The 111,453-nt window shown below is 36.6% G+C and overlaps 4 protein-coding genes and 2 non-coding genes across 7 annotated transcripts; 1 reads left to right on the top strand and 5 right to left on the bottom strand.

Moving 5' to 3' along the window:
- Positions 1-5,776: 5,776 nt before the first annotated feature.
- LOC102805222 (uncharacterized) lies at positions 5,777-38,586 on the bottom strand. Of its 2 annotated transcripts, none has more exons than XM_085508388.1 (12): positions 38,495-38,586; positions 35,527-35,724; positions 33,824-34,684; positions 27,361-27,430; positions 26,951-27,031; positions 25,887-25,980; positions 25,436-25,672; positions 24,553-24,805; positions 24,203-24,435; positions 23,593-23,896; positions 6,680-6,836; positions 5,777-6,008 (listed from the first exon to the last, which is right to left on the bottom strand). In XM_085508388.1, exons 3-12 carry the CDS (start codon positions 34,574-34,576, stop codon positions 5,872-5,874), a joined length of 2,319 nt encoding a protein of 772 aa, XP_085364514.1. In that variant the 5' UTR covers positions 34,577-34,684; positions 35,527-35,724; positions 38,495-38,586; the 3' UTR covers positions 5,777-5,871. The 2 variants fall into 2 exon arrangements, with proteins under 2 accessions (XP_085364514.1, XP_085364515.1); XM_085508389.1 differs by having other exon boundaries at positions 35,527-35,673; positions 38,495-38,581.
- A 3,003-nt stretch (positions 38,587-41,589) lies between these two features.
- LOC146734318 (DDB1- and CUL4-associated factor 17-like) lies at positions 41,590-74,699 on the bottom strand. The gene is made up of 14 exons (XM_085508387.1): positions 74,477-74,699; positions 71,233-71,294; positions 69,403-69,444; positions 68,325-68,427; positions 67,212-67,348; positions 66,890-66,968; positions 65,032-65,121; positions 63,870-63,977; positions 49,116-49,215; positions 48,380-48,516; positions 47,283-47,392; positions 46,745-46,922; positions 43,679-43,834; positions 41,590-42,342 (listed from the first exon to the last, which is right to left on the bottom strand). The coding sequence occupies exons 1-14, from the start codon at positions 74,603-74,605 to the stop codon at positions 42,091-42,093; spliced, it is 1,683 nt and encodes a 560-aa protein (XP_085364513.1). The 5' UTR covers positions 74,606-74,699; the 3' UTR covers positions 41,590-42,090.
- Positions 74,700-74,774: 75 nt separating this feature from the next.
- On the top strand, positions 74,775-85,119 carry LOC100367659 (D-2-hydroxyglutarate dehydrogenase, mitochondrial-like). Its single transcript, XM_085508386.1, has 8 exons — positions 74,775-74,847; positions 75,710-76,115; positions 78,570-78,767; positions 79,969-80,162; positions 81,124-81,292; positions 82,557-82,660; positions 83,086-83,268; positions 83,921-85,119. The coding sequence occupies exons 2-8, from the start codon at positions 75,740-75,742 to the stop codon at positions 84,341-84,343; spliced, it is 1,647 nt and encodes a 548-aa protein (XP_085364512.1). The 5' UTR covers positions 74,775-74,847; positions 75,710-75,739; the 3' UTR covers positions 84,344-85,119.
- Positions 85,120-89,817: 4,698 nt separating this feature from the next.
- NBL1 (neuroblastoma, suppression of tumorigenicity 1) lies at positions 89,818-96,961 on the bottom strand. The gene is given in 3 exon segments (NM_001164945.1): positions 89,818-90,711; positions 91,173-91,477; positions 96,691-96,961. Coding segments are annotated over 2 exon segments (423 nt in total). The 5' UTR covers positions 91,473-91,477; positions 96,691-96,961; the 3' UTR covers positions 89,818-90,588.
- Positions 96,962-99,373: 2,412 nt separating this feature from the next.
- Mir4841-2 (microRNA mir-4841-2) lies at positions 99,374-99,460 on the bottom strand. Its single transcript, NR_038807.1, is given in 1 exon segment — positions 99,374-99,460. It is a non-coding gene; the product is annotated as a microRNA mir-4841-2 (primary transcript).
- A 597-nt stretch (positions 99,461-100,057) lies between these two features.
- On the bottom strand, positions 100,058-100,143 carry Mir4841-1 (microRNA mir-4841-1). The gene has a single exon (NR_038806.1). It is a non-coding gene; the product is annotated as a microRNA mir-4841-1 (primary transcript).
- Positions 100,144-111,453: the final 11,310 nt, after the last annotated feature.

Raw genomic sequence — 111,453 nt, 5'->3', positions numbered from 1 at the left:
GTTGATATCCATATTCCATGATGTGTTTTTTAGAAACCACATGCCGAACAGTGTTATTTTCACGTCAGCGTACTTTGTAAAGCATGTCTATATGCTGATGACACTGCACTAATGGTTTCCGGCAAAAAAAAGCACAAATATCAACTATTCTAACCCACGAACTTTGTAACTGTCATAGTAATGGACTGTCACTCAATCTTGGCACTGAAAACGCAGTTTATTGTATCCATTCGAAAACGTATGTTAAACCATGGACGTGTTAGTGTTAGTACGTCCATGGTTAAAACGCGGTGGTCGTCACGCAGCGCGTGTTCGAATTTCATGTAAATAAACAATGTAATTTGCACGCGTTGTATACGTCGCTATAAGTCTCATATCGATCAGGACGCGGCGCGACGACTGCCACCCTTTAAACCATTACCTCCATGGTTAAACACACCTAGTGCTTCTCGACCAATCAGAATATCTATTCCGGTATTTATATCTACTAAATGACCCATTTTCGAGTTTGACTCTGTCTTTGTTCTCATAAATTGTCCTGGGACTTGTATACAACTTCGTTCTTGTAAATTGGACGTTTATGAAGACATTAAAGTTGTAACACTGTCTAAGTTCTACCATCACGGTGATAACCCCCCCCCCACACACACACACACACACGCACACACAATAATGGATTTAGAGAGAGCACAGGATGGGGAGCGCCCCTCTAGAACATTACGCAATGCCCACCCTTCAACTGAATTCCTTACACCCGTCACCGCTATGATGAATTTGTTTTTGCGTATCTGTTGATCGACTTAATTAGTTGATTACGAATGAATGGCTATGTTATGTCTGGCATCGTTTAGGCCATGTGAAGTTTGGACGGAACTCGACTCGGTGATTTGGAACTATTTACGAGATAACCGTCGCTATTCTGACAGTTAGTATTCGTATAGTTATTAATGTAGTAAACGATTAATCAAAAGATATGACGTATTCAGTACTTAGTGTGTTTGGCTTTATGATTGAAGGTTACGCCCTAGAGTTTTTTTTTCTGCTTTGTAATTGGTTAAGATTTTGAAAGTGAATAAAGTTGTTTTAGTTGGTCTTGGCGAGTACGCCACGACAGACATAGTCCAGTCCTGGAAAGTCTTGGGGCGAGCCTTGAGGCAGTTCAGTCTTGGGCTAGTCTTGGGCCAGCCTTGCGATAGTCTTGGGGATTTTTCTCCAGGGCGCTGTGTCTTATAGAGTACTCGATTGATCGACTAAGACGAAAGTTGAAACGTATTTCGCTGTGTGTGTCTTATTTGACTGTAAAGCTAAAGTGACTTTCCCGATCCCGTACCTCAAGGGGACGCGATAGAGACCCCCCCCCCCCGGCACGTGTGGAGAACCCCGAGGCCGAAGAATTTTCCCCGTGATACCGCCATGCAAAGGCTGAGCTCGACCTCTAAGCTCATGTAACAACGGTCGAATCAGACAGAGAAACACGCTGCTTATTGAGCTATCTAGAACTCGATGTTATTGGTTTGAAGACTATTTTATTCTATGATTGTTAGTGTTTAGTCATGAATATTAATAAGTTGATCATCATAGAACTTGTCTATACGGTAAATTGTGTAACAAATGTTGGAAGAGTTTTATATCATATTTCATTTGCAAATAGGGACATGGCCCGCTTGACCACTGGGAATTTTGTTCAAAGATAATTAAAACTCACTAAATACCGTTAAAATATGAGAACATCCGCAAAATATATAATAAGGAATATTAATTCCTTCCCGCGATAAAATGTCTGGGCATGCGGCAAAAGTCCCAAATATTAAGGTATGCATCTGGACCAAATAAAATAATTTATCTAATATTATCTTAACCATGTTTTCCAGGATAACAAGTGGTCCAGATGCATACCTTAATATTTCTTCATTCTTCGGTAATTGTTTTATTTAGTACGTAAGTAATCTCATTTTGACTATGCAGTTACTGCGCATGCCCGGTCAGTCATTGACACGGTAATAATAATAAACTGTAAATCGTACATTTTGATAATGTAACTCCAAGACTACAGAGATAGAAGAAAGGACCGAATGGCTTCACTGCAAATGAGCGTCTTTGGTTCAAGAATGGTTGGTTGGCGTTGGCACTTTTTTCTTTTGTTTTTCTTTCTTTATAAATAGTATCACATACAATCAATGCACTATCTGTTTAGGTCGCCGACTCCGAGTTCTATTCACAACCATACGTTGTCTAAGACCACCCACCAGCTCCTAAATCATTATGTTCGACATATGAATTTGTCTAGGGAAAATAAGGGGTTGAACCTTTGACATTCTGGGACTTTTAGAGAGGGATCAACCTTTCTTTCAGTTCGTTGCTCACACCAAATATATGAGTGAAAGAAACATTAAAAACAGAATAAATTTTACATCGTAGTTGAGTAAATAAAATCTCCTCGCCTTCGCCAAAATTTTGGAGGAGAATTTTGTAAAAACAAAAATTCACTATTTAATATAACTGAATTGAAAAACATGCGACTCACAAAAAAATGTGTGAATACAATCTTCGAGTGCATCAACCCCTCCCCTGTGATGGACAGCCTCGGTTATGTATAATTGTGGTCGAGGATTCAATACAATATAACCTCTCAAGTTAAACGACCATATAGTATTATGAATTGATGTTCAAACGTTACTCCAATAACCAATACCACACCTTTTATAATAGAGTGACCTTTAAACTCCTTATCCGAGTGCCTGTCGAACTTCAAGTTGTCAGTATCTCAGTCGTGTGCCTGAAAGAATGGGCGACACTGGCTGCTTTAGTTGGTTCCAGTTCATTGAACTATTAACACGTAACAACAACACGGAAAGTACACGGAGCTAGTGTGGGTAATTCGCACTCAATGCATTAAAGTAATTGCGGTTTGGGGAGAATTTAGTTCTTCGACAAACATTCAGCAATAAAAGAAAACATTTAATAAACTTATCTATTGTAGTGTATTGTGTAGTAACTAGACGATTTCAATGGTCATTCGCGTGACTGGAAGTGTTAAAAACTGTGTTTTCAATAGTCGGTACGGTAAAAAAAGTACAATAGCGGCGAAGGTGGCTGTCAGGTGATCCCTTATACAAATATTGGTACGGAATATCTATTACTGTATTCTTTTTTATTTCAATAAATAATTCAATAATAGTTTTTTTTATATTTCGATGAGCTCAGATAATTATTGCCCCCAACAAACTAACTCAGGCGCTCAGTAAAAGTATATAAATAAACAAATGAATAAAATAAAATAAATGATTAATTGTAAATTGTAAAATGTTCCTGCTCTACCTGTAGTTCTCGGTTGACACACCAATGACACAATGACAATAGGCAATGAATAAAACAAACATTTGTTTAAATAAAATAATAGTTTATTTCTGTTTGTTACAGAAATCCGTCAAGTGTATGGCTAGATTGAGTCTCCAAGTGTGAGTTTATATGAACCCAGAAGGTCTCGTCAATGTGTGTAAATGTACTAAAGTGGTCAAATGAGACGGATATGACGTTGTGTACTAAGGTGAATAAATGATACGGATATGACGTTGTGTACTAAAGTGAATAAATGATACGGATATGACGTTGTGTACTAAGGTGGTCAAATGAGACGGATAGGACGTTGTGTACTAAGGTGGTAAAATGAGACGGATATGACGTTGTGTACTAAGGTGAATAAATGATATGAATATGACGTTGTGTACTAAGGTGGTCAAATGAGACGGATAGGACGTTGTGTACTAAGGTGAATAAATGATACGAATATGACGTTGTGTACTAAGGTGGTAAAATGAGACGGATATGACGTTGTGTACTAAAGTGATAAAATGAGACGGATATGACGGTGTGTACTAAGGTGATAAAATGATACGGATATGACGTTGTGTACTAAGGTGGTAAAATGAGACGGATAGGACGTTGTGTACTAAGGTGAATAAATGATACGAATATGACGTTGTGTACTAAGGTGGTAAAATGAGACGGATATGACGTTGTGTACTAAGGTGATAAAATGAGACGGATATGACGGTGTGTACTAAAGTGATAAAATGATACGGATATGACGTTGTGTACTAAGGTGATTAAATGAGACGGATATGACGTTGTGTACTAAGGTGATAAAATGAGACGGATAGGACGTTGTGTACTAAGATGAAAAAATGAACCAGGTATAAAAAAATTCAAATTTTGATTCAAAACGCGCTTGCAAATAAATCAGATGTGTTGCTTTAACCATGGATCTGCATGCTTCAACGATAGCACCTGGAATGAGATATGTATGATACACACACGAATAAACAAATAACTGCTCTCTCTATCACTGTAAGAGAAAAACACATGGGGTGTCGATCATGAGAAATCGTTTCATATTCAGTTTGAGTTTAAGTTAAATATTTCCCGTGACCTATTGGACCAATTTTATTTTCCAGCTGTGTCTGTTACAATATAGCAGTTATAGACCACTTTCCCGAAAGTAGCGAGACTGGGGTGCAGAAACACTCCTATTTTGTCATGGCGGAAAATTCAAACATGTCATTTTGCTGATATTCGATAAATAGGAATTTTATTTTTGTGACGTCGATTGGTACACCCAAAGCACAATGTCACGCGTGCAAAATTTACGTTACACCCCATTTTGTAAGTGCGCGCATGCGAAACGCCGTATCTTCGACGTCCAGAAAATTGTCTATTGTACTGTGGTAATATAGTTAAGCAACATATAAATACATAAATAAATAAATACGTATATTATAAAGTTATTTGATTATTAAATAATTCATATGCCGATTGTCAATCGTTGTCGTTTTAAAACTTGTTCGAAGAATTTAAATAATACACGCCCTCTAGTGATAAAGCGCAGTAGCAACAGTCACGATATCAGTGGTAGGGAAAATTATGTTTGGTTCTGTAATCTTTGGTTATTTGCAATAAACGCAAATCTCTTAGAATTATAACATTTTGAATGACTCTGCAGCGACGAAGTAAACTTACCACTGTGACGCTAGAGGGCGCAACTTATTCAAAATGCTGCGCAGTTAGTACAGTTAACACTACGATAAAGACGTTCTTTATTGTGAATTGTTTTTCGTTTTTTAGAAGAAAAACCCCGGAAAAACTGATTTTCATAAGATAATTCAGAAATTTATATTAAAAATAATTCCAACCAAAAGTATTCCCTATACACCCATAAATAATTTTCATAATTACCGATTATACAAGAATATTAAAAACAAAAGATAATTTGCTATATTCTCTATACTTTTGCCTTTTATTTGTCTTGAATTATGATTGAAAGAAGCTAAATGAATTTACAAATTATGTAGTGTATTCAAAAACTCATGTATGAACAATAAATTTATTAAATATTAGTTTACTTAGTAATAATAATGCATTTTCTGCATAAAAACAAAAGATTTTCCGTCACAATGTCGAAAACGGAAAGTCTTTATCGCAGTGTTCGTAAATGATATGTGTGTATGTAAGCACAGTCCCTGTATAAGAGGTGGGGGCTTACTACGGATTGTTGTAAATGACAACGGCTGATGACAATTCCACCTTGTCGGCACAAAAAAACATCAGGTCAAGAGGTTATCGTTGTGAATGTTGTTGTGATCAGCAGTTGACTTCAAAAGTTCGATCATCAGATTCAAAAAAGGATCGACCAATCAAGGTTAAACCAAAAAAGTATGTGGTGCATAATACTGGCATCCGCCCACATCAGAATTTAGTTTCCAAAGAGGGAGGGGACTTTTTTAAAATCATTCATGGGAAACGTTATACTAGTATTATAAAATACGATGTAGTCACGTGACCGTGAAACGAGTCAATGCTCCTGGTTAGCACCAATCAATGTCGCCGCACGCTACGACCGCTTCTTGTCGGTGATCTTCCACCAATCGACTCACCGCGGTCACTGACTGGACGTTGAAAGTTGTCTTGTCTTGGTTCGCTCAAAAACAAGTTCCGTTTGCACAACAAAGGAGCTGAAAAGTGAGAACGAAACGGTTGATTGTCGAAAATGCTGCACTAAAAAAATATTTACACAGTCACAGGGTTAAAATCTGGAATGATGTTTTTGGTAATACACTCTCTGGAAACGTGATATCAGAGATTAATTAAGGAAACTAATTACACTTAAAGCGCGGTAGTCGTTGCGCCACACATGCGCTAGATATATGGGTCTCATATAAACAAAGATGGCGACTTTGACTGTTGCGCAGATCAGTGAGTACAAACTGAGACGTTTCCAATCTTTAATTAGGTATTTTTAGGTGATTGGAAAGTTTCAAAGGAGTCACCGGTGGTATTCAGTGCAAGTCGCGCCCAGGTTAAATCTCATACTTGTGATTTCCATTAGAAGAGCGCATTGAATTGTGGGAAAATCAATGTTTATCAACACAAATGTCGTACATGCGCAGCGCGACGACTGCCGCGCTTTAAAGGTTATGGATGTGATTTTCGTGCAGCGCGCGCTTGAATTCGGTGTAAAAACAATGTATTTTAGACGCGTTCTATGGGACACATATCGACCACTACAGCTGTCATTTCGATACAGAATCGGCCGGGTATTACTTGTAGGAAGCACACATCTCAAACTGTTTACCTGACAAACCAGCAGCACAAGAAATATAGTGTCATTTCAATGACGTATTACCTTTGTTGGTCGTCGTCGACGCCGCCTGTTGCGCCATCTTCGGTGTATCCATTCTGATCTGTTGTTTATTACCATGACCTGTTCTGGGTGACGATAGCTCCGAACCAATACCAGAATCCGAGGAGTCCTTATTCGGTATCTGTCCATCACTTGTCCACTAAATTAGAATTTTTTCAAATTAAACACATACATTAATATCAATTATTTTCTCGGATAAATATAAAAAAGCTTTGATAATTACAATTTTAAAGAAAAATGTGTAGTATATGACTGGAATGAATTGAACACAATGACAGGAGACAATAGAACTATATTTTAGGGGTACGTCGCGCGGCTCTCTTTTAACTGCCCATCTGACAAGCGTAATTAGGTTACCAGCCTAAAATGATACAAAACCATATATATGGCCACCGACAAACTTCAAGTCATTCTCGTTTCTTGAAACGTTGTAGTATTATCCAACATTCAATTGCCTTTATGTATAATTACTTTAGTATTTGATTGTGAGTTTTTCACTGCAGTCACTATTCCACAGTATGCAAATTACAATTATATCTGCATATCGGGACTGCTCAGCCAATCCTCAACCCACGACTACCACGTGATCCTCAACCACGAAACATATTTAAAAAAAAGAACGGGAGCAATCTCGTTCTATGTCGTCATCGTCGATCAGTCGTCAGCCGTAGCCGTGGGTTGTTCACATAGCAACCGACTGATGTCACAGTGGCGGCGGCAGAGGAAGAGGTTGCACCCTCGAAAATAAATGTTGGGGGCGTTGCCCCTCTAAAAGCACGCTGAAACCCGCTTTGTGTCAGCAAAATGTGCCCATCAAAATGCAGAAAATAGCGTTTTAGAGGGTCTATATTTCAAAAATGTTAAGGGAGAGCATGCCCCCGGCCGCTTAGTAAGGTGGCGTCTTAGGCGCAAGGTTGGAGAGCAGCCCGCCCCCCCCACTCCCTATATTTAGGGGAGGCCTGTGCTTGTTCCCTCATTTTTTTGGACCCCCCCTATCTAGGGAAAAGAAGAAAATTTAACCCCCCCTTTCACGGGCTTTTCCGATGAATTTCACCCCCTATCTAGGGAACTTTTCAGTCTAGAACTCCTTTTAAACCCCCCTTTTTTGTATATCTCGGGAAGTGTTTTGAAATACACCCCCTATTTTGAGAATCTCGGGAAAACAAGCAAAAAATACCCCCTTTTCTACGATTTTCTCGGGAAAATGTTCCCGAGACAGATCGTCAAAAAGTACCCTCTTTCCCGAGAAAATGGGAACGCGCATGCGGCCCCCTATGGATCCTGAGTGGGGGCCGGGGAGAGCAGATCTCGCCCGATGCAAAGTTTCGTGCCGCCGCCTCTGAGTCTACACATTGTACTAGCCATATCTACCGACTAAAAGCTTCACAATACATGGCCTCTGTGTCTACACATTGTACTAGCCATATCTACCGACTAAAAGCTTCACAATACATGGCCTCTGTGTCTACACATTGTACTAGCCATATCTACCGACTAAAAGCTTCACAATACATGGCCTCTGTGTCTACACATTGTACTAGCCATATCTACCGACTAAAAGCTTCACAATACATGGCCTATGTGTCTACACATTGTACTAGCCATATCTACCGACTAAAAGCTTCACAATACATGGCCTATGTGTCTACACATTATACTAGCCATATCTACCGACTAAAAGCTTCACAATACATGGCCTCTGTGTCTACACATTGTACTAGCCATATCTACCGACTAAAAGCTTCACAATACATGACCTATGTGTCTACACATTGTACTAGCCATATCTACCGACTAAAAGCTTCACAATACATGGCCTCTGTGTCTACACATTGTACTAGCCATATCTACCGACTAAAAGCTTCACAATACATGGCCTCTGTGTCTACACATTGTACTAGCCATATCTACCGACTAAAAGCTTCACAATACATGGCCTATGTGTCTACACATTGTACTAGCCATATCTACCGACTAAAAGCTTCACAATACATGACCTATGTGTCTACACATTGTACTAGCCATATCTACCGACTAAAAGCTTCACAATACATGGCCTCTGTGTCTACACATTGTACTAGCCATATCTACCGACTAAAAGCTTCACAATACATGGCCTCTGTGTCTACACATTGTACTAGCCATATCTACCGACTAAAAGCTTCACAATACATGGCCTATGTGTCTACACATTGTACTAGCCATATCTACCGACTAAAAGCTTCACAATACATGGCCTCTGTGTCTACACATTGTACTAGCCATATCTACCGACTAAAAGCTTCACAATACATGACCTATGTGTCTACACATTGTACTAGCCATATCTACCGACTAAATGCTTCACAATACATGGCCTCTGTGTCTACACATTGTACTAGCCATATCTACCGACTAAAAGCTTCACAATACATGGCCTCTGTGTCTACACATTGTACTAGCCATATCTACCGACTAAAAGCTTCACAATACATGGCCTATGTGTCTACACATTGTACTAGCCATATCTACCGACTAAAAGCTTCACAATACATGACCTATGTGTCTACACATTGTACTAGCCATATCTACCGACTAAAAGCTTCACAATACATGGCCTCTGTGTCTACACATTGTACTAGCCATATCTACCGACTAAAAGCTTCACAATACATGGCCTCTGTGTCTACACATTGTACTAGCCATATCTACCGACTAAAAGCTTCACAATACATGGCCTATGTGTCTACACATTGTACTAGCCATATCTACCGACTAAAAGCTTCACAATACATGGCCTCTGTGTCTACACATTGTACTAGCCATATCTACCGACTAAAAGCTTCACAATACATGGTCTATGTGTCTACACATTGTACTAGCCATATCTACCGACTAAAAGCTTCACAATACATGGCCTCTGTGTCTACACATTGTACTAGCCATATCTACCGACTAAAAGCTTCACAATACATGGCCTCTGTGTCTACACATTGTACTAGCCATATCTACCGACTAAAAGCTTCACAATACATGGCCTCTGTGTCTACACATTGTACTAGCCATATCTACCGACTAAAAGCTTCACAATACATGGCCTCTGTGTCTACACATTGTACTAGCCATATCTACCGACTAAAAGCTTCACAATACACGGCCTCTGTGTCTACACATTGTACTAGCCATATCTACCGACTAAAAGCTTCACAATACATGGCCTCTGTGTCTACACATTGTACTAGCCATATCTACCGACTAAAAGCTTCACAATACATGGCCTATGTGTCTACACATTGTACTAGCCATATCTACCGACTAAAAGCTTCACAATACATGGCCTCTGTGTCTACACATTGTACTAGCCATATCTACCGACTAAAAGCTTCACAATACATGGCCTATGTGTCTACACATTGTACTAGCCATATCTACCGACTAAAAGCTTCACAATACATGGCCTCTGTGTCTACACATTGTACTAGCCATATCTACCGACTAAAAGCTTCACAATACATGGCCTCTGTGTCTACACATTGTACTAGCCATATCTACCGACTAAAAGCTTCACAATACATGGCCTATGTGTCTACACAATGTACTAGCCATATCTACCGACTAAAAGCTTCACAATACATGGCCTCTGTGTCTACACATTGTACTAGCCATATCTACCGACTAAAAGCTTCACAATACATGGCATATGTGTCTACACATTGTACTAGCCATATCTACCGACTAAAAGCTTCACAATACATGGCCTATGTGTCTACACATTGTACTCGCCATATCTACCGACTAAAAGCTTCACAATACATGGCCTCTGTGTCTACACATTGTACTCGCCATATCTACCGACTAAAAGCTTCACAATACATGGCCTATGTGTCTACACATTATACTAGCCATATCTACCGACTAAAAGCTTCACAATACATGGCCTCTGTGTCTACACATTGTACTAGCCATATCTACCGACTAAAAGCTTCACAATACATGGCCTCTGTGTCTACACATTGTACTAGCCATATCTACCGACTAAAAGCTTCACAATACATGGCCTATGTGTCTACACATTGCACTAGCCATATCTACCGACTAAAAGCTTCACAATACATGGCTTCTGTGTCTACACATTGTACTAGCCATATCTACCGACTAAAAGCTTCACAATACATGGCCTCTGTGTCTACACATTGTACTAGCCATATCTACCGACTAAAAGCTTCACAATACATGGCCTCTGTGTCTACACATTGTACTAGCCATATCTACCGACTAAAAGCTTCACAATACATGGCCTCTGTGTCTACACATTGTACTAGCCATATCTACCGACTAAAAGCTTCACAATACATGGCCTCTGTGTCTACACATTGTACTAGCCATATCTACCGACTAAAAGCTTCACAATACATGGCCTATGTGTCTACACATTGTACTAGCCATATCTACCGACTAAAAGCTTCACAATACATGGCCTCTGTGTCTACACATTGTACTAGCCATATCTACCGACTAAAAGCTTCACAATACATGGCCTATGTGTCTACACATTGTACTAGCCATATCTACCGACTAAAAGCTTCACAATACATGGCCTCTGTGTCTACACATTGTACTAGCCATATCTACCGACTAAAAGCTTCACAATACATGGCCTCTGTGTCTACACATTGTACTAGCCATATCTACCGACTAAAAGCTTCACATTACATGGCCTCTGTGTCTACACATTGTACTAGCCATATCTACCGACTAAAAGCTTCACAATACATGGCCTATGTGTCTACACATTGTACTAGCCATATCTACCGACTAAAAGCTTCACAATACACGGCCTCTGTGTCTACACATTGTACTAGCCATATCTACCGACTAAAAGCTTCACAATACATGGCCTCTGTGTCTACACATTGTACTAGCCATATCTACCGACTAAAAGCTTCACAATACATGGCCTATGTGTCTACACATTGTACTAGCCATATCTACCGACTAAAAGCTTCACAATACATGGCCTCTGTGTCTACACATTGTACTAGCCATATCTACCGACTAAAAGCTTCACAATACATGGCCTATGTGTCTACACATTGTACTAGCCATATCTACCGACTAAAAGCTTCACAATACATGGCCTCTGTGTCTACACATTGTACTAGCCATATCTACCGACTAAAAGCTTCACAATACATGGCCTCTGTGTCTACACATTGTACTAGCCATATCTACCGACTAAAAGCTTCACAATACATGGCCTATGTGTCTACACAATGTACTAGCCATATCTACCGACTAAAAGCTTCACAATACATGGCCTCTGTGTCTACACATTGTACTAGCCATATCTACCGACTAAAAGCTTCACAATACATGGCCTATGTGTCTACACATTGTACTAGCCATATCTACCGACTAAAAGCTTCACAATACATGGCCTATGTGTCTACACATTGTACTAGCCATATCTACCGACTAAAAGCTTCACAATACATGGCCTCTGTGTCTACACATTGTACTCGCCATATCTACCGACTAAAAGCTTCACAATACATGGCCTATGTGTCTACACATTATACTAGCCATATCTACCGACTAAAAGCTTCACAATACATGGCCTCTGTGTCTACACATTGTACTAGCCATATCTACCGACTAAAAGCTTCACAATACATGGCCTCTGTGTCTACACATTGTACTAGCCATATCTACCGACTAAAAGCTTCACAATACATGGCCTATGTGTCTACACATTGCACTAGCCATATCTACCGACTAAAAGCTTCACAATACATGGCCTCTGTGTCTACACATTGTACTAGCCATATCTACCGACTAAAAGCTTCACAATACATGGCCTCTGTGTCTACACATTGTACTAGCCATATCTACCGACTAAAAGCTTCACAATACATGGCCTCTGTGTCTACACATTGTACTAGCCATATCTACCGACTAAAAGCTTCACAATACATGGCCTCTGTGTCTACACATTGTACTAGCCATATCTACCGACTAAAAGCTTCACAATACATGGCCTCTGTGTCTACACATTGTACTAGCCATATCTACCGACTAAAAGCTTCACAATACATGGCCTCTGTGTCTACACATTGTACTAGCCATATCTACCGACTAAAAGCTTCACAATACATGGCCTATGTGTCTACACATTGTACTAGCCATATCTACCGACTAAAAGCTTCACAATACATGGCCTATGTGTCTACACATTATACTAGCCATATCTACCGACTAAAAGCTTCACAATACATGGCCTCTGTGTCTACACATTGTACTAGCCATATCTACCGACTAAAAGCTTCACAATACATGACCTATGTGTCTACACATTGTACTAGCCATATCTACCGACTAAAAGCTTCACAATACATGGCCTCTGTGTCTACACATTGTACTAGCCATATCTACCGACTAAAAGCTTCACAATACATGGCCTCTGTGTCTACACATTGTACTAGCCATATCTACCGACTAAAAGCTTCACAATACATGGCCTATGTGTCTACACATTGTACTAGCCATATCTACCGACTAAAAGCTTCACAATACATGACCTATGTGTCTACACATTGTACTAGCCATATCTACCGACTAAAAGCTTCACAATACATGGCCTCTGTGTCTACACATTGTACTAGCCATATCTACCGACTAAAAGCTTCACAATACATGGCCTCTGTGTCTACACATTGTACTAGCCATATCTACCGACTAAAAGCTTCACAATACATGGCCTATGTGTCTACACATTGTACTAGCCATATCTACCGACTAAAAGCTTCACAATACATGGCCTCTGTGTCTACACATTGTACTAGCCATATCTACCGACTAAAAGCTTCACAATACATGACCTATGTGTCTACACATTGTACTAGCCATATCTACCGACTAAATGCTTCACAATACATGGCCTCTGTGTCTACACATTGTACTAGCCATATCTACCGACTAAAAGCTTCACAATACATGGCCTCTGTGTCTACACATTGTACTAGCCATATCTACCGACTAAAAGCTTCACAATACATGGCCTATGTGTCTACACATTGTACTAGCCATATCTACCGACTAAAAGCTTCACAATACATGACCTATGTGTCTACACATTGTACTAGCCATATCTACCGACTAAAAGCTTCACAATACATGGCCTCTGTGTCTACACATTGTACTTGCCATATCTACCGACTAAAAGCTTCACAATACATGGCCTCTGTGTCTACACATTGTACTAGCCATATCTACCGACTAAAAGCTTCACAATACATGGCCTATGTGTCTACACATTGTACTAGCCATATCTACCGACTAAAAGCTTCACAATACATGGCCTCTGTGTCTACACATTGTACTAGCCATATCTACCGACTAAAAGCTTCACAATACATGGCCTATGTGTCTACACATTGTACTAGCCATATCTACCGACTAAAAGCTTCACAATACATGGCCTCTGTGTCTACACATTGTACTAGCCATATCTACCGACTAAAAGCTTCACAATACATGGCCTCTGTGTCTACACATTGTACTAGCCATATCTACCGACTAAAAGCTTCACAATACATGGCCTCTGTGTCTACACATTGTACTAGCCATATCTACCGACTAAAAGCTTCACAATACATGGCCTCTGTGTCTACACATTGTACTAGCCATATCTACCGACTAAAAGCTTCACAATACACGGCCTCTGTGTCTACACATTGTACTAGCCATATCTACCGACTAAAAGCTTCACAATACATGGCCTCTGTGTCTACACATTGTACTAGCCATATCTACCGACTAAAAGCTTCACAATACATGGCCTATGTGTCTACACATTGTACTAGCCATATCTACCGACTAAAAGCTTCACAATACATGGCCTCTGTGTCTACACATTGTACTAGCCATATCTACCGACTAAAAGCTTCACAATACATGGCCTATGTGTCTACACATTGTACTAGCCATATCTACCGACTAAAAGCTTCACAATACATGGCCTCTGTGTCTACACATTGTACTAGCCATATCTACCGACTAAAAGCTTCACAATACATGGCCTCTGTGTCTACACATTGTACTAGCCATATCTACCGACTAAAAGCTTCACAATACATGGCCTATGTGTCTACACAATGTACTAGCCATATCTACCGACTAAAAGCTTCACAATACATGGCCTCTGTGTCTACACATTGTACTAGCCATATCTACCGACTAAAAGCTTCACAATACATGGCCTATGTGTCTACACATTGTACTAGCCATATCTACCGACTAAAAGCTTCACAATACATGGCCTATGTGTCTACACATTGTACTAGCCATATCTACCGACTAAAAGCTTCACAATACATGGCCTCTGTGTCTACACATTGTACTCGCCATATCTACCGACTAAAAGCTTCACAATACATGGCCTATGTGTCTACACATTATACTAGCCATATCTACCGACTAAAAGCTTCACAATACATGGCCTCTGTGTCTACACATTGTACTAGCCATATCTACCGACTAAAAGCTTCACAATACATGGCATCTGTGTCTACACATTGTACTAGCCATATCTACCGACTAAAAGCTTCACAATACATGGCCTATGTGTCTACACATTGTACTAGCCATATCTACCGACTAAAAGCTTCACAATACATGGCCTCTGTGTCTACACATTGTACTAGCCATATCTACCGACTAAAAGCTTCACAATACATGGCCTCTGTGTCTACACATTGTACTAGCCATATCTACCGACTAAAAGCTTCACAATACATGGCCTCTGTGTCTACACATTGTACTAGCCATATCTACCGACTAAAAGCTTCACAATACATGGCCTATGTGTCTACACATTGTACTAGCCATATCTACCGACTAAAAGCTTCACAATACATGGCCTCTGTGTCTACACATTGTACTAGCCATATCTACCGACTAAAAGCTTCACAATACATGGCCTATGTGTCTACACATTGTACTAGCCATATCTACCGACTAAAAGCTTCACAATACATGGCCTCTGTGTCTACACATTGTACTAGCCATATCTACCGACTAAAAGCTTCACAATACATGGCCTCTGTGTCTACACATTGTACTAGCCATATCTACCGACTAAAAGCTTCACAATACATGGCCTCTGTGTCTACACATTGTACTAGCCATATCTACCGACTAAAAGCTTCACAATACATGGCCTCTGTGTCTACACATTGTACTAGCCATATCTACCGACTAAAAGCTTCACAATACACGGCCTCTGTGTCTACACATTGTACTAGCCATATCTACCGACTAAAAGCTTCACAATACATGGCCTCTGTGTCTACACATTGTACTAGCCATATCTACCGACTAAAAGCTTCACAATACATGGCCTATGTGTCTACACATTGTACTAGCCATATCTACCGACTAAAAGCTTCACAATACATGGCCTCTGTGTCTACACATTGTACTAGCCATATCTACCGACTAAAAGCTTCACAATACATGGCCTATGTGTCTACACATTGTACTAGCCATATCTACCGACTAAAAGCTTCACAATACATGGCCTCTGTGTCTACACATTGTACTAGCCATATCTACCGACTAAAAGCTTCACAATACATGGCCTCTGTGTCTACACATTGTACTAGCCATATCTACCGACTAAAAGCTTCACAATACATGGCCTATGTGTCTACACAATGTACTAGCCATATCTACCGACTAAAAGCTTCACAATACATGGCCTCTGTGTCTACACATTGTACTAGCCATATCTACCGACTAAAAGCTTCACAATACATGGCCTATGTGTCTACACATTGTACTAGCCATATCTACCGACTAAAAGCTTCACAATACATGGCCTATGTGTCTACACATTGTACTAGCCATATCTACCGACTAAAAGCTTCACAATACATGGCCTCTGTGTCTACACATTGTACTCGCCATATCTACCGACTAAAAGCTTCACAATACATGGCCTATGTGTCTACACATTATACTAGCCATATCTACCGACTAAAAGCTTCACAATACATGGCCTCTGTGTCTACACATTGTACTAGCCATATCTACCGACTAAAAGCTTCACAATACATGGCCTCTGTGTCTACACATTGTACTAGCCATATCTACCGACTAAAAGCTTCACAATACATGGCCTATGTGTCTACACATTTGCACTAGCCATATCTACCGACTAAAAGCTTCACAATACATGGCTTCTGTGTCTACACATTGTACTAGCCATATCTACCGACTAAAAGCTTCACAATACATGGCCCTGTGTCTACACATTGTACTAGCCATATCTACCGACTAAAAGCTTCACAATACATGGCCTCTGTGTCTACACATTGTACTAGCCATATCTACCGACTAAAAGCTTCACAATACATGGCCTCTGTGTCTACACATTGTACTAGCCATATCTACCGACTAAAAGCTTCACAATACATGGCCTCTGTGTCTACACATTGTACTAGCCATATCTACCGACTAAAAGCTTCACAATACATGGCCTATGTGTCTACACATTGTACTAGCCATATCTACCGACTAAAAGCTTCACAATACATGGCCTCTGTGTCTACACATTGTACTAGCCATATCTACCGACTAAAAGCTTCACAATACATGGCCTATGTGTCTACACATTGTACTAGCCATATCTACCGACTAAAAGCTTCACAATACATGGCCTCTGTGTCTACACATTGTACTAGCCATATCTACCGACTAAAAGCTTCACAATACATGGCCTCTGTGTCTACACATTGTACTAGCCATATCTACCGACTAAAAGCTTCACATTACATGGCCTCTGTGTCTACACATTGTACTAGCCATATCTACCGACTAAAAGCTTCACAATACATGGCCTATGTGTCTACACATTGTACTAGCCATATCTACCGACTAAAAGCTTCACAATACACGGCCTCTGTGTCTACACATTGTACTAGCCATATCTACCGACTAAAAGCTTCACAATACATGGCCTCTGTGTCTACACATTGTACTAGCCATATCTACCGACTAAAAGCTTCACAATACATGGCCTATGTGTCTACACATTGTACTAGCCATATCTACCGACTAAAAGCTTCACAATACATGGCCTCTGTGTCTACACATTGTACTAGCCATATCTACCGACTAAAAGCTTCACAATACATGGCCTATGTGTCTACACATTGTACTAGCCATATCTACCGACTAAAAGCTTCACAATACATGGCCTCTGTGTCTACACATTGTACTAGCCATATCTACCGACTAAAAGCTTCACAATACATGGCCTCTGTGTCTACACATTGTACTAGCCATATCTACCGACTAAAAGCTTCACAATACATGGCCTATGTGTCTACACAATGTACTAGCCATATCTACCGACTAAAAGCTTCACAATACATGGCCTCTGTGTCTACACATTGTACTAGCCATATCTACCGACTAAAAGCTTCACAATACATGGCCTATGTGTCTACACATTGTACTAGCCATATCTACCGACTAAAAGCTTCACAATACATGGCCTATGTGTCTACACATTGTACTAGCCATATCTACCGACTAAAAGCTTCACAATACATGGCCTCTGTGTCTACACATTGTACTCGCCATATCTACCGACTAAAAGCTTCACAATACATGGCCTATGTGTCTACACATTATACTAGCCATATCTACCGACTAAAAGCTTCACAATACATGGCCTCTGTGTCTACACATTGTACTAGCCATATCTACCGACTAAAAGCTTCACAATACATGGCCTCTGTGTCTACACATTGTACTAGCCATATCTACCGACTAAAAGCTTCACAATACATGGCCTATGTGTCTACACATTGCACTAGCCATATCTACCGACTAAAAGCTTCACAATACATGGCCTCTGTGTCTACACATTGTACTAGCCATATCTACCGACTAAAAGCTTCACAATACATGGCCTCTGTGTCTACACATTGTACTAGCCATATCTACCGACTAAAAGCTTCACAATACATGGCCTCTGTGTCTACACATTGTACTAGCCATATCTACCGACTAAAAGCTTCACAATACATGGCCTCTGTGTCTACACATTGTACTAGCCATATCTACCGACTAAAAGCTTCACAATACATGGCCCATGTGTCTACACATTGTACTAGCCATATCTACCGACTAAAAGCTTCACAATACATGGCCTATGTGTCTACACATTGTACTAGCCATATCTACCGACTAAAAGCTTCACAATACATGGCCTCTGTGTCTACACATTGTACTAGCCATATCTACCGACTAAAAGCTTCACAATACATGGCCTCTGTGTCTACACATTGTACTAGCCATATCTACCGACTAAAAGCTTCACAATACATGGCCTATGTGTCTACACATTGTACTAGCCATATCTACCGACTAAAAGCTTCACAATACATGGCCTCTGTGTCTACACATTGTACTAGCCATATCTACCGACTAAAAGCTTCACAATACATGGCCTATGTGTCTACACATTGTACTAGCCATATCTACCGACTAAAAGCTTCACAATACATGGCCTCTGTGTCTATACATTGTACTAGCCATATCTACCGACTAAAAGCTTCACATTACATGGCCTATGTGTCTACACATTGTACTAGCCATATCTACCGACTAAAAGCTTCACAATACATGGCCTATGTGTCTACACATTGTACTAGCCATATCTACCGACTAAAAGCTTCACATTACATGGCCTATGTGTCTACACATTGTACTAGCCATATCTACCGACTAAAAGCTTCACAATACATGGCCTATGTGTCTACACATTGTACTAGCCATATCTACCGACTAAAAGCTTCACAATACATGGCCTATGTGTCTACACATTGTACTAGCCATATCTACCGACTAAAAGCTTCACAATACATGGCCTCTGTGTCTACACATTGTACTAGCCATATCTACCGACTAAAAGCTTCACAATACATGGCCTCTGTGTCTACACATTGTACTAGCCATATCTACCGACTAAAAGCTTCACAATACATGGCCTCTGTGTCTACACATTGTACTAGCCATATCTACCGACTAAAAGCTTCACAATACACGGCCTCTGTGTCTACACATTGTACTAGCCATATCTACCGACTAAAAGCTTCACAATACATGGCCTCTGTGTCTACACATTGTACTAGCCATATCTACCGACTAAAAGCTTCACAATACATGGCCTATGTGTCTACACATTGTACTAGCCATATCTACCGACTAAAAGCTTCACAATACATGGCCTCTGTGTCTACACATTGTACTAGCCATATCTACCGACTAAAAGCTTCACAATACATGGCCTATGTGTCTACACATTGTACTAGCCATATCTACCGACTAAAAGCTTCACAATACATGGCCTCTGTGTCTACACATTGTACTAGCCATATCTACCGACTAAAAGCTTCACAATACATGGCCTCTGTGTCTACACATTGTACTAGCCATATCTACCGACTAAAAGCTTCACAATACATGGCCTATGTGTCTACACAATGTACTAGCCATATCTACCGACTAAAAGCTTCACAATACATGGCCTCTGTGTCTACACATTGTACTAGCCATATCTACCGACTAAAAGCTTCACAATACATGGCCTATGTGTCTACACATTGTACTAGCCATATCTACCGACTAAAAGCTTCACAATACATGGCCTATGTGTCTACACATTGTACTAGCCATATCTACCGACTAAAAGCTTCACAATACATGGCCTCTGTGTCTACACATTGTACTCGCCATATCTACCGACTAAAAGCTTCACAATACATGGCCTATGTGTCTACACATTATACTAGCCATATCTACCGACTAAAAGCTTCACAATACATGGCCTCTGTGTCTACACATTGTACTAGCCATATCTACCGACTAAAAGCTTCACAATACATGGCCTCTGTGTCTACACATTGTACTAGCCATATCTACCGACTAAAAGCTTCACAATACATGGCCTATGTGTCTACACATTGCACTAGCCATATCTACCGACTAAAAGCTTCACAATACATGGCTTCTGTGTCTACACATTGTACTAGCCATATCTACCGACTAAAAGCTTCACAATACATGGCCTCTGTGTCTACACATTGTACTAGCCATATCTACCGACTAAAAGCTTCACAATACATGGCCTCTGTGTCTACACATTGTACTAGCCATATCTACCGACTAAAAGCTTCACAATACATGGCCTCTGTGTCTACACATTGTACTAGCCATATCTACCGACTAAAAGCTTCACAATACATGGCCTCTGTGTCTACACATTGTACTAGCCATATCTACCGACTAAAAGCTTCACAATACATGGCCTATGTGTCTACACATTGTACTAGCCATATCTACCGACTAAAAGCTTCACAATACATGGCCTCTGTGTCTACACATTGTACTAGCCATATCTACCGACTAAAAGCTTCACAATACATGGCCTATGTGTCTACACATTGTACTAGCCATATCTACCGACTAAAAGCTTCACAATACATGGCCTCTGTGTCTACACATTGTACTAGCCATATCTACCGACTAAAAGCTTCACAATACATGGCCTCTGTGTCTACACATTGTACTAGCCATATCTACCGACTAAAAGCTTCACATTACATGGCCTCTGTGTCTACACATTGTACTAGCCATATCTACCGACTAAAAGCTTCACAATACATGGCCTATGTGTCTACACATTGTACTAGCCATATCTACCGACTAAAAGCTTCACAATACACGGCCTCTGTGTCTACACATTGTACTAGCCATATCTACCGACTAAAAGCTTCACAATACATGGCCTCTGTGTCTACACATTGTACTAGCCATATCTACCGACTAAAAGCTTCACAATACATGGCCTATGTGTCTACACATTGTACTAGCCATATCTACCGACTAAAAGCTTCACAATACATGGCCTCTGTGTCTACACATTGTACTAGCCATATCTACCGACTAAAAGCTTCACAATACATGGCCTATGTGTCTACACATTGTACTAGCCATATCTACCGACTAAAAGCTTCACAATACATGGCCTCTGTGTCTACACATTGTACTAGCCATATCTACCGACTAAAAGCTTCACAATACATGGCCTCTGTGTCTACACATTGTACTAGCCATATCTACCGACTAAAAGCTTCACAATACATGGCCTATGTGTCTACACAATGTACTAGCCATATCTACCGACTAAAAGCTTCACAATACATGGCCTCTGTGTCTACACATTGTACTAGCCATATCTACCGACTAAAAGCTTCACAATACATGGCCTATGTGTCTACACATTGTACTAGCCATATCTACCGACTAAAAGCTTCACAATACATGGCCTATGTGTCTACACATTGTACTAGCCATATCTACCGACTAAAAGCTTCACAATACATGGCCTCTGTGTCTACACATTGTACTCGCCATATCTACCGACTAAAAGCTTCACAATACATGGCCTATGTGTCTACACATTATACTAGCCATATCTACCGACTAAAAGCTTCACAATACATGGCCTCTGTGTCTACACATTGTACTAGCCATATCTACCGACTAAAAGCTTCACAATACATGGCCTCTGTGTCTACACATTGTACTAGCCATATCTACCGACTAAAAGCTTCACAATACATGGCCTATGTGTCTACACATTGCACTAGCCATATCTACCGACTAAAAGCTTCACAATACATGGCCTCTGTGTCTACACATTGTACTAGCCATATCTACCGACTAAAAGCTTCACAATACATGGCCTCTGTGTCTACACATTGTACTAGCCATATCTACCGACTAAAAGCTTCACAATACATGGCCTCTGTGTCTACACATTGTACTAGCCATATCTACCGACTAAAAGCTTCACAATACATGGCCTCTGTGTCTACACATTGTACTAGCCATATCTACCGACTAAAAGCTTCACAATACATGGCCCATGTGTCTACACATTGTACTAGCCATATCTACCGACTAAAAGCTTCACAATACATGGCCTATGTGTCTACACATTGTACTAGCCATATCTACCGACTAAAAGCTTCACAATACATGGCCTCTGTGTCTACACATTGTACTAGCCATATCTACCGACTAAAAGCTTCACAATACATGGCCTCTGTGTCTACACATTGTACTAGCCATATCTACCGACTAAAAGCTTCACAATACATGGCCTATGTGTCTACACATTGTACTAGCCATATCTACCGACTAAAAGCTTCACAATACATGGCCTCTGTGTCTACACATTGTACTAGCCATATCTACCGACTAAAAGCTTCACAATACATGGCCTATGTGTCTACACATTGTACTAGCCATATCTACCGACTAAAAGCTTCACAATACATGGCCTCTGTGTCTATACATTGTACTAGCCATATCTACCGACTAAAAGCTTCACATTACATGGCCTATGTGTCTACACATTGTACTAGCCATATCTACCGACTAAAAGCTTCACAATACATGGCCTATGTGTCTACACATTGTACTAGCCATATCTACCGACTAAAAGCTTCACATTACATGGCCTATGTGTCTACACATTGTACTAGCCATATCTACCGACTAAAAGCTTCACAATACATGGCCTATGTGTCTACACATTGTACTAGCCATATCTACCGACTAAAAGCTTCACAATACATGGCCTATGTGTCTACACATTGTACTAGCCATATCTACCGACTAAAAGCTTCACAATACATGGCCTATGTGATAACTACAGCTGTACCAAGTCTCGTATGACGACTTCGACACCAGTATGAGACACTTATATTATTGTAACACAGACTAAAGGGCAACTGTCTGAGTGTACAATCTATCTGAAATTGAGTCATGTCGCTTACCAGTTTGCGAACATCAACTGTCAATTCAGTAAGAGAAGAGTCATCACTCCCCGAGTCTGAGTCCTCCCACTCCTTCTCCTCTTCGTGTTCTTCTTCATCGTATTCATAGCGTTTAGACTCTTCAGCTTTTACTTCTAGTTTCTTTCTCGTCAAATATTCCTGTGTTTGCAGTCGCTTCTTTTCCAGCCTCATGTTCAAAGCTTTTCTGAGTCTCAGCTGTCTCTTCAGATAGTTCAGTCGGAATCTCACCACGAATAAGTGTTTCTTGGAAGTTTCGTTGGCTTCGTAAATAGCCGACGTCCACCTGAAAGTCAATAGCAATACTTTATAAAATCTAAGGGCATGCATATATTCAGTTGTTGGAATGGTAAATAGTATATTATCCTACCTATTTCATGCCAGGGCTCACTCCTCCCACCATGAAAGAAAACATGCTTTATTGTAAAAAGTCTGGGACGATCTTAATTTCATATCATGAAGTTTTATCATGAATCATTATTCATGACGTCACAGATTCGTAAAAGCAGTATCGCTCAAACTTATTATGGTTCCGTTGCACCTCAGACAACTGAAAAAAAACTAAAACTTCACCAAAATGTTGGTTACATACGTGTCCTTAGTATCGCCGCTTGTTGACTGTAGTCGAGGAGATGACGTCGTACTGTCATCCCGGTCGCTGTATTTACTGGAAAACGGCAAGGCCAGCGATGCTTCCTTGTCAGCCACCAACTCATTCGGATCGATACTCAAGTCCAGGTGACCTTGTGCTTTCATCATATCCTGGTGTCGACGCCAGTCATTTATGAAATCTCGTGCCTCAACGCGAGACATGTCCGTGTTGATCTGAGAAGTGAACAGGCAGGATATGTAAATGGTAGTTACACAATGTTACAAAACGCGATTTCAGCAGAGAATGTTATGTTTATTATCTACGAAGATATTACGCTACTGCATGCTTACCCTCCCGAACACCATTCTGGCCGTCGGCAAAAAGCCAACAGCGGCCTCGGCAGGATCCCGATTGCCTACAATTAATAAGCACTCATCGGGTTCTTCTCCATCCACGTCCGATAATTTTGATCTCAGGCCCAGTGATGTTTTACTCCTTGATACATTGCGACCGTTTCTTTTTTTAGGTTGATAAAGAGCCGACTTAGGACGAGGTTTGAATCCTTTCAAAAAATCTTCCATCCCGTCGTTTGAATATACTGATCTGGTGTGAAGAAATAAAAGTGTTAAGATGTATCTGCGAATTATCGAATCAGCACACGATCATACACCTTTTTATAAATCAAGCCATTCAAAGCGTTGATACAGTTTCAAGGATCTGCAGGAGTATAATTAATTGTCAATTTGGCCTTTTTAGCGTGATCGCGAAAACTAGCGTGCCCGCGAAATCTTAATTAATTATATTTTTTTTTTTGGTAAAACAAAAAAGAAGTCCCGACTTTGCCAGACTAGCTTATATCAACAAAGTTGTTTGTTACAGGTTTGCTATCTTCAATATGACGAATGACTACGCAAATAAACGCAGTCAAATTTTACTACATTCTGGCACAGTCCCTGTGATTCTGGTCAAACATGGTCTTTACCTATATAAATAAATATAATGTTTGCATTTCGGTATTAGTCAAGGTCAACAGTGAAAAGTACAAAACTATGACATTGAACAAAATTCCCAAATATTAGCAAAAAATGTAATTTCCATTTAACATGAAACATAATAGTAATCATGACCCCGGAATGATATAATAATGCGGAATTAAAAGAATTAAAGATTTTGACCTACTAACATGGTCACATGACGCAAATCATAGAGAGGGTATAGACTGGTTCTACTTACAACGACGTCCGCGGGCGCTTCTTGATATTTACATCATGTGGAATTATTTTGCTTATAATTTGTTCTCCTCCCGGCTTTTTTATCAGTGACGTGATCACTTCCTGACGTTTATATTCCTCCCAAACCGACTTGTCATACCCATAGTTCTTCACCGCCACGTCACCGATATAGGTGGATTTCGTATAGGCACGTAACAATTTTAATAATGGCTCCCTAGCAACGCTGTCAAAATCAATTCTGTGAGAGAAAACAAACTATACTAAGTAGTTCATTGACAAGATGGGAGCAGATTAAACAACAAGTCAACTACGACGGTCCTCACCGAATATTCATACGATAATTCAGATCATATGTTACGGCCATGTTTCAGAAAAAAAATTGAGAAATTTGAAAAAGTGAGAACACGATCAAAATGAACTATTAAGATTTACCATGGGACATCGCAACTTACTTTTTGATTCTAAAACACGTGACTATTCCCATGGCAACTACACTGTGTAAACTGCGACTCTCATTCATCAGGCCTTCAGCGCCAAAAAGTTCGCCTGCAAAATATAAAACACGTCATATTCACTTTAGACTCGATTTCCAGTCTCGTAGTTTTAGGCTGGGTCAGAAAATCCAGTCGTTTATGATATAACTAGTTAGATGCAATATTGTACTAATACTAGAAATATCACCCCAACAGGTGCTGTTTACTACAAAGTTGTTGGGAATTGCAGAAATAAACAAAAAAACAAAAAACAAGAAGGACACGGTCTGCATATCTCCTCTGATTTCTCCATTGAATTAACAACTAGTTACTATCACCTAGCAACGATAACTATGCTTGGCAGACTTAAAAAAGTTAATTGGTGGTAATTTATTCAGAATAAATCAGAAGTAATTTCGTGACATAGCAACGAACATGTTGAGGTCTTCTGTTTCGAGATACCTCGGATCCAGGAATATGAATGCCACTGCGCCAAAATATATTAAGACAATAATCTGCACCATCGTAGTTACATTGTGTGTTATCATAAAGGCGACGAAAGGTAGGCACTGACTGAAATCTATGTACCCATACATACAAGTCCGTCACGTGTCAACCGACCAGGCATATGTTATTTTTTTCAACTAATAGGATTTAATGTGATGTTTGCATTGTAGCATTTGATTAAATCGTTTTAGTTGAAAAACACATTAGGCCAGATGGTCTGTCATTTTTTGAGATACCATTTTCTGATTATCTCAACAAGTCAAGTATTTTGTATTTTGCTGTTGGGTGGAATTTGCATACACATCTGATGCTTTTAATTTCATTGGATTAATTGATGTTGACAGAATTATTAATCTGATAAGATTTGTCTAACATATTAAATTTGATCGGATTATTCTGACTGTGTGAACAGATTACGACAACGGTTTAGTGCCATATCGCGGTAATGTTCGGCGTATTTCACGGAGTTTGGATGAATGTTTGGTTTCGCGAATGAAATAATTCAACGAACGGATGTTTGTTTCTAGCTTTCTTACCTTCATCAAGAATCCCGAGTTGAAATACCACATTTTTCTCTGATTCAGGTACATATAAACTACGAAGCAGCTGACACCGACCTGTGAGATAAAATTGAAACAGCGCCACCAGGTGTCAATAATCTTTCTATTCAGCACTCATGTGAGATAAGATACAAGATATAACATATCGTTACGCCGGAAATTGAGAACAACCGCTTACGGGAATCATGGATATTGATTGCTATAGATAATGTTTTAAAAATCAATAAATGCAAATGTATTTCTGCATTCAGAGCGTATAAAAGGGGCATAGATCAGCAATGATACACAAACATCATCGTAATGTTAGTTATTACCATGGGAACGCATCTTTGAATATATGAGGAATTGTGTACGATATCCCTTGTGTAACTGACAACATCACATACCTGAAACTATAAGAAAGAGAAATTTGGAGATTTCGTTTTGTCGAACTATCACTTTCTCTGCAGGGTATATCTGGAATAAACACAAATTCGACCAATTACATGATAAAACTGATGATTCGAACGTGCATCCTAAACTTCACATCGTATTTTACTCTAGTCACAGACTGTGCATTTCGAAGTCATATTATTTATGTTATAGTATTTGTTGTAATGGAAATAACCGAGCAATGCCGATCATGATTCTAATATTATTGGTCTATTCTATGAATATTTGATGTTGAGTTCAACATTTACGCTCGTTAATATAAAACATATAACGCGAATAATTGTCAATATTTGCGCCTTTGAGCCGGGAATATGAAATATCTCAATGTGATATCTGTGCTCCGTGGTTTAGACTTGCCGATGTTAATGTCACCAGACAATTTTCGACTAGAAAATCCGATCTTAGCCTAGTTATTCTTGTCTGTAAGCCGTTAACCTTTTCCAGCGATTGTTATTGTTAAGAGGGTGTGAAAAGCGTGGTATTTTAGTGTTTAACAGAATAAACGGCTTGAAAGCAAATCGTTCAGACGACATGTTGTTGTCATGGGAGGGGATTTTACACGAAACGCTACTGAACGACAACTATGTATATACATGTACCGTTACGGTAACTCACTGAGTAAATAACTGCGTGTATGGGCATGCTAATCATTCCATGTATTCAAATACTAGTATGGCAGAAAGCAGCTAATTGGCACAAACCTATTTAGTAACACAAATTTTCGCGAATTTCAGCCAGGGAACTTGCACAATTTTGTTTCAATTATATACTTGCAGAAGACACATATTAGTTAGGATTAAGCAGGCGACACGTATGACAGTTAGCAGACGACACGTATTTCTGTGTGACAGTTAGCAGACGACACGTATTTTTGTGTGACAGCTAGCAGACGACACGTATTTCTGTGTGACAGTTAGCAGACGACATGTATTTCTGCGTGACAGCTAGCAGACGACACGTATTTCTGCGTGACAGCTGTCAAACGACACGTATTTCTGCGTGACAGCTAGCAGACGACACGTATTTCTGCGTGACAGCTAGCAAACGACACGTATTTCTGCGTGACAGATAGCAGACGACACGTATTTCTGCGTGACAGCTAGCAGACGACATGTATTTCTGCGTGACAGCTAGCAGAATACACGTATTTATGTGTGACAGCTAGCAGACGACACGTATTTCCATGTGACAGTTAGCAGACGACACGTATTTCCATGTGACAGTTAGCAGACGACACGTATTTCTGCGTGACAGAAAGCAGACGACACGTATTTCTGCGTGACAGCTAGCAGACGACATGTATTTCTGCGTGACAGATAGCAGACGACACGTTTTTCTGTGTGACAGCTAGCAAACGACACGTATTTCTAAGTGACAGCTAGGAGACGACACGTATTTCTGCTAACAGTCGGCATTTATTTCAATTATAGCAAAAGACAAGTATTGTAATATAACAGCAAACGTATTTCAAAATGGCAGTTAGACGATGACACATATTGCAAAATGGCAACTAGCCGATGATACGTACTTCAATATAATAGTAGCTGGCGGCACGTATTTTAATCTGGCAGGGGTGATAATTATGCTAGTAAGTAGCATGAATTGTAAACTGCCAAATCAATAAGAAAGGCGGCTCTTGGTCTGATCTGTTCTACGAAACTAAAACGCACGTGTGGCCTGGCGTGTAGAACCTTTTGCGCAAGCTATCGCCAGCTTTCCTCATTTGGAAGTGTTCCACTCCCAGGTTCCATAACATCACTGCATATCATGAAAAAATAATAGTAATGAATACACCTCAGAATAGACCAGTCGTGTTAATTTTGCGTCGGACCAATATTTAAGAAATAATTATAAAATTGCCACGGCTGGGCCAGACTACAATAAATAGAACACACACAAAATCCACGCAAACTATGCTCTGTAGCATATTCTTAGACGGTACAATCGGATAATGTTCCCATGATTTTAAATGATCTTTGCCTAATGGTATACTTCAGACATTACAAACGAGAATGTATCATTATATTATATCAATGAGGCGTTTTTTAAATATTAATACATACTTCCTATAATATAGACGCTGTAGTGATAAGGAAACTCAATTATGAATTATCCACGCTCCCGGGCATGGCGGCTGTGATTGATGGCGCCCTCAACGAGAAGTCGAAGAACGGTACATTTATTTCATACTGTGCTGAGCTTTTCACGTTAGTTGAATATTTTTATTCTGCTGAAATCAAATCTGACCGTCCACCTACTTGGTTGAATAAACCATTTGCAGGTTTCTGATATCCGTGGCATTTGTTATTTCTATTACATGTACATGATAAATTGCTGGGTTTGTTCCAAGCTGGGCCACAACGCTCACGATAATCATCAATACAACACTTTGTACCACGTGACTACAATGATACATTTACTTTAAAGTTGTGGGGCGATATTTTGTATTTAATGATTAAAAGAAAACTAGCTACGAAAAAATAAGATGATAAACATGGCGGATGATGACGCACTTTGACGCAATTTTGCAGGACATTGATGTCTGGTCTATTGCGGACTACTAGTATTAGGCAGTGTATTATCCACATTGCGGTGTAATTTACGTATAGAAAGTGAGGCCTTTAGTATGAAACATCGTCTAGATCGATTTTGAGATGTTTATTTTATGTTTATACAATGGCGTAGCTTTGAAGATCAATAGTTCGACCTGAGAGAACGAGTGCTATATATAGCTTGATACGTGATAAGAATATTCACTAGACGTTTTGATATTTTATTCAACATCAACGAGACCGACAGACTACGTCGCTAATTGTTGGGTATGCTGATTAGAAGTGTATATTTATTGTACCGGCGTTTACTGGCAGCAACTGGAATCAGATAGATATGGATCAGCTCAAAATGGTAACGACATATGTATGCGTTGAATTCTAATGTATTCGTTGTCCGAGATCTGATTAAAATCTGATGTATTCAAGTTCTACGGCGTGTATTTTATTTTATTTTAATTTATATATTTATTTTATATTTAATGTTTTTTTTTCAACTTGAATTATTTTGTATTTATTCATGTTTTTTGTTACGCTCTTACCAAAACTTTAAAATATAAAATAATATAAAAAAATAAATACTAGATCAAAATAAAATAAAATAAAATAAAATAAAATAAAATAAAATAAAATAAAATAAAATAAAATAAAATAAAATAAAATAAAATAAAATAAAATAAAATAAAATAAAATAAAATAAAATAAAATAAAAGTCAAAACTATGATCTTATTTTAATCAAATTGGCGTTGACTTCATATATTACGTGTAATTTATGGTGTCAGTCGGTGGTTGTTGACCGGAATGAATACGTTGAATTCCTCAGTACAAACTAAGGGCAATTACCATGTAACTATCACGCACGACAATATTTACAGTATTGGCACTGAAACGACGTGTTGCTGGGTCCGATTACTTTTCGTCAATTGAATAAAACATATCTAGGATACCATTATCTTTTTTGGGATGTGAAAAAATACAATCTGCAGGAATTGCGCCATTGGATATTTAATAATGTATTTTTCCATTGCAAAATGCCATCTTGAAGTGAGGTGGCTCTGGCTAATAGACCATTTTCCGTTCACTGCGAGAATCACGCGTTATGCGTGAAATCGAACGTAAAAACAGGACAAACAAAGGTCATAGCGTCGTAGTCGCGTCAAACATCGCGTGGGATTCGACAAACGCGAAAGTATTTCGTTCACATTTCCATGCTTAATAATGTGCTGTCCACATTTGATGATAGGCAATTTCGATTAAGTAAGGGTATTCGGAAGCAATATTCCTCTGTCGAAGATCGGCCGGTCAATGTAAGCTGCGAAATAAAGAAATTCTAGTTCAAAATCAAATCGTTCGATTTTTGTGGCAGACGTTCGACGCGCGTCTTTCATGCATCTCGCGAGATCTCGCAATTGTACGGAAAATCACCAATTTAAAAGAAACAATCATAGTATACCTGTAAGCAATGACTCGACAGCTCTTCTGCGATGTATATTTATATTGTGCAATATTTCATACAGTTAAATACCTGTCAAAGTATCTGTATTTGTTTAAATAGTTCTTTTCAAACCAGTTGCGCAATAGTTCTATTTGTAATTTTATTTCAGGATTTTCAAAGTTGTATTAATCGTTTCAAAACAATGCCATTTGAACGTCATATTTTTATCTGCCAGAAATCAACAATTTGCGCGCTTTTATTTTTCCAGAATTTTTTCGTTAATGTATCAAATTTCCCATTGCTGCAGGTCATTTTTTAAATATGTGGAACAATGTGACCAATGTATACTTTAGCGTTCAAGGGGTACAATAACTGATATGCAAATTCTACGTTTCAGCAGATATTATATTACCAAAAAATCACAATATTCACAATATTTTTTTCAGACAAACAATTAGAAAACAAAAGGCAAAACAGGACTACTGCACACAATGAAACATATAATTGAATGCTACTGTAAACATTGTTGAGTTTATATTCTCGTTAACAGCATGAAAACGACATGATTGTGAATTTAGCATAGTCTATTTTTATAAATCTCATTGCTCTCGTAAGCCACATCATTAAGCACGTGACATGCACGAAGCTATTAAACATCATGTCGATAGCCCCGACAGATTCCTTTGAAGTACCTGCATATATATCGTGATGAGTCTTAAACTACTGATATGTCATTCGTATGGACATTTCCGACAATTCTTAATTTTCTAAATATAGTGACACCTGCGAGCATGATATGTTAACAATGATGACGTTGTTATGACAACAATGCAATTCCACGAAACAACCTCGTTATGATGTGCGAACACGAACACTTTGACGAGATTGGAACTGACGTCGTCGTTATACGCGGCATTTCGTTTCCTGAGTAAAGAGGCTTTGATCTAGATATGAATTATATTCACTCACAAAACAGACTGTAATCTGACCATCAGTAACCCAAATTAACTCCCCTTTAATCGGATATTTTATTTGCAGACATGGTATTATTTGCAGACATGGTATTATCTGCGGAATATATTAAATACAGCTGTGATAAGGCACGTAATTATGAAATATTGGAGACAAATATGGCGAACATTAACGCATAATAATGTTGCTTTATTTGACAGTTATCCCACTTATAACTCAATTAACTGTTTTTTGTTTAGTGTTGCACTCAATTCAATATTTAAAATAAAGCTCTACTTCAAATCACTCTATTATTAATAATATGACGTCATTTAATTTAATTTATGAGAAGATTGAAATTTAGGATTATCATATGTTACTTTCAATTTGTAGGTCAACTCAAACGTTCGCGGATTGAATGATGTACCCGAAAATTAATTTCCCGTCTTCGTTTAATCCAGAGAATAAAATTTTCCGCACACGTGGACTCATGATTAATATCGACATGGATACAATTGGTGGCAATCTTGCTAGTAATTGGAATGGAGTTTAAATGACATTTGCTTTTACAGCGCCGGAAATGAAATTTTCCCGCCAATTCATCAATCCAATATGGCTGAATTGCACACGTTTAGTTACTCAATGTTAACAAACATTATTAAGGGTTTCCACTTAAACTATTGTTTGCAGACACTGTCATTAATTTACTTGATTTGCGGATACAAAATTAAAACCGTAGCCGTTATTATTTTCTTGAGGAACGATTATTTGCAAATCATATTCCGATTCGCATGACTACTGCGCACTTACACGCTTAGAAAACAACTTGAAACGCATTGGTCGATGAACGGGACGTAATTCCAAATGTCATTTCCTATAGCGGCCATCTTCACAGTGGATATTATTATCAAAATTTACAAAGCCCAGCTACTACATACACGCGGAATGAAAGTTGAAATTGTATAATTAATTGCGCGGTTGTAAACGTCTGACTCGTGAATAATTTCAAGAAAACCAATACGCGTGAGTGAGCATTATCGCCACGGAGTCTCTTATTCGCTATCGCATCTACAAACTCTTATCCTCTCATCAGAGGCGTGTTCAGACGATCATACACTCTGGACTCGAAGTCAAATATACTATAGTAACTAAAGTTCCCATGTTAACTAATGTTACTATATAGGTTACTATTTCAACTAAGGTAACTAAAGGTTACTATATTGAAACGGACGAGTCGTCACCTGCGCATGCGTCAGATGGCCATAGCGTGTCACTGTTTACAAACCCATGAGCGTGTTTAGTGTGTGTTGTTATCGTCGGCTGGAACTCAATTCCCACGCGTGCGCAGGTGACGACCCTCCCGCTTTAACTTGATGGTTACAACAGGAGAAAAGTTTAATGATGATATTTTGAAATTTCTATACGGAGATGTATATTTTTGAAGTTCGCTAACTGTTTTAGCGCGAAATCTATCCACTGACCTGTTTCACCATCGTTGGTATCAACTTCTTTTTCTCATTTTCCGGCAAAGTTCTTAAAACACTAGTCGTGTCAAGGTACGCCATCTTTTCTTTTGAACTGCGTTTTAATGTGATTTCAATTGTCTCGTGAAAACGTTTGCGATCAATTCTTAAAAATTCGCATGGTTCCGCTGTATACATTGTGGCCGGTGTATCCAGGTCCTTATCTGGACTTTCCGGAGCTAGAAGTCCCAGGTACTCTCCTGTCGTGTGTCGATAGATAATGTTAGTTTCGTGGACGTTGAATGTGTTGCTGACTCGGCTATCGTAAGTGACTTCGACGACTCCGCTGAGAATGTAATAACAGGAGAAACGATCTTCATGAGGTAGCATCTTTATGTCTTGGAAAGCCTGGTACTTTTCTAGGGTCACTACATGGGCTAGACACTCTTTCACGTATTGCAAATCCTTGTGTATCAAAGACAGACCTTCGACAATACATTTCATGTGGAGTATCTCGTGCGTATTCAGTCTGTAATTTGCCATCGAGAAGTCTTCTTCTCGTAGGACCACCTCTTTATTTCGGTCCATTATTCGTCTCGCCTCTCGCGTGATTACGATGTGAGACTTCGCTGCGAACAGTCGTTTATTGAAAATCGGTGGACGGTCGGATTTGACTCTGATTTGGTGATGTTCGCGTTCCCGACGACGTGTTTCTTCTGTTTCTTTTATAAACCGTTCCCTCTCCCGTATCTGCTTGATTACGTTATGCATTGTCCACTCAGTTGTTTCTATAACGCTGTTTCTGCACCTCCTCAAGTCAGCACCGAAATCATCAAAGCGCCGCAATATTTAGCTACAAGGACATCGCACCCCGTTCTCCTGTTTAACAAAACATTTAATTTCCTGATTAATCATGAACGGATTCTTTTCGCAATATAAGGGGCAGAAACTCGAGGATCTCGGTACTTTTTTTTTGCTTTGTGTTTTATATATACTAATTTTTGTATAATTATTCATGTATACGTCTTTGTTTACAAAATCTCCTTTCGCGTTTCCAATAGTCAACCCCTAAATAAGAATACAATTTCAGCATCGCCGGGAACTATGTCTGATGCATACACTTTATGACAATGAACTTGGTGAAACAACTGAGATGACAAGGAAATAATGTTTGCGTAGCCATTATGCGGAACAATGTATACTAGTATTAATTTCTAGCCATCGCATTCGACATACTTTTATATGTTCACGGCATCACATCATTTTTTCAACATTATAATAAGAGCGTATATTTTAATGACATCGTACAATTTACGTATAGGTGTCACAATTGTGACAAAGGATATTTGTTATTCCGATCTGAACAAGGCTGGAATGGATACTTGCATACGTTACTAATTTTTTTTTTCAGTTGAAATCAGACCAAATGATCTGCCTCTTGCAACCAATTATTAGCTAGGCTAACCATATTTCTTATAAATACGTTATAATGAAAATTACAGTTTCCGTGTTGTGATCGCCTTCACAACTTGTACAGTGTAGTATGAGACACAAAAGTGATTCTTTTCTCTAATTCCTGACCTGTGGCTGAATTTGGTTGACCGCTTATTAAAACTCCGATTAAACTTACCAGTTCACTTCGAGTACCAATAGCATACATCAAGCTAGACCCGTTAACATATTGTACAAATTGCAAGAAAATATTGAAAATAATCACCAACCTTCTGACAGACAACAACACAATTCATTACGGTTATTAATGTTCTTTGTTAGCGGCTGTCAACACTACGCTTCGCCGATCACTGCCTCCGGTATAGGCCGCTGTCAGCTATGTAAGTTATGCCTCGTCGCCTATATAAACGACGTCCCTATCATGAAAGCAATAATGGGTTCCATTAGCAGAAAATGCCACCGAGTCACTGAAAGAGATGAAGAGCTGTAATTCTATATGCAGTTAATGCTATGTTCACTGTGCGAGAGAAAATCAACATGTCCCTTGATGTCTTCCAAAATTGACCGAAGCTACGGGCAACCATTTTGTTTCGTCGTTTTATTCGTATTTAGTCAATAATTTGTATTGATTTATTCCCGTACATGTTGCACTCTCAATTTTGAATGCTGAATTTCATTTCTAGTATAATATAGTCAAATACATATAGTATAATATAGACACTATAGTCAAATGAAGAACAGCGATCAAGTCCACTGGGACTATGTATGCTTATTAATACATGTGTACATGCAATGAATTATTAACCGTTTTAATGAAACTAATTAGAAAATACATCCGATGTTTTGCTTCTATAACAGGTTAAATTCTATAAATAAACCAGCAAGTCGCAAACGACGATATATTACGATATTATTCTCGTCTCGTCTTTGTCATTATACAACAGCGTTTCCGCGAGTATGTCACGGCGCCACTTGCATCGTACAACGCGTTTGAATTTTTCGTGAACAGTAACGTACTTTACACGTGGGAGCCATTTCGAACACGACGTGGCGCCGCTTTTGGTACATGATGTATAGATGATATTCATCATACAATAAGATATTACTTTCGAAATAATTTCAAGTGAATAACATTCAAGAAACAAATTTATTTGATAGGCGTACACATAATTATAGCCTGCCGGTTGGTCGTGGTACAGTGGTTAGCGTATTCGTATCGCATCAGGGAGAGTGTGGGGTCAGTCACCTGATCGATAGCTTGGACTAACAAACATGCAGTATAGGTTGCCATCATGTCGGATAGGAACAAACAGTCAATTGTTCCCCTTGTCAGTACACGTTAAACAGCTCATGTATTCGTTTGTACAAAGGATGAAACACCATACAGCCGTGGACTGAAAGGGAAACTAGTTGATAGTAATTATTTAAAAAAAGAAAAGTATGTCATATTGTCCTACGTGACGGTGATGAATCATTCGCATCGAAACGCGTTGCTATAATTTCCTGCTTCTCGTTACACTATGAATAATAATACATTAATTATAACAATTGCCTTTGCTGGGATCAGCAAAATAAACGACGTCCAAATTTGTCATCCTAACTAGCGCGCACGCACCTATAATTCCGAGTTTCATATGTATGTTCGTTATCTTATTTCTCCAGTGGATACGTAACGTAGAATTTATGGTTGTTGTAATAATTTAATTTTCCACAATTTTCTGGGGTCGCTTTTGGCTATTCGGCCTTATTTTTCGCAAGCGTGCCCATGACGTTAACTGGTTGCCATGGAACTCCGAAGTGTAGCCAACAAATTCTCGTTAAAATCGACAACAATTTGTTTCCATGGTAACAAGTAGAATCCCCGTGGGATCAATTTATCATTTCTTTTGTACATTGAGAACGCACGTTTATTCCATCATATACACATTGACATAGTGAATCCTAGTGAATAAGTTCATGGGGTTCACATTAATCGCGGTTCGAGATAATTATCTCCTTCTTTTTTCGCGCACAAGCGACTAACCCCATTACGCCACAACATGCGCCATCATGACTACGACCCCCACGCGTACATCGCGTGTTCGAATTTCGTACGGTGTAAACAAATAATTTATTTTACCAGAGTTGGATACGAAGCATGGGACCCATATGAAACACGACGCGTCGCCACGGCCGCCAATTTTTCAAAAATGCAAAATTTGAATGTTAGTCATTTGAAATATTTTATTTGTATATATTTTGTTTAATCATTGAAAACTCAAACCTCGACTCAGTATCATAACATAGATATTGGCCAATGCGATATAAACATAACCTGTGATATGATTCATGATAAAACGAATAAAAAAGAAATATTACATCTAGATACAAAGTTAAGCAAAACGCAGTGCGGGCATTGCAATGCGATGGTGATACTCGCACTAGAGAGGAGCTCAGCTGTATCCTATCACACATTACAACATACATCGTCCAGTCCACCCCTCGTTGTTGTACATTTCATTCCGAGTCATGTGCACATTGCAGTCAAACTCGTTAAAAAAACATGGCGCACGAGACAGTACACTCCGCCATATACAGTTTCTGCCAATTAATTTTGAAATTGATGTGCGTGAAATAATAACATTGATGTTTCCTCCAGTCCTCATTGTTAGTGATCACGTTCCACGTTTTTAATATCAAATTGTCATAGTAATGTGTAAATGAATTCCACCCTAATTTGCATTATGATCACAACGTCGTGTTTTGAAACGTAAATATCAAATCTCCACAGTCACAAACCGAAATACCGTCCAATGTCAATATTAAAAATATTAAATAATCTTGTCATCTTCTACACGGCTTATTATTTGCCTGGGGAGAGTAAAAACCTTACGAAATATAACTGAGCCCTTAAAACAAGTATAAGTCTAATGGATATTGTACATGTGATTCTTACGATAACATACAGACATGCGTTCCTGTATTTGTCGTCATATGTCATTAACGTAGTACTATTAAGCTCATCTACAATTAAAACCTGTCTCCCATATAAAATATATGACGATAAACGAATTGGCGTCAAAATGTTGTATTTTAACATCAAAGATCGGTATAAACTGCAGGGAATGGATATGACAATTCATGTCCGTATCCTCGCAGCAAAGTATTGTATAAACATGATGAAATATGTATGGGTGTGTGAGTACGATTGCTATAATCCACTAAAATGATAAAATAATTTAAGATGATCAGACTCACCGATGTAATCTGGAGTTGGATGTAGTGATGATAACACTACACAATGTGGGAGCCGCAGGAGTGAAAGGAATGCTGGGTGATTTGTGTCACATCCAATGTTACAGGAAGTGCTGGTTGTCTATAACAACGCGTTTTCAATGAACGTAAATAATGAGCCATCTCGATAACGCAGTAATACGGGCGAACACAGATGAAATGTTATGTTTAACGGGTGACAGTTTTCAAATATTCAGCGACTTTTGATATATTTAATAAGAGCGAACAATCGAGCTTTAACTGATTCAGGGAATGACTCATGTTAGCAGAGGAGTGCGTGCACTGCGGATTTTGGGCTTTATTTCTTTCACATTAATTATAAAACACATGTGTTTTTTGTTTTGTTACGTGGAATGGATTGGATTGACGACCATAATGTCCACCACCGCCTTTCAAGGAACACGGCCAAGCACTAATATATCGCGCAGACTACAACCGTTATATTTTGACGATCTCTGCTCGAAATCCGATAAACACAATAAGACAATAAACCCGGTAGTTAGTGAGTTGACTGAGATCGCTAGCGACTTATATATTTATCGTTATCGGAATTATGAATGACGTACTTTAACCCATTGAGGGTCACTTTTATTAGTTACATACGGGTATGCGAGGCATCTTTTGGTGAAATAATCTCGACCCGGGAGACCAAATTCCTCAAAAATCAACCCCTTGAAAACATTTCGAGGAAAAACCCACCTCTTAAAAGTGGTTTAACCAAAGATTTGACCCATTTTAAAACATAATTGACAGACTACTTGGGGGCCTCGCACACCCGATGTCCGATTGAAATAAAATCCAAGTTAATAAATAAAAAAACCAAATGAAATAAATAACCCACTTCCAAATATATTTCTGTGAAAATATTAAATTTGAGAAAAACAGAATAATGATGAATAAATTGTCGTACATTATCAGCAAACAACTTCTGTGTACGGACCGTGACGTGGGCTGCACAATGACACACATACCATTCTATCGATATGCGGTCGTAGATATTTCATCAGACTGCCATAGAAATAGAATCGAATTTCAACATCTGAGCAGCAATCAGTGTTTAATGTGATAGGCGAAACCCTATGAATCCACTAAGAATTCCTTTTAGTGTTCGGTGTGCGTAGACTAACATCATTGCAATATTTTATAAAAACTCAAAAAACTGATGCGATTGATTGAATGATTGACTGACTGACCGACTTATTTATTTTCTAATTTAATTAATTAATTAATTATGGTATTCTTTATTCATCTACAGTACCATAAGTGTACTGATTGCGTCACGGTGAACAGCAGACGGGACCGACATTTTTACCAGACGAGAACGTCCCCTCTGACAATGAATGCAAAACCAATCAAGTAGCTGCCAAGTAATGATATGATGTACATGTATACATATTGATTTGAATATAAAGCACAGTACGCTACGAAACAGTGGATTGATGACGTTATTGGACAAAACTATCACGTGATACCTAAACCCTTCACCATACGCCAAGAAAAGCGGCAATGGACGTGTCGAATTAATTTGACCACGTCTTGAATTATCAGAAGTATGTCATTGAAAACAAATAGTAACTATTGCAAATATTTTAAATGAAATGTATACCCATTGTGACATTTTAATTGTAAAAACTGCTATTAATATATCCATCATGGCTTGACATTGATCAATCCTTATTTCATTTTGCGCACGAATCGACGGTTTATTGAAAACAAGAATGAAAAGCAAACCCTTTTAATAAATATTTTAGCAACCTTTCCTCTTCAGCCATTGTGCAATATTTGTTTAAAATCCCCTTTCCGTCATCTGCTTGCCTTTCTTTTTCATTACAATAAAGCCTTTTTTTATTGAAATTACCACCGGATTACCGCTTTTATAAAAACAGGCGACACCTTGTCATGTGTTTTTTTTTTCAGCGTACATGCATTTATAAAGATAGTGATTAAAAAGATTTATTTATGCTAGTCGGGAAATTATTATAACAGTCAAGATGGCGGCCCCCATATAGTAAATATCGTATTTATTTTATTATCACGTGTGCGCCAGCTAACTGTGGTTGCGTCATAGATGACATTTGGCAATATGACGTCATATACGAGAAAGTTATTTTTTTGATTAAATACACACTATGCTTACTTTATATAACTACACGACAGACGTCTTATGTTTCACCTGTGGATTGCTAGAGGGCGCACTACTACGAAATACGTTCCAATTATTTTGGTAATATTAAAACTATCATAAACATACTGCGTAGAATACAATAATTTGCTTTATTTTGTTATTCTGTTTTATTGATAGTTGATCCAACTAGGATCTTATTTTAATTAGATTGATGCTAGTATTTTTATTGTAACCAGAGTTGTTAATTATATTTGGTAATGCACATTTTGGCATACTGTAAAATGACTAATTTTCACTGGGTTTAAATTTCGCTGATTTCCAATTTCAGGCATATTCAGTGGGTTTTAAATTCACGGTTTTATCGTTTAGATAATGTGTTCTATGCTAACTTTTACATAATCACTGGGTTTTAATTAAGCGCATTTTTCAGTCAGTGAAACAAGGAAAATCCAGTGAATAATTAATCCCTTTACAGTAGTAGGTGTTTTAACACTGGGTAGTTTTCTCTAAAGTACACATACTCACATCAACAGATTCTACCAAAGTTGTTTCACAATATTCTCGACGCAAACTCATCAACTATCTTGGGGTTTGACAGGTGAGGCAAAACTGTGTTCACAGTAACCCACTTCTCACTTTGTTTTGCAAAACAGATTTTGTAGCAGTGAAAATATTATTTCATAATATCAAGAGTCACAGAAGATTTAAAGCACGGTGGTCTTCGCGCAGTGCGTGTTCGAATTTCATGTAAATAAACAATGTATTTTACATGCATTGTATACGTCGCTATGAGTCCCATATCAAACAGGACGCGACGACTGTCACCCTTTAAACAAAGTACGAGAGTACAAACACTTTCATACTAGTTGCAAACAGTTCACAGAAATACACAATCTGCTGTGATGCAACCATGAACATTGTACATATTCCTGAATTATATTAAAAATATCTTTTTATTAAAAGAAAACATTTGACTAGTGATGTAATGAATATGCAGTTGGTTTCCCTGACAAAATCGTAGCTTTCTATGGTATGGAAATTCAGTAAGAACTCAAATTGTCCAATTGAAGACTGTGTAGAATAAATTAAAATAATTGAATCATTATTTCTGTTAAACTTTTTTTCAAATGATAACTATTATATACCACGTGTACTACAGTAGCTATTGGACAACAAGTTACAAAAGAGGACCCCAAAATAGTTCACAATATTTTAAAGTTTCCACAATATTTTTTTTGAGTGAAATTGCCAAAATTGTTTTTATCAATACCCCAGAACACTCTTCAACCTTATTCCTGTGGAATCCCTAGAAAAAGTTGAACACGATAATAACCAACAACATTTAAAAAAAAAAATATTTTTAACTCAATAATAACTCAAATTTCTTAGAAATCTCTTGAAAAATATCCATCATGCCTTGCAACTCTCTAATCTACTATCTCATGCGATTCCTCGTGTTCTGTTGTGCTCTCCTAGTTACTGGCTGCACATACTCATCATCCTCATTTAAATATCTCCGTCTGGCCATGGATTTTATTTTTGACTTGTCTTTGGCATCATTACCATGGCCAGCGTCCGGTGGAATTTCTCTATCCAGTCTGTACACATAACAATGAAACCTATTTGATGTATGTCTTACTATATGTACTATAGTATCTAGTTCAATGCAGACTGTGTGATCACAAAACTGGAAAAAGGAAAAAAAACTATTAAAACTGAATATCCACAAAACTCAATTAATTCATTTACATAATTTTATGCAAAAAATAAATACCAATCTATTTAATCAACCAAAAGGTATTCTTTTAATTTGTGAAAAAGTCAGAATAATTTCTATTTGTATGCTATTAATTTGTGCTCTTGAAAAAACAATTGTTTTCACCAAAAATATTAATGCAAGTAAATTTGGCTTAACTTACTTGTAGTGAAACTGTCAGTGATGTAAAGGACTAGATCAAAATTCAAATGCTACTTTCCTGAGCAAGTAATTTGGACTACCGGTATGTGCAATGCATTGTGGGAGAAAATTCAAGTTTGGATCTACTGAGCATATGTGCAATGCATTGTGGGAGAAAAATTCAAGTTTGCATCAACTGAGCATATGTGAAATGCATTGTGGGAGAAAAATTCAAGTTTGCATCTACTGAGCATATGTGAAATGCATTGTGGGAGAAAAATTCAAGCTTGCATCTACTGAGCATATGTGAAATGCATTGTGGGAGAAAAATTCAAGTTTGCATCTACTGAGCATATGTGAAATGCATTGTGGGAGAAAAAATTCAAGTTTGCATCTACTGAGCATATGTGAAATGCATTGTGGGAGAAAAATTCAAGCTTGCATCTACTGAGCATATGTGAAATGCATTGTGGGAGAACAAATTCAAGTTTGCATCTACTGAGCATATGTGAAATGCATTGTGGGAGAAAAAATTAAAGTTTGCATCTACTGAGCATATGTGAAATGCATTGTGGGAGACAAATTCAAGTTTGCATCTACTGAGCATATGTGAAATGCATTGTGGGAGAACAAATTCAAGTTTGCATCTACTGAGCATATGTGAAATGCATTGTGGGAGAAAAAAATAAAGTTTGCATCTACTGAGCATATGTGAAATGCATTGTGGGAGAAAAATTCAAGTTTGCATCTACTGAGCATATGTGAAATGCATTGTGGGAGAAAAATTCAAGTTTGCATCTACTGAGCATATGTGAAATGCATTGTGGGAGAAAAAATCAAGTTTGCATCTACTGTACATATGTGAAATGCATTATGGGAGAAAAATTCAAGTTTGCATCTACTGAGCATATGTGAAATGCATTGTGGGAGAAAAAGATTAGAACCAATGCAAAAGCAATGATAAATGCAACCCAAAAGGCTTTTCAAACTTCTTATTTTCATTTTTGGTATCCTAATGGTGTGAAATCCATAATTTTGGAATTATGAATGAAATTACATAATTTTTCAATTCAGTCCAAATTTTCCAACTTTCAAACAATGAATAATTTTAAAAACACAATCTCACCTCATCCCATGTTTCTATAAATGGAATATCTTTGAGAAAAGTCCCAGTAAGGTTGTCATAGAAACGAACACTACCCACAATACCATCATCCAAAAACTGAACAGCAGTGATTCCAATAAGATCCATGTCTGATTCATAATTCACACTATGAATTGTCTGCAATGAAAAAACTCTGAATTAACCTACATGTACACCTACTTATACAATAGTGTATCATAATATCTTCAAGGGGGAACAACAATTTGAAAAAAAAAAAATAAGAAAAGCAGAGAATGGAAAATAAAGATGGCAACCAGATTTTAGTATGCAGATCAAACTGTGTGACTTCCAGTCAGAGTACTCAGTGAAATCAGCATTTTATGTTGCATTGAATTCTGAATATTTGTAGAATATGATTTTGACATTGGTTTTCTAGTTTGACAAGACTTAAATGTTACTCTCATCTAAAAGTTGGTGGCATGTTTTAAATGGCCATGGATTGATGCACTTTACAAGGTCGGTGAGACCTCTCTTACAATGCCTAGAATTGATTTGTAATTTTTGTATGAAGCCCATAACATCACATGGCACTGTAGAAGATTTTAACTTTCATGCTCAGCTGCATTTCAAAATCAAAAACACAAAGATATGATTTCTTATCTAGTCTGCTCTCTGAGACTTGGGGATTGGTAACAGAAATATTCAGACAATCATATTTGTTAACATAGACGCAATACTTTATTCAGATATTGGTTTCAATTATGCTATTTCCTGTAATACTGTAAAATACTTTATTTTAGCTGGAATTAATTTTTGCTGAAAAGACTTTTTGGGTGTTCTGTATGGAATTTATTTTCACTGATTATGAAGTTGAATGTAAAATATAGGAAACAAGTCATTGAAAATGACACAGTCCCTGTTAAGTTCTCTTTGTGCTCGTCATATTAAAGCGGAGGGGTTGTCGCGAGCGTGTCCTTGAAACTTGAGTTCCAAGTGGCGTATACAACAGATTGTTTATTTACATCAAAACACGTGTTTCGTGTCATAGTAATATGGCCAAATTAAAAACAGCCGTTATTCAGCCATCTTTGATCTGATTATGAAACACACTGATATGTATGATGTATGTGCCAAATACAAATGAAAATGGTACATAAATTGTGGAAATATAGTAGTAAGGCCAAAAAGTCAGATGGCTGTCAATCGGCCACCCTTGACCAGATTTTGAAACAAATTGTCATGGATATGCATCCTAACATGTATAAAGTACATGTATGTGCCAAATTTGAATGAAAACTGACAGAGCACGTCCAAGATACCGCATAAAAAAACAAAAACAAGATGCCTGCCAGTCGACCATCTTAATAATAATAATAATAACTTTATTGCATCCTTAGAAATACAATGTTTCTATCAGTTAATAGCAATAAAGATTAGTTGTGATAACTACTACTACAAAAAGAAAGTTAGTTGTTAATAGGATAAAGCAAGTGTTACATATCAAATGGCATTTTCATTCCTTGATTGAAATGCGTTATGAATATAATTGCCAATCTTTTTTATTATTACATCATCTTTGACGGGCATAGCATGTCCAAAATACAACATTTTCAAAAAACACGATCCTAAAACCCAAATCAGCGCTGCCAGTCGGCCATTTTGAATTGAATCGCTAAACCACTGCATGTGCATATGTCCCACATAAGGTACTAGGCACATGCAAAGAATGAACGGAATCGGTCCACAGGATTCTGAAATATGACGTTGGATAGACTGACGCAGGGACAGACGGACAGACGGACACACGGACAGACGGACACACGGACGGACGGTCGGACGGACAGACTCAGGAACTCATGGACGGTCGGGGACATGTATCCTAACATGTATGATCTATGTAGTAAATTTGAATGAAAACTGACAAAGCATGTCCAAAATACGACATTTTCAAAAAACAAGATGGCTGCCAGTCAGCCATCTTTGATCCAATTGTGAAATAAATCATCATGGACATGTATCCTAACATGTATAATCTATGTACCAAGTTTGAATGAAAACTGACAAAGCATGTCCAAAATACAACATTTTCAAAAAACAAGATGGCTGTCAGTCGGCCATTTTGAATCGAATCGCTAAACCACTGCATGTGCATATGTCCCACATAAGGTACTAGGCACATGCAAAGAATGAACGGAATCGGTCCACAGGATTCTGAAATATGACGTTGGATAGACTGACGCACGGACAGACGGACACACGGACGGTCGGACGGACAGACTCAGGAACTCACGGACGGTCGGGGACATGTATCCTAACATGTATGATCTATGTACTAAATTTGAATGAAAACTGACAAAGCATGTCCAAAATACGACATTTTCAAAAAACAAGATGGCTGCCAGTCGGCCATCTTTGATCCAATTGTGAAATAAATCATCATGGACATGTATCCTAACATGTATAATCTATGTACCAAGTTTGAATGAAAACTGACAAAGCATGTCCAAAATACAACATTTTCAAAAAACAAGATGGCTGCCAGTCGGCCATTTTGAATCGAATCGCTAAACCACTGCATGTGCATATGTCCCACATAAAGTACTAGGCACATGCAAAGAATGAACGGAATCGGTCCAAGGGACTCTGAGATATGACTCCGGACGGACGCACGGACACACAGACGCACGGACGGACGGAGACCGAATTATAAGTCCCCGTTTTCAGACTTCGTCCGAACGGGGACTAAAAAGGTATATTCGCTGAATTTTATTTTCAGCGCAAATAGCAAAAATTAATTCCAAGTGAAAATAAAGTATTTTACAGTAAGTGAAATCCATGTGAAGTAACATTCTAATAGTTCATAATTTCAAGGCAAATCTGGGGAATATGCTCAATATATCAAAATAGTGAAATTAAATCTCAATGCAATTTATTGCTTTCACGGTACTGTCAAATTCTTGAAACTAAAAGGGTGGTGGTCATTGCTGGACACATAGTGACATACTCATCTTTGTACATTGTTTGTTTACATGAAATTTGACAACCATCTGCCTTTTATATATGGTAAAAATATGCAAAATGTCGTACCTCTACATCAGGATTTGTACTGGTTTCAAATGTCCTCTTCTTAATCACCCTGCCGGAAGAGCTGTAGACCACTCCGTCACGTACAATTTCACATGGTTTTGGTTTTCTCAAGATATTGATTTCAAAACTTTTCTCTATTTTGGATTTTCCTGAGGGTTTTTCCTTGATGCAAAGCATTCTGGAAATACAAAGTGAAAATAATAATTTTTTGTTTGGAATCGAAAAAATGTTAAACCATTATACACAGAAGCCTGTGTTGTAATAAATTTCTGTGAATATTTGAACACCATCATTTTTCAAATGTGTATTTTTTTATAACAATGAAGAAATTATAAAAAAAAAACACAAATGATAGAAAAACACCTGAAATTGCAGCAAAAGCTTTTTACAATAATTCTCACCCAAAAAAAAATTCCATTTAAGCTACAATCAAGTGTTACAAGGCAGTTGGATATGAATTATAGATATTAGGTAATTAGTTATATGACTTTTGTTCACAGATCTATGGTTGGACTTATAAGCTATTTACATATTATACCTGAGAGTATTCGGTCCTACATGTAAGATTCTTCCAGAATCATCGGGATGGAACGTACACTTATCAGCTTCCAAAGATAAACTATCAAAATTTAAAGTACCATTCACAGCCTAAATAATAAAATAAACAAATTATGGTTTACACACAGAAAGATATGCATGTACATATGTGTGTGTTAAGCTAGCTGAAAGGGAAATTTCATTTTTTTTTGGATTTTTCAAATTTGATAAAACGATCAACATTTAAATTAGTGTTTGTAAACAGACAGTGTGTAACAACAACAACACACTGACTGTTTACAAACACTAATTTAAATGTTGATCGTTTTATCGATTTTTGAAAAATCACCAAAAAAATGTTGCATTAGACTCATGATCGGTAGACCCAAGTTCAAATCCTACCTTAGGCCAGACTTTTTTTATTCCTTGTTTCTCAAGTTTTTATAAGGCAATTTTTTTGAGGATGGCGAAAAAAAAAAAAATTTAATTCTTTTTTCCATTACATTTGTGTGATTCGGAGAGAAGAAATGAAATAAAATTTTATTTCATTTATAACCTTGTTTCTCATATGCGCAAGACTTCGGTACTTTGATCATGATACTCCCACAAAAATGCAACTTGGATTTCTTATGCGGCGGGCGGTAAAAAAATGAAGATAAAAATAATATTTTTTACAAGCGTGAGAAATTACGCTGAAATAAAATTTTATTTTTATTTCATTTTCGGCGGGTTCGCAAAACAAGGGATAATAAAAGTCTGGCCTTAAGCTGAACATCAAAAGGGTCGACCCCTACCCTGGGTGAGTGTGCCACAGACTCAATACTCAATGGGAAGGCCAATCCACTGTTCATGCACGACTGAGATCTAGTTTCAGAATGACAGAAATGCTTGATGCATTTTTAGAACTTAAATAGCAGACTTTCGGCCACCTTGAATCGGCTCATGAATCATGCATATGGTACATGTATGTGTGAAGTTGGAATGTGATCATTCCAAGCAATGTCTAAAATACAAGTTCGGACAGTTGGTAGACTATGACTAATAAATACAGTACATGTGCACTAGAAATGCAATGCATTGTGGGATAATGAGATTTACCAGTTGCTCTGCATGATAACAGTAAACGTAGAAGTTATCTCTGTCTTCTGTCTTATGAGGACTGGTGATATAATGCCATGGAAACCCTCCAATCTGCAGAGAATGACAGCGTACCTCAAACAGAGCAGGCGGACAATCTATTTGTAAAACACAAAAGGTTATTATTAATTTTTCTACCACCAGTGATAAATTAAGTCACAATTGACCATTTTCTGTTCACTATGAGAATCACGTGTTATGCGTGAAATCGAACGTAAAAACATGACAAACAAAGGTCATAGCGTCGTAGTGGCGTCAAACATCGCATGGGATTCGACAAATGTGAAAGTATTTTGGGGATATTTTCATGCTTAATAATGAACTGTACACATTTGATGGTGGTCAATTTTGATGAAGTAAGGGTATTTGAAAGAAATATTCCTCTGTTGAAGATCGGCCAGTCCATGTGAGCTACGAAATAAAGAAATTCAAGTTCAAAATCAAATCGTTCGATTTTTGCAGCAGACGTTCAACGCACGTCATTCATGCAACTCGTGAGATCTTGCAGTTGAATGGAAAATCACCTATTGGAGGAAGTAAATACAAATTTGCATTTTTGTGACAAATAAATTTGATATTGTAAAATGGTTAATGGTAAGACTAACTAAAAATATATCCACCATTTTTGTGTTAAATGGAAATTAAACGAAATTACTGTATGGAAATCCAATGAAAAGGACACAACAATACCACTTACCTCGTACCCTTATACTGCAAGGAATCCCAGTTCCTGGATTACCCACAATACCTTTCACACCCTCACATGGTTCACCTAATTTAACATGTAAGCAGGTATACTGAAAAACAAAAGAAACACAAAATAATTATTAACTTTTTGAATAACATAATTATTCGTGTTAATAATTTGGTGCAACATTTCATAAATATAAGTAATTTTATGTAATTCTTTTTTCAAATGAATATAATTTTCAGTTGGCCACGGATCATTTTGTCAAATATTTTTTTAAATAAAAATACAAGACACCAGTGTGAGTGAGTGAGTAGTGAGTAAGTGAGTGAGTGAGTAAGTGTGTGAGTGAGTAGTGAGTGAGTAGTGAGTGAGTGTGTGAGTGAGTAGTGAGTGAGTGAGTAGTGAGTAAGTGAGTAGTGAGTGAGTGAGTAGTGAGTAAGTGAGTAGTGAGTGAGTGAGTAGTGAGTGAGTGAGTGAGTGAGTGAGTGTGTGAGTGAGTAGTGAGTAAGTGTGTGAGTGAGTAAGTGTGAGTGAGTAGTGAGTAAGTGTGTGAGTGAGTAAGTGTGTGAGTGAGTGTGTGAGTGAGTAGTGAGTGAGTGAGTGAGTGAGTGAGTGAGTAGTGAGTAAGTGTGTGAGTGAGTAGTGAGTGAGTAAGTGTGTGAGTGAGTAGTGAGTAAGTGTGTGAGTGTGTGAGTGAGTAAGTGTGTGAGTGAGTAGTGAGTGAGTAGTGAGTGAGTAGTGAGTGAGTGAGTAGTGAGTGAGTAAGTGAGTAGTGAGTGAGTGAGTGAGTGTGTGAGTGAGTAGTGAGTAAGTGTGTGAGTAAGTGTGAGTGAGTAGTGAGTAAGTGTGTGAGTGAGTAAGTGTGTGAGTGAGTAAGTGTGTGAGTGAGTAGTGAGTGAGTGAGTGAGTAGTGAGTAAGTGAGTAGTGAGTGAGTAAGTGTGTGAGTGAGTAGTGAGTAAGTGTGTGAGTGAGTAAGTGTGTGAGTGAGTAAGTGTGTGAGTGAGTAGTGAGTGAGTGAGTAGTGAGTAAGTGTGTGAGTGAGTAGTGAGTGAGTAGTGAGTGAGTGAGTAGTGAGTGAGTAGTGAGTGAGTGAGTGTGTGAGTGAGTGTGTGAGTGAGTAGTGAGTAGTGGGTGAGTAGTGAGTAAGTGTGAGTGAGTAGTGAGTGAATAGTGAGTGAGTGAGTGGTGAGTGAGTGAGTGAGTGAGTGAGTGAGTGAGTGAGTGAGTGAGTGAGTGAGTGAGTGAGTGAGTGAGTGAGTGAGTAGTGAGTGAGTGTGTGAAAGCAATTGTGTTTTTCAATTCTCATTTTGTATTCATAGTCTGTACTATTGACACAACAAACCATTTCCCATCAATCTTGTGAATAATTATAATAAACATTTTAATGGCAGTGAAAACTAACAAAGCAATTAATGAGTGCAGTACATAATGATATCATTTCAAAATTTTTAAATGTTTTTCTATCAGTAAATAGAAACTTTTTTTTAGTTTGAATTGTGAACTTTACAAACATACATATATTTCATACCCTAATCTTATACGGAAATTACTTTAAATATTTATAAATATGAAGGTATTGGTATTAATTGAAGCAATATTGATACTTTTTAAGTGATATCAGCCCTCAATAACTTCTAATAATATACAAGTACATTTCAGATATCACTGGTGGCTCCTGCAAATATAAAAAAAGATAGCTGGGTTCCTACATTTTGTATCTCCTTCAGTCTAGTTGTAATGATCATTCCATTCTGATGGGTTATACTAATGAAATATTATGGATCTTACCTCCTCCAATAAGTGTTGAAAGTTGTAAAGCCTGACCATTCCATTCTGATGGGTTATACTAATGAAATATTATGGATCTTACCTCCTCCAATAAGTGTTGAAAGTTGTAAAGCCTGACCATTCCATTCTGATGGGTTATACTAATGAAATATTATGGATCTTACCTCCTCCAATATGTGTTGAAAGTTGTAAAGCCTGACCATTCCATTCTGATGGGTTATACTAATGAAATATTATGGATCTTACCTCCTCCAATAAGTGTTGAAAGTTGTAAAGCCTGACCATTCCATTCTGATGGGTTATAATAATGAAATATTATGGATCTTACCTCCTCCAATAAGTGTTGAAAGTTGTAAAGCCTGACCATTCCATTCTGATGGGTTATAATAATGAAATATTATGGATCTTACCTCCTCCAATATGTGTTGAAAGTTGTAAAGCCTGACCATTCCATTCTGCTGGGTTATAATAATGAAATATTATGGATCTTACCTCCTCCAATATGTGTTGAAAGTTGTAAAGCCTGACCATTCCATTCTGCTGGGTTATAATAATGAAATATTATGGATCTTACCTCCTCCAATATGTGTTGAAAGTTGTAAAGCCTGACCATTCCATTCTGATGTGTTATAATAATGAAATATTATGGATCTTACCTCCTCCAATATGTGTTGAAAGTTGTAAAGCCTGACCATTCCATTCTGCTGGGTTATGCTAATGAAATATTATGGATCTTACCTCCTCCAATATGTGTTGAAAGTTGTAAAGCCTGACCATTCCATTCTGATGGGTTATACTAATGAAATATTATGGATCTTACCTCCTCCAATATGTGTTGAAAGTTGTAAAGCCTGACCATTCCATTCTGATGGGTTATACTAATGAAATATTATGGATCTTACCTCCTCCAATATGTGTTGAAAGTTGTAAAGCCTGACCATTCCATTCTGATGGGTTATACTAATGAAATATTATGGATCTTACCTCCTCCAATATGTGTTGAAAGTTGTAAAGCCTGACCATTCCATTCTGATGTGTTATAATAATGAAATATTATGGATCTTACCTCCTCCAATATGTGTTGAAAGTTGTAAAGCCTGACCATTCCATTCTGATGGGTTATACTAATGAAATATTATGGATCTTACCTCCTCCAATATGTGTTGAAAGTTGTAAAGCCTGACCATTCCATTCTGATGTGTTATAATAATGAAATATTATGGATCTTACCTCCTCCAATATGTGATGAAAGTTGTAAAGCCTGACCATTCCATTCTGATGTGTTATACTAATGAAATATTATGGATCTTACCTCCTCCAATAAGTGTTGAAAGTTGTAAAGCCTGACCATTCCATTCTGCTGGGTTATAATAATGAAATATTATGGATCTTACCTCCTCCAATATGTGTTGAAAGTTGTAAAGCCTGACCATTCCATTCTGATGTGTTATGCTAATGAAATATTATGGATCTTACCTCCTCCAATATGTGTTGAAAGTTGTAAAGCCTGACCATTCCATTCTGCTGGGTTATGCTAATGAAATATTATGGATCTTACATCCTCCAATAAGTGTTGAAAGTTGTAAAGCCTGACCATTCCATTCTGATGGGTTATAATAATGATTTATGACACAACAGATAAAGAGATAAGAACACACGTTTATTTGGCATAACTGAAGACAACTTACCACTGACGCGTTCTGTTTTCCTACAGTATTTACGCAGACTTGTCTGCTCATTGGGTCTCAGTTCATTTTAATTTACAGGCCATTCCTTCCGTATAGGGGCAGCTACGTCTACAGCAAATGCCGGTATCCAAGATCACATGATTAAGGCACTAGGCAGATGGTCTTCAGATAGCTACTTGAGGTACATTCATACTTCAGGGATGTCAGTCAGATCTGCACATTCTACAATAGCCAGTAGTTTCTAATCTGATTCATTATAAATTCCTCTATCTTGGGGTCATTTCATTTGGGGGCTTTGTATATTTATCATATACTCTTTCTCCCTCAAGATTTGGTTTCCAGCTTTTTAAATTATTATTTATGTATTTTATTCGTATGTATTTATTATTAATATTCATTTACTAAACACATCGTAGTTTACAGCCTTCGCTGTTTTCTACCAGTTCCGGACAGCTTCCGCTGTCCTCTGCCAGGTAGTTGCAGCTTCCGTAGCTTCTATCGATAACACTGTTACCTCACGTAGCTCACAGCTACATAACCTACTTACTTCACGTAGCTTTCAGCTACAATAATCAACCTACAGCTTCCGCTGTTCATTTCTCATATTAATATGCTAACGTTTTACAAGTCAGTATTTACTGTTTTTTGCAGACTGTTTTTTGAGCTTTTCAGATTTGCTGTACTTTACTCTATCTTTTCTGCGGTAGTAGTTTGACACTGCTAACCGTCTCACTGGGGGGCTCGCTGTGGGACTAGTCTAGGCAAGTTAGGTAGCACTCATTGTTAGGCAGATTTCAGTTATGCATTTCAGACTGTTTGTATGGTCCCAGAAGCGTGCCCCCCCTGTTTTGCCAAATAAACGTGTGTTGTTATTACTTTATCTGTTGTGTGATAAATGGGAGTCTAATGTTTATATTAGACAATATTTATTGACACAACTATTTGCATATTCATGAGCGTCTTTATGTTTCTACGTCATCAGTTTTTTTCAAGCTGTACACGTGCTTGAAGCAGTCTATTTGACTTCTTGAACCCACCACCGCCCCATTTCAAGAAGTCAAATAGACTGCTTCAAGCACGTGTACAGCTTGAAAAAACTGATGACGTAGCAACATAAAGACGCTCATGAATATGCAAATAGTTGTGTCAATAAATATTGTCTAATATAAACATTAGACTCCCAAATATTATGGATCTTACCTCCAATATGTGATGAAAGTTGTAAAGCCTGACCATTCCATTCTGATGTGTTATAATAATGAAATATTATGGATCTTACCTCCTCCAATATGTGATGAAAGTTGTAAAGCCTGACCATTCCATTCTGCTGGGTTATGCTAATGAAATATTATGGATCTTACCTCCTCCAATATGTGTTGAAAGTTGTAAAGCCTGACCATTCCATTCTGATGGGTTATAATAATCAAATATTATGGATCTTACCTCCTCCAATATGTGTTGAAAGTTGTAAAGCCTGACCATTCCATTCTGATGGGTTATAATAATGAAATATTATGGATCTTACCTCCTCCAATATGTGTTGAAAGTTGTAAAGCCTGACCATTCCATTCTGCTGGGTTATACTAATGAAATATTACGGATCTTACCTCCTCCAATATGTGATGGAAGTTGTAAAGCCTGACCATTCCATTCTGATGGGTTATAATAATGAAATATTATGGATCTTACCTCCTCCAATATGTGTTGAAAGTTGTAAAGCCTGACCATTCCGTTCTGATGGGTTATAATAATCAAATATTATGGATCTTACCTCCTCCAATAAGTGTTGAAAGTTGTAAAGCCTGACCATTCCATTCTGATGGGTTATAATAATGAAATATTATGGATCTTACCTCCTCCAATATGTGTTGAAAGTTGTAAAGCCTGACCATTCCGTTCTGATGGGTTATAATAATCAAATATTATGGATCTTACCTCCTCCAATAAGTGTTGAAAGTTGTAAAGCCTGACCATTCCATTCTGATGGGTTATAATAATGAAATATTATGGATCTTACCTCCTCCAATATGTGTTGAAAGTTGTAAAGCCTGACCATTCCATTCTGATGGGTTATAATAATCAAATATTATGGATCTTACCTCCTCCAATATGTGATGAAAGTTGTAAAGCCTGACCATTCCATTCTGCTGGGTTATGCTAATGAAATATTATGGATCTTACCTCCTCCAATATGTGTTGAAAGTTGTAAAGCCTGACCATTCCATTCTGATGGGTTATAATAATGAAATATTATGGATCTTACCTCCTCCAATATGTGTTGAAAGTTGTAAAGCCTGACCATTCCATTCTGATGGGTTATACTAATGAAATATTATGGATCTTACCTCCTCCAATATGTGTTGAAAGTTGTAAAGCCTGACCATTCCATTCTGATGGGTTATAATAATGAAATATTATGGATCTTACCTCCTCCAATATGTGTTGAAAGTTGTAAAGCCTGACCATTCCATTCTGCTGGGTTATACTAATGAAATATTACGGATCTTACCTCCTCTAATATGTGATGAAAGTTGTAAAGCCTGACCATTCCATTCTGATGGGTTATAATAATGAAATATTATGGATCTTACCTCCTCCAATATGTGATGAAAGTTGTAAAGCCTGACCATTCAATTCTGATGGGTTATAATAATGAAATATTATGGATCTTACCTCCTCCAATATGTGATGAAAGTTGTAAAGCCTGACCATTCCATTCTGATGGGTTATAATAATGAAATATTATGGATCTTACATCCTCCAATATGTGTTGAAAGTTGTAAAGCCTGATCATTCCATTCTGATGGGTTATAATAATCAAATATTATGGATCTTACCTCCTCCAATATGTGTTGAAAGTTGTAAAGCCTGACCATTCCATTCTGATGGGTTATAATAATCAAATATTATGGATCTTACCTCCTCCAATATGTGTTGAAAGTTGTAAAGCCTGACCATTCCATTCTGATGGGTTATAATAATGAAATATTATGGATCTTAACTCCTCCAATATGTGTTGAAAGTTGTAAAGCCTGACCATTCCATTCTGATGGGTTATAATAATGAAATATTATGGATCTTACCTCCTCCAATATGTGATGAAAGTTGTAAAGCCTGACCATTCCATTCTGATGGGTTATAATAATGAAATATTATGGATCTTACCTCCTCCAATATGTGATGAAAGTTGTAAAGCCTGACCATTCCATTCTGCTGGGTTATGCTAATGAAATATTATGGATCTTACCTCCTCCAATATGTGTTGAAAGTTGTAAAGCCTGACCATTCCATTCTGATGGGTTATAATAATGAAATATTATGGATCTTACCTCCTCCAATATGTGTTGAAAGTTGTAAAGCCTGACCATTCCATTCTGCTGGGTTATACTAATGAAATATTACGGATCTTACCTCCTCCAATATGTGATGGAAGTTGTAAAGCCTGACCATTCCATTCTGATGGGTTATAATAATGAAATATTATGGATCTTACCTCCTCCAATATGTGTTGAAAGTTGTAAAGCCTGACCATTCCGTTCTGATGGGTTATAATAATCAAATATTATGGATCTTACCTCCTCCAATAAGTGTTGAAAGTTGTAAAGCCTGACCATTCCATTCTGATGGGTTATACTAATCAAATATTATGGATCTTACCTCCTCCAATAAGTGTTGAAAGTTGTAAAGCCTGACCATTCCATTCTGATGGGTTATAATAATGAAATATTATGGATCTTACCTCCTCCAATATGTGTTGAAAGTTGTAAAGCCTGACCATTCCATTCTGATGGGTTATAATAATGAAATATTATGGATCTTACCTCCTCCAATATGTGTTGAAAGTTGTAAAGCCTGACCATTCCATTCTGATGGGTTATACTAATGAAATATTACGGATCTTACCTCCTCCAATATGTGTTGAAAGTTGTAAAGCCTGACCATTCCATTCTGATGGGTTATGATAATGAAATATTACGGATCTTACCTCCTCCAATATGTGTTGAAAGTTGTAAAGCCTGACCATTCCATTCTGATGGGTTATAATAATGAAATATTATGGATCTTACCTCCTCCAATATGTGTTGAAAGTTGTAAAGCCTGACCATTCCATTCTGATGGGTTATAATAATCAAATATTATGGATCTTACCTCCTCCAATATGTGTTGAAAGTTGTAAAGCCTGACCATTCCATTCTGATGGGTTATACTAATGAAATATTATGGATCTTACCTCCTCCAATATGTGTTGAAAGTTGTAAAGCCTGACCATTCCATTCTGATGGGTTATAATAATCAAATATTATGGATCTTACCTCCTCCAATATGTGTTGAAAGTTGTAAAGCCTGACCATTCCATTCTGATGGGTTATAATAATCAAATATTATGGATCTTACCTCCTCCAATATGTGTTGAAAGTTGTAAAGCCTGACCATTCCATTCTGATGGGTTATAATAATCAAATATTATGGATCTTACCTCCTCCAATATGTGTTGAAAGTTGTAAAGCCTGACCATTCCATTCTGATGGGTTATACTAATGAAATATTATGGATCTTACCTCCTCCAATATGTGTTGAAAGTTGTAAAGCCTGACCATTCCATTCTGCTGGGTTATACTAATGAAATATTACGGATCTTACCTCCTCCAATATGTGATGAAAGTTGTAAAGCCTGACCATTCCATTCTGATGGGTTATAATAATGAAATATTATGGATCTTACCTCCTCCAATATGTGTTGAAAGTTGTAAAGCCTGACCATTCCATTCTGATGGGTTATACTAATGAAATATTATGGATCTTACCTCCTCCAATATGTGTTGAAAGTTGTAAAGCCTGACCATTCCATTCTGATGGGTTATAATAATGAAATATTATGGATCTTACCTCCTCCAATATGTGTTGAAAGTTGTAAAGCCTGACCATTCCATTCTGCTGGGTTATACTAATGAAATATTACGGATCTTACCTCCTCCAATATGTGATGAAAGTTGTAAAGCCTGACCATTCCATTCTGATGGGTTATAATAATGAAATATTATGGATCTTACCTCCTCCAATATGTGTTGAAAGTTGTAAAGCCTGACCATTCCATTCTGATGGGTTATACTAATGAAATATTATGGATCTTACCTCCTCCAATATGTGTTGAAAGTTGTAAAGCCTGACCATTTCATTCTGATGGGTTATAATAATGAAATATTATGGATCTTACCTCCTCCAATATGTGTTGAAAGTTGTAAAGCCTGACCATTCCATTCTGATGGGTTATACTAATGAAATATTATGGATCTTACCTCCTCCAATATGTGTTGAAAGTTGTAAAGCCTGACCATTCCATTCTGATGGGTTATAATAATGAAATATTATGGATCTTACCTCCTCCAATATGTGTTGAAAGTTGTAAAGCCTGACCATTCCATTCTGCTGGGTTATACTAATGAAATATTATGGATCTTACCTCCTCCAATATGTGATGAAAGTTGTAAAGCCTGACCATTCCATTCTGATGGGTTATAATAATGAAATATTATGGATCTTACATCCTCCAATATGTGTTGAAAGTTGTAAAGCCTGACCATTCCATTCTGATGGGTTATAATAATCAAATATTATGGATCTTCCCTCCTCCAATATGTGTTGAAAGTTGTAAAGCCTGACCATTCCATTCTGATGGGTTATAATAATCAAATATTATGGATCTTACCTCCTCCAATAAGTGTTGAAAGTTGTAAAGCCTGACCATTCCATTCTGATGGGTTATAATAATCAAATATTATGGATCTTACCTCCTCCAATATGTGTTGAAAGTTGTAAAGCCTGACCATTCCATTCTGATGGGTTATAATAATGAAATATTATGGATCTTACCTCCTCCAATAAGTGTTGAAAGTTGTAAAGCCTGACCATTCCATTCTGATGGGTTATAATAATCAAATATTATGGATCTTACCTCCTCCAATAAGTGTTGAAAGTTGTAAAGCCTGACCATTCCATTCTGATGGGTTATACTAATGAAATATTATGGATCTTACATCCTCCAATATGTGTTGAAAGTTGTAAAGCCTGACCATTCCATTCTGATGGGTTATAATAATGAAATATTATGGATCTTCCCTCCTCCAATATGTGTTGAAAGTTGTAAAGCCTGACCATTCCATTCTGATGGGTTATAATAATCAAATATTATGGATCTTACCTCCTCCAATAAGTGTTGAAAGTTGTAAAGCCTGACCATTCCATTCTGATGGGTTATACTAATGAAATATTATGGATCTTACATCCTCCAATATGTGTTGAAAGTTGTAAAGCCTGACCATTCCATTCTGATGGGTTATAATAATGAAATATTATGGATCTTACCTCCTCCAATATGTGTTGAAAGTTGTAAAGCCTGACCATTCCATTCTGATGGGTTATAATAATGAAATATTATGGATCTTACCTCCTCCAATAAGTGTTGAAAGTTGTAAAGCCTGACCATTCCATTCTGATGGGTTATACTAATCAAATATTATGGATCTTACCTCTTCCAATATGTGTTGAAAGTTGTAAAGCCTGACCATTCCATTCTGATGGGTTATAATAATGAAATATTATGGATCTTACCTCCTCCAATATGTGTTGAAAGTTGTAAAGCCTGACCATTCCATTCTGCTGGGTTATAATAATGAAATATTATGGATCTTACCTCCTCCAATATGTGTTGAAAGTTGTAAAGCCTGACCATTCCATTCTGATGGGTTATAATAATGAAATATTATGGATCTTACCTCCTCCAATATGTGTTGAAAGTTGTAAAGCCTGACCATTCCATTCTGCTGGGTTATAATAATGAAATATTATGGATCTTACCTCCTCCAATATGTGTTGAAAGTTGTAAAGCCTGACCATTCCATTCTGATGGGTTATAATATTGAAATATTATGGATCTTACCTCCTCCAATATGTGTTGAAAGTTGTAAAGCCTGACCATTCCATTCTGATGGGTTATACTAATGAAATATTATGGATCTTACCTCCTCCAATATGTGTTGAAATTTGTAAAGCCTAACCATTCCATTCTGATGTGTTATAATAATGAAATATTATGGATCTTACCTCCTCCAATATGTGTTGAAAGTTGTAAAGCCTGACCATTCAATTCTGATGGGTTATAATAATGAAATATTATGGATCTTACCTCCTCCAATAAGTGTTGAAAGTTGTAAAGCCTGACCATTCCATTCTGATGGGTTATAATAATGAAATATTATGGATCTTACCTCCTCCAATATGTGTTGAAAGTTGTAAAGCCTGACCATTCCATTCTGATGGGTTATAATAATGAAATATTATGGATCTTACCTCCTCCAATATGTGTTGAAAGTTGTAAAGCCTGACCATTCCATTCTGATGGGTTATAATAATGAAATATTATGGATCTTACCTCCTCCAATATGTGATGAAAGTTGTAAAGCCTGACCATTCAATTCTGATGGGTTATAATAATGAAATATTATGGATCTTACCTCCTCCAATAAGTGTTGAAAGTTGTAAAGCCTGACCATTCCATTCTGATGGGTTATAATAATGAAATATTATGGATCTTACCTCCTCCAATATGTGTTGAAAGTTGTAAAGCCTGACCATTCCATTCTGATGGGTTATAATAATGAAATATTATGGATCTTACCTCCTCCAATATGTGATGAAAGTTGTAAAGCCTGACCATTCCATTCTGATGGGTTATACTAATGAAAAATTATGGATCTTACCTCCTCCAATAAGTGTTGAAAGTTGTAAAGCCTGACCATTCCATTCTGATGGGTTATAATAATGAAATATTATGGATCTTACCTCCTCCAATATGTGTTGAAAGTTGTAAAGCCTGACCATTCCATTCTGATGGGTTATAATAATGAAATATTATGGATCTTACCTCCTCCAATATGTGTTGAAAGTTGTTAAGCCAGACTATTCCATTCTGATGGGTTATAATAATCAAATATTATGGATCTTACCTCCTCCAATATGTGTTGAAAGTTGTAAAGCCTGACCATTCCATTCTGATGTGTTATAATAATGAAATATTAAGGATCTTACCTCCTCCAATATGTGTTGAAAGTTGTAAAGCCTGACCATTCCATTCTGATGGGTTATACTAATGAAATATTATGGATCTTACCTCCTCCAATATGTGTTGAAAGTTGTAAAGCCTGACCATTCCATTCTGATGGGTTATACTAATGAAATATTATGGATCTTACCTCCTCCAATATGTGTTGAAAGTTGTAAAGCCTGACCATTCCATTCTGATGGGTTATAATAATGAAATATTATGGATCTTACCTCCTCCAATATGTGATGAAAGTTGTAAAGCCTGACCATTCCATTCTGATGGGTTATAATAATGAAATATTATGGATCTTACATCCTCCAATATGTGTTGAAAGTTGTAAAGCCTGACCATTCCATTCTGATGGGTTATAATAATCAAATATTATGGATCTTACCTCCTCCAATATGTGATGAAAGTTGTAAAGCCTGACCATTCCATTCTGATGGGTTATAATAATGAAATATTATGGATCTTACATCCTCCAATATGTGTTGAAAGTTGTAAAGCCTGACCATTCCATTCTGATGGGTTATAATAATGAAATATTATGGATCTTACCTCCTCCAATAAGTGTTGAAAGTTGTAAAGCCTGACCATTCCATTCTGATGGGTTATAATAATGAAATATTATGGATCTTACCTCCTCCAATATGTGTTGAAAGTTGTAAAGCCTGACCATTCCATTCTGATGGGTTATAATAATGAAATATTATGGATCTTACCTCCTCCAATAAGTGTTGAAAGTTGTAAAGCCTGACCATTCCATTCTGATGGGTTATAATAATGAAATATTATGGATCTTACCTCCTCCAATATGTGTTGAAAGTTGTAAAGCCTGACCATTCCATTCTGATGGGTTATAATAATGAAATATTATGGATCTTACCTCCTCCAATATGTGATGAAAGTTGTAAAGCCTGACCATTCCATTCTGATGGGTTATGATAATGAAATATTATGGATCTTACCTCCTCCAATATGTGTTGAAAGTTGTAAAGCCTGACCATTCCATTCTGATGGGTTATAATAATGAAATATTATGGATCTTACCTCCTCCAATATGTGATGAAAGTTGTAAAGCCTGACCATTCCATTCTGCTGGGTTATAATAATCAAATATTATGGATCTTACCTCCTCCAATATGTGTTGAAAGTTGTAAAGCCTGACCATTCCATTCTGATGGGTTATACTAATGAAATATTATGGATCTTACCTCCTCCAATATGTGATGAAAGTTGTAAAGCCTGACCATTCCATTCTGATGGGTTATAATAATGAAATATTATGGATCTTACCTCCTCCAATATGTGATGAAAGTTGTAAAGCCTGACCATTCCATTCTGCTGGGTTATAATAATCAAATATTATGGATCTTACCTCCTCCAATATGTGTTGAAAGTTGTAAAGCCTGACCATTCCATTCTGATGGGTTATGATAATGAAATATTATGGATCTTACCTCCTCCAATATGTGATGAAAGTTGTAAAGCCTGACCATTCCATTCTGCTGGGTTATAATAATCAAATATTATGGATCTTACCTCCTCCAATATGTGTTGAAAGTTGTAAAGCCTGACCATTCCATTCTGATGGGTTATACTAATGAAATATTATGGATCTTACCTCCTCCAATATGTGATGAAAGTTGTAAAGCCTGACCATTCCATTCTGATGGGTTATAATAATGAAATATTATGGATCTTACCTCCTCCAATAAGTGTTGAAAGTTGTAAAGCCTGACCATTCCATTCTGATGTGTTATAATAATGAAATATTATGGATCTTACCTCCTCCAATATGTGTTGAAAGTTGTAAAGCCTGACCATTCCATTCTGATGGGTTATAATAATGAAATATTATGGATCTTACCTCCTCCAATATGTGTTGAAAGTTGTAAAGCCTGACCATTCCATTCTGATGGGTTATAATAATGAAATATTATGGATCTTACCTCCTCCAATATGTGTTGAAAGTTGTAACGCCTGACCATTCCATTCTGATGTGTTATACTAATGAAATATTATGGATCTTACCTCCTCCAATATGTGTTGAAAGTTGTAAAGCCTGACCATTTCATTCTGATGGGTTATAATAATGAAATATTATGGATCTTACCTCCTCCAATATGTGTTGGAAGTTGTAAAGCCTGACCATTCCATTCTGCTGGGTTATAATAATGAAATATTATGGATCTTACCTCCTCCAATATGTGTTGAAAGTTGTAAAGCCTGACCATTCCATTCTGATGGGTTATACTAATGAAATATTATGGATCTTACCTCCTCCAATATGTGTTGAAAGTTGTAAAGCCTGACCATTTCATTCTGATGGGTTATAATAATGAAATATTATGGATCTTACCTCCTCCAATATGTGTTGAAAGTTGTAAAGCCTGACCATTCCATTCTGATGGGTTATACTAATGAAATATTATGGATCTTACCTTCTCCAATATGTGTTGAAAGTTGTAAAGCCTGACCATTCCATTCTGATGGGTTATAATAATGAAATATTATGGATCTTACCTCCTCCAATATGTGATGAAAGTTGTAAAGCCTGACCATTCCATTCTGATGTGTTATAATAATGAAATATTATGGATCTTACCTCCTCCAATATGTGTTGAAAGTTGTAAAGCCTGACCATTCCATTCTGATGGGTTATAATAATGAAATATTATGGATCTTACCTCCTCCAATATGTGTTGAAAGTTGTAAAGCCTGACCATTCCATTCTGCTGGGTTATGCTAATGAAATATTATGGATCTTACCTCCTCCAATATGTGTTGAAAGTTGTAAAGCCTGACCATTCCATTCTGATGGGTTATACTAATGAAATATTATGGATCTTACCTCCTCCAATATGTGTTGAAAGTTGTAAAGCCTGACCATTCCATTCTGATGGGTTATAATAATCAAATATTATGGATCTTACCTCCTCCAATATGTGTTGGAAGTTGTAAAGCCTGACTATTCCATTCTGATGGGTTATAACAATCAAATATTATGGATCTTACCTCCTCCAATATGTGTTGAAAGTTGTAAAGCCTGACCATTCCATTCTGATGGGTTATAATAATCAAATATTATGGATCTTACCTCCTCCAATATGTGTTGAAAGTTGTAAAGCCTGACCATTCCATTCTGATGGGTTATAATAATGAAATATTATGGATCTTACCTCCTCCAATATGTGTTGAAAGTTGTAAAGCCTGACCATTCCATTCTGATGGGTTATAACTAACACATTATGTGCTATCATGGCATCACTCACGTCTTTACCAAATATCTTGAAAGAAAGGGTGATGTAACAGTATAAGATTCAACACATTTACCTTTCGATCTTTGAGTGCCAAAGTCGACTTATGTTAAATTTTTCCCCACTTTTTAAAAGTTTTGATCACGATTAGTAGCTAATTGTGAATGACAGATTTATTATAAAAAATACATAAAAATGCGCAAGATTTTAGTGGGAAAAATTCTGGCATTCAACTGTTTTTTTTTAAAACTGTAACTTTTTTGCACATTTTCTATCGTTTTCAAATAATCATGATTTATCAAAGGCTACTGATCTTGATCAAAATTTTTGAAAAATTTCTGAAGGTTTAACTTAGTATATAGTGATGATAGTTTTCAAAAATATATAGCCATTGGTGTACACTACATCTGACCACTAACCTATACTAATTATTTCAACTCTTGGAGAACCAACAATCAGTTCGATCTCATGTTGTATACCAGTTTCAAGTACATGCATAATTTATTTACAAAGACATTTACATAGTCATTTACATATTCATTTACATAATCATTTAGTCATTTACATAATCATTTAGTCATTTACATAATCATTTAGATAGTCATTTACATAATCATTTACATAGTCATTTACATAGTCATTTACATAATCACTTGCATAGTAATTTGCATAATCATTTAGATATTCATTTACATAATCATTTAGATAGTCATTTACATAATCATTTATAGTCATTCACATAATCATTTAGATAGTCATTTACATTATCATTTAAATAGTTATTCACATTATCATTTATATAGTCATTTACATAATAATTTACATAGTCATTTACATATTCACTTGCATAGTCATTTACATAATCATTTAGTCATTTACATAATCATTTAGATAGTCATTTACATAATCATTTATAGTCATTTGCATAATTAGGTGTACTTGGAAGCAATGTAGAGTAGTAGACAGAGCTACAGAGCAAAATTTCTGCCTAAGATTAGATTCAGATAAGTTGTCACCACTATTCAACTATTAAGAAGCAAAAATAGCTGCAATAAGATAACTGCTTCAATTTTACTCAACTTACATTTTTGTCAATTTCCATCATACCAACAAACTCCAGTGGGAATACATGAAAAACAGCAAGGACCATTAATAATGATTGGAGTATACCAGCCTAAAATTACACAAAATGCTGAAAGTAATGAATGGTGCTTAAAAAGAAAATATGTGTACATTTTTTCTACTATGCATGTTAGTATACACAATATTTCCCTGGATCGACTATCTTCCTAGGATTCTTGAGTCAACAAGGAATCCCCAAATTCAAGCCTGGTAAATAAAGATTGCATTTGACTGTAGTGGAGTTCTGAAGGCACAAACTCAACTGTTATGGCAACTGATTTCTTAGTATTGGCTAAAAATGTGAATTTAATTTTACCAAATTACAAATATATTAGTAAGGTTTTCATATAGATACATCAATGTATAATTTTCACCAATGAATGAGAATACCTAGTTGCGTCATATAAAGTCACTGTGTATTTACATATTGTCGACGTTGTTCTCCAAACTTCTTTGGATTCGTTTTCTTTCGTCCCCGTTTCATGGTCGATTGAAAGACTTTAGTGTTGAAGAGCGAAATTAAATCCGTAGACGATAATCGTAAATAGAATGCGTGTATCATTGAAGCGTAACTTGTACTGAATGCGAGAGACTGTTTATATTTGCTATGGGTGGTGACTATTATGCAAATTAGCTGTCTGTTATGTCTTTGGTTGTTTAATTAAAACATGGGAATCAAAACAAAGCCATGTGCTTTTGTTTTTAATTAATACAAATGGGTTTTTACACCCTATAAAAACACCCAATTCATTTTTTTCCTTCTGAGTGTTTGCTCCTTATAGTTCAGCATTGAAAAATACAAAAAAGTTGAATTTTGGGTCTCAAAGCAAAAAAACCTATACCGTATCATTAACTTTAGAGTACAGCAAATTTCATAAAGGTATGAATGTTTTTTATATAAAATATTTATAAATATATTATAAATTTCAAAAGAAATTGAAAACAACTTGACAAATCACAACTTGCCTACAGATGTCTGAAAGTAAATTGGCCAATGATGAAAAAAAAACTCGCAAAGACTCAATCATGCATAATGGGCAATACCTTATCGCTTCTCTAGCCAATGAAAGCAGAATCTTTGGATTTAAATTAAGCATGAGAGTAACGATCTATAAATATTTTATGATACAATTTTCTACAAAAAATATGCCTTGATGAAATTCACCATGAGTGATGTTCATAGTTTGAATGAAATCAGCCCGTGCCGCCAGAGAAACGTTTTATGACATTTCAAATGTTGATTTTTTGGCCAACAGTTCAAGGTCATCAAAAGAAATCAACATGTCTGTGTATACCATTATGTTTTGTTTTGTACTAAATTTAAACTAAAACTATAAAAGTATCTGAGAAAACAAAACAAAATGGCTACCAGTTTAACTTTTGACTCAAATCACAGAGCTTCGTCTAATGGGATTGAATAAGTGCATGCAATAAATGAGGTAATTATACATCGATAACTGAAAACAATAAATTTAAAAAAATTTTTTTGTATTTGTTCAAAACGTTTTTGCACTCATTCAAATGAAAATAAATTCCCCTTATTTGGAAAGAACTATGTCAACACCATTGAACACTAATTTTTCAGATTTGAACAACTTCCTAGTTTACATCTAATCTGGCAACACTATAGCTTGTGACAGAAATAGAATCATTTCATAGAACACAAACAGTTCTATAGGAAGCTAAAAAAGAATTTTAACAATGATAATATTATCTCTCATTAAAGCAAAAAAAAAGACATATAACATATTTTTGTCAGTCAATATATCGCCATACTGCTGTATTGGCATGATAACCATGCATATAACACATATACTTACAGCTCTGGCCATTGCTGTGTGCTTTGTATGTATAGACCTGACTACTAGTGTGTTGGGATCTGTTTCACAGCTTATATGCCTGGAGGTAAAACAATAATGATACATGTAATTCAGTATTAGCAATGTCAGTTCTGGGAGATGTAGAAATATTCACTAGTTTGTGAAGAAAATATTACATTATATTGTTAAATTTGAATATTCACTGGGTTAAAAGTTTTTAATTCACTGGTTTGTAAAGGAAATATTACATCATATTGTTAAATTTGAATAAGATTGAAATTTGATTTTTTTACAGTAGAATCTAAATTCTTTTGACACTAACCTGAATTTATATCTGGAAGAAAGAAATACGTCTTGTAATAACTCTCCTGTCTCTGAGTCATATCTTGAAAGTTTGTTATCAGCTGTCAGTGCCAGCAGCGATGGCCGCCATCCTTTGTTTTTATAATATATCTCATTCTACAATATTAATAGAAACATGTATGTTTTCTTTAATACCAGCTTCCCCTCCCCTCATAGAGAACCCTGTTAATACAATATTATGTTTTCTTACCAGCCTACACTCCCCTCATAGAAAACCCTGTCAATACAACATTATGTTTTCTTACCAGCCTACACTCCCCTCATAGAGAACCCTGTCAATACAACATTATGTTTTCTTACCAGCCTACACTCCCCTCATAGAGAACCCTGTCAATACAATATTATGTTTTCTTACCAGCCTACATTCCCCTCATAGAGAACCCTGTCAATACAACATTATGTTTTCTTACCAGCCTACACTCCCCCCATAGAGAACGCTGTCAATACAACATTATGTTTTCTTACCAGCCTACACTCCCCTTATAGAGAACCCTGTCAATACAACATTATGTTTTCTTACCAGCCTACACTCCCCTCATAGAGAACGCTGTCAATACAATATTATGTTTTCTTACCAGCCTACACTCCCCTCATAGAGAACCCTGTCAATACAACATTATGTTTTCTTACCAGCCTACACTCCCCTGATAGAGAACCCTGTCAATACAACATTATGTTTTCTTACCAGCCTACACTCCCCTCATAGAGCAACCCTGTCAATACAATATTATGTTTTCTTACCAGCCTACACTCCCCTGATAGAGAACCCTGTCAATACAACATTATGTTTTCTTACCAGCCTACACTCCCCTCATAGAGCAACCCTGTCAATACAACATTATGTTTTCTTACCAGCCTACACTCCCCTGATAGAGAACCCTGTCAATACAACATTATGTTTTCTTACCAGCCTACACTCCCCTCATAGAGAACCCTGTCAATACAACATTATGTTTTCTTGCCAGCCTACACTCCCCTCATAGAGAACGCTGTCAATACAACATTATGTTTTCTTACCAGCCTACACTCCCCTCATAGAGAACGCTGTCAATACAACATTATGTTTTCTTACCAGCCTTGATGTATAGTCATACATTAAAGCGTCTTTTATTTTCTGTGATGGTGCACATAGAGGCAGTTTATAAAGTAACCGAGGTAGACCATTTGTACCACAACTGTTGACAAATTAAATCATATAAGCGAGGGAAGTACTAACTAAAACATGGGGTTGGCAGGATGAAGTGTGGAGTAAAAATTGTTTTCAATCACTACAAAAATGCATAATAAATTATTAACAATTGACTGTCTTCAAATTAGTAAACTGTGGTTGATTTATTTTATTTTTGGCTAAGGGGTCAGGTCTAGGTCAGTTTAAAAACATTTTTTGTATCTATCCCCAATACCTTACTCTTGATGAGGGCCATAGCGAAGATACATGAAAACTTACTATGTTACCCTCGTTAAATAAAGTTTATTATTATACATCTGTCACTGTAATGCATAAAGTCACAAGATGCCGTAATTTTGCGGGGTATTTCATCCTACAATATCAGGAATTGTGAATTCCTCTACTAATAAAAATATGGTTGCCATCAGAGTTTGACTGGACTCCACATCAACAAGTTCGCTACTTCTGTTCTAAACATTTTGGATTTCGGCATTCCCATGATGTATCCTTGGTAGGAAAAGATGTATAATAATAAGGTTAATACGAGAATACCTCAAAGTATGCATTCAGACAGTACGCCACGCAACAAACCTCCACTGCCCGTCGATCGATACTCCAGCTGTACTGTCTTCGTGCATACTTTGAGGTATTCTCGTAATAACCTTATATAATAATAATAATAAAATTAATTTACTCACAGCAGTACTTCCTGACAAACATTAACTAACAAATCACAACTTAAGACCACAAATGAAATGTATTGATCATTATCAAAAAATTTCCAAAAATTGTCTGTATCACAAGTTATGTAAAATTGCAATACTTATGATTGTTAATATTTTTTTCAAAACAAATAAACAGTGATTTATATAAAAACTAAATTAAATCTCTGATTTTGAGATTGTGTTACAAGTGAGACCTGCTGACAATGATGATAAAATGATAAAGGGAAACATTATGAAATGAAAATTATATTTCTTACCATGTGAAACAGTTTCTATAATTATCAAAATATAATTTATCTCTGTAAAAGAAAGAATAACAAAATATTATTAATATATTACTTAATCAATATAATTACTCAAGTCAACACATGGAAAAGGTATTTACAAATGGAGATGGTCAATACAACTGGCAGTGGTCAATACAAATGGAGATGGTCAGTACAACTGGGAGTGTTCAATACAAATGGAGATGGTCAATTCAAATGGCAGTGTTCAATACAAATGGCAGTGGTCAATACAAATGGCAGTGGTAAATACAAATGACAGTGGTCAAAACAAATGGCAGTGGTCAAAACAAATGGCAGTGGTCAATACAAATGGCAGTGGTCAAAACAAATGGCAGTGGTAAATACATATGGCAGTGGTCAATACAAATGGCAATGGTCAATACAAATGGCAGTGGTCAATAAAAATGGCAGTGGTCTATACAAATGGCAGTGGTCAAAACAAATGGCAGTGGTCAAAACAAATGAAGATGGTCAATACAAATGGCAGTGGTCAAAACAAATGGCAGTAGTCAATACAAATGGCAGTGGTCAAAACAAATGGCAATGGTCAATACAAATGGCAGTGGTCAATACAAATGGCAATGGTCAATACAAATGGCAGTGGTCAATACAAATAGCAGTGGTCAATACAAATGGCAGTGGCCAATACAAATGGAGATGGTCAATACAAATGGCAGTGGTAAAAACAAATGGAGATGGTCAATACAAATGGCAGTGGTCAAAACAAATGGAGATGGTCAATACAAATGGCAGTGGTCAAAACAAATGGCAGTGGTAAATACATATGGCAGTGGTCAATACAAATGGCAGTGGTAAATACATATGGCAATGGTCAATACAAATACCAGTGGTCAATACAAATGGCAGTGGTAAATACAAATGGCAGTGGTCAATACAAATGGAGATGGTCAATACAAATGGCAGTGGTCAAAACAAATGGCAGTAGTCAATAAAAATGGCAGTGGTCAATACAAATGGCAGTGGCCAATGCAAATGACAGTGGTCAATACAAATGGCAGTGGTCAAAACAAATGGCAGTAGTCAATACAAATGGCATTGGTCAACACAAATGGAGATGGTCAATACAAATGGCAGTGGTCAAAACAAATGGCAGTGGTCAAAACAATTGGCAGTAGTCAATACAAATGGCAGTGGTCAATACAAATGGCAGTGGTCAATACAAATGGAGATGGTCAATACAAATGGCAGTGGTCAAAACAAATGGCAGTAGTCAATACAAATGGCAGTGGCCAATGCAAATGGCAGTGGTCAATACAAATGGCAGTGGTCAATACAAATGGCAATGGCCAATGCAAATGGCAGTGGTCAATACAAATGGCAGTGGTCAATACAAATGGCAGTGGCCAATGCAAATGGCAGTGGTCAAAATAAATGGCAGTGGCCAATGCAAATGGCAGTGGTCAAAACAAATGGCAGTGGTCAATACAACTGGCAGTGGTCAATACAAATGGCAGTGGTAAATATAAATGGCAGTGGTCAATAAAAATGGCAGTGGTCAATAAAAATGGCAGTGGTCAATACAAATTGCAGTGGTCAATAAAAATGGCAGTGGTCAATACAAATGGCAGTGGCCAATACAAATGGCAGTGGTCAATACAAATTGCAGTGGTCAATAAAAATGGCAGTGGTCAATACAAATTGCAGTGGTCAATAAAAATGGCAGTGGTCAATACAAATGGCAGTGGTCAATACAAATGTATAGCAATGCTGCAGCAATCATATGTCAAGGCTTTACAATTAAATTAAACACGTAATAAAATACATGACTGCATAGCTTACCCTTGAAATGCTATTGGTGTTCTGGAATGTTTTTCCCATATTCTCTTGAACTTAGCACCATCCTATTAAGGTATAACAACAAATATTAGTGTACACCAGGTTTCATTAATGCCTGAATTTGTCTTAAGAACATTCATAAATGTTTATAAAACACTTGTTCCAAAGATCTTTATTCAATTCCCCAAAAGATGCTTTTGTTGCAATTGGCTGTAGAAACAATGAATGGTTGATTCATCTCACTGGTAGATTCAAGCCAAGTCATTTTGTCCAACAAGTTTATTCATCCCAAAGTCAGTTCATCCAACTTAACAGTACGCACGAAATTGTCCAATACTAACTCGTCCAAACTTGCCAGTTACAAACGTGCAACAAGATCCAAACAACAAACTGTATCCAATCGTGGTCACGCACTCATTGTGTATACGTATACTCATCCTGCAATGGATTACATGTATGTGTGCTGTGTGCAAACAACATCATACCAAACAAATCATGTTTCAGTTCAGATAATAAAGGTACACGATGTACAACTTTACTGATATTACACTGGAATGAAAATACTGATCACTATAAACAAGTATTTGGAACCATGGTTTGGTAAAGTCCTAATACATTGCCTAGGAATGTCCCCAGTGAACTTGATCTGCCAACCAGGCTTATACATTTCTGGCCATTCATTAATTAACTCCAATGCAAAGCCTTGAGTTAATTACATTCACATTGAAAACAACAAATTTCATCAACAAAAAAAAAAAAAAAAAAAAAAACCATTTAAGCTTGCATTTGGCTGAGTTAATAATTTTTTCTTTAAAAGCTATCCATATCACTTATTTCTTTTTCTTCAAATTGTTTTTTTTTCACTATTCTTGTACATTATTCCAGCCAGTGGCAAAACAATGTGTTCAAATATTCACATTGAATACAATATATGAGCCGAATCGACTTGTGGGACGAATGTATTGGCACAAATGTAAATTGACTATGAATCAAAAGATAGATTCCATCAAATTTGTTTAAAATGCTTAAATTACAGTGAGTTGTTTGCAGAAATAAATTTAAAAGAATTAATGCAAGTACAAGTAGTACCATTATTGGCATAGAAAGTAAAATAGCGAGAGTGATCGAGCCAGTATTCATCCACTTAGGCTTGTGATTGGTGTAGTTGTTTTCAATTCAATTTGAAATTTATAAACATTTATAAATATTTTATATAAAGCATGAAACCTGATGTATTTGATTGCTTTTGTTTTGTTTCCAAGTTTTGTCTTATCTTAGTGTTTTTGTTAAACCATAAGAATGTATTTTCTTAGTGTTATACATTATTATTAGAAGTTCAACTGTAATAAAAGCACACATAAAAAAATAGGCATTATGAAGGTTTTAATCTGACTTAGTGTTTTGTACCATTTTTTGAAGCTTAGCCAAAGATTATCGAACATACACTTACTTCGAGCAGTTTCGGAAATCACATCACCAACTTCTTCGAAATCATTAATTCTAACCAGCCAGAAAAAAAATTCATGACTATTGACAGGCTCTTTACATAAAGCTTTTCACTAACATAGGCAGAACTTTATTAATGATAATAATGTTTATTGACTCATTGTGTCTCCCGAAGAAGATATAAATGATTATACATAACAAAACAAATAAGAAAAAAAGAAACACACACAGCCCCAAACACATTCAAAATACAGTTACTGTCTGGTATGGGAAGTGACATATGTTTGTTGCTCATAATGGTGTAATTAGAAATACATCATTAATGGGTGTTTTGATTTCCATTGGACACGTTCATAAACAACTAATAAACAACTAATTAAATATTATAATCGCATAATGACCACCAGTAACTCTTTATTGAAAGAAGCTGCAGAGAACAAACAAATGAATAGTAAATGCTTTAGGGAAATAGAAAGGCAGTTAAAAAACATAAATCGATTGTGATAGTACTCTTCTATAGTACTCTAACAAATTCACAAATAACAAACACTATAAATAAATTTGAAAATTCCTTTGAGAAATACTGGAACAAAGAAATTCACAATGACATTAGAAACAGTAAACACAGTAATGAGAAAAAACAAACTAAGAAACATAGAAATTTTAAAAAAAATATTCAAAATTGAAACATACTAGTATATGGAAAATAGTAAAAATTTTGAATTACGAGAACAAATGAGTAAAGTCAGATTGTGTAACTACAACCTGAAAATAGAGTCGGGCAGGCATACAAAACCTAAAACACCATTTGACAGGAGGACTTGTGACTTGTGTAATACGGGCAAAATTGAAGATGAAGTTCATCTCATAATGGGTTGCCCAAAATATTCACAACTTAGGGAGTTACTTATTAAAGAGGTAACCAAAGTTATCAATGACTTTAAAATGTTAAGCAACTATAATAAATTCCCCTTGCTAATGAATAACGACGTGATTCACACTGCACTATTCATTCAAAGGAGCCTGAGAATAAGACATCAACACCTCCTCAATCAATGAGGTCAACTCATGAATTTTTCAAAATAGAATTGTTTTTTTTTCTTAATATTTTATGTGATTTCTATTTTAAGTGTATTTTGATTCATTTTAACTTCATTATCATTATTTTGAAGTTATTAGTTAGCCACACAATTGCACTAGATTTTTTTTAGATTTTTAATTGTGATGTCATTTTTTTCCTTTATTTAGTTTTTTTTCAGTTAGTTTGTTAGTGAACTTGATAACATTTTTATATTGTTGTGCGTTTTTTGATTTACCGTAGTTGCACTCTTATTTTATTTTTGTCTGTGTTCTGTTGTTTTAGTGACCTTACCGCTGTACTTTCCTATTAAAGTCAGTGTCAATAAATATACTAGTACTATACTACCATAATGAAAATAAATTTATCACTCTCACTACTGGTTCCAAAATTATTAAAGGGCGGCAGTCGTCGTGTCGCGTCCTGTTTGATATGGGACTCATAGCGACGTATACAACGCGTGTAAAATACATTGTTCATTTACATGAAATTCGAACACGCGCTGCGCGATGACCACCGCGCTTTAATATGAATTTCTGTTAAATTCTGTCTAGCAGTTTGTATGTGCCCTGTATGCTGGGCAATTCATAACAAAGTGTTTATTTATCTTAAACTTTGTTTTGTGTACATTGGCCACGTGTTTTAGAATCAATCTGCAATTGTGATGTACCCCGGGGATGTACCGTATGTGTGATGAGGACGGACACGCTGTGTGGACGTTACCTGGCAAACTAGCTTCCTCACTATCCGCATATTTCTCCGTAAGTGGTCACAGCAATCGAACACCTCTTTTGCTTGCAGGTCGAACATGATATTCTTCCTGAAGCGTCGCCGTGGTTTCCGCAGATCCATCCTACCAATGTTACGACAAATAGAATCACTAGAATCCACTAGAATCACTTTGCTACATGGTCACCATAAGTTGTTGAGTCTTTGTTCTCTTGCAGGTTTCATATGTACCAGGGAATCCCTTTAACTCGGAAGTAGATTTGCATTATGGGTGTAGGGAAATCCTAAGTTCAAAGGTCGTGGCGTTTCAGTGGACACTCACACCGGCGTCTAGTCTACAGAAGAAGGATTCTCACTGACCAAATGTAAGTCCAAAGTACAATTATACACGCATAACTTTTCTAACTGATAACTTTTTATTTGCAGAATATGAAAAAGAATATTTGACGAAGTTTCTTTTTTTAATCTTTCTTAGAAACTATAAATTTGTTTTGCGAGTAAGGGAACATGTCATGACATTCCGATTGGAATTATATGAAGGCACGGGAGTAAAATAGACGCACAACAAGGCCGTCCGTTCTCTTAAATTTATTTAACATATTTTTGAATAACTTCCTAAACGCAATCGTGAAGTGTGGTACTAAGGGATCACTGTTACTATAAGAACCGTGTAAGTCCCATCGTGAATATATATCATAGAGGTAAAAATAGATTTGATGTAGCCTTAGATCCACAGTATTGTCAGAGTGGGCGTTACTTACATTTGGCGACCACTGAATATAAATACTTCTAAAACAGTGAAAGGCAGAAACTGGACATTAGTTTATATACATATTTATGACATTTTGTAAATGCTGATCATTAGCCATTATTTAAAATTTAAATATTTAATTATGATTGGCTAACTTGAAAGAGCTCCACATTGCCCCATTATGCATGCAAAACTTCAAGTGAGATAACAACTGTGACCGCTCACTTATTCAAAATGAAGGGCTTGTTGATTGGGATATGTGTTGAACTAGCTCATTAATATTTATTAGAACTCGCGATGATGTCGCTATATCATTTTTAGCTTGGTCAATTTGAAATATCAGTCATTTTGATTTCTAACAAAAATATATTTATACAAAATTTATAACTATACAATGATTAATTCAATCATCATACTGCCCTTGTGCATATCTTGCGTTATTTGAGATTAACTTCTTATTATTTTATTTTTTCCAGGTTAATTGATTTGTAAAAGTATTAAGAACTATGTATTCTACAGTTGTACCAAGCCTCAGTCGTGTTTTCCGCAAAAGAATTTTTTCAATATTAAACAAGTGGAATGGAACACCATGCCAAAATATGTACAAAATCAAACCTGTTTTTCAAGCCAAGAGAATGGTTCAATATAACAGTGCAATAAACATTTCTTGGACTTTATCACCAGCGATGAGTTTACATACATCATGCATGAACAGTGCAGATGTGGAACTCACTGCAGTAAGATACAATGTACAGCGAGGTGACTATGCTCAAGTCAGTCCTGAAGATGTGAAGTTTTTTCAGAATCTCTTGTCATCAAGGGTTGTTACCGATGAGTTTGAGATAGCAAGATATAATGAAGACTGGCTAAAGATGTGTAGAGGTCAGGAAACCATATATTTATTTATTCTCATACATAGATGTAATTGAATACAAAATGTATTTGTTTCAAAATTGATGAAAGCTGCTCGGACTGATAATATAATACTGTAGAATACTTAATTTTTGCTTGGAATTGATTTTCGCTATTTTCGCTGAAAGAATGATTCAGTGAAAATAAAATCCAGCGAATATATCCTTTTTCCTATATTTTACATTCAACTTATCAAAAATCAGTGAAAATAAATTCCAAACCAAACGCCCAAAAAGTATATTCAGCGAAAATTAATTCCAGCTAAAATAAAGTATTTTACAGTATATAGAAAAATGGTAGTAGGTAATTGTAGTCTTGGGTAATTATTCAATATACTGTGGATGTATTAACATTTTACTGGGTTTTAATTTGGCTATTTTTGCTAATGAGTGAAATTGTAATCTATGTGATCATGTAAAATAAAACTCATTGTTTGTAAAATTAAAACACAGTGAATATGCTCAAAAAATTAGATTGGTGAAATTAAATTTTGTATGAATAAGAAATTTTCTCAATTATAGATTTGAATAGAGTGAGAGATTGTAGAAAAATAGAACAAAACGTGTGCAACGACTCATATTCATATCTGTGATTGCGAAAGGGTACTTTGTCTGCAACATCTGGTTATATTAATTAATTACATGTACCAATGACTATGATTACCTACTACCCAGGGGTTTCGTTAAGTGTCAGCCGCCGGCCATATGACCGGCTACAAACCCAAATTGGCTGTCTACTTTCTCCCCCCGACTGCCTAAATCAGCCTCGCTGCAGCACTTTGCACTGTTGAGAGCCTTTTTATTTTTTTGGCATGTTGTTACAGGATGATGACGTGCTATTTAATACATTTGTAAAACCCCTAACTACCATTTTCTATATTTTAATGAATATTTGAAGTTTTTGGTCAATACTATCGGTAACACTAGCGAAGCGAAATGACCACTTGATGTAGTCATTAATGACGGTTATAGTAAATCGAGAGTAATACTATTATAATTGTTTCTCTAATAAGCACTGTGTAAACTATAGTACAACTTACAATGTTTGCATTTTCATTTGAAAACTGTTGCCATACATGTATGTCAGCCAGGTCTGAGGTTCACTTTTGGTTTTGAAAAAAAAAAACAGTAAGAGTTTAGACCTTGTACCTTAATTTGGTCGTGTTAGAGGTCCCTTTTTGACATTTTCAACGATCAAGGGGTTCTTTTTTGACATTTTCAGGAATAATATGTGTTGTATTTTTGCTGTGTTGCATCTGTTTAAGGGTACCTCAAAAGCGTATCTGAGAGGGGGTTGAGAGGGTACACTGATGAGTGCATGTCAATTGATCTGTGTATATTCTGAGGGAATGCAGATGCCACACATGTCAAGTTGTACTATCGATTCTTTTGTATGTTCTCACTCGGTGAAGCTTGTTAAGCTATAAACAGGCTATGCATTCAATTGAAAGAAACATATTCTCTGTAAAAATAAAACTGATGTGATCAACATTGAAAATATATCAGTAACAAGTACATCAAAGACAAATGGTGTGATACAAGTGACTCCCCTTGTTTGAGTCACTGATGTTGCTCATTAGGAGGGAACCAAGGTCTGCACATGTTTGCTAGAGTGATATTCTCTCCCAAGCTGATCTCCCTGCATTTCTACCATTGGGTTAGATTTGCATTGATTCTGCATGAGATTACAATGCAGCTGCAGTTAATGTGGGTGCCAGTATTTGTTTGCACACTAGTTTTTGTTGCACTATTGTAAACATCACACAGTGTTTATCGGGGAAACAATTATAATATAATTACTATACACTCACTGTAACCACCAATTGTGACCATGCCAAGTGATCGTTTTGTCCCACTCAGGTGTTACCGGTAGTAGAATAAATCAGTGAGTTATGCAGTTAATCATGGATTTTAGTATTGCTTTGCTATTTGAGGTTAAAGGGCAGTAGTCGTTGCGCTGCACATGCGCACTATGTGGGTCTCATATAAACAAAGATGATGACTGTTGCACATACCAATGAGTACATACCAAGCTTTAATTAGTTTTTGTGTGTGTGTGTTTGGAAGGTATTAAAAGAGTTGTCGGTGGTAATTAGTGCAAGTGGCGACCAGGGCAAAACTCGTACTCGCGATTTAATTAGAAAAGTGCATTGGATTATGGGAAAATCAATGTTTATCAACACAAATGTCACACATGCACGGCACGACAACTACCGCTCTTTAATGTGCATAGTCATTACGCCACATTGTATTTGATATGGGTCTCATGCATCATCATATACAACTCGTATAAAATATTTTGCTTAGTTACACAAAATTTGAATGCACATTGCATGACAGTGGTGGTGATTTAAATTGTGTCCCATTTAATTTTAAATCATTTTTTAGTAATATAAAATAAGTTCACAAGACTTTTTTTTTCTAGGGTCCAGTAAAGTTCTGTTGAAACCGAAGACAACAGAAGAAGTTTCTGACATTTTGTCTTACTGCAATTCACGTAACTTAGCTGTGGTACCACAGGGTGGCAATACTGGATTGGTCGGTGGAAGTGTTCCTGTATTTGATGAAATTATCATTTCAACTGATTTAATGAATGAAATAATTGGTGTGGACCAACTCTCAGGTAAAATGGTTAGAATATTCTTAAAATATTATACATTTATCACCTTCTTAGGTTAAGTCTATAAGCATGTCATAAGTGTACAGTACTGCATGATATATCTACATTCCATCTTAAGGAAATGGTAATTATAATTACAAGATATTTCAAAAACATGTTTGCTATGTTCATGTTGCTAATGAAAAATTTGCTCAGTTCTGGGCTTCCTACACCAAATGGTTGGATCAGAAAGATGTATATTAATAACTAAAGGTTATTTCAAGATACATCCAAGAATGCACTCAGACAATATACAGTCACATCACAGTTTTAGAACTTCATCATGTCATAGCAGTATAATTTTAATAGCATTATAATTATTCCACCATCAAAATCAGCAAATACAAGCAACAATGTCAATTTGATTAAAATAAGATGTTTTATTGTTTTGATTTTCTTTAATTTTGATTTGTTATTTATTTGTTTTTAGTTTTTTAAAGTTTTGGTAATCATGAAAGTCGATAGTTTCATAAAAAAAATACATCATATTATATTCAGATTGAAAACAACATAAAAGTTAAAAATAAATTTGTTTTCTTAATTAAAAGCCTGTCTGTGGGAAAGCTTGTAACTGCATGGTTGTAGGTATGCCAGTTGTAAGTACTTGACAGGATACACCCAAGTGTTAATGTGTAAGACATGTATAATTACGTGTATAATCTGAGGTGGGCGACTAAGAAAATATCAGATTCTGTGCACTTTGTGTTATAGTTATTTTTTGTTGAGTAACTATTTGTGCAAAACCTTTTTTGAAGCCGATAAAACCTCAATTTGGAGACCTGAGGGGAATGGATATTGCAACCCATTCAATGTTAGTGCCTTTACTGTTTAATATCTTTAAAAAAAAAATTAAAAAGCAATGTTTATTTTGACATCTTATAAAAAAGTTATAATAATGAATCTCTCGTATCAACTAGTGAACGTCAAATTTCGGTGTAATAACTTCTGCCTCCAATATACTGGAAACCTTCGCTGAAACTTTCCCTGCTGAGAATTTTAATGATTTTATCGCATTCGTGGTGATAAAATATTGTGTGAGTCGCTATCACTTTCTTGTTGGACCCAAGATAAATTTTCACTGCTAAAAAATTAAAAATTTTCACTGATTTGCAAAATCCATGAACATTTGTCAGTCATTACAGTATTTTTTGTATGACCTGTATAGGAGTACTGACGTGTCAAGCAGGGTGTATCTTGGAGAAGTTGGATGACTACGTAGCTGACTTTGGTTTTACTATGCCGTTAGACTTAGGTGCAAAAGGGAGTTGTCACATTGGTGGAAACGTGTCAACAAATGCAGGTGGCATTCGGTTATTGAGATATGGATCACTGCATGGGAGTGTCTTGGGAGTTGAGGCAGTAAGCTATACAAAATATTTCAGAATGTCTTCAATTTTGGTGTTAATGTTGAGAAGAAAATTATTCTAGTGTGTTAATATATTTCTATTAGAAACCAATAATGAGATCCTAATGTAGCACTTTCATTACTACTGTAAAATACTTTATTTTTGCTTGGAATTTATTTTCGCTATTTTCGCTGAAGGGATGATTGAGTGAATATACCTTTTTTCCTATATTTCACATTCAACTCATCAAAAATCAGTGAAAATAAATTCCATACATAACACCAAAAAAGCCTTTTCAGCGAAAATTAATTCCAGCCAAAATAAAGTGTTCTACAGTACATGTATATAAAATGTTGTGTTTAAAAAATTGTCAATTTCAATCTTTGACACAAATGGCCAAGAGATCTCATTGAGAGAAAGAGAGCTACGAGATCCTACCCATCAAAAAGTGTTCTTTTTTTCTCGTTATTGAGTCCACTATTCAAAATACCATGTTTACGTAGAACAGCGGAATAGTGGATGTGATGTTGAGAGTAAACAACTTTCGTGGTGATTGAAATTTCCAACTGTCACCATGACGTACTGTCTTTAAAATCTTAGTAGAATGTTGACTGCTGCAAAATGTTTTTCATGTTTAAAAACAAAATTCATAGCAACAAAATTTTATTTTCTCTTAAATTAAAATTAAATTTATGAATATAAAATCTCTGACATTAAATAGCATTTTCATTTATTTTGCATATAACTTGTTGCAATAATGATTTCTAAGAAATCATTCCCATATCACATATTCAAATTTATTTACCTAATTACTTGATTAATACTTGTTTTAATTTTTTTCAAATAAGATAATACCTCGGATTGACAGTGGTTGCCATCTATGGCTTGACCCATGTATACATGGGGTATTCAAGTTATAGACAGCGCCCTCTTGCGGTGGTATCATTCACTTCTGTAATCAATGTATTTACTAGGTGCTTGCTGATGGAACTGTAATTGACTGCCTATCTTCCTTGAGAAAAGACAACACTGGGTATGATTTGAAACAGCTATTTATAGGTTCAGAAGGCACCCTAGGTATGGTAACAAAAGTATCTATATTATGTCCAAGAAGACCTAAGTCTGTCAATGTAGCATTCCTTGGTGAGTATATGGATGGTATGCTTTGGTTGTCATGGATACATGCAGAGGCAGATCCAACCTCATGTGTAAATTTGTATATTTTTTTAAACTAACTTTAGATTTAAACAAAATGTTATCTCCGCTGTCGACTATGATTGATTGTCTGTCGTCATCCATGTCCACTTTTTACTTTTTCAACTTTGACCTCTTGTAAACTACAATTCTTATTGTTTTGATACTTGGTGTATTTGTACCTTGGGCAGATCTCTTTTAAATTTATTCATTTCATGATGATATCTCTAAATATTTTTGTCATTTTTAGTAAAAAGTAATATTTTCGACTTCTTGTTAAAAACCGCAAGTGCAATTGCTTTGATATTACATATATAGGTACTACATGTGGACCTCTCTCAGATTTGTTCATTTTGTAATGATATCTTTAATTCTCTAATTTCGGTGAATATTTTTGTAATTTTTGGTAAAAAGTGATATTTTCGACTTCTTGTTGAAAACCGCAAGTCCAATTGCTTTGATATTACATATATAGGTACTACATGTGGACCTCTCTCAGATTTGTTCATTTCATGATGATATCTTTAATTCTCTAATTTTGGTGAATATTTTTGTAATTTTTGGTAAAAAGTCATATTCTCCAATTGCATTGATATTATACACATAGGTATCTCAGGTAGACCTCTCTCAGATTTGTTCATCTTGTAATGATATCTTTAATTGAAATGTGCATTGCTAGTTTTCATGGTTTCTGGCTCTAGGCAATCATAAAATAAAAATTAAATAAAATTGAAATACTTTTCTGTTATTGTGCATCACACGATTAAATGCATTTTACATGCATTGTATATATATCTCATGGGACCCATATTGAAATCAACGCAACGTGACCATGCAAACATGAACTTGCTGCTCGTTCTAATTTTTTGTTTGAGTGTATTTAAGTAAAATATACAATGAATGTAAAATACATTGTTTGTTTACATGAAATTTGAACAGTCACTGCATGGCGACCAACGCCTTTTAAGGATGGAAATGTTTCCTAAAATATTAATTTTACACAACCACGACTTGCCCATTATATATAGCCATCCTGGTTGTGTTATCACATAAATGGCCAACATGGCAGCCTTTATTCCTTGATTATATGGCTGGTGAAGATAATATGTGTGCTTTAGCTAAGTATTGTTTGTACAAAACTAAATTTTCTAATTCATTGATTGACAGTTGCGCGTCAATACTAAAACTATTCATGTATATATATACTACCCAGGATGCAGTTCTTTTGATGATGTCTTAGCTACATTTAAAGATGCTAAAGGAATGCTAGAAGAAGTTTTGTCAGCTTACGAATTCCTAGATCATGAGTGCATGAAAGTAAGTTACATCCAGTTGACATAAGCATGTAATTTTTTGATCAGGATTACCAGAATATTTCTCTTGAAACGTTTCTGTATTTGACTTCCCTGTGAAAAGCACACAATGAGAGTTCTTGCGGTTAGCATGTCTATGTGTATGTGTATGTATGTGACATGAAAACATGCACAGTTTTGGTAATTTAGTAATTAATTATTTTATTCACACAACTTGAGTTACTTACCTAGTTAACTAATATTTGCTGAATATAAGCATCTTCAACTTCCTCCAGTTAATAACAGCTGTATACTCTCTATAAAGTGCTGGGAGAGTCTCTCTCCATCTTTCAGTGAAATTATCCCATTATTGAGGTGATATAAAATGTATCATACATTCTCGATCTGTCGAACTTGTAAGACATTTTTTTTTAATATAATGTCTATTAGATAAATGTGAAATATCTGAATATGACAAATCCACTTAGCGATTATCCGTTTTATGTACTTGTGGAAACTTCTGGATCCAATGCTGCTCATGATGAGGAGAAGCTGAATACGTTTCTGGAGACTGTCATGGAGACTGGTCATGTTGTTGATGGCACCGTGGCAACCGATATATCAAAGATTAAGGTATTTACTGGTAATATTCTATTAATACATGTACACTGTAAATGATTAAAAGGTAGTGATCGTCATGCCATGTTCTATTCGATATGGGACTGATAGCAACGTACGCGATGCATGTAAAGTATACTTTTTGTTTACACGAAATTTGAACACGCGCTGTGCAACAACCACCGCCCATTAAAGACTAGTAGTCACCACAACTGTGTGCAACACTAAGCATAGCATTGTGGGTAAAATGCATCGTTTATACAGTCTTGCCACCTCTGTTCAAATATAAATTTCGGATAAAGTCACCATCACTGCCTTTCCCAGTTTCCTCTGCCACTTTTCATTGCTTTGCTATCAAAAAATCTATTTTTTTGAGCCAAAGCAGACAGAGGTGGATGTGGTTCTTTTTTACTGCTAAAAACTGTTGATATAATGTGTGTAGTTACAATGATGAATGAAATGAAGCAAGGAAAAAGGAGATCAGGTTGGTAGAGAAGGAGAAAGATTACAGATATGTGATGGAAGAAGAGCAGACAGACCTTGAGATGATGGAAGGGTTTAAGGAAGAGAGTAGAAGAAAAAGGAAATAGTGATGACGGAGGGTACATTTTATGAAGTGAGGGGGAGATGAGTTTTGTTGAACGATAACATTATGTTATTTTTTCAGAATATATGGTCTTTAAGGGAGAGCATTGCTGAAGCATTAATGCATGATGGGACAGTTTACAAATATGATGTCACATTACCACAAGACCAATTTTACGAAATTGTTGAAGATATGCGTGACCGCGTTGGAGATGCAGCAACTCGTGTTGTTGGTTATGGTCATGTTGGTGATGGCAACCTCCATCTCAATATCACCTCTCCTACTCATAGTCCTACACTCTTAGCCAGCATAGAACCATTTGTCTATGAATGGGTTGCAAAGCATTCTGGGAGTATAAGCGCAGAGCATGGACTGGGGTTTAAAAAGAAGAATTATATTCAGTATAGTAAATCAAACTCGGCTATTAAATTGATGCAAGATATGAAGAAATTAATGGATCCTAAAGGAATCTTGAATCCCTACAAAACTGTACCAAGTCGCTGAGTCATCTGCTGCATTGTGGTTCAATGTGGTGGACAGAAAATTTGTATATAAATTCAATTAAAATACATATATTTTGATAACAATACAAAATTGGTAATGTCAATGACGGTTTCAATGCAATTAAAGGCAAATACAAATTTCTCATTCATGGAGACATCTATTGGTATTATCCTCAAATGTTGTGTCAAGAAATAATTTATTGACAGCAATGAATTGTCCTATACTAATTGAATTGCCCTATACTAATCAAATACTTACAGTGCAGATTAATATATTCTCATCTTAAAAATTATTTATCGTATTGTGACCAATCACAGTAGACTGTACACAATTACACAGACAAATAAAAATTAATTGAAGTATGTATACTAGTTAACAACTAGTAATCTTTATAACTTGTAACTTTATAATTTGTAAAGTTGCATGATCATTTTGAATGTAAATTGTCCATTTTAAATGTAAATTGGTCTTTGAATCAGTGCTTTCCACATCTTCTAGCATTAGTTTTGTACCAATCATACTTTCTACTAGTGTGTCTGAAAGGTACTTCCCTAATTCCAACTATATGGACTATTCCATCTATAATTCTTATGTCCTTTGATGAGAAGCTGATTTAAATTTGATTATGTCCTGAATGCAATCTGTGATTTGTTTAATAACCTTGTAAAGTTTTATTTTATTTCTATATTGTACAGTGTTGTTTTAATTCATCTGAATAAATAAATGAATGAATAAATAAATAAATAACAAACAAAAATTAACAGTTATTGCATGGATATTCTGTTTCTGCTATTATATCATGAAATTCTTGTTTTGACACAGTTACATTTTGCATTCTATCACTTGACAGACCTTGCATAAAATTTAACATAATTGTTGCTGTCTTCTCTGTGCAGAAGGATCCATAGTGCATGTATAGACCAAAGCTGTGAAGGATTATGGTGCATGTATAGACCCAAGATGTGCAGGTTACATAGTTAATGCGTAGTCCCTAGAGGTGAAGGATCCATGGTTAAAGCATATACCCTGAGGGGAAGGTTCATGCATAATGAAGGGTCATGGTTCATACATAGACCCTAGAGGTGAAGGGTCATGGTACGTGCATAGACCCTAGAGGTGAAGGGTCATGGTACGTGCATAGACCCTAGAGGTGAAGGGTCATGGTGCATGCATAGACCCTAGAGGTGAAGGGTCATGGTACATGCATATACTCTAGAAGAGAAGGGTCATGGTACATGCATAGACCCTAGAGGTGGAGGGTCATGGTACATGCATAGACCCTAGAGGTGGAGGGTCATGGTGCATGCATAGACCCTAGAGGTGAAGGGTCAAGCATGGTGCATGTATAGACCCTAGAGGTGAAGGATCATGGTGCATGCATAGACCCTAGAGGTGAAGGGTCATAGTGCATGCATAGACCCTAGAGGTGAAGGGTCATGGTGCATGCATATACCCTAGAGGTGAAGGGTCATTGTGCATGCATATACCCTAGAGGGGAAGGTTCATGCATAGACCCTAGAGATGAAGGGTCATGGTTAATGTGTAGAACCTAGAGGTGAAGGGTCGTGGTGGATGCATAGACCCCAGAGGTGAAGGGTCATGGTACATGCATAGACCCTAGAAATGAAGGGTCATGGTTAATGTGTAGACCCTAGAGGTGAAGGGTCATAATGGATGCAAGACCCTAGAGGTGAAGGGTCATGGTGCATGTATAGACCCTAGAAGTGAAGGATCATGGTGCATGCATAGACCCTAGAGGTGATGGGTCATTGTGCATACATAGACCCTAGGGTTGAAGGGTCATGGTGCATGCATAGACCCTAGAAGAGAATGGTCCATGGTTAATGTGTATACCCTAGAGGTGAAGGGTCGTGGTTAATGCATAGACCCCAGAGGTGAAGGGTCGAGGTGCATGCGTAGACCCTAAAAGAGAAGACCCCATGGTTAATGTGTAGACCCAAGAAGTGATGGGTCATGGTGCATGCATAGACCCTAGAGGTGGAGGGTCATGGTACATGGAAAAGGAATATAAAGCTAATTTATGTAATAGAATCATTATGCTTAAGGAGTCTAATCCTAAGTGTTTCTGGAAGTTACTTGAGGAACTTGGTGATTTAGATAAAAACCCACAAAAGCATGACAACATCAGTGTAGAGTCATGGTTAAATCACTTTAAATGTTTAAATAATAAAGTTAACGTGGAAGACAAAAGCTTCTCACAGACTATTGTAAATGATATTAGTAGTATGGAAAGTTTAGATGATTACAAACACATTATTAATCAAGATTTCACTAATAAGGAAGTATTTCAGCATATTAAACTTTTAAAGTCAGGCAAAGCTTCAGGCACTGATATGATTTCAAATGAAATGTTGAAGCATGGGGCTCCTTTTATTATTAATTCTCTTACTAAAATGTTCACACAAGTTTTAAATTCAGGCATTATGCCATTACATTGGAACAGTAGTCTCATTATTCCTATTTTTAAGTCAGGTAACCCAAAGGACACTAATAACTATAGAGGCATTGCCATTTCTAGTTGTGTATCTAAATTATATACTATGATACTAAATACTAGATTAACTAAGTACTTACAAGAAACTAATCAAATAGTGGATAATCAGTTTGGCTTCAAGAAAAACCATCGTACAACAGATAATTTTTATATTCTTAAATCCTTAATTAATAAATATGTCAATTGCAAACTGAAAAAATCAGGGAATTATTTGTTTTCATGTTTTATTGATTTCTCCAAAGCATTTGATTCAGTCTGGCGAGAAGGGCTGTTATATAAACTTCTTCGGTTAGGTGTGGGAGGAAATTTTTATAAGGCTATTAAAGCTATCTATAAAAACACTAAATATAGCATTAAATTGAGTGCAGGGATTACTCCATATTTCAATTCATGCAGAGGGGTAAAACAAGGGTGTAACCTTAGTCCTCAACTATTTAATATTTTTGTTAATGGAATCTGTGATGATGTTAAAAATTTTGACCCTGTTGATTTAAATGGCTTGAAGCTCAATTGTTTGTTATATGCTGATGACTTGCTATTGTTTTCTACAACCCAAGAGGGGTTACAAAAGTGCATTGATGCAGTCCAAAATTACTGTGACAATTGGCATTTAAAAGTAAATATTAACAAAAGCAAAATCATTATTTTTAATAGACTAGGTAAAAACTTAGAAAACAAATTTCAGTTTTATTTGGACGCCACTAAATTACAGTGTGTTAATTATTATAATTACCTTGGCATTGTTTTTCAAACAAATGGTAAGTTTCATAATGCTATGTCTAGGCTACAAGACAAAGCACAGAAAGCACTGTTCAAGATGTACAAAATGCTTTGGATCAGTGAGGAATGTTATTCTGTTAGTCTGGCTAAAAAACTATTTAACTCTATTATCAAACCCACAGCTTTATATGGGGCTGATGTGTGGGGAGGGGTTATGCTGAACATCTACAAGGGGTCTGGTAAAAATAAATGTACAGTTGACAATTGCAATTTTGAAACAAAACTTTTCTCAGATAAATTAATTCCAGAAAAACTTCATATTAAATTCTGTAAAAGAGTTCTGGGTGTGCACAGGAAGGCATCTAATGACCCATGTAGAGGTGAATTAGGTCAATATCCACTTATATTGGATATCTGTGTTTCAGTTATGAAATATTATCAAAGACTAGTATGTAAAAAAACAAACAATTCTATCATTGATGCAGCCTATGAAGAATCCAAAACTCTTGTGCATGACCCATGGCTTAACTTTATACAAAAATTACTAGTCATAACAGATTTAACTAATTCAGACCCACATCAGAACAATTTTTGTGATATTTTTAAAGAGAAGCTCAAATGTTTGTACCGTATGAAGTGGAAAAACAATTTGTTGAACAATTGTAAGCTTGACTTTTACAGGTGTGCTAAAGAAAATTTTGAATTTGAACATTATTTGGAAAAAATTAAAAATAAAAATCATAGAATAGCTTATACTAAATTTAGAACTTCTGCACATTTTCTTCCCATTGAATCCGGTAGACATAAAGGCATTTTGAAGGAAAACAGGCTATGTAATCTCCATGAATGCAATGAAGTAGGGGATGAGAAACATTACATTTTATATTGTAATAATTGTCAAATCAAAGAACAAAGATCTAGATTCCTTGCAGCTTTATACATCTATGCCCCAAAGCTGGAAGATTTTAGCATGGATGAATTATTTCCTATTATTGTTTCAAGTAATGATTTTTTCATTCTTAGCATTTTTGCAAAATTTATTTTCTATATTCTTGATATGTATTAATACTGAAAGTTTGTGTTGTTCTGAATGTTTTGTTTTGTTATTGTTATTTTTGGACTTTACTCAAGTTTTCATTGGTACGTTCCAAATAAAAAATTCTATCTATCTATCTATCTATCTACATAAACCCTAGAAGAGAAGGGTCATTGTGCATGCATAAACCCTGGAGGTGAAGGATTATGGTGCATGCACAGACCCCAGAAGAGAAAGGTTTATGGTTAATGTGTAGACCCTAGGAGAGAAAGGTCATAGTGCATGCATAGACCCTAGAGGTGAAGGGTCATGGTGCATGCATACACCCTAGAAGAGAAGGGTCCATGGTTAATGTGTAGACCCTAGAGGTGAAGGGTTATGGTGCATGCATAGATTAATTATTCGAGAAACAAAATGGAATATGGTGGAAATAATGTACTTTTTTACATTGGTTTCTAAGATGAAGTAATGTTTTTCGAAATGTGTCATGGTGACATGGGGTGAAATATATATTGCTATAATTTGATCAATTAGGTTGTTGTAAATAGGGCATAATTTTTAATGTGATATATTTTTAAGAATTGCAGTCTTGATGTTACACATGCTAATTTTGTATCTGTGATATTATAAACACCGCATTTATTAAAGCGCGGTGGTTGTCGCGCCACACATGTGCCAGATATGGGTCTCATATAAGGGTGACGACTTTGACTGTTGTGCAGATCAACGAGTACAAACTGAGTTGATTGGAAGATTAGTGCAAGTCGCAGCACATGTCAAAACTCATACTTGTGATTCCCATTAGAAGAGTGCATTGGACCATGTACCTCCATGATTGGACTGGGGAAAAATTAATGTTTATCAAAAAAATTGTTGCACATGCGCGGCGCGATGACGACCACACTTTAACTTTTAAAAAATGCGATCGACTAAAAGCAACTACAAAGCAATGCCAGTTGAACGCCACGTCACAAATGTCACACAAAATCGAGCTCGCTATCTGCTATAGAAATGCTGCCCATAATTGTTTTACTAATAGGGACACATCCATGTGTACGTAATGACAACAGTCGCGAACAACGTCGCTGTGTTACCTTCGGGTGATGTGCGGACACATTCTCGCCAATCAGTCACTGCGCATGCGTGCGCGTAACAAGTGCGTTCTTCTGAATAGTCTCGCATTCATGATGACAAAAATGAAAATTACTCTGTAACAAAAATGTCTTTATTTACAAATAAAGAAAAATGTTTTTAACTGAAAATATTAAATGAAACTGCCTCCATCTTCACTTTAATATGGCAAGGATAAAAACTCATAATCACTGATATTTGTTATCAATAGGCTAACAAGTTTATTCACAGGACTCGGGAAACTTCTGATTTTCTTCTCTATCCTCGAATATAACTAGTTTTTCAATAAAATATTGACAAATGCTAAAGTAACCATTATAAATTTGGCATACTATAATATTCATGTTTGTAAATTGTCGAAAAGTTGATGGGGTTCGATCTATGTTTATGTTTTGTTCATTTTAACCAAAATTCAAAACGATTCTCGACTTGTGGAATTTGTAAAATGAGTAGACAATAATAATGTGTTATTTACGTTTTGACTGCTTTGGGATGAGTAAAGCGCCCCCAGGAGGCGTAGTGATTTTTTACTTTGTTTTCAATCTGGCGGAATACGCTATAATCATAATAAAGCGTATCTGTACATACATGTCATAATATGCACGATATCATATCAGCGTTACGAAGGACGTTTTAGATTGGGCGTATTTTCAGTCACATGTCATAAATTTACTTTACATAGCAAAAGGGGAAAGGCGTTTTAAATGAAAGTTAACCCTGAGGAATTCACTTTATATGACAAAACAAATGGAACGGTAAGTTCCACTAATAAAGTCTATAACAGCGCCATAACTACATCGCGTATGGACTGGTTTAATGATTTTTGATTAATTAATTTGCTTTTTAGATTTCAATTGGTTTGGAATTTCTTGGCTCTGCGTGGCATGCCTTACATGTGCACTCTTGGATCATCTCCACCATCTTGTCAACTTGTGGCATTTCGTCTGAATTGCAGTCCAGTGTAATCTGTAGAAAAATTATAGATGGAAGTCAAGTAAGCAACAATTTTCCAATACAAAACTACATTGTCAGTGAATATTTGTCGTAACAGGTCAAATACTAAAAGGAGAAAATAACATGACAGAATCTTCTCGTGGTGGCCACATTTTCATGCAGTGATAAACAGACCCTGACTGTATATACATGACGTAATCAAACACACATGGCACAAAGTAAACCTTTCCTTCCACGCTCCTCGTATATAGGTATATATACATGCGCTGTTTTCTGAGAGTTGTGTCTCAAATTATGTTTTAGTTAAATTGTGGTAAGGTTATGGTTACAGCACGTCCATTGGCCAAGGCAAGACAGTCATTGTACAAAATAATTGGTAAAACGTGTATGACCTAGTTGCTTAATCAGAATAAAACGCGTAATGAACTAAACTGGCGATTAAAAACAATTTAATACGTAAATATATGACGCACCTTTTCCCACGTGACAACGGAAGGTCTGCAGCAGTCACAGTAGTGAAGATCTTCTTTATTTGGCGTTGGGGGCACTGTCCGCGGTATACGGTAGCTGAAACACTGGCCGACACACACGCGGTTGCTTATAGGTTTGGATGTGCACTGGTCGTGACCAATTATCTGTTCAATTTCCTGTGCCTCACACCAGGCCGTTCTCTCTGGAAACAACGCGATGGTATTCACGTGGTGGGTGTTGTGCACTGATGTGGAGACTGTTACCATGGCGACCAGGTTGAGTAAGAGATAAAGCTGCACCATTGTGGCTAAAAGATGGAGAACATATGTCATTAAAAAAATGTGTTAGCATGTATTGTTTCAATAGTTTTAGATTCTCAGTTTGTGTTTGCTATAATTGACATCAACACAATTAATTGTTGTTTTTTTTATATTCGAAGAGGTCCGCACGCGGCATGTCACAGTTTGCAGTTTGAATTATGTCCCCACTCTGGACAGACTCGTCAAAAACTATAAGATAGATTAAAGCACTACAGTCGTTGTCCAGTGCGTGTTCGATGTAAACAGTGCATGTTACACGCGTTCTATACGTAGCATGGGACCCATAACGAACACGACGCGTGACGGCCCGGGGACTGTCGCACTGTAACCACGCGACATCATCATGTTTTTTTTTCACTGAAAGTTGATATACACACGAGTCGCAGAATACCAAACACGTTGTTTTGGTCGTGGATAACCGAGTAAGCATTACATGAAATAGTGCCGAATTGAGTACCTGAGTGGGCACCCGCAATAACTTACCGGCACGTACTTTGTAAAAGACTTTTTTCACTGTTATTTTTTCTTTTCTTTTTCCGTTATACTTTTATCCATTTTTGTATTTTATATATAGATTTTCTGTATCATTTAATCTTTATTGTATGTAAGTCCAGATCTCAATGGAGTTATTATTATTACTATGTAGGGCAAGGGTACACTTTATAAATATTGTGGTGTTCTGTTTCATGGGTTTGGTAGGACTACTAGTTATCCATTCAAGTCGACCGACTGCTCTGTGTTCCATTTTTATGTGCAGTATTAAATTATAATTGTTTGAAACGTAGCGGATACAAGCATACGGTTTGTCGTTGATACGTGACCGTCGGAGTCATGGTAGCACAGCGACGATGTACTGCAATCGAGCATATCAGCCCGCAACCATGAATCATTCTTACGAACAGAAAAAAAACACATACATCTGTAGCTGTAGACGTTACTACAAACAATGCGATAGCTAGTACGCATTACCATGATGGTAGTTAGACCCAAAATACATGATCATCTTGAAAACCGTGTCTGGAAAATGAAAAACCTTCACACTCCAAAGCATGATCGTTAAACAAGCTGTTTACTCATTCGTGTATTCATTTATTTGGATGGGGATTCTACAGCGTAAGATATTAAAGTTCTGTCCTATTGATACTTATCAGTCATTGGTTCACCCTTCTCCCAGATGGGTTCATGGCCTATCTCTGGAACATTGTCCATTTTCCTAAATATTTACCTTTGTGAGTTAGCATGACGTCATCACTGACATCGGTGACAAATTTGAAAGCACATGTAACTGCCCACAAGTCGGTAATTGACTACTATACGGTGCGTGAGAGATTACATGATCTCGTTTTAATTTGTTTAATTGCCTTTTCCAAAATCAGAAAATCACATCAAACGTGCTTATAATAATACCCGTGAGTCACGGTACTTTCGTGTGGTTTCGATCAAAATGTAATTCATGTCTCTTTCAACTGCAGTTGTAAAGAAATATAGGTCACCGATGTAAGTGACGACGTCATTCTAAAATACGCAGGGAGAAGGTGTCTATCTCTTTGAAGTACTTTCAAGTAAAGTTCCCACTGTGCTAAAGTTTTCGGGCGGTCGCAGTGACCTGCACTTTGTTAAGATGAAAACATTGAGCACTTTGGTCTTATTTTGTGAATAAAAATGTTCATTTAACAGGAAAGCTGTTCCATTGGCTGTTAGGCATCGGCGTGCCTGTTTAAATGGTGTTGTTGAATTAATTCATTTGGCAAACACAGCATCTCCGGTGGTGTAGTATTCGGAAAATTAGTCAAGTGATAACAAATGACAATGCCTTTCACATTGTATTCTACCGTATCGAGTTCTCGGTGGATAGTGGATATTTAAAGGGCAGTGGTTGTCGCGCCGCGTCCTGTTCAATATGGGACTAATATCGACGTATACAACGTATGTAAAATACATTGTTTATTTACATGAAATTCGAACGCGCGCTGCGCGACAACCACCGCCCTTTAAATTATAATACATTTTGAGAAAAAACTAAGTGTGTAGTGGTACGCATGCGAAGAAAGAAGTCGACGGGAGTCGGTCACGTGACACTGACAAGCAAATGACACGCGTAAACAAGTTTATATGTGATGAAAGAGACCAGGACTATTCGCCACGGTAATGTTTTTTTTGTTCAAACAAATCTTACATGTGGACAAATATTGGATATTGATAATTTATATGCAATCTTGTACTGCGCTCGTGCAAGGTGATCCCAAGTTGAAAACTAGTCTGCGTGCCCCAAAACGAAGGATAATTTTCAGCAATTTCCTGTCTCGAAGTGTTATTAAAACTCACAAGTGTTTCAAAACATTATTTGAAGTGAGTCTAATTTACATTTCACTGAAAAATACCAAGAGCGGCGTTGCGGCGATTAATGTATTCCGGAACTGACGTAGGCAGCTATAATTGATGAGTTACATACGCTAACGTGCACGTGGGATTTCCTTGTACAATACACGATATCCGCCTGTCTAACACTGTGACATTAATCTGGTCTTCCCAGACGCTTAAAGTGAACTGTAGAGCTGCATCAAGCTGATTATAGTCGTTCATTCAGGATGGTCTGTTTTTTTCCCGCGAAATTAAACGATATGTGCCCGGCCTTGACGAGTAAGAAGACACTGCAAAGGAATCATCGTCAGACACGCACCATTTTACGATAAGATACATTGAAATAGTATATTCGTGAAATAAAGAAATTAACATTTCAGGCAGTAATTAGGTTTGATCTTTCTGCTACCAACTGAATCAAATTAAATTAAATCTCAATAACGTGTATGTAATGGCAATTACACTGCAGCATTTGAGTGGGTTTTCAACTGTCTTCTTGGAATGAAGATGAATTACACAAATCTCAGATCAGAGCCTCAACCTATATCAACTTGTAATATTGCTAGAGTACGGAGAATTTTATATCTGAGAAAAAAACGTGGTATTGTCGCGGCAGACTGGTTGATGGTAGCTCAAAATCTCAAAATATTAATTAAAACATGGACAGAACCTATAAAATTCCAACGATACGTCAACAATCATTATATATACCCGTGTCGTTAGTAAAGCTATTATTCATACGCATTGCTGTGGAAACTTTTTATACTGGAAATTGATTTTGGGTGTTTCTCTAAATGCCGTAAACAGTCATAAATATACTTTCTTTTAAATTAGCTACATCTTGAATTCGCTAAATTAGCTACATCTTGAATTCCTAATTGTCAGATTCGCTAAATTAGCTACATCTTGAATTCCTAATTGTCAGATTCGCTAAATTAGCTACATCTTGAATTCCTAATTGTCAGATTCGCTAAATTAGCTACATCTTGAATTCGCTAAATTAGCTACATCTTGAATTCGCTAAATTAGCTACATCTTGAATTCGCTAAATTAGCTACATCTTGAATTCGCTAAATTAGCTATAACAACATGTTAGCTAACAAGACATGTTCCAAAATATACAACTATGCCCGGAATGCAATAAAATTAACGACGCATGTTGCATCAGCGAGATGAAAACTTTACACGTACAGTACACTGTGAATGTGGCTGTTTACAAAAAAGAAAACCATTCGTGCTAAATAAGTAAACCCAACTCAAGACATGTGGGCCTGTCATCTGCGCAGAATAATAGTGGTGCCTTGTGTTTGTTTTACAAGTATGTCGTACATGACGAGGAACAGAAGGTTTTAAAGAGACAAATGCATCTATGGTGACTTACGTATAACAGACTGTGAGTAAAAATGTCACATGTTCGACCTTCCTTCAACAGTTGAGGATCTCTCTATCATTGCGTATCCTGAATAAGGTTTTGGCTACCATTGGTATGGTTTGTGTAATGAAAGCAGTCATATTGTGAACTCTAAGGAAAGGGGAGGCGTTCAGAATATACGTTTTCAGACAAATATGTTGTGAAGATCATGAATTCACCTTTGTATCACACATTAATTACAATAGACCATTTTCCGTTCACTGCGAGAATCACGCGTTATGCGTGAAATCGAACGTAAAAACAGGACAAACAAAGGTCATAGCGTCGTAGTCGCGTCAAACATCGCGTGGGATTCGACAAACGCGAAAGTATTTCGGGGACATTTCCATGCTTAATAATGTGCTATCCACATTTGATTATAGGCAATTTCGATTAAGTAAGGGTATTCGGAAGCAATATTCCTCTGTCGAAGATCGGCCGGTCAATGTAAGCTACGAAATAAAGAAATTCTAGTTCAAAATCAAATCGTTCGATTTTTGCGGCAGACGTTCGACGCACGTCTTTCATGCATCTCGCGAGATCTCGCAATTGTACGGAAAATCAACTATTGCCGAAACGTGGAAAAAACAACACCGACGTGAAGAGCTAGAATATGTCATACGGAATGAGTATTTAACGAAGCCAGCGGGAGAGGATGTGTCGGTCCACGGCACAGCGCGTTCTTGAAAAAGGCGTCAATAGTCGTGAGTTTTGCTAGACGCTAATTTTATAATCCATTTAGCTTGAAATATAATCCCACTGATAGCCGACTTTTTTGGGCAGCTCGCCAAAGTGTAATGATTTGCTGGCCATGAAAATGGGCAGAGATCGGATTCAGACGGCGACTGGATGGCAAAACACTCAATCCGGACCGACATCATGGTACTTGATATTTCACAGAACTCTCACTGAGTTATATTTATAGCCGTAACAAAAACACTCCAACCCACTTTATTACTGTCGAGTCTTTTGGAAAGTAATTTTTTTTTTTTTTTCTATACGAACAGTGGGCTATCTAAAGCCTTTGTGCGCGTTCAAGTTTAACGGCTTTCGAGTGAAGCGTAACACTCGAAAAGATCATGCTACTACACACCAACATGTATGTAGAGTTTATGTTGACAAGCCGGGTGTGTTTTTAAATCACATTATTTTAAACAAGCATGAAAATATACAAATACAAATTTGGAAAAGGCGGTTACTTAAACATGAAGTATTCATGTGGCTTTTTGGAAACAATACGGTGTGGATGGGGGTCCTATTTGAAAGATTATTACTTTCGATGGACACTATTAAATGAGCCATGGGTATCGAGAAATCAATTCCTAGGTTGCTTAATGTATTAAGTGGACGTTTAGCGTAACGTTTGCTTTTCTTGTTTTGCCTAAATCGACAGCAATCTAATTGCATTATATGGAGTGTAGTTCTCACCTTTTCTTGTGAAATATCCACGCCAGGACCACTTTGACAAAGGCAGATAATTGCTTCTTCTTTTCTTCGTTGGCTCCAAGCTAGTGACGCTGTTTAAAACGTTGTCGCGGACTGTCTGCAGCACTTCCTCGAGACAAACAGCACTAAGTTACTGGTACTGGGGATCACTGACGGTCCTATTTCTATATTCCCGGTTAAAAGTTGCAATCTCGATGGCAAATGTACATTTGACCGTGAAAAAATGGCGTCTATAAATACCCTACAAAGTCGTGTGTGGGACCTTTTTTAGCAATTTAATGTCGCTTTTGTAAAACGAGGGCGCAGTCCATTGTTCAATAGCAATGTAAGGCATGAAAACAACGCCAATTCATTCTGCTTCATTTACATACACTTTAAGTACCCGAGACCCGCCTCGTCGCAGACGACGCCACTGTCTGGACGATTCCATTTATTTGATAAATTGCTAAGGTTAGAAACTGATGGGGGTTAGACGCATTTTCAATCGTGTCAAAATACGCTGGCCCTGAAAGAAATTGTGTAACCCCACCTTACCCCAACTATTTAGTTCCTGTGAATTGAATGTTTGAATTTAAAACACCATCACGTGTATTTATGCGCACATTCACAGAAAAATGAGTAAAACGAAAAGGACTGCTTAGTAATTGCAAATATTTATCCCCTCGGATAGACTTGCACACAGTCTCTTTTTTTGGCGTTTTTTTCAATCAAATAAAATACGATGTGAACATATAGATGGCGAAAGCCGAGATACCGTGAAACAAAAATATTTGTTTCCGACGTTCCTGTGAAAAATATTCCGAGGTTTCCGGAAAGTCCGATCCACTCTGCAAGGTTCAGGCGAATATGGAATAAAGGGAAATATGACGAATCTACCTGACGTCACAGTGCACAATGTGACGAATCTACCCGACGTCACAGTGCACAATATGGCGAATCTACTTGACGTCACAGTGCACAATATGACGAATCTACCTGACGTCACAGTGCACAATATGACGAATCTACCTGACGTCACAGTGCACAATGTGACGAATCTACCCGACGTCACAGTGCACAATGTGACGAATCTACCCGACGTCACAGTGCACAATATGGCGAATCTACTTGACGTCACAGTGCACAATATGACGAATCTACCTGACGTCACAGTGCACAATATGACGAATCTACCTGACGTCACAGTGAACAATATGACGAATCTACCTGACGTCGCAGTGCACAATATGACGAATCTACCTGACGTCCCAGTGCACAATATGATGAATATACCTGACGTCACAGTGAAAAATATGACGAATCTACCTGACGTCACAGTGCACCGTATGACGAATCTACCTGACGTCACAGTGCACAATTTGACGAATCTACCTGATGTCACAGTGCACAATATGACGAATCCGTCTACCTGACGTCACAGTGCACAATATGACAAATCTACCTGACGTCACAGTGCACACAGAAAATACAGTATTTATACAGTAAAATCATATTTAATTAAAATTATTGTTCATGATGAGTTGTTGAAGACACTACAAAGTTTGTAATTTTATTCAGCTTCTTTCAGTCATAATTCAAGACAAATAAAAAGCAAAAATGCAGAGAATTTTGCAAATTATCTTGTTTTTGTAATATTCTTTTGTAATCGTAATTATGAAAATTAGTCATGGGTGTATGGAGAATACATTTTGTTATGAATTTTTCTTAAAATAAAATTCTGAATTATTTTGTCAAAACCAGACTTTTCGTGTTTTTTTCGAAACGAAAGAAATTCACAATGTCGAAAACGGAATGTCTATCTCGTAGTGTTATAGTTTGAAGTTTCCCTGAAGCAAACATCCATGGCAATGGTTGCGACAGGGCGATGTAATAAAACAAACCAGGATAACGATGTTTCATTCCGGATTTTACCGACTGTGATGGTGCAGCCAAACACGTGTTAGTGAAGGTTAGGGACGACACGATGAAGGGGAAATAATATGGTGCAACAATGGACTTATTCTCGGTATTAAAAGCAGGAGAATAAGACAACTATCACAACATGTTATTTCTAAAGAATGTAACATTGTCAAGTTTTTTGCGTGTTCGCTACATCGATATTCGTTGCCAAGATATTGCCAGCCATATTGGATTTGTGTCCACAAATCCCTATACAAAAAAAACATTCATAATTTCGTCATATCAATAGAATAGTACATGTTTCCCATACTGTGACGTCATTTATTTACATTTTTGCAAACCAGATTGTCGATCAGCACTAGCTATATGCTGTGACAGCGAACAACGACCGGTTCTTGCCCACCAATCACTACACCGAATTTAAAAGAAACTTCAAGTTGCCATTTTCACAAGAAGGCAGTCTACCTCGATATTGATATGCCACACATGCCTTCAATGAGGGACTTTGAAAGAAATCTACAACGAAAGTCGCATGTTTGAAATCAGAGTCCAATAATACGACAGAACAGGCGCCACCAAAATACGCGAAGTGCGTTTTTCTCGAAGTTTATTTATTCGAGCGTGTCCTCTACGCCGATTCAGAATAAATAAACTTGCCACAAGAGGGCGATCGACCCGTAACGCCGATAGCGTAACGTCGACACTCTACAGTCCATCATTATCACATTGTTTTTCCTCAAAAGTGTTTTAGTTCAGATCGACGGAGTTGAAAATGACTTGGTGCAACAGTGGACTTATTCTCGGTTTTTTTCAGCAGGAGAATAAGACAACTATCACAAAACGTCATTTCCATTTGAGATGGTATGAAGTATTGGGACGGCAAGCTTGTGATCGACTATTAATAATGATAACGTACTCCATACCATTATTTACATGCGTTGCTAGTCAAACTTTTATGAAAAATGCAACGAATGTTTTTATTCTTTGGAAAAACAAAACAACTAAACTAACATGGTGCGCACTAGATTTGTTTTGTTTAAGAAACGCCCAGAGTTTCTGAACACCAACAATTATGCCATGTAGTTCGATATGAATTGTGATATAATCACTAAAGTGAGTGAATCTTATGACGTATCAATGAATATTACTAAACAGTAAACGTTTATCTTACAGAGATAGTTCATTTTCAATAGGAGTACAAATAGTGGCGTAATTTTATGCCTTAATCAACAAATTGTTTACGAGGATAAGTTTTTTTAGGACGATATTGCTTGTTTTTAATTTGATTTTTTTTTCTATGCAGGTTTAAAATCTACAATTTTCGCCACAGAATTTCCAATGGTGAATACTTTACTGCGTTGTAAAGGTAAAATGCAGTAAATGAATAAATAAATTGTCATGACGGCGAGGCAGAATAGATGATGACAAAGTTAGTGACGACACGATGTAAGTGGAAATAACATGGTGCAACAATGGACTTATTCTCGGTATTAAAAGCAGGAGAATAAGACAACTATCACAACACGTTATTTCTAAAATATTATTCCGACTCCTGTTAGTTTTGGAGTGTAACATTGCATGATAGGTGCTTTGCATGTTCGCTATATCAAAAGTTTTTGCTTAGATATTGGCGGCCATATTGAAATCTTGTCAAAAATTGCCTATTCATATAAACATTTATATTGTTGCGATATTGCGTCATATCAATGGAATAGTACATAGTGACGTCATTCGTTTACATGTTGGTCGCTCACTGATCACTGGCTCACAATATGCTGTGACAACGAACAACGCCATTATTTTATCTTCGGGTGCGAACGACTGGTTCTTGTCCACCAATCACTACACCGAATTTGAAAAAAACTTGCCATTTTCATAAAGAGGGCGGTCGACCTGTGACTTTGATATGCTCGTATATCAATTACTAGTACTTGATGTGCAGTTTTCTTGTTCTTGTTATAAATAACATATATAAATAAATAACATACTGTATAACATCTCCAATTTCCGCTACAGAGTTTCTAATGGTGAACTCTTTACTACGTTGTAAAGGTAAAATGCAGTAAATGAATAAATAAATTGTCATGACGTTGAGGCAGAATAGATGATGACAAAGTTAGTGACGACACGATGAAGTGGCAATAACATGGTGCAACAATGGACTTATTCTCGGTATTACAAGCAGGAGAATAAGACAACTATCACAACACGTTATTTCTAAAATATTATTCCGACTCCTGTTAGTTTTGGAGTGTAACATTATATGCTAGATGCTTTTCGTGTTCGCTATATCGACAGTCGTTGCCTAGATATTGGCGGCCATATTGAAATCTTGTCAAAAATTCCCTATTCATATAAACATTTATATTGTTGCGATATTGCGTCATATCAATGGAATAGTACATAGTGACGTCATTTGTTTACATGTTGGTCGCTCACTGATCACTGGCTCACAATATGCTCTGACAACGAACAACGTCATTATTCTATCTACGGATGCGAACGACTGGTTCTTGTCACTCAATCACTACACCGAATTGAAAAGAAACTTGCCATTTGCACAAGAAGGTGGTTGACCTTTGACATTGATATGCCACAAATCTCCCAGCGAGAGATTATGGTAGAAATCTACGACGAAAATCGCATGTTTGAAAACATAGTTCTATAATACCACAAAATACATTTCCTAGTCGCCACCAAAATACCGCGAAGTGCGCTTCCTAGAAGTTTATTTATTCTAGTGTGCCCTCTACGCCAGATTCAGAATAAATAATCTTACCACAAGAGGGCGACCGACCGTGAACTTCGATAATATAATGCCGAAACTTTACAATCAATCATTATCACATTGTTTGTTTTTCCTCGTAAGTGTTTTAGTTCAGATGGACGAAGTTGAAAACCACTTGGCGCAACAATGGACTTATTCTCGGTATTAAAAGCAGGAGAATAAGACAACTATCACAACATGTTATTTCTAAAATATTATTCAGAATGTAACATTGTAAAGTACTTTTCGTGTTCGCTATATCGACATTCGTTGCCAAGATATTGGCGGCCATATTGTATTTTGTCAACAAATCCCTATACATATAGACATTCATAATTGCGTCATATCAATAGAATACTAGTAGTGCATCACGTGTGATGTACTCGCCATGACTGCTGAGCATGGAATGAGCCGACTTCCTGTTTTTAACACATTGAGGTCGCAATACACACTGAGTAGGCTCCGTGAACCACAGGCGCCTGTGACGTGAACGACGTGGCAGTGCATGTTTCCCATACTGTGACGGTGATTTATTTACATTTTTGCAAACAAGATCTCTGATCAGCACTAGCTATTTTCTGTGACAGCGAACAACGCCATTATTTTATCTTCGGGCGACGACCGGTTCTTGTCGACCAATCACTACACCGAATTTAAAAGAAACTTGCCATTTTCACAATATTGTCTACCTCGATATTGATATGCCTCACATCCCTTTAGTGAGGGACTTTGGAGGAAATCTACGACGAAAGTCGCAAGTTTGAAACCAGAGTCCAATAATACGAGATAAAACTTTTCTCAGGCGCCACCAAAATACCGCGAAGTGCGTTTTCCTCGAAGTTTATTTATTCGAGCGTCCGCTTTACGCCGATTCAGAATAAATAAACTTGCCACAAGAGGGCGATCGACCCACAACACCGTTTTCGTAACGCCGAAACTTTACAGTCCTTCATTATCACATTGTTTTTCCCCATAAGTGTTTTAATTCAGATGGACGGAGTTGTAAACGACTTGGTGCAACAGTGAACTTATTCTCGGTTTTCACAGCAGGAGAATAAGACAACTATCACATAACGTCATTTTCATTTGAGAAGATATGAAGTATTTGGTTGGCGAGCTTTCTCTTTTGATTGACTCTTAACAGTGATTTCGTACTCCATACCATTATTTACATGCGTTCCTAACCAAACTTTGATGAACAATGCACTGAGTATTTTTATTCTTTGAGAAAAAAAACATTTAAACAAACATGGTTTGCACTAGATTTTTTTTTTAAGAAACGCCCAGAGTTTCTGAACACTGATAATTATGCCATGTACTTCGATATGAATTGTGATATAATCACGAAAGTGAGTGAATCTTATGACGTATCTATGAATATTACTAAACAGTAAACGTTTATCTTACAGAGATAGTTCATTTGCAATAGGAGTACAAATAGTGGCGTAATTTTATGCCACAAATAAAAAAAATATTTACGAGAGTAAGTGATAGCTAAAATCTGCCAAATAATTATATTATTATTTCATGGTTTCAGACTAAATCACCTCTTCGTATATCAATTACTTACTGGAGTTGAAAACGACTTGGTGCAACAGTGGACTTATTCTCGGTTTTCACAGCAGGAGAATAAGACAACTATCACATAACGTCATTTTCAGTTGAGAAGATATAAAGTATTGATTCGGCGAGGTTTCTCTTTTGATTGACTCTAAACAATGATTTCGTACTCCATACCATTATTTGCATGCGTAAACTTTATATAACAAATTAACAACAAACATAAATTGTTTTAAAATTACCTCGAATTTCTGATCACTAGCAATAATTACTATATATCATGTATTTCGATAGCAATTGTGACATAATCACTGTAATGGCTTCTGAATCGTATCGTCTCACGTATCAGTGAGTATTACTTAAAGCGCGGTAGTCGTCGCGCTGCGCATGTGCGAGATATATGGGTCTCATATCAACAACTTGAAAGATGGCGACTTTGACTGTTGCGCAGATCAACGAGTACGAACTGAGACATTTCCAAGCTTTAATTAGGTAATTTTCATGTGGTTGGAAGGTATCGAAGGAGTCACTGTCGGTAATCAGTGCAAGTCAAACATTATACTTGTGATTTCCATTTGAAGAACGCATTGGATTATGGGAGAATCAATGTTTATCAACACAAATGTCGCACATGCGCAGTAAACGTCCATCTTACTGAAAAAGTTCATTTGGAATAGTACTACAAATAGCGGTGTAATTGTACGCAACAAAAAAATGTTTACGAAAGTAATTGCTGGCTAAAATCTGCCAAATAAAAATATATAATGCATGTTTTAACGTTTATGACTTCACCATATATTGAAACGATAAATTGAACAGATATGCAAATAATGTATTCCCTTACTCAGTTTTGGACTAGATTTTTCAGGATGTTATTAATGTTTTACCTATATATCTTTTTCTGTAACTTTATGTATTTTGTTTTCGATTTTTTTCCTGTGCAGGTTTAAAATCTCCAATCTACGCCAAAGAGTTTTAAATGCTATCCTGTCACGTGACTGAGGTAAAATGCGGTAATTGAATAATTATATTCCCAAATCAAAATAAATAAACGAAACTCGTTATATGAAGACTCTGTTCATTTCACCTATGTCATTATATGCTCATTAATAGAAGAAGTAAACTGGGACAATTTCTCTCAAATCCAGTACGTAATTTATGAGTCAAATCCGAATTAAAGAGTATATGTCATGTATGTCATACCTTCATTATTGTGGATTCATACAACCAGGAATCAGAAAATAAAAAACAGAAATGGAATCACAAAACAATTCTTCGAGATACACGAGTCTAAATGTCAGTGGAAATGGTGAAAATTGGTATTCAAATTCTCTCGGTGACATGGGATGGAGCAGTTGTATATTATTATTGATATGAATCCTGATATTGTGAAAACATTTCAAATAATTGACATATAATTTAGTGAGTTTCCAGGGTGATAATAGTTGTTCATGATATGCGAAGGAGGTTATATCCCATAAGGCATTGCATATATGTGCAGTAACATGCTCAGTAGTTCAAAATTTGAATTTGGCTCAAACTACCTTAAACATACATAAAAATAACCACCACCAGCCTGCGCGCCCGGCGGAGGGCTGAAGATTGATCACTTACCTCGGTGAAGCGGTGTCATAACAGCGGCGATATTAACCAACGCGGAGTTCGTTACCACTATCAAGAGAGGCATGGAGAAGCAAGCGCGTCAGGATTGAATGTATTGCATTCGAGGACCGTTCATCGGTTTAAAAAGTTAGATCACATGGCGCCCATGTGTGAGCCGGAACCAGATTGCCACAATGGAATACTTTAAAATTGGCCTAATTTCTTGTAAAATGAGAGATTTCTAGTAATTATTCACTTGTTATTAAAGAGAAACACACCGGAACCACTGCGGTCAGTAGCAGCGTGAACGGAATCATCCGCAGGTTCGCTGAAAACCACACGTGTGATTTTTCATAGTAACGTAAGAAGGTCGCCTTTTGTCTCCTTGGTGTACGCTATGATGAGTGCGAATAATGCATTCAATTATAATTGTGATCAGCTCTTAGTATTGTATTGAATTGATAACTGTCCTGCACAACAGGTGATTTTAGCAATTATCTGTACCGCTGAAAACCGAGATGTTCATTTCTTCTATTGCCGTAACAGTGAATCCAACATGAAAAGTATCTCAATTCCAAATTATTTGAAATCAGATCCCTATCTCCGGAAGGTATGGCAATTTGTGCAAAATCACAATTATTGTTTAAATTATACGGCTTGCATAATAACATAATAACTACAGTGAAGACAATTCTTAGTGACGATCACAGAGCATCTTGCTTCTCGAATCAAAAAGTACGAGACCCTTTTATATTAGAGAGGGACTATTATCACAGTAACATTACATCGAAATAAAAATTGAATCAGAAAGATTCAATAATTGAACTATACAAACAAATACAATACATTATGTAACGAAGATAATAATTATTTTTACGTAGCTGGTAATTTTTGTTTGAAGTTTTAATCAGTCGTGAATATGCTTTGCTGGCTCTATCATGATAGGGCTGTTGTCTTTAAGAACGGATATTATAAAGTTATATGTGGACGGAGGTGTTATTAGCGTCTGGGTTTTAGTTTGCTGTGAAAGTTTCTCTTTCATTTTCGTATAATATGTCACTATTTTGGGGGGTGCATATTTGGATTCTATTCCCAATAAATCCTCTGGGAAACACTGGGACAATGTTGTTTAGCCCGCACTTTGAAATCCCAAATTTGTTTACAGAATAACATGTAACTGTCTGATTAAATGTGTGGTATTGCGGCGAGCACACTTGCTGTGAGAAAGGTATAGGGCGAATCAATAGTTCGATCTTTAATTAAATCAGTGTATTTCAACTTGTACTTAGTACACCACTATATATATTCCATGGAAACTTAGACATATGGGAAAACAGATAGTATATCGCGAGAATTTGTTTAGAATTTGTTCAAACGAATGTTACTTTAATTTTTACGCTTTGCCTTCTTCGCCAAGAATACATAGTTTCATAGGATCTAGAGTATCTATTATAATGTCATCATTAATACAGATTGTGGCTAAACTATGTCAAGTTATTAATCTCACAGTGAATTTGCTTAGCAACCACGCCTCCTGTGTTAGCAGGATAGATTTATTTCACACAGTAAATCATTACATCAACAACTGCTATACTAAGTGTGTATAGAATCCATAAATGTAGTTTATCCACAGTTAGCAGTGTAGAGGAAAGTACAGTCTTGTTTTGTGGTCAGCAAGGGCAACTCACGTGGCAATAGCGTATTTAAGCAGGCCGAGAACGTGAATTTCCTGCCTAGGCATGGATTAATTACTTTTTATTGTAATATATTTACACCAATTACATTATTTGTGTGTAATTGAACTGATTTTTATTTCGGATGTCGCGTGACACCCATCACAGAATAAGACGACAAGTTTCAGCTAATATACTTCTTTAACAAGAGGTCTTTTAGGCCCGTTTTTCTCTGAGAAATTCTTGTGTCGATGAAGGATTTTGGTAATACAAAAGCGAAAGATTAGGACCGAAGTAGATAGCTTTATCCTATTTTATGTCTATCTAAATAGTTTCCCATTGTCATTAACATAGTACACTTAGGCCCCGCTACACTGTGTACTCCATGCTGTATATAGACTGATTGACTAGTATTGTGCGTCAGTGTTCGACAACCTTACCTTGTGAGGTACGTATCCTCGGGGGCGGACATCCGGGCATTTTCACCGCCTGGCAACCGGAGGCGGTGAAAACAAAGGCCCAAAACTCGCAGAAAACGGTATTTTGGGGTGATTGTTGAGACTCCTCTGAACAGTGTAACAAGATTAGCCTTACGTGTGTAACATATATAAATTTGGTTGTTCGGGATTACTTCAAAGTTGAGTTTGTGTTGTTTTCTCGAATTTTCACCGGCTCGACCGGCGTTCCACAGCAGCGCGCACAGAGCCCATAGAAATGCTTGGTACAGTGGTGCGCGTCTTAGCAACGTGGAACGTCTGTGACGTAGCTCCGCCCCCGAGGATACAGTATGTCTATGGGATCACGGTAACAACAAAAGTAAGGGCTAGTAACGGTTGTGGAATCTACTACGTACACTGATGCATCTCGTAAGCGTCTTGGCACAGGGCGCCCTCTGCGATTAACTTCTATTTTGTTTTGAAGTTAATAACTATCTGGTTGCTTGGCGATCTTGAGCCTCATGGCGACCGGACATCCGACGTGTAGCTCACTCCAGTCGTTTTCATTTGCCTATTTCGATGGTGTTCGTAACAGATCACATTCACAACAACCTTCTGCAAGCTCTAACCCCCTCCCGACCCATCAATTCCACATAAACTTACTAGTACATTGCACAAGCAATCAACATCATGGGATGCGCTGAAGACCAGCCGCAAGATAACCCCGATTTCATCGATATAATTTTATTAAAATATCAAGACGTAATTCCAATATTCGAAATATATTATGTAACGGCTAATGATACGACTAGTTATTGTCTTTTTTCTCGTTTTGGAACGTCAGAATACGTAAGCAAGGGTGGGAATCTATGGTGGGAAATAATAATGTATACAAATTCTAAGCTGAGCAAAACTACAAAGGACACGTGACTCACACTGTTCATTGAGGAATAATGAACTCGATGTGAAAAAGACCAACAAAGGCCAAGCGTTTGAAACCTCCCACGTTACTGGGTGAATACAATGTTCTACTTTCAAGTGAATGTTTTGAATTGAGATACAAGTATATCAATTAAAGCACACAATGACACCAGATATAATACTAGTTATATTGCGTTCGTGTCCTCATTTATATTTTTAGTGAAATAGAGATGTAAAATAAAACAAATTTTCCGTTGTAGAGTATTATTTATCAGAGATGGTGGTTTATGTTTGGCTATGCATGTTTTATAATTTTTTTAACGTCATTGACAAGTACATTGTATAACAAATTAAACTCAGGCGAACTCTTTATTGATGTTATTTTACATTTGGTAAATGTTTGTCCGGCTATTTTTTTGGAAACCGTCCAAGTAAATTTTGGTAAATACTGTCTGTGACAAAAAATACAAATTGTTCGTAACAATTCGTATAATACACTGTATAAAGATGCCACACTGAATTAAATACTGTTTTTAAGTCGATAAAATATGCAAAAATGTGTTACCTTCTGTTTATATATTTTTTTAGGAAGTTGTTTTAAAATAAAAAATGTGGTCTCTGGTTCGCATTTTTAAATGTTATCTCCCTGTACATAGCTGGTTAGTCGTTGAAAAGAGCGATTCTCATGTAGTTGGTAGATATATATTTTCATCTGTTACGGGAAAGAAGACACACACTCAGACTGTTTATCCTTTAGTCTACGATCAATTATTCTTTTAAAAAGAAAGAAGGGTTTTAAGTGAATAAGTACGTGTTTACTGGTATCAAAAACAGTGATATCTATGTAGCAATACCGGTGTCGCATCATGGCGAATTTACATTAATATTAACGCGTTAGTTCGACGTAATCCAACCAGTAATCACTTCACTTAAAATAAGTGAGTGGTTTATGAATGGCGTGAAACCGTCCGGGAATTATTCCTTGGTTAGAGGCACGCAGGCGCATTGTGGGTGTTTACATTGTTGGAATTTTTAACCAATTGCAATTACATATATAAGTTTGCATTTGATTGAAAGCTGGGCTCCGGTATTCACAAAATTATAAATTAAAAAACGAGTTTTTGTTTTTACTGTAATTCGTTTATTTCAGTTTTAATGGCAACAAAGGCGACTTGGACACTGAATTAAAAAAGAGAGGCAGTGGCCAATGTCAAAAAGACACAGAAGATGCGTACCGAAATTTTCGACTTATGATATATTAAACAAACATAATTTTTTTCTTTAAAGTGGCTCAAATCAACAAAATACGTTAAACAGGGGAACGTATTATAGATTCAGTATAGTTTGGTGATGTAAGCCGCAAGACAAATTTATATAAATAATAATAATACTTTTTTTAAAAATTAAGTCTTGCATTCACTTCTTAGGTATCCATAACAGGTAAATGAATTTGCATTTTATCACCATATCTACTGATGATGACAACAATTTACCATATCTACTGATGATGACAACAATTCATCCATGTATATGCAAATGTTTTCCGACTCATAGCAGTATTTATTAAAGCACATTAAGTTGGAATAACTCTAGTGATTTGGGAATAAAACAAATAAATATAATTGTTAGTCTTACTCTAGACAAATATAATTTTACTTTTTTAAATTTTTTGATAAAAAATCACTCAGTTTATTTCAACCCCGTGTGATTATGATACCTCGCATGCATATGACTAAACTCTCTGCACAGACTCATGCGCTTCTGACCTAATAAACACTTGTAATGTAACAGTTTTCTTTAATTTGAATGCTTAGCAATTCTTATAAAATAACTGACTACTATCCTCCCTGTGTACGGGTACCGCTATAGCGTGTCATGGACACATAACCGTTGCCATGGTGAACGCATATCTCGGTAGGGTAGCACAAGTCAAGGAATTAACGAGGTTCATGCCGCGAATATTGGATCAAATAAGGTGTCATTATTTTGACGGGGTTTTCTTGATAAGGTGATTAAAAGCAATAATGAGCAGCACCGCGGTACCCATATTTATCGCAGTAGAGAGCGCCACCGCACACGCAAGAGATACAACCGAACCCTATAATTTTCTCAGCATTCCTAGACAATACAAGACAATGGCGTCATACATAGAAAGGATTTAACAAGAGAATAGCCATGGTTACTATGGTAATATTGATAAACACGATAAAAACATTAAAGTTAATTTTATTCATGAATTTATTATTCCTCCGTGAAAAGCTCCCTGTGGTCATGAAAGCAAAATCCAATTCGGTGATTAGTCAGAAGTTTGATGTGAATTATTTCGACCAATCAGTTAGTAGTTTATTTATACACTCTCAGCAATGAATGTTTATTTATTTATTGTTGCCATGACATTAACACGATATACTTAAAAACCAATTCATTTTTTGTTCAATATTCGTCACAGGGCAGAGACGTCCGTCTTTCGATCATCAATTTCCTGAAAAAAAGGTATCAGTATATTAATATCAGCGGTCTCTTTGTGTATTTCTTAGTATTTGTATACATCAAACACGGAGTTCGTAGTGTTTCATGCCCCAAGCCTGGAGTTTTTGATATTTATATTTACGTGAACATCTCGGTCCGAGCCATGTTACCAGATAATAATAGACAGTGAGGAGTCATTCGTTTCTATTATAATAGACAGTGAGGAGTCATTCGTTTCTATTATAATACATCTAACAGTCAAAAAATTGAATCTATGTGCATATGGTTAAGAGTCGGAAGCGGCGGGAGTCGATGACGCTCACAAACAAATGAAACGCGAAAACAGACGAATGGTTACCAGACGAACCATAATAATATATAGCTTTATAATCTTGTCACCTGAAGGCGATGACATAAAAACGCTTTCCAAACTTCATATCTTGAACTTTATATTACGGAAATCAATAATTCAAGGAGATACGAAATGTTATTGAGCCTTTAACTGTTACATTGATATGTAATGCTTGAGTCGTACTCCGAGATATTTTGTATATTTGAGTTTTTATTCAGAATGCACAATGAATTGATTTATATGATTATTGCTACACCCCTTCCAAAACAGTACGTCAATTTCCACGTTGGGCAATAACGCCGACTGCGATTCTCGTTGCCAAGAAAATGCCAAGTAACACTCAAGTACACTTTGTAAATAATTTTAGTCAGACTTTCAAAGATTGGATCATGTTTTTTTTACTGTTAGCATATTGTATATGACCATATTTACTAATATTTACTAATATTTATGCATGTAAATATAATTAAGGACTCGTGGGACTCCCGACCATCATTGCTTAATCAGTGTATAATAACCATTTATAACAAATCCACGTGAATATATAATTTTTATCACGATTGTATACATTAACAGTGACATATTATCCTATCTATGCATGGCTGTTGTTGAGAGATATAAGTGTGATCCCGAAGTGTAGTAAGTTAATTGGAGTGAATCATTACAGTTAAGAATTAATCAGACCCTGTGCACTCTGTTGCCACAATCAGATCAACGTACTATAATAAAGATTTTGCACTTTCTTTTTTATAGAGGAAAAAACAGTATTTTACCAGCATTTTTCAGTTATACTTCTAGTCAAATGAAATTCTAAAATATCGAGAATATAACAGATTATGTTTTGTCTTTAATCACATGTAATCGGTAATCATGAGAATTATTATTCATAAGCACATGGAATATATTTGTTATGCAATATTCTTGATATTTCTTAATTCACTCAAAATCAGTTGTTTTCAGGTTCCCCCCCCCCCAAAAAAAACTAATAATTTCACAATGTAGAAAACAGAAAGTCGTAGTGTTTCAATGTGCCCAGTGTCAGTGGAACATTCTACAGCCTACGAT

This window comes from Saccoglossus kowalevskii, chromosome 15 (assembly GCF_978046115.1).
Source record: "Saccoglossus kowalevskii chromosome 15, keSacKowa6.1, whole genome shotgun sequence".
Classification (NCBI taxonomy): Eukaryota; Metazoa; Hemichordata; class Enteropneusta; family Harrimaniidae; genus Saccoglossus; species Saccoglossus kowalevskii.
The sequence above is the reverse complement of the archived record's forward strand: the minus strand, read 5'-3'. Positions and strand labels throughout refer to the sequence as shown.

Bases quoted from the DNA above. Each gene is read 5' to 3' on its own strand.
- LOC102805222 (XM_085508388.1), bottom strand. From the start codon at position 34,576: ATGCATAACGTAATCAAGCAGATACGGGAGAGGGAACGGTTTATAAAA. The intron at 27,431-33,823 runs GTCAGTGGATAG...TGTTTATTCCAG, and splicing joins TACCAACGATGGTGAAACAG to ATATACCCTGCAGAGAAAGT. The intron at 24,436-24,552 runs GTAAGCATGCAG...TTCACTTCTCAG, and splicing joins CCAGAATGGTGTTCGGGAGG to ATCAACACGGACATGTCTCG.
- LOC146734318 (XM_085508387.1), bottom strand. From the start codon at position 74,605: ATGGATCTGCGGAAACCACGGCGACGCTTCAGGAAGAATATCATGTTC. The intron at 71,295-74,476 runs GTAACGTCCACA...ATACCTTAATAG, and splicing joins TGAGGAAGCTAGTTTGCCAG to GATGGTGCTAAGTTCAAGAG. The intron at 43,835-46,744 runs GTACGACATTTT...TTTTCATTGCAG, and splicing joins GTACAAATCCTGATGTAGAG to ACAATTCATAGTGTGAATTA.
- LOC100367659 (XM_085508386.1), top strand. From the start codon at position 75,740: ATGTATTCTACAGTTGTACCAAGCCTCAGTCGTGTTTTCCGCAAAAGA. The intron at 76,116-78,569 runs GTCAGGAAACCA...TTTTTTTTCTAG, and splicing joins CTGGCTAAAGATGTGTAGAG to GGTCCAGTAAAGTTCTGTTG. The intron at 81,293-82,556 runs GTGAGTATATGG...TATACTACCCAG, and splicing joins TGTCAATGTAGCATTCCTTG to GATGCAGTTCTTTTGATGAT.